This window comes from Pan troglodytes, chromosome 10 (assembly GCF_028858775.2).
Source record: "Pan troglodytes isolate AG18354 chromosome 10, NHGRI_mPanTro3-v2.0_pri, whole genome shotgun sequence".
In the NCBI taxonomy this organism is placed as follows: domain Eukaryota; kingdom Metazoa; phylum Chordata; class Mammalia; order Primates; family Hominidae; genus Pan; species Pan troglodytes.
In genome coordinates this window covers 14,957,322-15,100,601 of record NC_072408.2, presented here as the reverse complement: position 1 = coordinate 15,100,601, position 143,280 = coordinate 14,957,322, and the positions used below count along the sequence as shown (strand labels likewise).

The following is a 143,280-nucleotide window of genomic DNA, read 5'->3' as shown; positions in this document are numbered from 1 at the left end:
TCTTCTCTCTCCCCGATTATCCCTCCCTCAGTTCTCATTCCTATTTTCTTCTCCTGCTTAGCTTGTTCAGTTTTCTTGTATAGCTTAGTAATCAGATACTTATCTAACACTTTTCTTTCAAGAAACTCACAGTCCATAACTAATAGGATATTAATAATCTTTTCCAGTTATGTGAGAATTACTTGCCCTAGTCCCTTTTTATACTTTATAAAAAGGGAAGAAGGGAAACACTATAAATGACTTGTGGGTCAGAACTCTTTTGTCCTATTATTTTTATTTATTTATTTTTTTTATTTTGAGACGGATTCTTGCTCTGTCGCCCAGGCTGGAGTGCAGTGGCGCTATCTTGGCTCACTGCAAGCTCCGCCTGCCGCGTTCACGCCATTCTCCTGCCTCAGCCTCCCGAGTAGCTGGGACTGCAGGCGCCCGCCACCATGCCCGGCTAATTTTTTTTTTTTTTTTTTTTTTTTTTTTTGGTATTTTTAGTAGAGAATGGTTTCACCGTGTTAGCCAGGATGGTCTTGATCTCCTGACCTCGTGATCCGCCCACCTCGGCCTCCCAAAGTGCTGGGATTACAGGCGTGAGCCACCGCGCCCGGCCTTTTTTTCTATTATTAACTGAAGAATCACCAACTTCTTGGAGAGTACCTGATACATAGCATGTATTCGGCAAATACCTCCTTAATTGAATTCGGTATTTATTGCATTTCTAGATGCTATAAGCTTGAGACTAGCAGAAAGTGATGCAGAATTCAGAATGGGTGATATGGCAATGCCTTATTAAATATAGGGCCCGGCGCGGTGGCTCACACTTGTAATCCCAGCACTTTGGGAGGCCAAGGCGGGCAGATCACAAGGTCAGGAGTTTGAGACCAGCCTGGCCAATATGGTGAAACCCCGTCTTTACTAAAAATACAAAAATTAGCGGGGCGTGGTGGCGGACGCCTATAGTCCCAGCTACTCGGGAGGCTGAGGCAGGAGAATTGCTTGAACCCGGGAGGCGGAGGTTGCAGTGAGCCGAGATCGCACCACTGCACTACAGCCTGGGCGACAGAGAGAGATTCCGTATCAAAAAAAAAAAAAGGATATGGATTGTATTCCATAAACAGTTGAACTTCTTATTCCTACTGCCCTGATAGTTGGTCTGGCTCCTAGAAATTCAGATTTTCTTCCCTCCAGGTGAGATTATGCGAAGAAAGGAACACTGGCAAAATTATTTCCCTGATTTTCTTCTCTCAGGCTGTCTTTCCCTCCCCTTTAAGATTGTGGACTCCGTCTCAAAAAAAAAAAAAAAAAAAAAAAAAGATTGTAGACCCAGCCTATAAATTCATAGGATCAAGAATTCTTACTAACAACCTTAAATCTCTGATAGTAGAACCCACTTGACTTTGTTTTGTATGGATAGATTTATTCTAATCTCTCTGTAGATTGTTTTAATCCCAAGCAGATGCGAGAGCAAAAAAATAGTGTATTTGCCCTCCCTCCAGGCTTTTCTGGTAGTATTTTGTCTGTGAAACTAAGAGGCTCTAGCTGCTATTAGAAGAGGGAAGGAGTAAGGATGAGCTTTTGAAAAAAAAAAAAAACCCAGGGTGGAGAGAGTGGAAGGATGTGGTTTTAAGAGAGGGGGGAGGTAGGGCGTTATTGTCTGTGGGGCGGGGGCGGGGGTAGTTCTGATAACACAGAATTCCGAGAGATCACAAGATTGCTTCAGGGGGGTGGGGTGGGGTGGGGTGGGGCTGGGGGCTTGTCTCCCTTTCAGGCTCCACCCTTTGCGGAGATTATAAATAGTCATGATCCCAGCGAGACCCAGAGATGCTGTAATGGTGAGACTTTGGATCCTTCCTGAGGACGTGGAGAAAACTTGCTGCTGAGAAGGACATTTTGAAGGTTTTGTTGGCTGAAAAAGCTGTTTCTGGAATCACCCCTAGATCTTTCTTGAAGACTTGAATTAGATTACAGCGATGGGGACACAGAAGGTAAGAATGATATAATTACTGGTTATTTTTGCTTGTTTGGGATACACTCAGAAAGGCAAATATTAATGGTAATCTCCTTGTTCTATTTTCTCCTAAGTCACCAAGCCATCTTAAGGCCTTTTCATTTCATCTCTAGCCTGCACTGCTGCCACTTCATCAGTTCTCTTTGAATGTCATACAGTTCTGTTCACCTTATCATAGGAAGTCACCCGGAGAAGTTGTGTTTGCTTCTCAGGTTTATTTTAGGTAACCATATGCCACTGAGGACGAGATGGTTGAGTGTTTAGAGGATCGGGCTGCTTGGTTGTATGGATTACAAGTGTGGGTCTCAGAGCCAGTGTGAAGACTTCTCTGGAAGCATTAGACCTTGAAAAGGTCTGTGTTTGGGGGCACAGGCCAGGGTCTGGCCATCTGTTTGTCCTATAACATATGGGGTTCGTGGATGCTAAGGAGAAAGAATTCCAGTTGTCCTTCCTATTAGGGTTAAAATCGTGAGTGCAGGACATACTAAAATATTGAGTGTTGTATATGCATTATTTGCAGGGAGAAAGGCTTTTCTTTTTTTTCTGATTGAGTTTTACTCTTGTTGCCCAGGCTGGAGTGCAATGGAGCGACCGCAGCTCACCACAGCCTCCGCCTCCCGGGTTCAAGCGATTCTCCTGCCTCAGCCTCCTGAGTAGCTGGGATTACAGGCATGAACCACCGGGCCCGGCTAATTTTGTATTTTTAGTAGAGACGGGGTTTCTCTATGTTGGTCAGGCTGGTCTCGACTCCCGACCTCAGGCGATCCGCCGGCCTCGGCCTCCCAAGGTGCTGAGATTACAGGCATGAGCCACTGCGCGCAGCAAGAAAGGCATTTTTTACCAAGATAAATTTAACTAAAAATAAGGGGCCAGGTGTGGTGGGTCACACCTATAACCCCAGCATTTGGGAAACCAAGGCAGGAGGATCACATGAGGCCTGGAGTTTGAGACTAGCCTTGGGCAATATAGTGAGATCCCATCTCTACAAAGCAGAAAGAAAGAAAATGTAGGAAAATAAGAAAGGGATGGAAAATTATGAGACTAAAGAAGAAAAGGCTCTCAAAGATAGTGAATGATGAGAGGAGACAGAAGAGATTTTTACTAAACGGAAAAAGATTTAACAGAGCATTGCACTGGCAGGGCCCTCCGGGGTACTGATGCTTAGCTGGGACTGAGACATCTGGGAGGCTGCAGGCAAGGTCACTTCTCCTGCTGAAGCTCCCAGCCTGCTGCCTAATCTGCCCGACCTGAAAGGAAAGGAGTTTAAGATATGAAAGGTTGAAGGGATTTTGGGTGGTGGGGTGGGGGGAATGGCGTAGAAGTTGGCCTCAGATATAAAAATTGAGCTGCCCCAAGGTAGAAATGGAAAATGTCTCGCCTGGCTGAATTATTCCAGGCAAGGTGAAGATGACCGGTTCTCCCCACTAAGAAATGTCTCTTATATGTTGGGTTCGCCTCTTATATGTTGGGTTCAGAGTAAGTACTTTCTTCCCCTGCGCGGGAGTTAGGGATAGCAGAACTGTATTTAATAAACGAAGACTGAAATGGGGCCAGGATGCAGTGGGTAGATCCAGTAGGTTACATGGTCCTGAGAGATAAGAGACTCAAAGAGCCGCCCAGCAGTGAAGACACAAACTACCACCCCCTCCACCACCACCACTGGGCTTCCGTGGAGTCTGGGGTACAGATCAGACTGCACTGTATTTGTTTCCAAAATGGTCAATTCTTAGTAATCCTACCCGAGACTGTCTTTTTCTCTGCCCTCCCAGTTCGTGAGTGGAATTCTATGCCTACATTTGCCTGATGCAAGTTTTTAAATATTTCCAAACTGACCAACCCAGTTTCTCTTAACTTCTTCCTTCCCCAATTTTCTTTCATTTTTACCAAGTTAACTTCACATTCTTATCTCCAGATAAGTTCTTTAGTATAATCTATTCCTTTGTCTTCCCCATTAATTACCTAAATCTCATTGGATGTTCTTTTCATACCACTCATAACTCAAATTCTCCTAATACAGCTCCATAATTAATAAGAAACAGTCATCAATCACAAGTTTTAAGGACTATTCTCTCCTCTGTCTTCCCTCCCTCCAGGTCACCCCAGCTCTGATCTTTGCCATCACAGTTGCTACAATCGGCTCTTTCCAATTTGGCTACAACACTGGGGTCATCAATGCTCCTGAGAAGGTGAGTGCCAGGCCACAATAAATAGAATTTAGAATAGGGAAGTTATTCCTTTAAGTAGGGTTTCAGGAATTCAGAATTTAAGGCCAGGCATGGTGGCATCTGCCTGGAGTCCCAGCTACTCCTGAGGCTGAGGCTTAAAGATCACTTGAGTCCAGGAGTTAAACACCATCCTGAGCAACACAGTTAGTGAGGGTCCCTCCCCAAACTAGGGGATTTTAAGACAAACTTTGTATCTATCCTGTCCAAGACTGAAGATGGAGACAATATTGGTGGGGAAAATTAGTGGGGTCATCTAATCGAAGCACAAAGCTCACGTACTCCCTGAACGCTGGGCGGTGCTGTTCTTCCTCCCACTCTTTCACCTCATAGTGATGCACATCCTGTATTATCCCTTAGGGGTTAGTTACAAAGAAGCTGGGTTCCCTTAGCAGAGGGCTGGGGTAGACTGTGAACATCGGTGCTGCCACCTACTGGGATTTTCAGGACAAATAGAATTACTATTCCAGGGAGAGTTAACATAAATTCCAATACGTTATCTGCCCCTTCCATTCCTGTCTATTTATTCCCTTGATTCTCTAGGAAGGAAATGATCCCTAATGTTTGTCTTTTGTTCTCATCCAACTGTAACAGTCTGTTCTTCCACCAACCCTTTTATTTTGCAGATCATAAAGGAATTTATCAATAAAACTTTGACGGACAAGGGAAATGCCCCACCCTCTGAGGTGCTGCTCACGAATCTCTGGTCCTTGTCTGTGGCCATATTCTCCATCGGGGGTATGATCGGCTCCTTTTCCGTCGGACTCTTCGTCAACCGCTTTGGCAGGTATTGACTAGAAACTGGGCAAGGAAGTGGGCTCTACCAGCCACATTGAGGACAAGTGTGGAGAGTTAGGGCAGGGAGGTGATGATGCCTTTGAATAAGAACACCTTGAATTCTAATCAAGGGAAACCTAGTCCAACTGGCCCTGAATATGACTGCCCTTGCTTGGAGATCTACTACCCTGGAGAGCTCCCACCCAGCTGTGCAAGAGATGAACTGTGAGTGATTGGCCTTTGCAGTCCAGCTAGGGATAGTTCAGAATTATTCCCTAGTAAACTCAACTATGGGGTTTCTAGAAGCATACTTAATTTACAAGGTCCGAAGTTGTTTACTTGTATTAAAAAAATTGGGGTTTCATATAAATGTTTTTATTATTTTACCCAGGATTGGTAGGAATTATTTTTGTGCTTCTTAGTCTATGGCAAATGTGGATAATGGCAAAAAAAAAAAAGTCTTATTCTATAGAAGCTTAACAATATGTTTTAGAAGGTAGAATATATTTTCATTTATGACTAATGAAGGAACTGTTTTAATTTGCCAATTAGGCAGGGTATGGTGGCTCACCCCTGTAATCCTAGCACTTTGGGAAACCGAGGCAAGTGGATCAGCTGAGGTCAGGAGTTCGAGACCAGCCTGGCCAACATGGCAAAACCCTGTCTCTACCAAAAATACAAAAATTAGCCAGGCGTAGTGACAGGCACCTATAATCCCAGCTACTCCGGAGGCTGAGGCAGGAAAATCACTTGAACCTGCAGTGGGGGTGCAGAGGGTGCAGTAAGCTGAGATCTGGCCACTTCACACCAGCCTGGGCGAAAGAGCAAAACCCCGTATCAAAAAAAAAAAAAAAAGCCGGTGCCGTGGCTTACACGTGTAATCCCAGCACTTTGGGAGGCTGAGGCCAGCAGATCACAAGGTCAGGAGATCGAGACCATCCAGGCTAACACGGTGAAACCCTGTCCCTACTAAAAATACAAAAAATTAGCCGGGCGTGGTGGTGTGCGCCTGCAATCCCAGCTGCTTGGAAGCTGAGGCAGGAGAATCTCTTGAGCCTGGGAGGCGCAGGTTGCAGTGAGCCGAGATCCCGCCACTGCACTCCAGCCTGGGTGACAGACCAAGACTCCGTCTCCAAAAAAAAAAAAAAAAAAGCCAATTAGATATTCTAGAAATGCAATTGGAATTCACATTTAAAAATCGGTAAAGCAACCTGTTTTACTTGATTATGTTGTTCTTTTGTTTTTTTACCCCCCAAGAAAGAGGGTCTTGCTCTGTCACCCGGGCTGGAGTGTAATGGCCCAATCATAGCTCACTACAGCTTCGACCTCCGACCTCAGCTCCCTGAGTGCCTGGGACTACAGGCGGGCACCATCACACCTGGTTCCCAACTAGAAATGTTCTGATAATAGAAAGTGAAAAACAAAAGTTAGATTAAAAAAAAAAGAGATGATATGAGCCTGGAGAAGAACAGAATAATGAGGACAGAGAAGTTAGGAGCCTCTCACTTTGCTAATTCTGCTTTGTCTTTGATTAACCTTACAGGCGCAATTCAATGCTGATTGTCAACCTGTTGGCTGTCACTGGTGGCTGCTTTATGGGACTGTGTAAAGTAGCTAAGTCGGTTGAAATGCTGATCCTGGGTCGCTTGGTTATTGGCCTCTTCTGCGGACTCTGCACAGGTTTTGTGCCCATGTACATTGGAGAGATCTCGCCTACTGCCCTGCGGGGTGCCTTTGGCACTCTCAACCAGCTGGGCATCGTTGTTGGAATTCTGGTGGCCCAGGTACTCTAGAACTTCTCATACTTAATGAGTGTTAGTTTCATGGGTCATTAAAAAAGTTAACATAGGTGAAGCACTGAAGAATATCTGGCACATGTTCAATTACATATGGAAGTTTTAGATAATAGATAGTAGTTGAAGAAGCAGGCTGAGGCCGGGCGCTGTGGCTCACGCCTGTAATCCCAGCACTTTGGGAGGCCGAGGTGGGCGGATCACGAGGTCAGCAGATCAAGACCAGCCTGGCTAACATGGTGAAACCCCATCTCTACTAAAAACACAAAAAATTGGTCGGGCGTGGTAGCGGGCACCTGTAGTCCCAGCTACTCCGGAGGCTGAGGCGGGAGAATGGCGTGAACCCGGTAGGCGGAGTTTGCAGTGAGCCAAGATTGTGCCACTGATCTCCAGCCTGGGTGACAGAGTGAGACTCCGTCTCAAAAAAACAAACAAAAAAAGCATGCTGAGTAGAGAAAGGAAAAGAAACACAATTTGTTTATTTTTTCACATGGTAAAAGAATGTATGATTTTCTGAACTTTTTGTGTTTTAATGAACTTGTGGCCTGTGAAGTATGGGGTTTATAGCATTATCTTTGTGTGGTTTCTAGATCTTTGGTCTGGAATTCATCCTTGGGTCTGAAGAGCTATGGCCGCTGCTACTGGGTTTTACCATCCTTCCTGCTATCCTACAAAGTGCAGCCCTTCCATTTTGCCCTGAAAGTCCCAGATTTTTGCTCATTAACAGAAAAGAAGAGGAGAATGCTAAGCAGAGTGAGTATCCTTCACACCTTACTACATGAATTATATGGTTGTGGTTTGTTTTAGGGATTATTGTACTGGACCTACTTTCTGTTACACTCTTTCCCTGCCTCTCAGAATCCAAGTGAGGAGGGTTCTGATTACTCCTGAGTAAAATTTTCAGCCCCTAAAGAATGAGGTGAAAAGGCGGGTTTAGGAATGGATGCTATCAGGCCGGGTGTGATGGCTCATGCCTGTAATCCAGCATTATAAGAGGCCGAGGCGGGTCACCTGAGGTCAGGAGTTCAAGACCTGCCTGAAACAACATGGAGAAACCCTGTCTCTACTAAAAATACAAAATTAGCCGGGCATGGGGGCGCATGCCTGTAATCCCAGCTACTTGGGAGGCTGAGGCAGGAGAATCATGTGAACCCGGGAGGTGGAGGTTGCAGGGAGCTGAGATCATGCCATTGCACTCCAGCCTGGGCAACAAAAGTGAAACTCTGTCTCAAAAAAAAAAAAAAGGAATGGATGCTATCCATCACCTCATCTCGTGCGGCCCTTTCCTGGCTGCCTTACAGGAAGAATGAATTCGGGGCAGCACATTCTCTTTATCCTTTCCTCTTTCTTCTTTTCACCAGTCCTCCAGCGGTTGTGGGGCACCCAGGATGTATCCCAAGACATCCAGGAGATGAAAGATGAGAGTGCAAGGATGTCACAAGAAAAGCAAGTCACCGTGCTGGAGCTCTTTAGAGTGTCCAGCTACCGACAGCCCATCATCATTTCCATTGTGCTCCAGCTCTCTCAGCAGCTCTCTGGGATCAATGCTGTGAGTGTGATACTTTAGGGTCAAACGTGTCTTAAGTATTTCACTTAAAATGCCGGGCATGGTGGCGGTGTGCCTCTGTAGTCCCAGCTACTCAGGAGGCTGAGGTAAGAGGATCACTTGAGCTCAGGAGTTTCAGGTTGCAGTCAGCTATAATTATGCCACTGCATTCCAGCCTGGGAGACAGAGTGAGACTGTGTCTCTGAAATTTAAAAAAAGGAAAAAAAAAAAAAAAGACCCTGCAAGGACACTGGCAACTTCAGAGTGAACTGACTTTACCAGTCTGTTTTTACAACTAGTATAGCGAGCATGGTAGTTTAAAGAGGGCATGATAGATGATAGTTTAAAGAGGGCGGCAAAACGGAAGCTAGCATTTGGCAGATAGCCCTTGTATTCCATGCAAATATCAGCTTCCTGCATTTGACTGTGGATTGTAGGAAGAGAGTATTCCTGTGCCTTCTAGTCAATATGGATATTAAGAGCACCCTTGTCCCACCTTTTTAAATACTGATTCATCCCCTAAGGGTTTTCAGATAGTCTTTGATCAATGGGATTAAATTATTTTGTAACAAAGCATTTTGCAAAACTTACTATTTTGAGCATTTTGATGCTCAAAATAGTAAGTTGGTTCTTGGAACTTTTCTCCTACCTAGCACACCCAGGATATTTGTATTTGAAGTGGCAGTGCTTCTTATGAGGGGTTAGAGGCTGTTATGTCAGAATCTATGAGGAGCCAAGTGTGGTGGCTGCTCATGCCTGTAGTCCCAGCTACTACTCGGGAGGCTGAGGTGGGAATATCACTTAGGCCCAGGAGTCAAGCCTGGGAAATATAGTATGACCCTGTCTTTAAAAAAAAAACTTGGGAGGAAATACACAGTAGTTAGAAAAAGCCTCCTAGGTGATTTTGATGAATCCCAGTCTCAAATTTCTTCATTTGGAAATGATAATGTAGGCCACACGTATTACTGGAGAAAAATGTGCTCCCGAGACTTTCCAGAGCAGCAGAGCTGGGACTAGGCAGGTGAGGCAGCTACGTGCAAGTGTAGCCCTGAGAATGAGCACCTCTTTAAAGAATGTACCTTGCGTTAGTTCTGTGCCTGTTTAAAAAAAGAAAAAAGAAAGAATGAAGGAATGCACCTGAGGCAACTCCCTAGCTGCCTCACCACAGTCCAGGCCCTGCAAAACAGGATCAGTAAAAGATCACCTGTGAGAAATGACAAGTGATCCGTGAGCAGTCTGAGGGACAGACTCCTGCCATTTCAGAGTATGGTGTGTACATTCTTTTTTTTTTTGAAACAGAGTCTCACTCGATCGCCCAGGCTGGAGTACAGTGGCACGATCTCAGCTCACTGCAACCTCCACCTCCCGGGTTCAAGCGATTCTCCTGCCTCAGCCTCCCGAGTAGCTGGGACTACAGGCGTGTGCCACCATGCCTGGCTAATTTTTGTATTTTTAGTAGAGAACAGGTTTCACCATGTTGGCCAGGATGGTCTCGATCTCTTGACCTCATGATCTGCCTGCCACGGCCTTCCTAAGTGCTGGGATTATAGGCGTGAGCCACTGCGCCTGGCCCATCCTTTTTTTGAGGTGAAGTCTTGTTCTGTCACCCAGGCTGGAGTGCTGTGGTGCAATCTCAGCTCACCACAACCTCCATCTCCTGGGTTCAAATGATTCTCCTGCCTCAGACTCCCGAGATTACAGGTGGGATTACAGCCCAGATTACAGGTGCCCACCACCACACCTTGCTTATTTTTTCGTATTTTTAGTAGAGAATAGAGGGATATCACCGTGTTGGCCAGGCTGGTCTCAAACTCCTGACCTCAGGTGATCCACCCACCTCAGCTCTCTCTCCTAAAGTGCCGGCCTTACAGGTGTGACCCACCTCGCCCGGCATGTACATTAATTATTGTTGGACTAAACTGGCTCCCAATCTAGTCAATGAGTAGATTTTGCGCCAGGTATAATCTCACCCAAAGCTGGCTGCATCAGAATTATGGGGGTTGGGATTCCTGAGTCAGCTGAATTTGAGAATCTCTGTGTAAGAGACCTGAAAGTTGTCTGTAAAAAAAAAATCTGATGCACAGCAGGCTTGGAAATCACTTTTCCAACCTACTTTGCACAAATGATGATTTCTAATTTCCCTTATGGGCAAATGGGTAAGAGGTTGCATTGTATCATGTTTACCTAGCAGAGTAAACTATTTAGGTGAGATGATGTAGGGGTTACCTTGCTTGGTGACACTAGATAGCAAAGTCATTTTACTATGAGAAATTTTATGGAGATGTGTACATGTACATTAGGTTTTTGACGTGTAGACATTATGTTAAGGAAAAGAATTGGCATACCTATTTATTGCTTGTTTAAACTGCTCAAGTAATTACTTTTGCACTAGCCTAATATCTTTCCCCACAAGCTTGACGCCATCATATAATATGTTGAGATTTCTTAACAGTCTTAATTAGCCCTAGAGCAGCAGGTTTTTCAATAATGACTCTACAAATCTCAGTTTCAAAAAACAATTATCTTATTTTAGAAAATATGAATATACATAGTTTACATCTTACGTACTAGGGATTTAAAGAGTTGTTTCATGAGAAGGTAAATCCCAATATAGAGGTCCATATTCATCAAAAAGACTAATACATATTGCTATGGAGGCAAATACTCTGGGTGAAATAAACTGAAGTGAACCTCGGTAACCTAGATAATGTTCCTTTGTTAACTTGAGGTCTGAGTCCAGTATTTTAATATCTCTTAACTATGGTAGTTATAGCAACTTTAGATTTTAGCACAGTGCCTAGCAAACAACATAATAATTTATTTAATATATATTAAATTGCAATAGTAGCTGGTATTATTTCATAAAACACTTCAAAAGGGCCTAGGCCTAGGAAATACAGCCCAACCTCTGCTTATTCAATGAGCAGGATAAGGTTATTCAATTAGTTCACTATCAAATTGAGACATCGATGTCCCTATCAATGTTTTGAGAGTTTGGGGAAGAGCCAATTAAAAAAGCATTTAGCTGGGCCTGATGGCACATGCCTATAATCCCAGCAACTTGGGAGGCTGAGAGGCAGGAGGATCACTTGAGACCAAGAGTTCAGGACCAGCCTGGGCAACAGTGAGTTGCTGTCTCAACTTATAAAAAAGAAACCAGTTAGTAGGAATTACACCTTTATGTAAGTTAGTGAAGTGGACATAAGCAAGAGGAAATGGAACAGTGGGAATAAGCATTTTTAGAAGAAACAATGTAAATGAGTAGCTAGAATTAAGAACATTTAGAAAGAGAAAGGAGGGCCAGGTGCGGTGGCTCATGCCTGTAATCCTAGCACTTTGGGAGGCCAAGGCGAGCAGGTCACTTGAGGTCAGGAGTACGAGACCAGCCTGGCCAACAAGGTGAAAACCCATCTCTACTTATACTACAAAAATTAGCTGCGTGTGGTTGCAGGCACCTGTAGTCCAGCTACTCAGGAAGCTGAGGCAGGAGAATCGCTTGAATCTGGGAGGTGGAGGTAGCAGTGAGCTGAGATTGTGCCACTGCAGTCCTGCCTGGGTGACAGATCCAGACTAGGAGATAAGATACAGAAGATAATTCATTTGCAGAAGGGATATTAGTATTGAACGAAAACCTAGAAAAAGGACTTCTTACCCACTGGGACTTTTATTTTTGAGGGTTCTGTGTAACTGGTGTGCAGAATTGCATCAAAGCTGCATGTTTTCTTTTCTCCTAGGTGTTCTATTACTCAACAGGAATCTTCAAGGATGCAGGTGTTCAAGAGCCCATCTATGCCACCATCGGCGCGGGTGTGGTTAATACTATCTTCACTGTAGTTTCTGTAAGTTGGATGGTTTGGTAATTTTGAGGGGAGAAAAGAATCCTTGCTACAGATGTTCAAAGATGGATTGCATGACCCTACCATCATTTAGTTACCTTTTTGTTGCTTAATTTTCCTTTGGGAAAAAGAGATAAATTTAATGTTGGATGTAGTCTTCACTCTTCAAGCAAATATGGGATGGATGGGAAAGGAGGGAGTATAGAAGGGACTATATAGTATGCTTTGAACTTGGAATTGGAGGAGAGGTGTTTGGAAAAACTCTCAAGCTCTGTTACTCCACTGTTTTTACACTAAAACAACAATAATCAACAGAAGTTATCTGTGATCCCCAGAATATGTGAGAATTTTTCCCCGTGAGGTGTGCAATCAGTTCCGCAGTGGACACTATCTAGGTGTCCTGCGATTTAATTATGACACTGTCTACCTGGAGGTAGCATCAGATCTCACAGGTTGGTGGCCCAATTCCCAAGACTGCCCCCAACTCCTGATGCCAGTCACAAGCTCCAGGTTGTTTTACCTGTGCTTCTGACTCACCAGCTGTAGATCAGGATTGCCACGACACCCTCTTTGGGTTTGATTAATTTGCTACAGTGGCTCACAGAACTCAGGGAAATTGTTTCCTAGTTTGATTTAAAGGATATTTTAAAGCACAGAAATAAAGAACCAGATGAAGAGATTCACGGGGCGAGGTCTAGAGGGATCCTGAGCATGGGAGCTTCTGTCTCTGTGGGCTTGGGGTGCACTCCTAGCACATAGATGAGTTGTTGCTGACCTTCCTGTCAGCTTCCACGGGTTCAGATATCTGGAAGCTCCCCACACCCTGCCTTTTGGGCCTTTTATGCAGACTTAATTGGTTCTCCGTGATTGAAACATGGACAACTCTTCTGACATGTGATTGGACAGAAAGGGAATGATCTGAACCCAGCTGGGCCTGTCTGCTTAGATGATTTGTTGGCCTCTCTGTAGCATTTCTTCCTCTAGGGTGTGGGGCAGGACCCTCTCTGAAATGAGGGTTTTATGACCCACAGTCAGATTAGCCTCCTGCCAAGTGGGAGGGCAGGAGAAAGTCAGAGAAGAATTCTGTTATCTGAGACCTGCTCCTAAGGCCTGAAGCATCCCAACATTATGACAAAAGACTCTACCAAGGGCTATGGGGATTTTGAGCCAGGACCTATGAATGGAACACAATATGTATGTATATAAAATCATAAATCACAGGAGGGGTATCCATAACAAGTGTCCTGCTGTTGGTAAGGCAGATTTCAAGTAGCTCAGACGCTGTTTTCATGGAAAGGAAAACTGAAGTTTCATGTCATATTCTTCTTCCAGCTATTTCTGGTGGAAAGGGCAGGAAGAAGGACTCTGCATATGATAGGCCTTGGAGGGATGGCTTTTTGTTCCACGCTCATGACTGTTTCTTTGTTATTAAAGGTAAGTGCTCTTTGAATGAAAAAAAGGGAGGGGGAAAGAAGAGAGGTTACAGTTGACTTCTGTGACACAAGGGGTGGGTTGTTAAGGTTGCAGTTTGTCAATAAAGTCAGAGGAGAGAAGCAGGATGCCCAGAGTTTAAGAAACATGGGTCGTCAGAGAACTGGAGGTAAACTGTTAGAATCCTTACATTTATAGAACATTATTATAGCTTATAAAATAAATTATCTAATTTAATTCTTAGAATAATATCAAGGTAATCACACTTAATAGATGATGACATGGTCTCAGTACAAAGTGACATATATGAGATCATATAGATGGGATTGAAAAATTCAATCCTCGGCCGGGCGCGGTGGCTCACGCCTGTAATCCCAGCACACTGGGAGGGTGAGGCGGGCGGATCACCTGATGTCGAGAGTTCAAGACCAGCCTGACCAACATGTAGAAACCCCGTCTCTATTAAAAATAGAAAATTAGCCAGGAGTGGTGGTGCATGCCTCTAATGTCAGCTACTTGGGAGGCTGAGGCAGGAGAATCGCTTGAACCCAGGAGGCAGAGGTTGCGGTAAGTTGAGATGGTGCCATTGCACTCCAGCCTGAGCGACAAGAGCGAAACTCTCTCTCAAAAAAAAAAAAAAAAAATCCAATCCTGGCTGGGCGCAGTGGTTCATGCCTGTCATCACAACACTTTGGAAGGCCAAGGTTAGAGGACGGCTTGAGCCCAGAAGTTCAAGACCAGCCTACGTAACATGGCAAGAAACTGTCTCTACAAAAAAAACAAAAAAAAATTTTTTTTTTTGGAGACAGGGTTTCACTCTGTCACCAGGCTGGAGAGCAGTGGCAGGATCTCAGCTCACTGCAACCTCCGCCTCCTGGGCTTAAGTGTTTCTGCTGCCTCAGCCTCCCAGGTAGCTGGGATTATAGGCACGTGCCACCACGCTCAGCTAATTTTTGTACTTCTTAGTAGAGACTGGGTTTCACCATGTTAGCCAGGCTGGTCTCCAACCCTTGACCTCAGATAATCCACCTGCCTTGGCGTGAGCCACAGCGCCTGGCCAAAAAAAAAACTTTTTTTTTAATTAGCCAGGTGTGGTGGCACATGCTTCAAGTCCAAGCGATTTGAGAGGCTGAGGTGGGAGGATTGCTTAAGCCCAGGAGGTCGATGATGCAGTGAGCTATTGTAGTGCCACTGCACTCCAGCATGGGCAACAGAGTAAGACCCTGTCTCAAAAAATAAAAATAAAAATAAATCCAAGCCTTTTGACTCCACAGCCACTCTTTGTATTGTACGTCAGGGACAGAAGGAGCTTGCCGTTAGTTGCTTCTGGGAACCTAGATACTAGGTTACACTGTCTTTAAATTTAATTTTCTCTGTTCCTTCCTCTTACAGGATAACTATAATGGGATGAGCTTTGTCTGTATTGGGGCTATCTTGGTCTTTGTGGCCTTTTTTGAAATTGGACCAGGCCCCATTCCCTGGTTTATTGTGGCCGAACTCTTCAGCCAGGGCCCCCGCCCAGCTGCGATGGCAGTGGCCGGCTGCTCCAACTGGACCTCCAACTTCCTAGTCGGATTGCTCTTCCCCTCTGCTGCTGTAAGTAAACTCACCTTATCTTAAAACCAGCCTATGTAAGCTGACATGAAGATACGCCTTAATAATACAGTAGTCTGGGCCTGGCATGGTGGCTCATGCCTGTAATCCTAGCACTGTGGGAGGCTGAGGCAGGTGGATCACCTGAGGTCAGGAGTTCAAGACCAGCCTGGCCAACATGGTGAAATTCAAAAATTAGCTGGGCATGGTGGTGCATGCCTGTAACTCCAGCTACTTGGGAGACCGAGGAAGGAGAATCACTTAAACCTGGGAGGTGGAGGTTGCAGCGAGCTGAGATCACGCTACTGCACTCTAGCCTGCTTGATGGAAGCAAGACTCCATCCCTAAATAAGTAAAAAAATACAGTAGTCCCTCCTCTTCTTCAGTTTCAGTTACCTGTAGTCTAAAAATATTAAATGGAAAATTGCAGAAATAAATAATTCATAAAGTTTAATTTGCGGCCAGACACAGTGGCTCAAGCCTGTAATTCCAGCACTTTGAGAGGCCTAGGTGGGTGGATAACTTGAGGTCAGGAGTTGGGGACCAACCTGACTATCATGGTGAAACCCTGTTTCTACAATAAATACAAAAATTAGGCCGGGCGTCGTGGCTCATGACTGTAATCCCAGTGAGCGAGATCACACCATTGCGGTAGCACACACCTGTAGTCCTAGCTACTCAGAAGACTGAGGCAAGAGAATCACTTAAACCCAGGAGGTGGAGTTCATGGTGAGCTGCGATCAAGCTTCTGCTCTCCAGCCTGGGTGACAGAGTGAGATTCCGTCTCAAAAAAAAAAAAAATTCATAAATAGAGATGGAGTTGCCCAGGCTAGTCTCAAACTGCTGGGTTCCAGTGATCCTCCCACCTTGACCTCCCAAAGTGCTGGGATTATGGGTGTGAGCCACCGCACTCGGCCCAGAAACACAGATTTTAAAAATACTACTCAAAAGTCCAAAAATACTCAGTAGACATTTGGAAGCATCTAACTGTAATGAAAAGGAATGACAGAAAGAAAACTAGAGAGAACTACAGTAAGTTAGCAATGGAATCATAAGTGAATCTGAAGAAACCTGTTTTCATTAAATATGGAAGGGTTATAGCTTGAAGCCTATTGGAAATATGAATGTGAAGGAAATTGACTTTGTCAATGACCAGATTTTTATATCAACCTTTCTTTTTTCTGTCCTTTCTCTAGCACTATTTAGGAGCCTACGTTTTTATTATCTTCACCGGCTTCCTCATTACCTTCTTGGCTTTTACCTTCTTCAAAGTCCCTGAGACCCGTGGCAGGACTTTTGAGGATATCACACGGGCCTTTGAAGGGCAGGCACACGGTGCAGATAGATCTGGAAAGGACGGCGTCATGGAGATGAACAGCATCGAGCCTGCTAAGGAGACCACCACCAATGTCTAAGTCGTGCCTCCTTCCACCTCCCTCCCGGCATGGGAAAGCCACCTCTCCCTCAACAAGGGAGAGACCTCATCAGGATGAACCCAGGACTGCTTCTGAATGCTGCTACTTGCATCCCACGCACTCCATGAGCACCCCAAGGCTGCGGTTTGTTGGATCTTCAATGGCTTTTTAAATATTTTATTTCCTGGACATGCTCTTCTGCTTAGGAGAGACCGAGTGAACCTACCTTCATTTCAGGAGGGATTGGCCACTTGGCACATGACAACTTTGCCAGCTTTTCCTCCCTTGGGTTCTGATATTGCCGCACTAGGGGATATAGGAGAGGAAAAGTAAGGTGCAGTTCCCCCAACCTCAGACTTACCAGGAAGCAGATACTTGTGAGTGTGGAAGCCGGAGGGGGTTTATGTAAGAGCACCTTCCTCACTTCCATACAGCTCTACGCGGCAAATTAACTTGAGTTTTATTTATTTTATCCTCCGGTTTAATTACATAATTTTTTTTTGTTTTTTACTTTAAGTTTCAGGATACATGTGCCGAATGTGCAGGTTTGTTACATAGGTATATATATGCCATGATGGAAATATTTATTTTTTTAAGCGTAATTTTGCCAAATAATAAAAACAGAAGGAAATTGAGATTAGAGGGAGGTGTTTAAAGAGAGGTTATAGAGTAGAAGATTTGATGCTGGAGAGGTTAAGGTGCAATAAGAATTTAGGGAGAAATGTTGTTCATTATTGGGTAAATGATATGGTGCCTGAGGTCTGTACGTTACCTCTTCAACGATTTCTGTCCTTCAGATGGAAACTAATTTCTCATAAAAGTCATATACCTATATAATAAAGCTACTGATTTCCTTTGGAGCTTTTTTCTTTAAGATAATAGTTTACATGTAGTAGTACTTGAAATCTAGGATTATTAACTAATATGGGCATTGTAGTTAATGGCGGTTGATGGGTTCTAATTTTGGATGGAGTCCAGGGAAGAGAAAGTGATTTCTAGAAAGCCTGTTCCCCTCACTGGATGAAATAACTCCTTCTTGTAGTAGTCTCATTACTTTTGAAGTAATCCCGCCACCTATCTCGTGGGAGAGCCATCCAAATGAGAAACCTAAAATAATTGGTTCTTGGTAGAGATTCATTATTTCTCCACTTTGTTCTTTAGGAGATTTTAGGTGTTGATTTTCTGTTAATTTTAACTCATACCTTTAAAGGAATTCCCCAAAGAATGTTTATAGCAAACTTGGAATTTGTAACCTCAGCTCTGGGAGAGAATTTTTTTCTGAGAGATTGTTATCTAAAGTGTGTTGTTGCTTTAGGCTCACGGCACGCTTGCGTATGTCTGTTACCATGTCACTGTGGTCCTATGCCGAATGCCCTCAGGGGACTTGAATCTTTCCAATAAACCAGGTTTAGACAGTATGAGTCAATGTGCAGTGCAGCCCACACTTGAGAGGATGAATGTATGTGCACTGTCACTTTGCTCTGGGTGGAAGTACGTTATTGTTGACTTATTTTCTCTGTGTTTGTTCCTACAGCCCCTTTTTCATATGTTGCTCAGTCTCCCTTTCCCTTCTTGATGCTTACACATCTCAGACCCTTTAGCCAAACCCTTGCCAGTGACAGTATTTTGGTTCTCAGTTCTCACTGTTCCCTCTGCTCCTGGAGCCTTTAAATAAAAATGCACGTAGCTGAGGCCAGATGCAGTGGCTCACGCCTGTAATCCCAGCACTTTGGGAGGCCTAGGTGGGCGGTCAGGGGTTCGAGACCAGTCTGGCCAACATAGTGAAACCCTGTCTCTACTAAAAATGCAAAAATTAGCCGGACATGGTGGCGGGCGCCTGTAATCCCAGCTACTTGGGAAGCTGAGGCGGGAGAATCATGTGAACCCGGGACGCAGGGGTTGCAGTGAGCGGCGATCGCATCATTGCACTCTAGCCTGGGCCACAGGGCGAGACTCCGTCTCAAAAAAAAAAAAAATGCACATAGCTATGGAGTGGGCTTTAGCTTGAAGAGGTGACCTTGCAACTTCATGTCAACTTCTGGCTCCTCAAACAGTAGGTTGGCAGTAAGGCAGGGTCCCATTTCTCACTGAGAAGATTGTGAATATTTCCATATGGATTTTCTATTGTTACTCTGATTCTTTGTTTTAAAATAAAAATTCTGAATGTACACGACATTATGGGCTTATTTACTTTTTGTCCTTCCTGTAACCACAAAATGAGCTTTAAATCCTGACTTGGCTACTCAGTGCCTGTTGACTTTGAGACTTGTATGAGACCCTCATACTCATATGAGACTCTGTTCTTAGAGTCTCATACATAAGAGAATACAATATGTGTTTATTATGTAGATGAAATGAAAAAGCTTTCGTGGCCGGGCGCGGTGGCTCACACCTGTAATCCCAGCACTTTGGGAGGCCAAGGCGGGTGGATCACCTGAGGTCGGAAGTTCAAGACCAGCGTGACCAACATGGAGAAACTCCGTCTCTACTAAAAATACAAAAATTAGCTGGGCATGATGGCGCATTCCTGTAATCCCAGCTACTCGGGAAGGCTGAGGCAGGCAAATCGCTTAAACCTGGGAGGCGGAGGTTGCGGTGAGCAGAGATCGCGCCATTGTACTCCACCCTGGGCAACAAGAGCGAAACTCCGTCTCAAAAAAAGGAAAAAAACAGCTTTCATTTGTTGCTTTTCATACTTGATAAATTACTTTGCTTTCTTTCCCCACTGAGAACTAGCTACTTTGTTTTTTCTCTTGTGATCTTTTTACTTCCTCCTCCAGTCTTTTTTTTTTTTTTTTTGGAGACAGAGTTTTGCTCTTGTTGCTCAGGCTGGAGTGCAATGGTGTGATCTCAGCTCACTACAACCTCTGCCTCCTGGGTTCAAGCCATTCTCCCGACTCAGCCTCCCAAGTAGCTGGTATTAGAGGCATGCGCCACCACACCCGGCTAATTTTTATATTTTTAGTAGAGATGGGGTTCCACCATGTTGGCCAGGCTGGTTTTGAACTCCTGACCTCAAGTGATCCACCCACCTCCGCCTTCCCAAAGTGTTGGGATTACAGGTGTGAGCCACCGCACCTAGCCCAGAGTGATCTTTTAAAATTGAATGTTACTCTGCTGCTTAAAGCCTTCCAATTACATCTTACCACTTAAAATAATATCCAAACTCCTTCACCATGACTAACAAATCTAGTGACCTTAGGTCCCATTTTAAATTGCCTTGATTCATTTTCACAACTGCCCTATCTGCCTAAAAGCCTTGCCTCTCCAATTTCACATCTTGTTATATGCATTTTTTTTTTTTTTTTTTTTTGAGACAGAGCTTCATTCTTGTTATCCAGGATGGAGTGCAATGGTGTGGTCTCGGCTCACTGCATCCTCAGCCTCCCGGGTTCAAGCGATTCTCTTGACTTAGTCTCCCAAGTAGCTGAGACTACAGGCATAGGCCACCACACCCAGCTAATTTTTGTACTTTTAGTAGAGATCGGGTTTGGCCATGTTGACTAGGCTGGTCTTGAACTGGACTCACGTGATCTGCCAGCCTCAGCCTCCCAACGTTCTGGGATTACAGGGGTGAGCCACCACACCCGGCCCTAAGTGATGTTTATTTAAAGTGTCAGTCTGGGTCCTATCAGAAGACAAAAATGACACTTTTTTTTTTTTGGAAATAATAATATAAAGAATATCAAGCTATAGGCCGTGCGCGGTGGCTCACACGTGTAATCCCAGCACTTTGGGAGGCTGAGGTGGGTGGATCACCTGAGGTCAGGAGTTCGAGACCAGTCTGGCCATCATGCTGAAACCCCGTCTCTCCTAAAAATACAAAGAAAATTAGCCGGGCTTGGTGGCAGGCGCCTGTAATCCCAGCTGAGGCAGGAGAATCGCTTGACCCAGGGAGGCAGAGGTTGCCGTGAGCCAAGATCGTACCATTGCACTCCAGCCTGGGCAATAAGAACAAAACTCCTTTAAAAAAAAAAAAGGTATAAGACAAAATGCAGTTTCCTAGAGCTGAGGGAGATTATCCAAGAAATGACATACTTGGAAGGAAGGCCACTGCTATCTCCTCAAAACTGACGTGCACACCTTATTGGAGAATGTAGAGTTTCAGTCTACTGGAGAGCAGAGAAGTCTGGTAGTTTGCCTGGGTCAGTGCTGGTGTGCAGTCCCTGGGCAAGCAGGGAACGCACAGCTGGTGACCAGACATGCGGATGTGCAGATGGAGTTGAGGCATCAGAGGGATGGGAGGCTTAGAGTGTGGCATCCCTGTGGAAAGTGACCACCAGGCCAGGGTGTGGCTGGGGCAGGTCACCATCAAATTTTCTCTCAACTATACTACTAACCTATGGTGCAGCCACTGGAACCAGTAAGAGAATCCCCCTTCATCCTGCAGTATCCTTCCAGCACCATCTACTGAGAAAGCATTGTTCTTAGTACTCTAAAAAGGAAATGCTTAAAGGAATTCCAACCATTTAAAAGCAGGTATTGGCCAGGCGCAGTGGCTCAAGCCTGTAATCTCAGCACTTTGGGAGGCCAAGGCGGGCGGATCACAAGGTCAGGAGATCGAGACCATCCTGGCTAACATGGTGAAACCCCGTCTCTACTAAAAAAACAAAAAATTAGCAGGGCGTGGTGGCGGGCGCCTGTAGTCCCAGCTGCTCTGGAGGCTGAGGCAGGAGAATGGCGTGAACCCGGGAGGCGGAGCTTGCAGTGAGCCGAGATCACGCCACTGCACTCCAGCCTGGGCGACAGAGCGAGACTCCCTCTCAAAAAAAAAAAAAAAAAAAAAAAAAAAAAAAGCAGGTATTGAGGGATGAATTCGGAGCTGACAGACAATAAATTTATAACTAGCACAATAAGTGTTAGATGGCTGGGTAGATAATAGTGGGTATTGGTTGAGGGGATTTCCCCCTTCCACACCTCCCAAAGCCACCTGGGCTTTTAGAGAAAATTCAAGTCCCCCACCCCGCCACCCTCCTTTTTTTTGGAATCAAGTGTTTGTTGCAGAAACTTGGCCAAGGTTCCAAGTGGCCCCAGATGGTTGAGGTTGGGCTAGGGGTCGCCTGCTCAGGGCTGGGCAAGTGAGACAAGGAAAAGGTGGAGGGAGCGCCTCTGGGCCTGGAGCTTCAGAGCTGCGAGATTATGTTTCAGCCAAACTGCAGGTGAGGCTTATGAGGCCCGCTTCGGCTCCGCGCTGTGGGCCTTCATCACGCCGTCCTCTCTCATCATGAGCTGTAGATACCCAAAGAATGGCACCGATGAATCATCTAGTAACAAATCTGTCTTTTTGATCGGGGGCCTTCGCTGCACTGGCGTGGCTGAAACTGCGGTTCTAACCAACGTCCACCCTCTTCCTCCAGTTCGCCGCCCTGCCCCCAGCGAGCGCTGAGCCCGCCAGCCCGACTTGGCGCTGCGGCCGCGACCACCCACCTCCCAACAGCCGGGCGCCGCATGAGGCTGGAACTGGCGCACGGAGGCGGTGGGGCGGGGGGGGGAAGGGGGGTGCGGAAGCGGGGGGCGAGAAACTGGAGACCCTGCAAAAAGGCTGGGCCTGGGCCGCGCTGGTTACCCGGCGAGTCCTCTTCACTGCGCAGGCGTGGGCAGCTGCAGAACCCTGTCATTCTATCTTAGTTTGCTCATCATCACTAATATTCTTTGCTATGACCCAGGATATACCTGGAACCCAGCGACCTTGACCTGCCTTCCAATGCAGGTAAGTGAATTTAACTGCCCTTTCTGTATTGCTCTAGGCTGTGTTACTTGATAGGGTTGACTCCTGAGTTGGGATACATTTCAGGGATTACATTAATTTTTTTTTTTTTTTTGGAGACGGAGTTTCGCTCTTGTCGCCCAGGCTGGAGTGCAATGGCACAATCTCAGGTCACCGCAATCTCCGCCACCCGGGTTCAAGCGATTCTCCTGCCTCAGCCTCCCGAGTAGCTGGGATGAGAGGCGCGCGACACCACGCCCAGCTACACGCCCGGCTAATTTTTTGTATTTTTAGTAGAAACATGATTTCACCATGTTAGCCAGGCTGGTCTCGAACTCCCGACTTCAGGTGATCCGCCCGCCTAGGCCTCCCAAACTGTTGGGATGACAGGCGTGAGCCACCGCGCCCGGCTAAGTTTCATTTTTTTAAATGAGAAAATTGGCCAGGTGCTGCGGCTCGAGCCTGTCATCCCAGCACTTTGGGAGCTGAGGCGGGAGGATCGCTTGAACCCGGGAGGCGGAGGTTGCAGTGAGCCGAGATCGTGCCATTGCACTCCAGCCTGGACGACAGACTGAGACTCCGTCTCAAAAAAATAAAAGAAAAAAAGTGAAAGAAGCCAATCATAAAAGACCACACACTATATTACTCAATTGAGACGAAATTTCCAGAATAGGCCATTCTACAGAGAGAAAGAAGATAGATTTACTGGTGGCCTTGGAAGGGAAGAGGAAGTGGTGAAGAACACAGGGAGGGCCGAGCGCCGTGGCTCACGCCTGTAACCCCAGCACTTTAGGAGGCCGAGGCAGAAGGATCACTTGAGCCAGGAGTTCAAGACCAGCCTAGGCAATATAGAGAGACCCCGTCTCTACAAAAAATTTAAAATTTAGTCAGCTGTGGTGGCACGTGCCTGTGATCCCAGCTACTGGGGAGGCTGAGGCAGGAGGATCGCTTGAGCCAGGAGGTCGAGGTTGCAGTGAACCGAGGTCATACCACTGCACTCTAGCTTGGGCGACAGAGGGAGACCCTATCTCGAAAAGAAAAGATATGAAACCGAAATATCCTGGCCAGGCACGGTAGCTCACGCGTGTAATCCCAGCACTTTGGGAGGCTGAGGCGGGCGGATCATGAGGTCAGGAGATCGAGACCATCCTGGCTAACATGGTGAAACCCCGTCTCTACTAAAAATACAAAAAATTAGCCGGGCATGGTGGCGGGCGCCTGTAGTCCCAGCTACTCGGGAGGCTGAGGCAGGAGAATGGCGTGAACCCGGGAGGCGGAGCTTGCAGTGAGCCGAGATCGCAACACTGCACTCCAGCCTGGGCGACAGAGCAAGACTCTGTCTCAAAAACATAAATAAAATAAATAAAAAATAAAACCTAAATATCCCGATAAGAAACTGGTAAACATAAATTTTGAAACATCCGTGGAATATAGTACTATGCAGATACTCTACATAATTAGGTAGATATTTGGTGCTGCTATGTTACAACATCCATGATGTATCACTGAGTAAAGAAAAGAAATTAGAGAATAACATATTCAGTATGACCCCATTTGTTTAAAAAAAAAAAAAGAAGGAAGATAAGAAAAGGAATCTTACTTATGTAGGCTTAGATAAGCATAGTTTCCGGAGTGATATTGAATAAATTGTTAATAATGGTTACCTCTGAATAATGGGAAGAGATCTTATTGAGAAGACATTTACTTTTAAATTTTTTCCATCTTGTGCTTTTTAAATATTTTGCTGGGCTGGCACGGTGGCTCACCCCTACAATCCCAGCACTTTGGGAGACCAAGGTTGGCGGATCACCTGAGGTTGGGAGTCGAGACCAGCCTGACCAACATGGAGAAACCCTGTCTCTACTAAAAATACAAAATTAGCCGGGCGTGCTGGCTCATGCCTGTAATCCCAGCTACTCGGGAGGCTGAGGCAGGAGAATCGCTTGAACCCAGGAGGCGGAGGTTATGGTGAGCCAAGATAGTGCCATTACACTCCAGCCTGGGCAACAAGAGCGAAACTCTGTATCAAAAATAAAATAAAAATAAACATTTTGCCGTGAGTATATTCTACTTTTAAAAGCGTAAGTACACACAACAAATAATTTAGAAAATTATCAATCATCTCTCTTTTTAAAACACTGTAGCTTTTGGCCAGGCGCAGTGGCTCATGCCTGTAATCCCAGCACTTTGGGAGGCCGAGGCGGGCGGATCACGAGGTCAGGAGATCGAGACCATCCTGGCTAACATGGTGAAACCCCGTCTCTACTAAAAATACAAAAAATTAGCGGGGCATGGTGGCGGGCGCCTGTAGTCCCAGCTACTCGGGAGGCTGAGGCAGGAGAATGGTGTGAACCTGGAAGGAGGAGCTTGCAGCGAGCCGAGATTGTGCCACTGCACTCCAGCCTGGGCGACAAAGCGAGACTCCGTCTCAAAAAACAACAACAACAACAACAAAAAATTGTAGCTTTTTCCTTCTTCATAGATTTGGGAAGCTTCATTGATCTTGGACTTTTCCCAGGAAGGCTTCGTGGAGTGTGGAGGCCCAAGATAAAGTCTAGGTAATCTAAAAGGAGATCTCTGCATAAAGGATGAACAAGAGATCAAACCATGGTTCAGAAGAAGACAGCAGTCCTCTTTTGCTTTTTCACCTTGGTGCTGGACAGAGGAGGAAAAAAAAAATCTCGCCAAGAATTCTTAACTACACATTGGTCCCCATGCAGTGTCATTGTCTGATTTTATGCTAACTGTGTGGCTAAAAATCTACAAATAGAAAATATAACTTAAAGCGGTTCTAGATTAGTACAGGTCCTAAACAACTGAGAGAAGCAAATGTAAATCTTTTCTGGAGGAATGCCAGTTCAACTCAGAGTTCAAAGTAGTCAATTATAAAATAAGAGGCCAGGCGCAGTGGCTCACGTCTGTAATCCAAGCACTTTGGGAGGCTGAGGCGGGTGGATGGCCTGATGTCAGGAGTTCGAGACCATCCTGGACAACATGGCAAAACCCTGTCTCTACTAAAAATACAAAAGGCTGGGCACAGTGACTCACACCTGTAATCCCAGCACTTTGGGAGGCCAAGGTGGGTGGATCACTTGAGGTCAGGAGTTTGAGACCAGCCTGACCGACATGGTGAAACCCTGTCTCTACTAAAAATACAAAATTAGCCGAGCATGGTGGCATATACCTGTAATCCCAGCTACTCGGGAGGTTGAGGCAGGACAATCACTTGTACCCGGGAGGCAGAGGTTGCAGTGAGCTGAGATCAGGCCATTGCACTCCAGCATGGGCAACAAGAGCAAAACTCCATTTCCAAAAACAAAACAAAACAAAACAAAATCCAAAAATTTGGATGGGCATGGTGTCTCACGTCTGTAATCCCAGCACTTTGGGAGGCTGAGGCGAGTGGATCACTAGAGGTCAGGAGGTCGAGACCAGCCTGGCCAAGACAGTGAAACCCCGTTTCTACTAAAAATACAAAAATTAGCCTAGCATGGTGGTGCACGCCTGTAATCCCAGCAACTCAGGAGGCTGAGGCAGTAGAATTGCTTGAACCCAGTCACTATTAAATGAATAAGCCTTATAGATGATAAATTCCAAATATTTTACATGGGGGAAAAAAACAGACTACATAAAGAAAAACAAACCAACCAATTTTTTTTTTTTTTAAGAAATGGAATCTTGCTATGTTGCCAAAGCTGGACGTGAATTCCTGGGCTCAAGCAATCCTCCCGCCTCAGCCTCTCGAGTAGCTAGAATTACACACACACACAAATCAACTACCTTTTTTTTTTTTTTGAGACAGAATCTCCCTCTTGTTGCCCAGGCTGGAGTGCAATGGCACGATCTCGGTTCACCACAACCTCTGCTTGCCGGGTTCAAGTGATTCTCCTGCCTCATCCTCCCAAGTAGCTAGGATTACAGGCATGCACCACCACGCCTGGTTAATTTTTTGTATTTTTAGTAGAGACGGGGTTTCTCCATGTTGGTTAGGCTGGTCTCGAACTCCCGACCTCAGGTGATCCACCCGTCTCGGCCTCCCAAAGTGCTGGGATTATAGGGGTGAGCCACCGCGCCCGGCCAGACAACCAACTACCTTTAAAAGAACAGAAAAGGGTTTGGGAAGAGAAAACAGAAAAAGCATTACAAAGTAGAAAGCAGATAATAGAATGATAGGAAAAAATCTAATTATATAAGCAATAACAAATATAATGGGATAAGCTTTTCAAATAATAGAAGATTATCACATTAGATTTTTATTTATTTATTAAAAAAATTTTTTTGACACAGGGTCTCAGGCAGACCAATTTTATTAATTCATATAGAGGCAAACAAATTATTACAATATCATATCTAGCAATGTATTAAAAAATATAATACATCTTGGCCAGGCTCGTCGGCTCATGCCTATAATCCCTGCACTTTGGGAGGCTGAGGCAGGTGGATCACTTGAGGTCAGGATTTCGAGACCAGCCTGGCAAACATGGTGAAACCTTGTCTCTACCACAAATACAAAAATTAGCCAGGTGTGGTGGCACGTGCCTGTAGTCCCAGCTGCTACAGAGGCTGAGGCAGGAGAATCGCTTGAACCTGGGAGACGGAGGTTGGAGGTTGCAGTGAGCTAAGATCATGCCACTACACTCCAGTCTGGCTGACAGAGCAAGACTCTGTCTCAAAAAAAAAAAAAAAAAAAAAAAAAAAAAGGGAAAAGAAACTCTGGACCCTTTAACTATTGTGCCTCTCTCTCCATTCCCCCAGCCCTAAACAACCACTAATGTACCTTCTACCTCTATAGGTTTACCTATTCTGGACATTTTATGTAAAAGGAATTACACAATATGTGATCTTTTGTGACTAGCTTTATACATTTAGCATAACATTTTCAAGATTCATCTATGTTACATCATGGGTCAGTACCTCATTCCTATTAATGGCTGAATAATATTACATTGCACGGACATACTACATTTAATTTATCCTTTTTTTTTTTGAGACAGAATCTCACTCTGTTGCCCAGGCTGGAGTACAGTGGTACAGTCTTGGTTCACTGCAGCCTCTGCCTCCTGGGTTCAAGCAATTCTGCCACCTCAGCCTCCCAAGTAGCTAGTACTACATGTGCACACCACCACACCCGGCTAATTTTTGTATTTTTAGTAGAGACAGGGTTTCACCATGTTTGCCCAGCTGTCTGGAACTCCTGATCTCCAGTGATCTGCCCACCTCAGCCTCCCAAAGTGTTGGGATTATAGGCGTGAGCCACCGTGCCCAGTCTGTTTATCCATTTATTGGTGAATGGATGGGTTGTTTCCAATTTGGTGTTATTGTCAAGAATTCTGCAGTGAACACCTATGAACAACTTTTTAATGTGGTCATATGTGTATTAGTCAGGCTTCTCTAGAGGGACAGAACTAATAGGATAGATGTATATATAAAAGGGAGTTTATTAAGGAGTATGACTCACACGATCACAAGGTAAGGTCCCACAGTAGGCCGTCTGCAAGCTGAGGAGCAAAGAAGCCAGTCCAAGTCCCAAAGCTAAAGAACTTAGATTCCGATGTTCAAGGGCGGGAAGCATCTGGCACGGGAGAAAGATGTAGGCCAGGAGGCTAAGCCAGTCTGGTCTTTTCATGTTCTTCTGCCTGCTTTTATTCTGGCCTCACTGGTAGCTGATTAGCTGGTGCCCACACAGATTGAGGGTGGGTCTGCCTTTCCCAGTCCACTGACTCAAATGTAAATTTCCTTTGGCAACACCTCACAGACAAGACACACCCAGGAACAATACTTTGCATACTTCAATCCAATTAAGTTGACACTCAATATTAACCGTCACAATACATTTTCATTTTCTTCGGATAATATACCTAGGAGTAGAATTTCTGGGTTATATATATAGTAACTCTATCTTTAACCATTTGAGAAACTATCAAACTGTTTTCCAAAGTGGCTGCACCAGGCTAGGCTACTCTGCCTCTGGAGTAGCCATTCTTTTGTTCCTTTACTTTCCTAATAAACTTGCTTTCCTTCTTTTTTTTCTTTTTTCTTTTTTTTTGTTTTTTTGTTTTTTTGAGGCGGAGTTTCGCTCTTGATCCCCAGGCTGGTGTGCCATGGTGCGATCTCAGCCCACCGAAACCTTGGCCTCCTGGGTTCAAGCGATTCTTCTGCCTCAGTCTCCCGAGTAGCTGGGATTACAGGCATGCAACACTATGCCCGGCTAATTTTTGTATTATTAGTAGAGATGGGGTTTCTCCATTCTCTATGTTGGTCAGGCTGGTCTCAAATTCCCTTTTTTTTTTTTTTTGAGACAGACTCTCACTCTGTCGCCCAGGCAGGAGTGCACTGGGCTCACTGCAACTTCCACCTCGGGGGTTCAAGTGATTCTCCTGCCTCAGCCTCCCAAGTAGCTGGGACTACAGGCACATGCCACCACACCAGGCTAATCTTTGTATTTGTAGTAGAGACAAGGTTTCACCATGTTGGCGAGGCTGCTCTTGAACTCCTGACCTCAGGTGATCTGCCCACCTTGGTCTCCCAAAGAGCTGGGATTACAGGTGTGAGCCACCACGCCCAGCCTAATAATCTTGCTTTAAAAAAAAAAAAAAAAAAAAGAACAGGCCAGGAGCGGTGGCTCATGCGTGTAATCCCAGCACTTTGGGAGGCTGAGGCGGACAGATCACTGAGGTCAGGAGATCAAGACCATCCTGGCTAACATGGTGAAACCCCGTCTCTACTAAAAATACAAAAAATCAGCTGGGCGTGGTGGTGCTTGCCTGTAATCTCAGCTACTTGGGAGGCTGAGGCAGGAGAATCGCTTGAACCCGGGAGGTGGAGGTTGCAGTGAGCCAAGATGGCGCCACTGCACTCCAGCCTGGGTGACAGAGCGAGACTTCGTCTCCAAAAACAATTAAAAAAGCAAAGCCAGGCGTGGTGGCTCACGCCTGTAATCCCAGCACTTTGGGAACCCAGGCTGAGGCAGGCAGATCACAAGGTCAGGAGTTTGGGACCAGCCTGGCCAACATGGTGAAACCCCGTCTCTACTAAAAAAATACAAAAATTAGCCGAGCATGGTGGCTTGTGCCTGTAATCCCAGCTACTTGGGAGGCTGAGGCAGGAGAATTGCTTGAACCCAGGAGGCAGAGGTTGCAGTGAGCAGAGATCACGCCACTGCATTCCAGCCTGGGCGACAGAGCAAGACTCCCTCTCAAAACAAAACAAAAGCAAAACAAAAACACCCAAAGTGGCTGCATCACCATTTTATATTCCCAACAGTAGTGTCTAAGGGATCCAATTTTTCCACAACTTTAATAACACTTTCCTTCCTTCTTTCCTTCCTTCCTTCCCTCCTTTCTTCCTTTCTTTCCTTCTTTCTTCTTTTCTTTATTTCATTCTTTCTCTTTCTTTCTCTCTCTCTCTCTCTTTCTTTCCTTTTTATTTCTTTGAGACAGAGCCTCCCTCTGCTGCCCAGGCTGGAGTGCAGTGACATGACTTCGACTCACTGCAACCTCCACCTCCCAGGTTCAAACAGTTCTTCTCTGGAGTAGCTGGGACTACAGGCGCCCGCCACCACACCCGGCTAATTTTTGTATTTCTAGTAGAGATAGGGTTTCACCATGTTGGCTAGGCTGCTCTTGAACACCTGACCTCAGGTGATCTGCCCACCTCAGCCTCCCAAAGTGCTGGGATTACAGGCATGAGCCACACCCGGCCCTTACTCTCTCTTTTTCTTTCTTTTCTCTCTCTCTTTCTTTTTTCAGAGACGGGGGTCTCACTGTGTTTCCCAGGCTGGCCTCAAACTCCTGTGTCCAAGTGATTCTCCTGCCTCAGTCTCTCAAGTAGCTGGGATTACAGGTGCAAACCTCCACATCCGGCTCAATATCCGACCTTCTGATTTTAGTCAAAACATGAGTGGGGGCCAGGCGCAGTGGCTCACACCTGTGATTTCCAGCAATTTCGGTGGCCGAGGCAGGTGAATTGCTTGAGGCCAGGAGTTTGAGACCAGTCTGTCCAACATAGTGAAATCCCATCTCTACTAAAAATACAAAAATTAGTTGGGCATGGTGGCTGGCATGTGCCTCTAATCCCAGCTTCTTGGGAGGCTTAGGCATGAGAATTGCTTGAACCCAGGAGGCAGAGGTTGCAGGGAGCCAGCATTGCATTCCTGCCTGGGCAACAGCGCAAGACTCTGTCTCAAAAAACAAAAAAAACAAAAAAAAACAAAAAAAATGTGGGCCAGGCACGGTGGCTCACACCTGTAATCCCAGCAGTTTGGGAGGCCAATGCGGGTGGGTCACCTGAGGTCAGGAGTTCGAGACCAGCCTGACCAACATGGAGAAACCCCATCTCTACTAAAAACACAAAATATTTTAGCCAGGCATGGTGGCACATATCTTTTTTTTTGAGACGGAGTCTTGCTCTGTCACCAGGCTGGAGTGCAGTGGCTCAATCTCGGCTCACTGCAACCTCCGCCTCCCGGGTTCAAGCGATTCTCCTACCTCAGCCCCCTGAGTAGCTGGGACTACAGGCACGCACCACCATGCCCAGCTAATTTTTATATTTTTAGTAGAGACAGAGTTTCACCATGTTGGCGAGGATGGTCTTGATCTCTTGACCTCGTGATCCGCCCGCCTCAGCCTCCCAAAGTGCTGGGATTACAGGCATGAGGAACCGCACCAGGCCAGTTTTTCCCTTTGGAAGCAATTCTGGCTACCAGCTGTAACTCAGGCTGGCTGGAATCCCAGTTTGGCCTAGTGACAAGATCTGTCCCAGTGTGTTCCTTTGGTAGGGCCCCTGAGGCTAGAGGCTAGAGTTCCCCTGGGCCAAGATTCAAGCTTGGCTCACTGTCAGGATTCACCACAACAATTTCTTTTCACTTTAAGTTTTACCTGTTGGAGACTGGCCTGACCAACATGGTGAAACCCCATCTCTACTAAAAATACAAAAAACTGGCTGGGCATGGTGGTGCATGCCTGTAACCCCAGTACTTGGGAGGCTGAGGCAGGAGAATCGCTTGAAGCTGGGAGGCAGAGGTTGCAGTGAGCTGAGATCGTGGCACTGTACTCCAGCCTGGGCAACAGAGCAAGGTTCTGTCTGAAATACATAAATAAATAAATAAATCTTTTATTGTATTTTATTTTTATTATTATTATTTTTTTGAGTCTCACTCTGTCGCCCAGGCTGGAGTACAGTGGCGTGATCTCAGCTCACTGCAAATTCCACCTCCCGGGTTCAAGTGAGTTTCCTGCCTCAGCCTCCCAAGTAGCTGGAATTACAGGTGTGTGACACCACGCCCAGCTAATTTTTGTATTTTTAGTAGAGACAGGGTTTCACCATGTTGGCCAGACTGGTCTCAAACTCCTGACATCAAGTGATCTGCCCGCCTTGGCCTCCTAAAGTGCTGGGATTACAGGTGTGGGTGTGAGCCACCTCGCCCAGCCATTTTTATTTTTATTTTTTTCTGAGACCACCCAGGCTGGGGTGCAGTGTCATGATCTCGGCTCACAGCAACCTCTGCCTCCAGATTCAAGCGATTCTCCTGCCTCAGCCTCCCAAGTAGCTGGGGTTACAAGCGTGCACCACCACGCTGGGCTAATTTTTGTATTTTCAGTAGAGACGAGGTTTCACCATGTTGGTGAGGCTAGTCTTGAACTCCTGACCTCAGGTGATCCACCCGGCTCAGCCTCCCAAAGTGCTGGGATTACAGGTGTGAGCCATCGTACCCGGCCTGACTAGTCTTAAAAAAAAAAAAAAAAACTTACAGAGCTTTAGAGTGTCAACACACAAATGGCAGTTAACCTCAGAGTATAGCTTACAGTTCAAGTGAAGCACAGTTTATAAATATTTTCTCATGTAATTGAGTGCTGTGTAAATCTAAAGTACTCTGAAAGGTATTTACCTCCAAATTGGAACTCACTTTATTTTTCACTATTCTTTTTTTCTTTTTTTCAGAGACAGGGTCTTGCTCTTATTGCCCAGGCTGGAGTGCGGTGGCAGGATCTTGGCTCACTGCAACCTCTGCCTCCCAGGTTCAAATGATTCTCCTGCCTCAGCCTCCAGAGTAGTTGGGATTACAGGCGCGTGCCACCACGCCCAGCTAATGTTTGTATTTATTTATTTATTATTATTATTTTTTTGAAAAAGAGTCTCACTCTATTACACAGATTGGAGTACAGTGGCGCCATCTTGGCTCACCGCAACCTCTGCTTCCCAGGTTCAAGCGAATCTTCTCCTGCCTCAGCCTCCCAAAAAGCTGGGATTACAGTCACATGCCACCAGGCCCAGGTAATGTTTGTATTTTTAGTAGAGATGGGGTTTCTCCATGTTGGCCAGGCCGGTCTCAAACACTTGACCTCAGGTGATCCGCCTGCCTTGGCCTCCCAAAGAGCTGGGATTACAGGTGTAAGCCATTGCGCCCGGCCTATTTTTCACTCTTCTTTTGGAAGATGTAAGTGACATAAGAGGCAGAGTAGGACTGCTGAGGTGGCTCACGCCTGTAATCCCAGCACTTTGGGACGCCGAGGCAGGCAGATCACCTGAGGTCAGGAGTTGGAGAGCAGCCTGGCCAACATGGCGAAACCCCATCTCTACTAAAGATACAACAATTAGCTGGGTGTGGTGGCAGGCACATGTAATTCCAGCTACTCGGAAAGCTGAGGAAGAAGAATCGCTTGAATCCGGGAGGCAGAGGTTGCAGTGAGCCAAGATCATGCCACTGCACTCCAGCCTGGGAGACAGAGCAAGACTCCGTCTCAAAAAAAAAATAAAAAGAGGCAGAGTATTCTGACCTATAGAACTGTAAGAAAAAAAAAGGAAAAAGCATGTTTTTTAAAAAAGGCATAATAAAAATACATCGCTAAGAGTTAAGAATAATGATCATCTCTCTTATCCTGACAAAGACTGATGTGGCCAGGAGTGGTGGCTCACGCCTGTAATCCCAGCACTTTGGGAGGCCGAGGCAGGCGGATCACAAGGTCAGGAGTCTGAGACCAGCCTGACCAACATAGTGAAACCCCACTTCAACTAAAAATACAAAAATTAGCTGGGCGTGGTGGGTGCGCACCTGTAATCCCAGCTACTCAGGAGACTGAGGCAAGACAACTGCTTGAACCTGGGAGGTGGAGGTTGCAGTGAGCTGAGATCCTGCCACTGCACTCTAGGCTGGGAGACAGAGGGAGACTCCAACTCAAAAAAAAAAGAAAAAGACTGATGTGGCAGATACTTAAAACATGGTCTTTCCCGCCCCCCGCACCCGCCCCCCCCCCCCCCCACAGATAGAGGGCAGCAACTCTGAGTAAATAAAAGGAGTCACTTTTATTGACATAATGAGATAAGAATTGACCAGGAACTGTGTGTGATAGTTGTGTGGACTGCACTGAAAGAACCTACAGAGCCTTACATAGCTTGAGGGCTAAGTATGATTGCAGGCCTGGTGGGGCTCACACCTGCAATTCCAGCACTTTTGCAGGCCAAGATGGGAGGATCCCTTGAGTCCAGGAGTTCGAGACCAACCTAGGCAACATAGTGAGAGCCTGTCTCTACAAAAAATAGAAAAAAAAAAAAAATTAGCCTGTGATCCCAGCTACTAGGGAGGCTGAGGTGGGAGGATCTGTTAGACCCAAAAGGTTGAGGTAGCAGTGAGCCATGATCGTGCCACTACACTCCAGCCTAAACAACATAGCAAAATGTTGTCTCAAAACAAAAGTATGACTGTAGGATTACTGAAAGGCTGAGGAAGGACGAGACTTAAGAAATGAGATTTGGGGCCCGGCGTGGTGGCTCACACCTATAAACGCAGCACTTTGGGAAGTTGAGGCAGGCAGATCATGAGGTCAGGAGTTCGAGACCAGCATGGCCAATATGGTGAAACCCTGTCTCTACTAAAAATAGAAAAATTAGCCAGGTGTGGTGGTATGCACCTGTAGTCCCAGCTACTCAGCAGGCTGAGGGAGAATGACAACTTGAACCCGGAAGGCGGAGGTTGCAGTGGACCGAGATCACACCACTGCATTCCAGCCTGGGTGACAGAGCAAGATTCCATCTCAAAAAAAAAAAAAAAAAGTGCTGCTCAATGAGCCAAGGAGAACTACTTCTGTGGCCAGGAATACTTACCCCTTTGTCTCTCTGATAAGAGCACATTCACACCCATGTTCCAGGTACATCTGTTCTGCAGATCCCTGGCCCTAATTGAATCTCAAATTCTCACCCTTGATTCTTGTCCTTAGCTCTTGTGACTACGCCAGTGTATCAGAGGACATATAAACACTGCTACCCTTTCTACTCCACATGCACCTTATCCTAAATGGATTAATGTATCCCATCTTTTTTTACTGTGCTTTGTGCCATGTATTTAAGTGATTTAATATGATTCTAGTATCTTAATTTGATCTGTGAGCTTTTCTGTTTCTTAATAGTTTGCTTGGTAGTGTCATTGGAGGTAGTGCTACCATTGCATTGAAGTAATTTCCCAGGTGCTTAACCCTTTAAAATTCTCAAGAACATTTTATTGGAGGACCACAAAGTTTATACCAACTACCCAGAAGCCAGGAATAGCTTAAGGAGAGACTCACCACCAGCAGCTTCTTTTCAATCAAGTTTCACTTCAACCTCACACCCAGGAACCCATTCAAATTCCTACATTTCGGTATCCTTAGTCGAACTAACTTCCTGTGCCGGAAGCTTTTGTCTGTCTCAGTGACTTCTTTCTTTAACAAATTCCCTTCATCTCCTTCTTGAGTCAAAACCCATGGGGGCCCCAGGAGGCATGCAATATTTACCAAGGGTCCTCCCCCGTTTTCCTGCCTCTGTCTGGCAGTTGTTTGCCTTTACTTTTAGGTTTGTAGTCACAGCCTGTATTTTTTCCGGTAGACACACCAGGTTTTCTGAACGGTAGAATTATTCAGAGTAGAATTAACCTTGTCCTTCACCCCGAGAACTGAGCTTGAAATTCACTAATCAAGGCCTGTATTCCTCCCACTTCTGAGCTTTGAATTTATATTATGAAATTCGGAAAACCCAGGCAAATTCAATCCATGCTTCTCTCCTTCAGGTACAAACTGAAATGGAAGTGGAAGCTGAAAAATCAAGAAAATGAATTTTAAAAACTAAAATATGGTAAAGTTACTAAAATATAATGTTGGAAGTAACACACACCTCCTTTTGGGAAAAGAACAAAGAAAGCAAAATTTTCTAGGGGAAAGGAAGAGATGTAAAAAGGAGAGCCTGACTTGTGAACTTATAATTTCCTTTTTGCTTAATCTCCTATTATTATATTTGTTTATATTGTTGGTGATCCGGTGACCTAGAAAGGATAAGCTGAAAAGCCTTAAATTAGGTTGGCACATCTCCAAGTTCTTATTGGCAACTTTTCAAGCCTCTTCTTAAGGTGGCTTATGTATAGTGAATTTTGCTTTAATGTTTATTTGCTGATCTTTCACCTTCTTAGGCATTAAGCTTTTGGACCATAAAGACAACATAGAGCTTACATTTTTTAACTTTTAATCACTTGGCTAATAGTAGTCAGTGATTAGTTCTCATTCAGCCATGAAGTGAGCAGGAACATAAAGAATGGCATTTTTTAATTTTTAAAAACATATCGGCCGGGCGCGGTGGCTCACGCCTATAATCCCAGCACTTTGGGAGGCCAAGGCGGGTGGATCATGAGGTCAGGAGTTCAAGACCAGCCTGGCCAAGATGGCGAAACCCCATCTCTACTAAAAAATACAAAAAATTAGCCGGACATGGTGGCAGGTGCCTGTAATCCCAGCTACTTGGGAGTCTGAGGCAGGAGAACTGCTTGAACCCAGGAGGCGCAGGTTGCAGTGAGCCCAGATGGCACTACTGCACTCCAGCCTGGGCGACAGAGCGAGACTCTGCCTAAAAAAAAAAAAGCTATCGGCCGGGCGTGGTGGCTCATGCCAGTAATCCCAGCACTTTGGCAGGCCAACACGGGCAGATCACCTGACGTCAGGAGTTCACGACCAGCCTGACCAACATGGAGAAACCCCATCTCTACTAAAAATACAAAATTAGCCAGTCATGATGGTGCATGCCTGTAATCCCAGCTACTTGGGAGGCTGAGGCAGGAGAATCACTTGAAACCGGGAGGCAGAGGTTGCAGTGAGCTGAGATCGTGCCATTACACTCCAGCCTGGGCAACAACAGCAAAATTCTGTTTCAAAAAAAAAAAAAAAAATCTACACCTTAACATTTATTTAAATTAATGTCAAGATGTTAATAGCAGGCCGGGTGCAGTGGCTCATGCCTGTAATCTGAGCACTTTGAGAGGCCGAGGCAGGTGGATCACCTGAGGTCAGGAGTTTGAGACCAGCCTGGTCAACATGGTGCAACCCCATCTCTACTAAAAAATACAAAAATAAGCCGGGCGTGGTGGCCAGTGCCTGTAATCCCAGCTACCTGGGAGGCCGAGCCAGGAGAATCACTTGAACCTGGGAGGCGGAGGTTGCAGTGAGCCAAGATCGTGCCACTGCACTCCAGCCTGGGTGACAGAGCAAGACTCCGTCTCAAAAAAATTTTTTAAAAAATTTTTTTAAAATGTTAATAGTTATATATAGTGCTCAAAAATCAAAACAAAAATAAAAACAACTTAAATCGTGATACATCTGTAATATTTATTATTACATAATAATTAAAATGAATGAGCCAGATCCAATTTTAGTGTATAGAAAGTTATCTATGATAGGCCGAGCACGGTGGCTCACGCCTGTAATCTCAGCCCTTTGGAAGGCTGAGGCGGGCGGATCACTTGAGGTCAGGAGTTCAAGACAAGCCTGTCCAAAATGGTGAAACCCCAACTCTACTAAAAATACAAAAATTAGCCAGGTGTGGTACCTGTAATCCTAGCTACTTGGGAGGCTGAGGCAGGAGAATCGCTTGAACCCAAGAGGCAGAGGTTGCAGTGAGTGGAGATTGTGCCACTGCTCTCCAGCCTGGGCAACATCTCAAAAAAAATAAATAAATAATACAAAAGTTTGTTGGGCATAGTGGTTCGTGCCTGTAGTCTGAGCTATTTGGGAGGCTGAGGCAGGAGAATTCCTTGAATCCAGGAAGTCGAGGCTGCAGTGAGCTGAGACGGCACCACTGAACCCCATTTGGGCAGCAGAGCCAGACCTTGTCTTTTTTTTTCTTTTTTTTGAGACAGAATTTGCTCTTGTTGCCCAAACTGGAGTGCAATGGTGCAATCTTGGCTCACTGCAACCTCCGCCTCCCAGGTTCAAGCAATTCTTCTGCCTCAGCCTCCCGAGTAGCTGGGATTACAGGTGCGCGCCACCACACCAGGCTAATTTCTTGTACTTTTAGTAGACACGGGGTTTCACCATGTTGGCCAGGTTAGTCTCAAACTCCTGACCTCAGGTGATCCACCAGCCTTGGCCTCCCAAAGTGCTGGGATTACAGGCATGAGCCACCCTGCCTGGCCAAGACTTTGTCTTTAAAAAAAAAAAAAAAAAAAACCGGGGCACAATGGCTCATGCCTGTAATCCCAGCACTTTGGGAGACCGAGGGATCACCTGAGGTCAGAAGTTCAAGACCAGCCTGGCCAACATGGTGAAACCTTGTGTCTACTTAAAATACAAAAATTAGCCAGGCGTGGTGGCATGCACCTGTAATCCCAGCCACTCAGGAGGCTGAGGCAGGAGAATTGGCTTGAACTGGGGATGTGAAGGTTATGGTAAGATGAGATCGCATGCTGCACTCCAGCCGCCTGGGCGACAGGGGAAAACTTCGCCTCAAAAAAAAAAAAAAAAGACGGGCACGGTAGCTCACGCCTGTTAATCCCAGCACTTTGGGAGGCCAAGGCAGGCAGATCACCTGAGGTCGGGAGTTTGAGACCAGCCTGACCAACATGGAGAAACCCCGTGTCTACTAAAAATACAATATTATCCGGGTGTGGTGATGCATGCTTATAATCCCAGCTTTCCAGAGGCTGAGTCAGGAGAATCGCTTGAACGTGGGAGGCGGAGGTTGGAGTGAGCCAAGATTGTGACATTGCACTGGGCAACAGGAGTGAAACTCCGTCTCAGAAAAAAACCCAGAAAATATAATAGTGTTATAATTTACAAAACCACCCATTAACATCTACATTATATGTACTAAAATATCTTTGGCTGAAAATCTGTAAGAATATATGCTGAATTATTTAGTATTTATATCTGAATAGGTGTAATTACTAGATCAACTTCGTTATGTATTTTTCTATTGCTTAAATAATTTGCTTTTAAGAGCAAATTTATTTCAGACTTGCAACCAAAAGCCATGATTCTTTAAAAAAAAGAAAATCGGGGCTGGGCGCAGTGGCTCACGCCTGTAATCCCAGCACTTTGCGAGGCCGAGGTGGGCAGATCACCAGGTCAAGAGATGGAGTCCGTCCTGGCCAACATGGTGAAACCCTGCCTCTACTAAAAATACAAAAATTAGCTGGGCGTGGTGGCACGTACCTGTAGTCTCAGCTACTTGGGAGGCTGAGGCAGGAGAATTGCTGGAACCCGGGAGGCAGAGGTTGCAGTGAGCCAAGATTGTGCCACTGTACTCCAGCCTGGTGACAGAGCGAGACTCATCTCAAAAAAAAAAAAGAAAAGAAAAGAAATCAGGCCGGATGCAGTGGCTCACGCCTGTAATCCCAACACTTTGGGAGGCTGAGGCTGGAGGATCACGAGGTCAGGACTTCAAGACCAGCCTAACCAACATGGTGAAACCCTGTCACTATTAAAAATACAAAAATTAGCCAGACGTGGTGGCACACACCTGTAATCCCAGCTACTCCGAAGGCTGAAGCAGGAGAATCACTTGAACCTGGGAGGCAGAGGTTGCAGTGAGCCAAGATCACGCCACTGCACTCCAGCCTGGGTGACAGAGTGAGACTGTGTCTCAGGAAAAAAAAAAAAAAAGAAAAGAAGAAAATTTTCTTTTTTCTTTTTTTTTCCTGAGCTGGAGTCTCACTCTCCACCAGGCTGGAGTGCAGTGGTGCAATTTCAGCTCACTGCCATTTCCACCTCCAGAGTTTATGCGATTCTCCTGCCTTTGCCTCCTAAGTAGCTGAGATTACAGGTGTGAGCTACCATAACCGGCTAATTTTTGTATTTTTAGCAGAGATGGGGTTTCACCATATTTGGCCAGGATGGTCTTGAACTCCTGACCTCAAGTGATCCGCCTGCCTCAGTCTCCCAAAGTGCTGGGATTGCAGGTGTGAGCCACTGCGTACAGCCTTTCTTTGGTTTCTTGGTGACTGTGGGTTTTACTACCTTCTGCCCTAGGTCTTCACCTCAACTTGAATATTGACCTATTGGATGTAGGAAACAAGTCATATTTCCATTAATGGTTAATTTCCAAAAGCAAATTAAACAGTGAAAACCAGACACCAATCTCCTTTTTTTCTCTCATCTCTTACTTCCTTTCTTCAGTCCCCAGCTTGATGCTTTCAACATGAGATGCTTCAAGCCTATGTGCAACTCAAAATCTTCCCTCTCGCAGATCCCAGACCTCAAGTCAGGCATCTTTCCTCAGCCTCTCAGTAACCCTGCAGTCATACTTAACATCCCCCAAACTGGGGAAGGCCCTGTAGATTCCATCAGTGCTGCCCACACAGCCATCACACACGTGTTAACTGCCACCAAGGCCCTGAACAATTCCTATGCTCATTAGGTCAGTAAAACTGGTTCCATTATCTACTCAAGATTATCCTTTCGGCAGGTGGAGGGTGGTATCTACCACATCAGATTTCTCATCAGGATAACAGAAATATAAACTACCCCCATGCTTTGTAGCTGAACTTAATCCAAAGCAAAGAGAAGCCAGATATTTTTTCCAAAATTTCTAGGCTCTGAATTACTATTTAATATTTCCTCAAATTTATTGGAGCTTCATTATCTGCCCTTTGTAAGAACCAATAATTTTATTAAAATGTTAGTGACACACCATCTTAAAAAAAAAAAAAAAAGGCCAAGCGCAGTGGCTCACACCTGTAATCCCAGCACTTTGAGAGGCAGAGGCAGGCAGATCACTTGAGGTCAGGAATCTCACTCTGTTGCCCAGGCTGGAGTGCAGTGGTGTGATCTTAGCTCACTGCAACCTCTTGCAACAAATTTTTGTATTTTTAGTAGAGATGGTGTTTCGCCATGTTGGCCACGCTGGTCTTGAACTCCTGACCTCACATGATCCACCCAGTTCAGCCTCCCAAAGTGCTGGGATTATAGGACTGAGCCACCTCGCCCAGCCACTTACTCAATTCTATCCATTTTTTGAGGCAGGGGACTCACTGTTGCCCAGGCTGGAGTGAGTCCTCCAGGGCTCAAGCGATCTTCCTTCTTCAGCCTCCCAAGTAGCTGGGACTACAGGCATGGGCCACCACATTCAGCTTTTTCTATCTATTTCTAAGATAGCAGTGTTCTCAGCTAATTTACTCCTCCGCCCCAACTAAAAACGTAACAAAGATTTATGTTTAAGCTGTATTTTTACTGATTGAAACACTAGGAGAAATCAGGCCAAAGTCAACTGAAGGAAAAATGGTTGTTTTATTCATTAGTACTTAAACCAGCCGAAGTAGTACTGATGCCATTATAATGCACTAAACACAAGGCCTCTTTCCACAAATATTAGTCATAACCAACAAAATACGGGCTATAGTAAAACGGAGCCAAAAAGGGCTGAGGAAATCAATGAAGTATGTAACAACTTAAAGCTTCACCCTTCACCTCAATAGAGTTTTTATTTTATTTTGACATGGAGTCTGGCTCTGTCATCCAGGCTGGATTGCTGTGGCACCATCTCGGCTCAGCCTCCCAAGTCGCTGGGATTACAGGCGCCTGCCACCATGCCCAGCTAATTTTTGTATTTTAGTAGAGACGGGATTTCACCATGTTGGCCAGACTGGTCTTGAATTCCTAACCTGAGGTGATCTGCCTACCTTGGCCTCCCAAAGTGCTGCGATTACAGGTGTGAGCCACCACACCCAGCCTCAACAGAGTTTTTAAAAAAATAAACAAAGCCTCCCAATCCCAAACAATAGGAATATATCTTCATCACACCAATTTGTACTTTTATTTCCTTTTCTTTTTCTTTCTTTCTTTTTTTTTTGGAGACAGAGTCTCGCTCTGTCGCCCAGGCTGGAGTGCAGTGGCGCGATCTTGGCTCACTGCAACCTCCGCCTCCCGAGTAGCTGGCACTACAGGCGCCCGCCACCATGCCCAGCTAATTTTTTTGTATTTTTTAGTAGAGACAGGGTTTCACCGTGTTAGCCAGGATGGTCTCTATCTCCTGACCTCGTGATCTGCCCGCCTTGGCCTCCCAAAGTGCTGGGATTACAGATGTAAGCCACCGCGCCCAGCTTATTTCTCATTCTTGAGGTTAGATTCTAAACCCTAAAGATACCCAAACTAGCATTACATCTACTTATCTATAGCCAGAGACAGCTTCTATCAAGTTGTCTTTAGCAGCCAAGGTTATTAAAATATCTTTTCTCAGGAAAGATCCAATAGGAAAAAAGAAAGAAACCTCTCTAATTAGGCTCCAACCATACCCCACCCTCCATGAGATTGACTGGATAGGCATCATGGAAACCAGAACACGTAGTTTCCATACAAGAAAAATCCTATGAGGGATGGGAGGAGGGGAAAGGAAGGATTCAGCCAGTGTCCAGACTGAAACTGAGTAATATCAATTTCACTCATCTTCACACGTCTTCAGGTTGCATGTTCGTGGAGTAGTTTAGGAATAAATCCATGGTTTGTGGAGTACTAAAATACCTAGCGGTCTGCTGTATTACATTAAGGCCTTCCCCAGCAGCTTCCAAGGCAGCCTCCAAGTCACTGGCAGGAGAATTTGGCTGGAACTGCATGCAGGACTGCAGAGATTCCTCTCCACAGTTATAGAAGGGACTGTTCCAGGCCTGATTGTTCCAGGATTGGGTGCACCAGGTCTGAGTGTTCCAGGAGTGGTTGCTCCAGGACTGGATGTTCTGGGTCTCGTTGCTCCAGATTGAATTGTTCCAGGTCTGGTTGCTCCACATTGGAAGGTTCCCAGTCGGGTTCACCAGGCATCCCTGGTGGTAGGAAGAGTAGAGGCTGGGGTAGGCAGGTGCTGAGGCCTTCTGAAAGAGAAGGAGAGATTAACAGAAAGGGTACAAGGACAACCAGAACTGTCTGTGACTGGAGTTGTGTGTTTCAGGGATGGACAAGATTGAAAGATCACTGAAAGGAAAGAACAGAATGAAGTTTCCTGTTACCTGCGTCACACCATTGCTATTCTTCAGCCAGTTGTTTTTCTGCCACCTCTTAGATTTCATTCTCTGGTTCTGGAACCAGGTCTTCACCTGCAGGAAAAAATGACAGAAATTATAAAATATTAATAATACGGATGTACTTTGAATGAAAGAGTACTACTAACTTTTATTCCTGGCCAGGCACCATGTCTCACACCTGTAATCCCAACACTTCGGGAAGCCAAGGTGGGCGAATTGCTTAAGCCCAGGAGTTCGCGCCAGCCTCGCCAAAATGGTGAAACCCTGTCTTTACAAAAATTAAAAAAATTAGCCAGGCATACGCAGTGGCTCACGCCTGTAATCTCAGCACTTTGGGAGGCCGAGGCGGGCGGATCATGAGGTCAGGAGAGCAAGACCATCCTGGCTAACATGGTGAAACTCCGTCTCTACTAAAAATACAAAAAAAAAAAAAATAAAATTAGCTGGGCGTGGCGGCGCACGCCTGTAGTCCCAGCTACTTGGGAGGCTGAGGCAGGAGAATGGCTTGAACCCGGGAGGCGGAGCTTGCAGTGAGCCGAGATTGCGCCACTGCACTCCAGCCTGGGCGACAGAGCGAGACTCCGTCTCAAAAAAATAAAATAAAGTAACAAATTAGCCCGGCATAATGGTGTGTGCCTATGGTCCCAGCTACTCAGGCGCGGAGATGTAAGGATCGCTTGCACCTGGGAGGTGGAGGTTGCAGTAAGCCAAGATTGCACAGCTGCATTCCAGCCTGGGCAACAGAGAAAGACTGTTTTAAAAAAAATAAAAATAAAAAAGAGAAATGAACATTTTCGATACAAAATAAGGGCTAAAAACAAAAGAAGCTGGAGGTTGCTGGCAGAAAGAAAAAAAGGAAAAAGAAGAGATAGTTTTTATTTTAATGAGAACCAGTGTAAGTTAGGAATTCTCCTAACCTGGAAAGTGGAGTTATGTAATTCTTTTTTTTTTTTTTTGAGACGGAGTCTTGACCTTTCGCCCAGGCTGGAGTGCAGTGGCAAGATCTCGGCTCACTGCAACCTCCACCTCATGGGTTCAAGCAATTCTCCTGCCTCAGCCTCCTGAGTAGCTGGGATTACAGGCAACCACCATCACGCCCGGCAATTTTTTGTATTTTTAGTAGAGACGGGGGTTTCACCATGTTGGCGAGGCTGGTCTTGAACTCCTGACCTCAGGTAATCTGCCTGCCTTGGCCTCCCAAAGTGCTGGGATTACAGGTGTGAGCTACTGCGCCCGGCCCATAATTCTTTTTGATTAAGGAAACATTGGAAAGATTTTCACAATATTGGTCTATGCAAGAAAAGAAAGTGGTTAAATTATATCACATTCACGTAATAGATATTTAATGAAAGAAAGAGGTGAAGAACCTTCCAATGTGGAGCAACCAGACCTGGAACAATTCAACCTGGAGCAACGAGACCCAGAACATCCAGTCCTGGAGCAACCACTCCTGGAACACTCAGACCTGGTGCACCCAATCCTGGAACAATCAGGTCTGGAACAGTCCCTTCTATAACTGTGGAGAGGAATCTCTGCAGTCCTGCATGCAGTTCCAGCCAAATTCTCCTGCCAGTGACTTGGAGGCTGCCTTGGAAGCTGCTGGGGAAGGCCTTAATGTAATACAGCAGACCACTAGGTATTTTAGTACTCCACAAACCATGGATTTATTCCTAAACTACTCCACGAACATGCAACCTGAAGACGTGTGAAGATGAGTGAAATTGATATTACTCAATTTCAGTCTGGACACTGGCTGAATCCTTCCTTTCCCCTCCTCCCATCCCTCATAGGATTTTTCTTGTATGGAAACTATGTGTTCTGGTTTCCGTGATGCCTATCCAGTCAATCTCATGGAGGGTGGGGTATGGTTGGAGCCTAATTAGAGAGGTTTCTTTCTTTTTTCCTATTGGATCTTTCCTGAGAAAAGACATTTTAATAACCTTGGCTGTTAAGGACAACATTGATAGAAGCTGTCTCTGCCTATAGATAAGTAGATCTAATACTAGTTTGGATATCTTTAGGGTTTAGAATCTAACCTCAAGTATAAGAAATAAAGTACAAATTGGTGTGATGAAGATCTATTCCTACTGTTTGGAATTGGGAGACTTTGTTTATTTTTTTAAAAACTCTATTGAGGCCAGGCACGGTGGCTCACGCCTGTAATCCCAGCACTTTGGTGGGCCAAGGTAGGCAGATTACCTCAGGTTAGGAGTTCAAGACCAGTCTGGCCAACATGGTGAAACCCCATCTCTACTGAAATACAAAAATTAGCTAGGCGCGGTGGCAGGCGCCTGTAATCCCAGCTATTCGGGAGGCTGAGGCAGTGAGCCGAGATTGTGCCACAGTGAATCCAGCCTGGATAACAGAGCCAGACTCCATTTCAAAATAAAATAAAATAAAAACTCTATTGAGGTGAAGGGTGAAGGGTTAAGCCATAACATACCTCATCTTCATACTTAAATTATTTGCAAGAGAGGGTGTGCTGACACATACCACACACATCTATGTGCATCCACAGAGATCTTAGCCATGCAAATTAGTCCAATTTTTGTTCACCTTATTGCAACGACAAAATAAGCCTACCTGTTTGTAGCTGAGGTTCAGGATGTTGGAAAGTTCTTGCATCTGCTGGAGGCTGAGGTATTTCTGTCTCTGAAATCTATCATTGAGTACACACAGCTGGGTGGAAGAGAACACAGTTCTGGTCTTCTGTTTCTTGACCGGGACCTTGTCTTCCTTTTTTGTGGCACTCTTCTCTGCAGTAGTGGGTTGTTTGCCTTTGGGACTGGTGGAAGAATCATGGCTGTCCTCAATAGGCAGATCCATGGAGGAAGGAAGAGGAGAGACTGTTGGAAACAAATAAAAGGATGCTTTTCTTTAAAACTTTTTCCAAATATTAAAATATCCTGTTAAAAAAATTGTTTTCAAAGTACTTTGATAATCCCCACAACCCCAGATCTAAGTAATAAGCACCTTCTTATTTATTTATTTATTTAGAGACAGAGTCTTGCTCTGACGCCCAGGCAGGAGTGTAGTGGGGTGATCTCCGCTCATTGCAACCTCCGCTTCCCAGGTTCAAGAGATTCTCGGCGGGGGCGGTGCGTCACGCCTGTAATCCCAACACTTTGGGAGGCCCAGGCGGGTGGATCACCTGAGGTCAGGAGTTCAAGACCAGCCTGACCAACATGGAGAAACCCCGTCTCTACTAAAAATACAAAATTAGCTGGGCGTGGTGACACATGCCTGTAATCCCAGCTACTTGGGAGGCTGAGGCAGGAGAATCACTTGAACCTGGAAGGTGGAGGTTGCGGTGAGCCAAGTTCACGCCATTGCACTCTAGCCTGGGCAACAACAGCAAAACTCTGTCTCAAAAAAAAAAAGAAAAAAAAGAGATTCTTGTGCCTCAGCTTCCTGAGTAGGTGTGATTACAGGCACCCGCTACCATGCCTAGCTAATTCTTTGTATTTTTAGTAGAGACAGTGTTTCATCATGTTGAGCAGGATGGTCCTGAACTCCTGACCTCAAGTGATCTAGCCGCCTTGGCATCCAAAAATGCTGGGATTACAGGTGTGAGACACTTCGCCCGGCCATAGGCACCTTCTTTTTTTTTTTTTTCTGAGACAAAGTCCCACTCTGTTGCCCAAGCTGGAGTGCAGTGGCGCAATCTGGGCTGGTGGCAACCTCCACCTCCTGGGTTCAAGTGATTCTCCTGCCTCAGCCTCCCAAGTAGCTGGGACTACAGGCTCGCGCCACCATGTCCAGCTAATTTGCTTGTATTTTTAGTAGAGAGAGGGTTTCACTATGTTGGCCTGGCTGGTCTTGAACTCCTGACCTCAGGTGATCTGCCTGCTTAGGCTTCTCGAAGTGCTGGGATTACAGGTGTGAGCCACTGCGCCTGGCCCATGATAAGCATCTTCTTTTTTTTTCTTTTTGAGACAGAAGTCTCGCTCTGTCGCCCAGACTGGAGTGAAGTGGTGCAATCTCAGCTCACTGCAACCTCCGCCTCCCGGGTTCAAGCAATTCTCCTGTCTCAGCCTCCCGAGTAGCTAGGAGTATAGGTGCATGCCGCCACGCCCAGCTAATTTCTTGTATTTTAGTAGAGATGGGGGTTTCACCGTGTTGCCCAGGCTGGTCTCGAACTCCTGAACTCTGGCAATCCGCTCGCCTCGGCCTCCCAAAGTGCTGGGATTACAGGCGTGAGCCACCACGCCCAGCCCGAGACTGTGTCTTAAAAAATAAAAAATAAAGCCAGCAACTCACTGCCCAGCTCTCAATGCTAGAACCAGCAGGATATGTGAATTTTGATAGGCTTCTGTTTCAGTCCAAGATTTCCCTTTACTAGCTCTCTGACCTCATCTCCAAAATTATTCCTTCATTTATTAAAATGAGGTAACCAATTAAAATGGTCTAGCATAGGGCCTGGCATATACTGATTTTGTAACTAAAGTTGGTTCATTTTTAAATTTTTGAAAACTACTGAAAAATTGATTTTCCAAAGAGTGATAGTGGCTTTATGAGTATCCTGAGTATCCCCCACCCCTTGCAGCTACCAGTCAGAAGCGTAAGTACTAGCACAGGTTTTGAAGCCAAACTGGACTTCTAGCTACGTTCTGTTTGACTGTCAGTAGATTAAACTTTCTGGAATTATCTTTACCATAAAGTTTCATCAACACTTCCCAGGACTGATGAGAAGTAAACATAGGAGGTGCTCCCAAACTCAGAGCTGCCCAGTAACATCCACAAACCCAGAGAATGGAGAAGAGACAGCCGTTACTGACATAGCAAGAAGGTAATTACATAAATTATATATTAATTACAGAAATCTCACCATGATTTGCCATGCCATTTTTGGCAAAACAAAAACATCATGCTTATCCCTGAGCTATGATGTTAGGTCTTCCGGTTAATTAGCAATAAATCTGCTATAGCTGTGTGTCCAGTGCTATGTGAAGATGTACGCATCACCTTCATTTAACTATAATAATACATTTTTTTTTTTGAGACGGAATCTCGCTCTGTCACCCAGGCTGGAGTGCAGTGGCGCGATCTCGGCTCACTGCAAGCTCCGCCTCCCAGGTTCACACGCCATTCTCCTGCCTCAGCCTCCCAAGTAGCTGGGACTACAGGTGCCCTCCACCACGCCCAGCTAATTTTTTGTATTTTTAGTAGAGATGGGGTTTCACCGTGTTAGCCAGGATGGTCTCGATCTCCTGACCTCGTGATCCGCCCACCTCGGCCTCCCAAAGTGCTGGGATTACAGGCATAAGCCACCACGCCCGGCCAATGATACATTTTTGTTTCCACCATGCCTAAGCCCATAGGTTCTCAAATTTACTGCATACTGTTCAACTGCCGAATTCTGTGTCCTTCAACTCAGTGCACACTTCTGAGACCTGGGATATAGTTCAAAGGGCAGGTGCCACCACGTTACAATTAAAACGGGGGTTTTTTCAGAGGATTAGGTGATATTAACACTTGCTTATAGTAATGGGGTATTATTGCTCAAGAGTGAAATGATCCCTTAACCCTCTCTCCTTCCCTTTTCTCTTAAGGAACTTGGCCTTTCTTTCAAGGATAAATTTCTTTCTTACCAGTCTCTGTGTGAGGCATCTCAGCAGAAGACATTTGCAAGGATGGATGGTTTTCTTCAGGCCCACAAATCACAGGTATAGGTGACCAGTCTTTACAGTCAGATGCTTTGGAGCAAGGCAGGCTTTATGGACAAGCTGGATCCGCACTCATGTCATTATTGGAGAAGAGTGGGAAAAATTTAAGAGCTGGACTGGAAAAAAGGCTAAGATGGCTTTAAGACTTTTTTCTGGAAGATCTTAGAGAAATATGACCTCCAGAAGCAAAAGTATCAAGAAGTTGTGATGAAGTGAGTCGCCTCCACAATAACAGGAGGAAACCAGCTCAGTCCAGAAAAACGCTAAAGTCCTGGAGTCTTTAGATTTATAATGAAGGCTCTATCACCCTTAGACCCACCCCTCCTGGGGGGACACCCCCCCACCCTTGTGAATTCTCAGTTAATCCCATCTGCCAGTCTCACCAAGGCCATTGTAATGCAAAAGCAGCTGCAGAGTAACCCAGATTAGGTGGGGAACTAGAAAACCGGGCAACAGAACCTGAAGACAAACCCAGCAACAAATACTTCTAGGTTCACCAAGTTTCCAACTTTTAAATCAGGAATGATGATATTGTCATGTCTTTCAACATTACCCCATGCCCATCTTGTGTGTTTGGGTTTGTTTGTTTCTTTGAGGTGAGAGGGAGGTATGTTTTCCAAAGGAATAAAGTTTTTAGAGTTGGGTTCCAGCACTAACATTTATGGACATAAATAGTCTAAAGTAGCTGGGTGCTGTCGTTCACGCCTGTAATCCCAGCACTTTGGGAGGCCAAGGCGGGCGGATCACGAGATCAGGAGATGGAGACCATCCTGGCTAACACGATGAAACCCCGTCTCTACTAAAAATACAAAAAATTAGCTGGGTGTGGTAGCACGGACCTGTAGTCCCAGCTACTCGGGAGGCTGAGGCAGGAAAATTGCTTGAACCCGGGAGGCAGAGGTTGCAGTGAGCTGAGATCGTGCCACTGCACTCTAGCCTGGGGGACAGAGTGAGACTCCATCTCAAAAAAAAAAAAAAAAAAAGTCTAAAGTTTTCCATTTTCCTTTCTATTCCCAAACCTAACATTCAAGAAACCTGGCCAGGTGCAAAGGTTCACGCCTATAATCCCAGCACTTTGGGAGGCCGAGGTGGGCGAATAACTCTGAGGTCAGGAGTTCGAGATCAGCCTGGCCAACATGGTGAAACCCCGTCTCTACTAAAATATACAAAAAAATTAACCGGGCTGTAGTGGCACACGCCTGTAATCCCAGCTACTCGGCGGGGCTGAGGCAGGAAAGTCGCTTGAACCCAGGAGGCAGAGGTTGCAGTGAGCCGAGATTGTGCCACTGCACTCCAGTCTGGGTGACAGTGAGACCCTGTCTCGAAAAAAAAAAAAAAAAGAAATAAAAGTAAGATTTCTTTCTCTTTTCCAATTTCCCAAACAGAAAGTAAACTCTTAGCAAATCGCAATTACGTAATTTTTGAAGACACAACTCTGACTCATTCTCCTCTGCACTCTGCTCCTGAGTCTGCACTGGGAGCAGCTGGCTTTGCTCCCACACAACCTGACTTTTGTTCACAATGCAAAGACTCCAACTGTTGAGAGTAGAAGTACTGCTGGGTGTGAAACAAGGAGATGAAATGCGGCATATCTTTTTTTCTTCTCAGACCTCCATTCTGGAGAAGAGTCAGAATGGGGGCGTCGGGGAGGAGGTAAGTGGAACTAGATAGATCATGCTTCAAGGCAGGTAGTCCATGTCTAGGATGATTTCTTTAAAAAAGGGAAAAACCTGCCCTCCTGTCTCTCTTAATCAGCACAGTGTGTTAAGTGGGGGCTGTCAAGGCCACCAAGACTCACCGAGGCTGAGCTTGCCCGCAGCTCTCGAAAGGGCAGGTACCAGAAGCTTTGTTCTTTGCTGAAGGGGGACTTTGCATAAAAGCCTGAGCTGAATTCCCCCATCCCCCGCTCCCTGTCCCATTGCGTCTAGGGTAAGAGCCTCCGGAGTGAAAGACCAAAGGGAAGGGGGTTGGTGGCTGGAAGGCCAACTTACTATGTTCTTTGCCAAGGAAAGCAATTTGAATAAAGGTGAGGTTTAGGAACCTGTCTGACTTCAGATTTGTTGGACTAGGCTGGCATAAGGGTGTGTTAAAATGAGCTAACAATTTAGTAGAGTAGATCAAAATAAACCAAAAAAACAATTATAATGTTGTGTGATAAGTACTGAAAAAAGTGCACTGGATGCTAAGAGAGTACAAATAATGGAGGATGGGGTAGGGGAGGGATGGGCAGGGAAGACTGGACGATCTTCAGTGATCTGAGAAGGAAAAATGTGGAGAGAAGAGAATTGCAGAAAATTAACAGTTTGGGTAAAGGCATGAGAGAAAATGATGGGTTCCAATACTGTTGTTTAACGGGACTCAAAGGCAGGGGTGCAACAGGAGCGAGTTGTGGGAGAGAACACGGCAACTAACACTTAGTGAGCAGATTACTATCAGAGCCGTGTGAACCAGAACGACTCCATCTTCAATAGGAGCTGGGTAAAATGAGGCTGAAACCTACTGGGCTGCATTCCCAGATGGTTAAGGTGTTCTAAGTCACAGGATGAGATAGGAGGTCAGCACAAAATACAGGTCATAAAGACCTTGCTGATAAAACAGGTTGCAGTAAAGGAGCCAGCCAAAACCTACCAAAACCAAAATGGCGGCGAGAGTGACCTCTGGTAGTCCTCACTGCTACACTCCCATCAGCGCCATGACAGTTTAGGAATGCCAAGGCAACCTGGGGAAGTTACCCTATATGCTCCCAAAAGGGGAGGAATGAATAATCCACCCGTTGTTTAGCATATCATCAAGTAATAACCATAAAAATGGGCAACCAGGTGACCAGGCTCATGCCTGTAATCCCAGCACTTTGGGAGGCCAAGGCGGGTGGATCACCTGAGGTCAGGAGTTCGAGACCAGCCTGACCAATATAATGGAACCCTGTCTCTACTAAAAATACAAAAATTAGCCGGGTGTGGTGGCGTACACCTGTAATCCCACCTACTCGGGAGGCTGAAGCAGGAGAATTGCTTGAACCTGGGAGGCAGAGGTTGCAGTGAGCCGAGATTGCACCCCTGCACTCCAGCCTGGGCAACAAGAGCAAAACTCCATCTCAAAAAAAAAAAGGGGAACCAGGTCAGGCACGGTGGCTCACGCCTGTAATCCCAGCACTTTGGGAGGCCGAGGTGGTGTATCACCTGAGGTCAGGAGTTCGAGAACAGCCTGACCAACATGGAGAAACCCGTCTCTACTAAAAATACAAAATTAGCCGGGCATGGTGGTGCATGCCTGTAATCTCTCAGCTACTCGGGAGGCTGAGGCAGGAGAATTGCTTGAATCCGGGAGGCAGAGGTTGGAGTGAGCTGAGATCACACCATTGCACCCCAGCCTAGACAACAAGAGCGAAACTCAGTCTTAAAAAAAAAAAAAAAGGGCAACCAGCAGCCCTCTGGGCTACTCTGTCTATGGAGTAGCCTTTCTTTTATTCCTTTACTTTCTTAATAAAGTTGCTTTCACTTTGCCTTGTGGACTTGCCCTGAATTATTTCTTGTGCTCAAGAACCCTCCTGGGGTCTGGATCGGGACCCTTTTCCTGTAACATTAATATGCATGAGGCACTGTCTTGTCCATATTGTAGCCATCTTAATTATATCTAGCCCAAGGCCTGATACCTGTGTATATATATATTTGATCATCTTGGTTTATATGGAGATGGAGTGTCAAATCGGTCATTGGAAATTAGAGTCCGGAGACCTGAGAAGTAAGTAGGTGACCATAGGTAGAAAAGGACTGTAAGCTTTAAATTAAATCTCTTCTAATTAGTCTATATTCTCCTGATATTCCTTTTTTCTTTTTTTTTTTTTTTTTGAGACGGAGTCTTGCTCTGTTGCCCAGGCTAGAGTGCAGTGGCACGATCTCAGCTCACTGCAACCTCCACCTCCCAGGTTCAAGTGATTCTCCTGCCTCAGCCTCTGGAGCAGCTGAGACTACAGGCATGCACCACCACGCCTGGCTAATTTTTGTATTTTTAGTAGAGACGGGGTTTCACCATGTTGGCCAGGATGGTCTCGATCTCTTGACCTTGTGATCTGCCAACCTTGGCCTCCCAAAGTGCTAGGATTACAGGTGTGAGCCACTGCAACCGGCCAGTCCAAAATCTTAAAGACATCTTTGTCAACTATGCCTTCAAAATATATCTAGAATTCAATGGCATCTTTCTTGTAATTGTATTGCTTTTGTATGCTTCTGTTTTCCACCGTTGAGTGAGTTTTTGATCAGCACATGAACAAGGGCTTGGTGAACCAGCAGAGTGTCAAAAAATGATTATGCTTTTTAAAAACGTGCATTTCTTTATTTCTTTCATTACTGCTTGTGTCACAGGACTGCTGGGGTGGAGATTACCTGTTTCTCTTGCCAAAAGGGTAGGTTCACATTTGGCATGTGTGCCAACCGAAGCTGCAGTTGACCTTTCCTAAGTGCTATAATGAAGAATCACATGGAGGATAGGGAGGGGGACCATTAAGGAGGTAATGTTAAAGCTAGGTAGATTTCTGGAGGAAGAACCAGAGAGACAACATTGGTGGCAAAAGCCCTGATTCTGGAGATTTCCTGCCTTCTTCCTGGATCAATGAGGGGCCAACTTCATGGTGCTGTGGGAGAACCCAAGGAGGCAAAGACAGAGTGTAAAGTACAGGGCCAGAGGAAGGATTCTGTGATTCAGCAGTTTGACTCGTGACTCTGAATGAGAGAAAGCCGAAGGAAGATTTTGAGCTAAGGAGTATCTTGATACGACCGTCTTTAAAAAACAACAAAAAAATCATTCTGACGAATACATTGGGACTAGATTATAGGAAGGCATGGGTGCCAACAGAGATGACAGTTGGGAGACTTCTTGAATAAATCAAGTGATAGGATTTGGATAAGGCAATAGGTAGACTTGGAGATGATTAGAAAAGGTCAAGTGCAGCTTGGATTGACATACATGCCAAATGTGAACCTACCCTTTGGCCAAGCAACACAGGTAACATACATTCTATCTATCTATCTATCTATCTATCTATCTATCTATCTATCTATCTATCTGATTTATCTACCTACTATCACTAGAATATAAGCTCTGTGAGGGCAATTACTTTCATTTTTCACCTGTTTAATTTATTGTCTTGTCTGCAACCCTAGAAGAGTATGAATGGTTCATTCACCAGCATCCTCAGCACCACCTGGGAGCTTGTTAGAGATGCTAACTGATGGGCTTCACCACTGAATAGGAATATTTGGTGGTAGGGATCAGGAATCTGTTTTAAAATTCTCCCTGTGATTTTTTTTTTCATGACAACCTACCATTGAAACCAGGTGATTTTTCTGAATGCTATTGTTTAAGAACTACTCTTCTAGAGAGAACCAGGCAAAAAGTAGGAAATCATTATTTGGCCGGGCGTGGTGGCTCACGCCTGTAATCCCAGCACTTTGGGAGGCTGAGGTTGGCGGATCACCAGAGGTCAGGAGTTGGAGACCAGCCTGGCCAACATGGTGAAACCCCATCTCTACTAAAAATACAAAAATTAGCCGGGCGTGGTGGTGGGTGCCTGTAATCCCAGCTACTCAGGAGGCTGAGGCAGGAGAATTGCTTGAACCTGGGAGGCGGAGGTTGCAGTGAGCCGAGATCGCGCCATTGCACTCCAGCCTGGGCTACAGAGCAAGACTCAGTCTCAAAAAAAAAAAAAAAAAGAAAGAAAATCATTATTTGTTGATGAAGGAATGGGCATAAATGAGAACTAGGGTTTTGTAAACAAATAGAGGGTAGGAGTCATTTCCTTACATTTAAATATTGAACTGCACATCAATGTGATATACAGAATAACTCTTGAAAATAACAGTGGTCATTGCCTTAGGTCCCCTACACTGACAATTCAATGAGCCTTGAACAATGAGTCTTTAATTCACAACTAACAGTCTTCCTTCCTTCCTCTGGGAGGTAGAGTTACTCTCCAATTACCAAGGATGGAAAGATGAACACCACAACTACTGAAACTACTTAGTTTAGTTAGAGATTACAAATGGAATTATCAGCATATTCTTCACTATTTTACCTATAAAAACACAAAAAGTACCTTTTTATTATGAAAAATTTTAGCTAGCTGCGGTACTTCACGCACTCCAGCAATTTGGGAGACTAAAGCAAGAGGACTGCTTTGAGCCCAGGTATTTGAGACCAGCCTGGGCAACAAAGAAAAACTCTGTCTCAAAATAATTAATTAATTAATTAATTAAATTTTAAAAATTTAATTAGCTGGGCGAGGTGGCACATGCCTGTGGTCCCAGCTACTTGGGAGGCTGAGGTGGGAGGATCCTTTGAGCCCAGAAGGTCAAGGCTTCAGTGAGCCATGATTGCATCACTGCACTCCAGCCTCAGGGACAGCCTGACCTTGTCTCAAAAAAAAAAAAAAAAAAAAAGCTGTCCGGGCGTGGTGGTACATGCCTGTAATCCCAGCTACTCAGGAGGCTGAGGCAGAGAACTGCTTGAACCTGGGAGGTGGGGGTTGCAGTGAGCTGAGATCGCACCACTGCACTCCAGCCTGAGCGACAGAGTGAGACTCCATCTCAAAAAAAAAAAGAAGGAAAGAAAAGAAAAATTTCAAACTTACATAGTGAACAATACAATAAATCTTCACATATGTATCTATGAACCAGTTTAATTAACTTGCTCATGGCTGTTTCATCAATGACCTTACCATGAGAAGAAATTTTGAAGTGGAATAAAAGATTCAACTAACAGAAAAATATGCGAGACACCATTGACTCCTTTTTCCACGATGAACATCACTTATTGGGCTGGGCATCACCCGAGACCTACTGAATAAGAATCTCGTAGGTGGGCCCAGAAATCTGTCCTTTATGAATCTCTGATTTTTGTTTGTTTGTTTGTCTGTTTACTTTTCTTTTTTCCCTCCCCATGATATAGAGCTTGAAAGAATCTCTGATTTTTGTATATACTAAATTAGAGAAGCACTGCTCAAACTACGGTGCTTGGCAGCATGAAAAAAAAAAACTTACCAATTTAACAAATTAATGAATCATTTCCAATAGCTAAAACATTAACATTCAGAAAATTGGAGAGTTACAAGAACTTTTTTTTTTTAGACGAAGTTTCGCTCTTGTTGCCCAGGCTGGAGTGCCATGGCATTATCTCGGCTCACTGCAACCTCCCTCTCCTGGATTCAAGCGATTCTCCCGCCTCAGCATCCCGAGTAGCTGGGACTACTGGCGCCTGCCACCACCCCTGGCTAATTTGTGTATTTTTAGTAGAGATGGGGTTTTGCCATGTTGGCCAGGCTGGTTTCAAATGCCTGACCTCGTGATCTGCCCGCCTCGGCCTCCCGAAATGCTGTACAGGCGTGAGCCACCACACCTGGCTCTTTTTAGTTATTATTTTTTCTTTCCTATGGTGCTGGAAAAAAAAATTTCTGACTCATGGTTCAGCTTTGGATTTGTCAGATTGTACTCTAACTAAAGGCTTTTAATATTCAAGGACTGAATTACTATGTATACCAAATTCTAAGGTCTACTGGAGAGTTCAAAAGACTAAACCATCAAACTGCATTGTCAAAAATAGTCCTGACCGTTTTTTGGTTCCTGAAAAATATGAGGAAAAAAAAAATAGTCCTGACCTTGAACAATATTGTTGCCAGGGTATTTATGACTTCCTCTTTCCCACCCTACCCTCAGGGGATCTTTGACCCAATGTAAAAAGGGATTTATTTTTAACTCCTAGTAAGTCTAGCCCGCAGGGAGAGGAGAAACATCTAAGAATGCCTTCCAAAGTTTAACAAACAAAAATAGAACCTTGCTCTGGAACAGCATATTAACAGCCCAGAAGAGAACCGCCTTCTCAATTTCTCAGTAGGTGTTAGAGAAGGAGGAAGAACATGTGGGCAGAGTTGAGGAAGGTGAAGTGATGATGATGTTGAGAGAGAAGTCCAGCACCTATGACAATGCTATTATCTCGACCTTAGCTGTTGCTCCAGTTAGCTGATGTGGGATAAAATAAAGCTGTTGACCGTAATAATACAGCAACCAAATAGTGAATTATCTACGTAGTGAGTTATCCCAATTGATTGTTCAGGGTCAGTTACAGATCAAACTCCTTGTTCCACTCTTCCTCATCCCCCCACTACGGCACTTCACTAGTATTAAAAGCTTTTTACAAAAATAAATAAATATTATACTTAAAATATTGCAGGACATCAGAGTATTTCAGTTATTGCAAAGGGGTTGGAGGAAGAAGGAGCAAGAGGTCCCAGCCTCCAGGAGTAAATAAGTTTAATTATGTGAAAGAAAGAGTTCAAACTTATAGCACATAGTGTGATGTTGAAAAGGAAATTCAGGCTGGGCACGGTGGCTCATGCCTGTAATCCCAGCACTTTGGGAGGCTGAGGCGGGCAGATCATGAGGTCAGGAGATCAAGACCATCCTGGCTAACATGGTGAAACCCCGTTTCTACTAAAAATACAAAAAATTAGCCAGTTGTGGTGGCAGGCGCCTGTAGTCCCAGCTACTTGGGAGGCTGAGGCAGGAGAATGGCGTGAACCCGGGAGGCAGAGCTTGCAGTGAGCCGAGATTGTGCCACTGCACTCCAGCCTGGGCGACAGACCAAGGCTCCGCCTCAAACAAAAAAAAGAAAGAAACAAAAGTTAATTCAGATTTAAGAAAGCATTTGTGGGCCAGGCGTGGTGGCTCATGCCTGTAATCCCAGCAGTTTGGGAGGCCAAGGCAGGTAGAGCATGAGGTCAAGAGATCGAGACCATCTTGGCCAACATGGTGAAACCTTGTCTCTACTAGAAACACAAAAAATTAGCCCGGCGTGGTGGTGGGCGCCTGTAATCCCAACTACTCAGGAGACTGAGGCAGGAGAATGGTGTGAACCTGGGAAGCAGAGGCTGTGAGCCGAGACTGCACTCCAGCATGGTGACAGAGAGAGACCCCGTCTCAAAAAAAAAAAAAAGAAAAAGAAAAAGAAAAAGAGGCCGGGCGTGGTGGCTCACGCCTGTAATCTCAGCACTTTGGGAGGCCGAGGCAGGCGGATCATGAGGTCAGGAGATCAAGACCATCCTGGCTAACATGGTGAAACCCTGTCTCTACTAAAAATACAAAAAATCAGCCATGCATGGCGGCGGGCGCCTGTAATCCCAGCTACTCAGGAGACTGAGGCAAGAGAATGGCGTGAACCCAGGAGGCTGAGTTGCAGTGAGCCAAGATCACGCGACTGCACTCCAGCCTGGGAGACAAAGCAAGACTCCATCTCAAAAAAAAAAAAAAAAAAAAGAAAGAAAAAGCATTTGTGGTTTTGGGTTGTTTTTTGAGACTGAGACTTGGTTTTGTCACCCAGACTGGAGTGCAATGGCATGATCTTGGCTCACTGCAACCTCTGACTCCTGGGTTCCAGCGATTCTCCCCACTCAGCCTACGGAGTAGCTGAGATTACAGGTGCCCACCACCATGTCCAGCTAATTTTTGTATTTTTAGTAGAGACAGGGTTTCACCATGTTGGCCAGGATGGTCTTGAACTCCTGACCTTGTGATCCGCCCACCTTGGCCTCCCGAAGTCCTGGGATTACAGGCACGAGCCACCACACCTAGCCAGGAGAGCATTTAAGAGTCTTAGTCCTTTTTTTTTTTTAAACTTGAATTGAGAAACAACTTCCAAGTGGTGAACAAGTCTCAAGCAAATTTTTTTGAGACAGCCTTACTCATCACCCAGGCTGGACTACAGTGGCCGGATCTCAGCTCACTGCAGCCTCTGCCTCCTGGGTTCAAGTGATTCTCCAGCCTCAGCTTCCTACGTAGCTGGGATTACAGGCGTGCGCCACTATGCTGGACTAATTTTCGTATTTTTAGTAGAGATGAGGTTTAGCCATGTTGACCATGCTGGTCTTGAACCCTGAGCTCAAGTGATCCACGTGCCTGCCTCAGCCTCCCAGAGTGCTGAGATCACAAGTGTGAGCCACTGCCGACGATAGCCTCAAGTAAATGTTTTATTTTTCTTTGAAAGGTAAGTTTCGCTCCGTTGCCCAGGCTGGAGTGGAGGGGCGCTGTGTCAGGAATTGGGGGATTCTTGGTCTCACTGACTTCGAGAATGAAGCCATGGACCCTCGCGGTGAGTGTTACAGCTCTTAAATGTGGCACATCTGGAGTTTGTTCCTTCTGATGTTCAGATGTGTTTGGACTTTCTTCCTTCTGGTGGGTTGGTGGTCTCCCTGACTCAGGAATGAACCTGGAGACCTTCGCGATGAGTGTTACAGCTCTCTTAAGGCAACCCGTCTGGAGTCGTTCGTTTCTCCCTGTGGGCTTCTGGTCTCACCGGCTTCAAAAATAAAGCTACAGACTTTCACGGTGAGCGTTACAGCTCATAAAAACATTGCAGACCCAAAAACTGAGCAGCAACAAGACTTATTGCAAGGAAACAAAGAACAAAGCCTGCAACAGTAGAAAGGGAGGCCAACAGGTTACCACTGCTGGCCCGGGCAGCCTGCTTTTATTCTCTTATCTGGCCCCACCCACATCCTGCTGATTGGTAGAGCCCAGTGGTCTGTTTTGACAGGGCGCTGATTGGTGCGTTTACAATCCCTGAGCTAGACACAAAAGTTATCCATGTCCCCGCCACAGTAGCTAGATACAGAGTGTCAATTGGTGCATTCACAAACCCTGAGCTAGACACAGGGTGCTGATTGGTGTGTTTACAAACCTTGAGCTAGATACAGAGTGCCGATTGGTGTATTTACAATCCTTTAGCTAGACATAAAGGTTCTCCAAGTTCCAACTAGACTCAGGAGCCCAGCTGGCTTCACACAGTGGATCTCGCACTGGGGCTGGAGGTAGAGCTGTCTGCCAGTCCCGCACCCTGCGCCCACACTCCTCAGCCCTTGGGTGGTCGATGGGACTGGGCGCCGTGGAGCAGGAGGCCGCGCTTGTCGGGGAGGCTCAGGAGCCCACGGAGGCGGAGCCGGGAGGCTCAGGCATGGCGGGCTGCAGGTCCTGAGCCCTGCCCCATGGGAAGGCAGCTAAGGCCTGGGGAGAAATCGAGCGCAGCACCGGTGGGCCGGCACTGCTGGGGAACCCAGCACACCCTCCGCAGCCGCTGGCCCAGGTGCTAAATCCCTCATTGCCCGGAGCCACCAGGGCCGGCCGGCCGGCCGGCCGCGCCGAGTGCGGGGCCCGCCGAGCCCAAACCCACCCGGAACTCGTGCTGGCCCGCAAGCACCGCGCGCAGCCGGGTTCCCGCCCGCGCCTCTCCCTCCACACCTCCCGCAAGCTGAGGGAGCTGGCTCTGGCCTAGGCCAGCCCAGGAAGGGGCTCCCACAGTGCAGCAGGGGGCTGAAGGGCTCCTCACGTGCCGCCAAAGTGGGAGCCCAGGCAGAGGAAGTGCCGAGAGCGAGCGAGGGCTGTGAGGACTGCCAGCACGCTGTCACCTCTCAGTGCGATCTCGGCTTACTGCAACCTCCGCCTCCCGGGTTCACGCCATTCTCCTGTGTCAGCCTCCTGAGTAGCTGGGACAACAGGCGCCTGCCACCACGCCAGTTAATTTTTTGTATTTTTAGTAGAGACGAGTTTCACCTTGTTGGTCAGGCTGGTCTCGAACTCCTGACCTCAGATGATCCACCCGCCTCAGCCTGGCAAAGTGCTGGGATTACAGGCGTGAGCCACCGCGCCTGGCCAATTTTTGTATTTTTAGTAGAGACAGGGTTTCAGTGTGTTGGCCAGGCTGGTCTTGAACTCCTGACCTTGTGATCCACCCACCTCAGCCTCCCAAAGTGCAGGGATTACAAGCATGAGCCACTGCGCCCGGCCAATTTCTCTCTTTTTTTTTTTTTTTTTTTTTGAGACCCAGCTAATGTTTGTATTTTTAGTAGAGACAGGGTTTCTCCATGTTGGCCAGGATGGTCTCGATCTCCTGACCTCGTGATCCATCTGCCTCAGTCTCCTAAAGTGCTGAGATTACAGGCATGGGCCACCACACCCAGCCTCAGTAGTAATCTTGATGGAATTCTGTTATCAATATTGATTAATCAGTATTTTTTTTTTTTTTTGAGACAAGAGTCTTGCTTTGTTGCCTAAGCTGGAGTGCAGTGGTGTGATCTTGGCTCACTACAACCTCCGCCTCCTGGGTTCAAGCGATTCTCCTGCCTCAGCTTTGATTTTTTGTGTGTGTTTTTTTTGTTGTTGTTGTTGTTTCTTTTTAAAATATGTATTTATTTATTTATTTATTTATTTTTGAGACGGAGTTTTGCTCTTGTTGCCCAGGCTAGGGTGCAATGGCGCGATCTCGGCTCACTGCAACCTCCGCCTCCAGGTTCAAGCTGTTCTCCTGCCTTAGCCTCCCAAGTAGCTGGGATTACAGGCACGCTCCACCACACCTGGCTAATTTTGTATTTTTAGTAGAGATGGGGTTTCTCCATGTTGGTCAGGCTGGCTTGAGCTCCCAACCTCAGGTGATCCACCCGCCTCAGCCTCCCAAAGTGCTGGGATTATAGGTGTGAGCCATGATGCCCGGCCTGTTGTTTCTTATTTTTTTGGAGATGTCACTCTGAGGCCTAGGCTGGAGTGCAGTGGTACCATTTCGGGTCACTGCAACCTCCACCTTCCAGGTTCAAATGATTCTCCTGTCTCTGGCTCCCTAGTAGCTGGGATTACAGGCAGGAACCACAATGTCTGGCTAATTTTTTGTATTTTTAGTAGAGATGGGGTTTCACCATGTTGGCCAGGCTGGTCTTGAACTCTTGGGCTCAAGTGTTCCTCCTGCTTTGCCCTCCCAAAGTGTTGGGATTACAGGCATGAGCCACTGTGCCTGGCCTAAAAAACTTGTTATATTTTTTTTTATTTATTTTTTGAGACAGAGTTTCACTCTTGTTGCCCAGGCTGGAGTGCAGTGGCGTGATCTTGGCTCACTGCAACCTCCACCTCCAGGGTTCAGGCGATTCTCCTGCCTTAGCCTCCCAAGTAGCTAGGATTACAGGCACCTGTCAGCATGCCTGGCTAAATTTTTTGTATTTTTAGTAGAGATGTAGTTTCCCTATGTTTGGCAGGCTGGCCTTGAACTCCTGACCTCAGTTGATCTGCTCCCCTTGGCCTCCCAAAGTGCTGAGATTACAGGCATAAGCCACAGCACCCGGCCTCTTTTTTTGTTTTTGAGATATGGCCTTGCTCTGTCATCCAGGCTGGGGTGCAACTTTTTTTTTTTTTTTTTTTTTGCAGAGTTGAGGTCTTGCTAGGTTTTCCAGGCTGGTCTGGAACTCCTGGCCTCAAGCTGAGGCAGACGTTAAAATAATAATAATAATGAGTACTGCATTTATTCACTCCAAGAAAAGTAAAAGCTAAGGCCCGGAATGTGGTAAGGCAAGGGTTAAAAAGAAAAGTTTTCCTATGTAAGCAGCTCACTTCAAGGACAGTTATAAGATAATGCTGTCTGAAAAGCCAAGGCCAAAGGAATGGGCTTCAGACACCCCTACCTTCTAGAGTAAGTTTGAGGAAAAAAAAGAAAGACAAATTCTTTTTTTTTTTTTTTTTTTTTTGAGACGGACTCTTGCTGTGTCGCCCAGGCTGGAGTGCAGTGGCAGGATCTCAGCTTACTGCAACCTCCGACTCCCTGGTTCAAGTGATTCTTCTGCCTCAGCCTCCTGAGTAGCTGGGATTACAGGCAGGTGCCAGCATGCCCAGCTAATTTTTGTATTTTTATTAGCAACAGGGTTTCACCATGTTGGCCAGAATGGTCTCAATCTCCTGACCTCGTGATCCGCCCACCTTGGCCTCCGAAAGTGCTGGGATTATCGCCCTGAGCCACCCCGCCTGGCCCAATTTCCATATTAATACATTCATTTTACTTGAGAAAGATATTTCACTATGTTTTTATTTTTTTCTGGTAAAATGTTAGCAAGAGTACAAATATACACCCACAGTATATACTTTAACCATCTAAAAATCTTTAAAACTGTCTGGGCAGGGTGGCTCATGCCTGTAATCCCAGCGGTTTCGGAGGCCTAGGTGGGTAGATCTCTTGACGTTAGGAGTTCAAGACCAGCCTGGCCAACATGGTGAAACCCTGTCTCTACTAAAAATACAAAAATTCGCTAGGCATGGTGATGGGTGCCTGTAGTCCCAGCTACTCAGGAGACTGAGGCAGGAGAATCACTTGAACCCAGGGCTGGCACAGTGACTGACACCTGTGATCTCAGCACTTTGGGAGGCTGAGGCAGGCAGATTACCTGAGGTCAGGAGTTTGACACCAGCCTGGCCAACATGATGAAACCCTGTCTGTACTAAAAATACAAAACTTAGCCAGGCGTGGTGGCTGCCACCTGTAGTCCCAGCAACCTGGGAGGCTGAGGCAAGAGGATTCCTTGAACCCAGGAGGCAGAGGTTGCCGTGAGCCAAGATCACGCCATTGCACTCCAGCCTGGGCGACAAGAGTGAAACTCTGTCTCAAAAAAATAAAAAATAAAAAACAATAAGGCCGGGCGTGGTGGCTCACGCCTGTAATCCCAGGACTTTTGGAGGCTGAGGCAGGCATATCACGAGCTCAGGAGTTCGAGACCAGCCTAACCAACATAGTGAAGCCCCTTCTCTACTAAAAATACAAAAATTAGCTGGGCATGATGGCATGTGCCTGTAATCCCAGCTACTTGGTAGGCTGGTGCAAGAGAATTGCTTGAACCCGGGAGGTGGAGGTTGTAGTGAGCTGCACTCCAGCTTGGCCAACTAAGTGAGACTTCATCTCTAAATAAATAAATAAATAGAATTTAAAACAAAAATGTAAAACAATTTTTTTGCTGGGTGTGGTGACTCACGACTGTAATCCCACCACTTTGGGAGGCCGAGGCGGGCGGATCACCCGAGGTCAAGAATTTCAGACCAGACTGGCCAACGTGGTGAACTCCACTTCTACTAAAAATGCAAACATTAGCTGGACGTGATGCCCTGTGCCTGTATTCCCAGCAACTCCAGAGGCTGAGACAAGATAATCTCTTGAACTTGGGAGGTGGAGGTTGCAGTAAGCCAAGATCGCACCATTGCATTCTAGCCCGGGCAACAAGGGCAAAACTCCATCTCAAAAAAAAAAGAAAAAATTTTGTACTCTCTCTCCTAAGCCCAGGAGGTTGAGGCTGCAGTGATCTGTGATCATGCTGCTGCACTCCAGCCTAGGTAACAGAGCAAGACCTTGTGTTAACAAAATTTTAAAATATTATTCAGCTTTGGCCAGACATAGTGGCTCACGCCTGTAGCCCTAGCACTTTGGGAGGCCGAGGCGGGTGGATCACCTGAGGTCAGGAGTTCAAGACCAGCCTGGCCAACATTGTGAAACCCTGTCTCTACTGAAAATACAAAAATTAGCCGAGTGGCATGCGCCTGTAATCCCAGCTCTTGGGAGGCTGAGGCTGGAGAATCATTTGAATCCGGGAGGCGGAGGTTGCAGTGAGCGGAGATTGTGCCACTGCACTGCAGCCTGGGTGACAGAGCGAGACTCCATATCAAAAAAAGAAAAAAAGAAAAAAAATTATTCAGCTTTAAAAAACAAGATCTTGCTATTCACAGCAACATGGAGGATATCATGCTAATTGAAATTAGCCAGACAGAAAAAAAAATTATATGAACTCTCTTATATATGGGATATGGGAACAGTCAAATACGTATATTAGCCTCCTGAGTAGCTGCGACTACAGGCGTATGCCACCATACTCGCCTAATTTTTTTTTTCTTTGCACCCAGAACTTTCCTGGCATCAGTGAGTTTTAAAATTTTTGACAGAGTTTAGGTCCCATTAAGTTGGCTAAGCTACTATTCATCTCTCCACAGACGTTTAGATTGTTTCCATATCTTGGCTATTGTGAATAATGCTGCAATGAATATGGGATGCAGTTATTTTTACAAGGTGCTGGTTTCATTTCCTTTGGATATATACCCAGAAGTGGAATTGCTGGATCATAGGGTAGTTCTGTTTTAATTTTTTGAGGAATCTCCATACTACTTTCCATAATGGCTGCACCAATTTACATTTCCACCAATGTAAACACTTTCTCTTTTCTCCACTTCAGCACCAACACTTGATTTGGGTGGCTGGGAAGTCCAAGATCAAGGCCCCAGCAAATTCACTGTCTGGGGAGGGCATGCTTCCAGGTTCACAGGTGACTGTACTCTTGCTGCGTCCTCACAAGGAGAAATCCAGGAGAGAGCTCCCTGTTGTCTCTCTTTTTTTTTTTTTTTTTTTGAGATGGAGTTTTGCTCTGTCACCCAGGCTGGAGTGCAATGGTGCGATCTCGACTCACTGCAACCTCCGCCTCCCAGGTTCAAGCCATTCTCCTGCCTCCACCTCCCAGGTAGCTGGGACTACAGGCATGTGCCAGCATGCCTGGCTAATTTTTTTTGTATTTTTAGTAGAGATGGGTTTCACAATGCTGGCCAGGCAGGTCTCAAACTCCTGACCTCAAGTGATCTGCCCACCTCGGCCTCCCGAAGTGCTAGGATTACAGACATAAGCCACCGCACCCAGCTTGGTGTCTCTTTTTTTTTTTCTGGGATGAAGTCTTGTTCTGTAGCCCAGGCTGGAGTGTAGTGGCACGATCTCAGCTCACTGCAACCTCCACCTCCTGGGTTCAAGAGAATCTCCTGCCTCAGCCTCCAGAGTACCTGGGATTACAGGCATGCGCCACTGCACCCGGCTAATTTTTTGTATTTTTAGTAGAGACGGGGTCTTTCACCATGTTGGCCAGGCTGGTCTTGAACGCCTGACCTCAGGTAATCCACCTGCTTCGGCCTTTCAAAGTGTTAGGATTACAGGCTTGAGCCACTGAGCCTGGCCCTGGTGTCTCTTTTATAAGTACACTAATCTCGTTGATGAGACACCACTCTTATTACCTAATCACATTCCAAAGGTTCTATACCCTAATACCATCACATTGGGGTTTAGGATTTCAACATGTTAATATTGAGGGGGTAGAAACATTCAATTCATAGCAATAATTGTTTTTAATTTTTTTTTTTGAAAGGGAGTCTCACTCTGTCACACAGGCTGGAGTGCAGTGGTGCAATCTTGGCTGACTGCAACCTCTGCCTCCCGGATTCATGCAATTTTCAGGCCTCATTCTCCCAAGTAGCTGGAATTGCAGGCGTGCATCACCATGCCCGGCTAATTTTTGTATTTTTAGTAGAGATGGGGTTTTGCCATGTTGGGCAGGCTGGCCTTGAACTCCTAGCCTCAGGTAATCTGCCTGCCTTGGTCTCCCAAAGAAACTATATATATATATATATATATATATATATATATATATATATATATACATATATAAATATATAAATATAAATATATATTTATATATATTATATATAATTAAATATTATATTTAATTTTAAATATAATATTTAAATATTTAAATATTTAAATATAGATATAATATTAAATATAATATTTAATATATATAATTTATATATAAATATATATTTATATATGTATTTATATATAATTTATATATAAATATATATTTATATATAGTTATATAAATATTTATATATGTATATATTTTATATAGTTATATATATTTATATATATATTTATATATTTTTTTGAGATGGAATCTTGCTCTCTGGCCCAGGCTGGAGTGCAGTGGCGTGATCGCGGCTCACTGCAACCTCCACCTCCCGGGTTCAAGCAATTTTCCTGCCTCAGTCTCCGGAGTAGCTGGGATTACAGGCGCATGCCACCACGCCCGGCTAGTTTTTGTCTTTTCAGTAGAGACGGGGTTTCACCATGTTGGCCAGGCTGGTCTTGAACCCCTGATCTCATGATCCACCTGCCTCGGCCTCCCAAAGTGCTGGGATTACAGGCATGAGCCACTGCATCCTGCCTAAATATACTTTTAAAATACTCAATGCAAAGGCCAGGCTGAGATGAACATTTTAGTACCTACTTTTTGGTGAATATATGTATACATTTCTGTTGAGTGTATACCTAGGAGTGGAATTCTTGGATCGTGGGGTAGCCATATGTTCTAATAAATATTGCCAAACAATTTATCAATTTGTACCCCATTAACAAATGTGTGAGAGTTCTGAATGTTCCACATTCCCCAGGTTTGGCATTCACTTCCTTTTTTCTCCACACCCCAACTCCCATCTTTATTTTAGTCATTCTAGTGGGCACGAATTGGTATCTCATGTAGTTTTAATGTGAAGTTCCCTGATCAACAATTCAGTTGCATGCCTTTTGACATGTTTATTGTTGACTGAGATATCCTCATTTGAGAAGTGCAGTATAGACCCTTTTAATGGCCCTTGTTTGCTACTGACTTGTCAACCCTGTACTGAAGGCCATGCTGTCGTGGTAAGGCTCCAGGTAATTCCAAGGTAAGCCTTATGCTTGGGCTAGGGGAGAACAATCTCTCCAAAACACCTTCGTGCTGTCTGCAGGGGCCTTACCCTGGATGGCACCAATGGGGCAGCAGGGGATGATCTTTATTACTCCAAAGCCGAAAACCTAGAGAGTCTTTTCCAGGAGGTGGAGAGAACGACCGCGGGGCTTTTCATCCAAAAAGAGCTCCTGAGTCCGAAATAACTGGTTTGTTTGTTTGTTTGTTTGTTTGTTTTTTGAGACGGAATCTTGAGCTGTTACCCAGGCTGGAGTGCAATGGCGGAGTTCAGCTCACTGTAACCTCCGCCTCCTGGGTTCAAGCGATTCTCCTGTCTCAGCCTCCCAAGCAGTTGGGACTATAGGAGCGCACCGCCAAGCCCCCTAATTTTGTTATTTTTAGTAAAGACTGGGTTTCGCCATGTTGGCCAGGCTGGTCTCGAACCCCTGACCTCAAGTTATCCGCCCTCCTCGGCCTCCAAAAGTGCTAGGAGTACAGGTGTGAGCCACCGTGCGCGGCCCGAAATAACTCTTTACAGGATCTCGCCCTGGGCCTTCCCAGCCCAGCCGGCCCGCCCGCGGGGATAGCCCAGGCACTATCTCCCTGCTGCAGGCGGTGAGGGGCTCGGGTATCTTTGAAAATAGATACGTTCACACCCTCCTAATGGCGGCGCCAAGGGTGGTGGGTCCCAAAACTGTTTCCCCGTAAAGAGTTCCCCCGCCCGGTCGCAGGAAGACGCCTGAGGGGGCGCTCGGAGGGATCCCCAGCAGCCGCCGGGGCTGGACCGTGCGGTGCGCAGGTGAGAAGCCGGGAGGGGCCGGAGAACCCCGACCGCGAGCGGGATTCCTGCTCTGACCGCAGGTGGGTGCTTGTCTTGCTTACAGAGGGCGCCCGATGAACCGAGTCACGTTTTGTAACCACATTAACGGACCATTCAAAGTCGAATCCTAGGCTTTTCGAGGCAGTTAGTGGGTCCCAACGGCTGCAGGCGGGGCCGGCGGGAGCGCAGCGGCGCAGTCGCTGTCACTGCCGGGCACGGCGGCGGCCTGGGGCCAGCGCGGGGGCGCAGCGGCCCGGGAGGTGCGTGGTTGAGCGAAGCCGCGGGGCCCAACCGCAGTCGCGGGGTCTGGGAGGTGGGTGCGCCGCGCCGTCCCTGCGGCCGGGGGGTGCGGGAATGAGGACCTGAGCTGGGGTAGAGGTGGCCGAGCTAGAGTAGAGGTGGGCGGCTACTCGGAGGTGGGCCGGGCTAAGAAAGAAGAGAGCTGCGGCTCTGGGAAACTAGCCTTGGAGCCTTGGAGAAGAGATTTGTGATTTACTGAGCACCTACTATGTCCTGGGCTCCGCTCTAGGTGCTGGGATCCCACAGCAAACGAAGCCACCCCAGCCCTTGCCTTGCTGGACTGTATATTCTAGGGAAGAGACAGACAAGAAAATGTATAGATACGTAACAAAATGCCGTAAATCTTCATGAATAAAAATGTAGTAGGGCTAGGGGAGTGGACTGTAAAGTTGGGAGTGGGGAAGGGGTCGGTCTGAGAGGCCTTTGTGAGGAAGTGTCTTTTGGCAGGAGACCTGAATGAAATGAGGGAGCCTTGGGAGCATGATCCAGGCGGAGGGAACTGGATTCGGGAGGAGGAACTGCCTTGGCCTTGAAAGATACCTACCAGGAGTTCAAGTGCTGTGCGGGTGCATCAGCTTTGTAGATTTGTGCAAGATGAAAATTGGAATTGTCTTAGGAAATTATGGATCATTCATTTATTCAGTGCTGGATTCATTCAGTGATTTATGTCTGAAGTGTGACAGAAGAGGAGTAAGGCCAAGTGTCCTTGGTAAAATACTGTTATTAGTTTTGTCCCAGTTTAATACACAGACTAAATTTAGAATTTCCATTGATTTTTAAGAAGAATTAATCTGAGTTAATTTTACAGATAAATAAATAGTACCTTACTTTTTTTTTCTTTTTCTTTTTTTTTTGTTTTTTTTTTCCGTGCTCAGCCCTCTGTTGGAGATTCTGCCTCCCCTGGGACAGATGGCTTCTTGAGCACACTCCCACGATGGGTGGCTGCTCTGGGTGGGTGCGCTGGTGGCTCAACAGGGTGTAGGGGAGGAGTCTAGTGTCCTGTCCTCTGAGAGGGGACTTTGGTGAACTTGTGTTTGGGTGGGGATGCATGTGAAGTGGTATTGGATCTCAGGACTAAGGGTCCCTTCCTCCTGGGGGCACACAGTTTCCCTTCCTCCTTGGGGAGCAGCCCAGGAATGGCTGTCTTGGGGGCTTTCTCTCAGTACCTCCAGGTCCTGGAGGCCCATCTCTTCATAAGGCGGTCTTTCCTTGGAGGGGTCAGAGACTCCAGCCCAGGGCCCTAGGGTCACAGTGAGAACACCTGCCTCAGTCCTGCACTGCACTTCTCTTGGCGTGATTTCTCCACTGGGAGCTGGGACCCGAAGCCCTCAAAGGGAGGATCCCCTGAGAGAAGGTCGTGGGCAGAGAGCTGGTACAGACCAGTGTGTGCCGGGGGTGGGGGGATGACTGGCGGGGGGGCCAGGGTGTCGCGAGGGCTGGGGTGGCCTAGTCATCTTTGCCCTTGGCACCATGTATGAGGATGCAGGTGAACTCCACCTAGTTGAACTTGTCTTTTTTTATCAATGGGTGCCTCCCAGTACATCTCATCCACTTCTTCATCTGTGAAGCTGTCACCCATGGTGGTGAGCAGCTCCTGGAGGTGGTCCTCATGAATGAAACCTGAGGATTCCTCGTTGAAGCAGGTGAAGCCGTTTTGGATCACATCCTGGGGGTCTGTTCCATTCAGCTTCTCCCCAAACATGGTGAGGGAAGTGGTGAAGTTGATGGGCCCTGGGGCCTCGCTCATCATGCCCTGCAGGTATTCATCCATGGGGTTCTTCCGTGGTGAAGCCAGCATGTCGTGCTGTCCCCCTTGTCAATGAAGCCATCATGGTTCTGGTCAATCATGTTGAAAGCCTCCTTAAACTCCTGGATGTGGAACTGGTCGAACATCACAAAGACATTGGATGTGGCCCCCTGTGCTGTGGTCGCTTCTTGGTGGTCTTGGCTTTGGTCCACTTGCTGAACATTTTGGCTTCAGGTGGGTGGGGGCTTCACTGGGTTCTTGGAGCTGGGCTGACCATACTACTTTACTTTTTTTGAAAAGTATATTTATTTGAGTTAAAAGAGTTCTGAGGTTTTTTTTGGTTTGACTTTATTTGTTTTTTCCAAGTGTGAATGACCTAGAAGATAAGAACTAGCTGATACAGGAACAAAAACAGTGAGGCGCAGGGTGGGGAAGGTAGCAGAGAGAAATGAAAACGAAATAAGGAGGATGTGGAATAGTGGAAGGGACAGTCTGTCCTAATTCTCCTCCTCCTAATAGACTCAGGAAATAATACAGGTGTTCAACATAACGTATCTCAGCAGACCTTCAGAACTATCAGTCCAAGTCAGGAGAGCTGGTAGAGGAGGAAACAGACTCACATTTGGTAACTGGTTAAAGCAGAATCACGACTTCCAACTTCACTGTGGCTCACTGAAGCAGTTTAGGCTAAGGTGATGCTATGAGGAGAGGTGGCTTGTTCTAAGTGTTTTAAATTTTATATGGCAAGGTAAACCACATTAAATCACAGAATTTTATGACAGCAAGATTACCTAATCCAATCCTTGCTCATTTTGCAGATGGAGAAACTGCTAGTTGGTGACAGAGAAACAACTCAAAATATAGGAGAGACATTTTTACCTTACCTTCAGCTGTCTCTCCCCAGAACCCTTATTTGAAAAAATGCTTCTCAATGGCTACTGAATGAGTAGAATAAACTTTGTTGAGGATCCCAGAATTGAGTTAATCTAAAACATCAATAGAATTATATAAATTTTCACTTTTCTTCCAGAAGTATTTATTGGAGTGTCCATTGGCGAGGGGGCTAAATCACAGCCTCTTCCCTCAAGGAGCTTAAGTAGATGGAGTAAATGAATAACTAGACAATTACAATTTACAGGAAGCAGTACCTTGAAGAGAAATTGGAGAGGGAGTCAATTCCTAGGATAGCAGAGAGATGGACAACAGACAGAATGTGAGTATTAAAACTGATGTCAGATATCAAATTGGTTTGTCAGAGTTATGTTGATAATCACAGTACCTATCATCTTCCTAAACTTTTCATGTCTTGATAATGTGTAATATACATAAGTGGTGGTGGGAGAGACTGTTACAGCCAACAGACTTGGTACATTCCCAAAATCTTTTTATTCATAAGCAATTACTCTTTGCCATTTGCAGCCTTTTGTGCTTTAATATTATCAAGAACAAGACGAATGATAAAATATTTATGATCAGCATTGTAATTGCAAACAGGCCTCTGTAATAATCCTATGCAACTGGTTTTGTGGGAATTTCCTTGGAAAGAACCATGGCTATATATGCGTGAAGAGTAACATAGAGTAATATATGAATGTACACAGTAATAATAACTTTTTCTAGAGCAGACTATAGAGTGTAACTGAGTCATTGTACTTGCATACTGTGATAAAGATCAAGAAAATGTACAGCAACATATGAGCCTTTGGATTGGGCTGGAGGGTAGGATAGGCAGCATCTGGTGGTTAAGTTACGTAATGCCTAATTTGCCACATGTGCTCACCTCTGGAAAGACTCACTAAGCTTATTTTCTGGGAACTTACCCGCATCTTGAATGCTTTGCATCTCCGACTCCCAGATTTTTTCTGAACATTTTAATGTGACACTTAGAGAAGCAGAGCATACTTAGTCAACACTGTTTTTTTTTTTTTTTGAGATGGAGTTTCACTCTTGTTGCCCAGGCTAGAGCGCAATGGTGTGATCTCGGCTCACCGCAACCTCCGCCTCCTGGGTTCAAACGATTCTTCTGCCTCAGCCTCCCGAGTAGCTGGGATTACAGGCATGAGCCACCATGCCCGGCTAATTTTGTATTTTTAGTAGAGATGGGGTTTCTCCATGTTGGCCAGACTGGTCTTGAACTCCTGATCTCTAGTGATCCACCTGCCTCGGCCTCCCAAAATGCTGGGATTACAGCCGTGAGCGAGCCACTGTGCCTGACCAGACATATTCTTTTATTCAAGTATTTTTTCTCTAACAAAACAATTTACAGGCTAATATGTAGCTTTTTTCTGGGAAGATGTAGTAGTTCTTTATGACTCATTTATTCACTGAAATATTTCTCGAGTAGCTATTATACTACAGGCACTCTTGGTGCCTACGACTACCCTGATAGAGAAGGAAGTGATAAATTCTAAGAAGAAAAATAAAGCAAGATAAGGGGATAGAAAATGGTGGAATGGACGGGGAGGATTTTGATTATTCTAAATACAGGCATACCTCAGAGACAGTGCAGGTTTGGTTCCAGACTACTGAGAGAAAGCTAATATCCAATAAAGTGAGTCAGAAATACTTTGGCTTCCCAGTGCATATAAAAGTTATGTTACATTATACTGTTGTGTATTTCCTGTACAATAGCATTGTGTCTAAACAAAATGTATATACCTTAATTTAAAAATACCTTCTTGCTAAAAAATGCTAACAATCATCTGAGCCTTCAGCATGTCATAATCTTTTTGCCTCTGGAGGGTCTTGCCTCAGCATTGATGGCTGCCAACTGATCAGGGTTGTGGTTACTAAAGGCTGGGGTGGCTGTAGCAATTTATTTAAGTAAGACAACAGTGAAGTTTGCTGCATCTATTATAGACTCTTATTTTCACGAAGGAGTTCTCTGTAGCATGTGATGCTGTTTGATAGCATTTTAGCCAAGTAGAACTTCTTTCATAATTCGAGTCAGTTCTCTCACACTTTGTTACTGCTTTATTAACTAAATTTACGTAATATTTGAAATCCTTTGCTGTCATTTCAACAATATTCACAACACGTTTACTAGGAGTAGATTCCATGTCTAGAAACACTTCCTTTTTTTTTTTTTTTTTTTGTTTTGAGACAGAGTCTCACTCTGTCACCCAGGCTGGAGTGCAGTGGAACGATCTCGGCTCACTGCAACCTCCACCTCCCAGGTTCAAGTGATTCTTCTGCCTCAGCCTCCCGAGTAGCTGGGACTACAGGTGCACGCCACCACACCCAGCTAATTTTTGTATTTTTAGTAGAGATGGGGTTTCACCATATTGGCCAGGCTGGTCTCAAACTACTGACCTTGTGATCTGCCTGCCTCAGCCTCCCAAAGTGCTGGGATTACAGGTGTGAGCCACTGAGCCCAGCCAAGAAGCACTTTCTTTGCTTATGCATAAGCAGCACCTCCTCATCCATTCAAGTTTTCTTATGAGATTGCAACAATTCAGTCTCATCTTCGGGTTCCACTTCTAATTCTAGTTCTCTTGCTATTTCTACCACATCTACAGTTACTTCCTCCACTTAAGTCTTGAACCCATCAAAGTCATCCATGATGGTTGGAATCAACTTCTTCCAAAGTTCTGTTAATGTTGACATTTTGACCTCCTCCCATGAATCACCAATTTTTTTTTTTTTTTTTTTTTTTTTTTTTTTTTTTTTGAGACCGAGTCTCCCTCTGTCGCCCAGGCTGGAGTGCAGTGGCACAATCTCAGCTCACTGCATCCTCCGTCTGCTGGGTTCATTCTCCTGCCTCAGCCTCCCAGGTAGCTGGGACTACAGGCATGCACCAGCACACCCAGCTAATTTTTTTGTATTTTTAATAGAGATGGGGTTTCACAGTGGTGGCCATGTGTCTGGAATTGGTGGGTTCTTGGTCTCACTGACTTCAAGAATGAAGCTGCGGACCCTCGCAGTGAGTGTTACAGCCCTTAAGGTGGTGAGTCTGGAGTCTGTCCTTTCTGATGTTCAGGTGTGTTCAGAGTTTCTTCCTTCTGGTGGGTTCATGGTCTTGCTGGCTCAGGAGTGAAGCTGCAGACCTTCGTGGTGTCACAGCTTTTAAAACAGCACGTCTGGAATCGTTTGTTTCTCCCGGTGACCTCGTGGTCTCGCTAGGCTCAAAAGTGAAGCTGCAGATCTTTGCGGTGAGTGTTATAGCTCATAAAAACAGCTTGGACCTAGAGACTGAGCAGCAACAAGATTTATTGCAAAGAGTGAAAGAACAAAGCTTCCACAGTGTGGAAGGAGACCCAACCCGGTTGCCAATGCTGGCTCGGGCAGCCTGCTTTTATTCTCTTATCTGGCCCCACCCACATCCTGCTGATTGGTAGTGCCTAGTGGCCTGTTTTGTCAGGGCGCTGATTGGTGCGTTTACAATCCCTGAGCTAGATACAAATGTTCTCCACATCCCCATCAGATTAGTTAGTTACAGAGTTTCCACACACAGATTCTCCAAGGCCCCACCAGAGCTGCTAGATACAGAGTGTCCACTGGTGCACTCACAAACCTTGAGCTAAACACAGGGTGCTGATTGGTGTATTTACAATCCCTGAGCTAGACATAAAGGTTCTCCAAGTCCCCACCAGACTCAGGAGCCCAGCTGGCTTCACCCAGTGGATCCCGCACCGGCGCTGCAGGTGGAGCTGCCTGCCAGTCCCGCGCCATGCGCTCGCACTCCTCAGCTCTTGGGCGGTCGATGGGACTGGGCGCCGTGGAGCAGGGGGCGGCATTCGTCGGGGAGGCTCGTCCGCACAGGAGCCCACGGAGGGGGTGGGAAGGCTCAGGCACGACGGGCTGCAGGTCCCGAGCCCTGCCCGGTGGGAAGGCAGCTAAGGCCCGGTGAGAAATCGAGCGCAGCGCCGGTGGGCTGGCACTGCTGGGGGACCCAGTACACTCTCCGCAGCTGCTGGCCCGGGTGCTAAGCCCCTCACTGCCCGGGGCCGGCAGGGCCCGCCGGCCGCTCCGAGTGCGGGGCCCGCCAAGCCCACGCACACCCAGAACTCCAGCTGGCCCGCAAGCGCTGCGTGCAGCCCCGGTTCCTGCTGGTGCCTCTCCCTCCACACCTCCCTGCAAGCTGAGGGAGCAGGTTCTGGCTTTGGCCAGCCCAGAAAGGGACTCCCATAGTGCAGCGGTGGGCTGAAGGGCTCTTCAAGTGCCGCCAAATTGGGAACCCAGGCAGAGGGGGCGCTGAGAGCAAGCGAGAGCTCGCTCTGAGGACTGCCAGCACGCTGTCACCTCTCAGCCAGGCAGGTTTCAAATTCCTGACCTCAAGTTATCCACCTGTCTCGGCCTTCCAAAGTGCTGGTATTACAGACATGTGCCACTGCACGCGGTTTGGTGTCTTTTTTTTTTTTTTTTTTTTTTTTTTTGAGAGACGAAGTCTGACTCTGTAACCCAGGCTGGAGTGCAGTGGCGTGATCTCGGCTCACTGCAAGCTCCGCCTCCCGGGTTCAAGCCATTCTCCTACCTCAGCCTCCAGAGTAGCTGGGACTACAGGCGCCCGCCACCATGCGCGGCTAATTTTTTGTGTTTTTAGTAGAGACGGGGTTTCACCGTGTTAGCCAGGATGGTCTCAATCTCCTGACCTTGTGATCTGCCTGCCTCAGCCTCCCAAAGTGCTGGGATTACAGGCGTGAGCCGAGATTGAGCAATTGCACTCCAGCATGGGCGACAAAAGTGAAACTCTGTCTCAAAAAAAAAAAAAAAACCACGAAAGTCCTAGATGGCATCTTCCCCAATATAAGGCTTTTTCATCTACACTGAAAATCTGTTGTATAGTGTTGCCACTTTTATCAATTATCTTAGCTAGATCTGGATAACTAGTTGTAGCTTCTGTATCAGCACTTGCTGCTTCACCTACCTTGTACTTTTAAGTTATAGGGACAGCTTCTTTCCTTAAATCTCATGAACCAACTTCTGCTACCTTCTAACGTTTCTTCTACAGCTTCCTCACCTTTCTCAGCCTTCATAAAATGAAAGAAAGTTGGCTGGGCCCAGTAGCTTATGCCTGTAATCCCAGCACTTTGGGAGGCTGAGGTGGGTGGATCACCTGAGGCCAGGATTTCTAGATCAGCCTGGCCAACATAGTGAAACCCTGTCTCTACTAAAAAATATAAAAATTAGCTGGGCGTGGTGGCGGGCGCCTATAGTTCCAGCTACTTGGGAGGCTGAGGCAGGAGAATAGCTTGAACCCAGGAGGTGGAGGTTGCAGTGAGCTGAGATCATGCCACTGCACTCACTCCAGCCTAGGCGACAGAGCAAGACTCCATCTCAAAGAAAAAAGAAAAAATTAAAGAAAGTTAGGGCCTTGCTCTGGATTAGGCTTTGGCTTAAGAAAATGTTTAGTGGTCTATCTAGACCACTAAAACTTTCTCCATATCAGCAATGCATCTGTTTCACTTTCTTTTCTTTTCTTTTCTTTTCTTTTTTTTTGAGACAGAGTCTTGGTCTGTCACCCAGGCTGGAGTGCAGTGGTGCAATCTCAGCTCACTGCAGCCTCTGCCCACTGGGTTCCGGCGATTCTCCTGCCACAGCCTCCTGGGTAGCTGGGATTAGCTGGGTACAAGCACACGCCACCATGCCTGGCTAATTTTTGTATTTTTGGTAGAGACAGGGTTTTGCCATGTTGGCCAGGATGGTCTCGAACTCCTGACCTCAGATGATCCACCCGCCTCGGCCTCCCAAAGTGTTGGGATTACAGGCGTGAGCTACCATGCCCGGCCCCTGTTTCACTTTCTTATCATTTGTGTGTTCACTGGAGTAGCACTTTTAATTTTCCTCAAGAACTTTTCCTTGGTATTTATAGCTTGGCTAACTGTTTGGTGCAACAGGCCTTGCTTTTGGCTTCTCTTGGCTTTTGACATGCCTTTATCACTAATCTTAATCATTTCTAGCTTTTGATTTAAAGTGAGATATGTTTGACTCTTTCACTTGAATTCTTAGATGCCATTTAGGGTTTTTAATTGGCCTAATTTTCAATATTATTGTCTCAGGAAATAGGGAGGCCTGAGAAGAGAGAGAAGGAGAGAGAAATGGGGAATGGCCAGTTAGTGGAGCAGTCAGAATGCATACAGTATTTATTGATTAGATTTATTGTCTTTTTTTATTTTTATTTTCATTTTTTTTTTTTGAGACAGAGTCTCACTCTGCCGCCCAGGCTGGAGTGCAGTGGCACGATCTCGGCTCACTGTAACCTCCGCCTCCCAGGTTCAAGAGATTCTCCTGCTTCAGCCTCCCGAGTAGCTGGGACTACAGGCATGTGCCACCACGCCTGGCTAATATTTTGTATTTTTAGTAGAGATGGGGTCCACCATGTTAGCCAGGATGGTCTCAATCTCCTGACCTCGTGATCCGCCCACCTTGGCCTCCCAAAGTGCTGGGATTACAGGTGGGAGCCACCGTGCCCAGCCTGCCTGGCTAATTTTTGTATATTCATTGTCTTATATAGGTATGGTTCATGCCAAAACAATGACAATAGTAATATCAAAGATCACTGATCACAGATCACTATAACAGATATAATAACAACGAAATGTTTGAAATATTACAAGAATTACCAGAATGTGGCACAGAGACTCAAAGTGAGCTCATGCTGTTGGAAAAATGAGGCCAATAGACTTGCTTAACATAGGATTGCCACAAACCTTCAATTTGTAAAAAAGCGCAATAGGAGCAAAATGCAATGAAGCAAAATGCAATAAAGCGAGATATACCTGTAGTGTGGTCAGGGAAGGCCTCTTTACGGTAAATTTGAGCAGAAACCAGAATGACATAAAGAGCCGGCCATGAGGAGATCTGGAGAAAGAGTGTTTCAGATAGAGGGAAAGGCATATGAAAATACCCTAAGAGGATGGAGGCTTATCTGATTAGAGCCTGGGTCGGCTGACTCTTTTTGTGCAGATAGAGGCTTTGTGGGCCATAGCGGCTCAGTCACCACTACAGCTACTCATTTCCAACGTCATAGCATTTAAGCAGCCATGTTCATTACATAAACAAGTGAGCATGCCTGTGTTATAGTAAAAGAGACTTAACAGTAAAAGCTCAGCCGGGCACGGTGGCTCACGCCTGTAATCCCAACACTTTGGGAGGCCGAGGCCAGCGGATGATGAGGTCAGGAGATCGAGACCATCCTGGCTAACATGATGAAACCCCGTCTCTACTAAAAATACAAAAAATTAGCCAGGCATGGTGGTGGGCACCTGCAGTCCCAGCTAGTTGGAAGGCTGAGGCAGGAGAATGGCTTCAATCCGGGAGGCGGAGGTTGCAGTGAGCTGAGACTGCACCACTGCACTCAGCCTGGGCGACAGAGTGAGACTCCATGTCAAAAAACAACAACAACAACAACAAAAGACGGTAAAAGCTCAAACCACAAGAGGAAAAATTGATAAATTTGGGCTTATCAAAATGAAAAGCTTTTGCTCTGCAAAAGGCCCCACGTATATGGTGAAAAGATAGGCTACATTCAGAGAAGATATTTGCAAACCACATATCCCAAAGGATTTGTTTGTAGAGAATGTAAAGCACTCTCAAAATTCAGCAGTAAGCTGTAATCAAAACAATGTGGTGGCCGGGCACGGGGGCTGACACCTGTAATCCCAGCACTTTGTGAGGCCGAGGTGTGCAGATCACGAGGTTAGGAGATCAAGACCATCCTGGCTACCACAGTGAAACCCTGGCTCTACTAAAAAACACAAAAAATTAGCCAGGCATGGTGGCACATGCCTGTAGTGCCAGCTACTCGGGAGGCTGATGCAGGAGAATCGCTTGAACCCGGGTGGTGGAGGTTGCAGTGAGCCAAGATCATGCCACTGCACCCCAGCCTGGGCAACAGAGTGAGACTCCGTCTCAAAAAAAAAAAGAAAGAAAAAAAAGGAAGATGGTTGATATAGGGAGATAAGTTTTTCATCTGAAATAAAAAAAAAGGAAGTTAGGCTTTTGGCTTCCAAAGCCAAAAGATGTGGCTCACAGGTTTCTCCATAAACAGTATGTTTGTCATTTAGTTTATATGTCAATGAATTGAATGAGCTATGTCTGTATTCCAAGGTTTATTTTTTATTTTTTTTTAAGATGGAGTCACTCTGTCGCCCAGGCGGGAGTGCAGTGGCACAGTCTCAGCTCACTGCAACCTCTGTGTCCTGGGTTCATTCTCCTGCCTCAGCCTCCCAGGTAGCTGGGACTACAGGCATGCACCAGCACACCCAGCTAATTTTTTTGTATTTTTAATAGAGATGGAGTTTCACAATGGTGGCAATGTGTCTGGAATTGGTGGGTTCTTGGTCTCACTGACTTCAAGAATGAAGCCGCAGACCCTCGCGGTGACTGTTACAGCCCTTAAAGTGGTGCGTCTGGAGTCCCTCCCTTCTGATGTTCAGATGCGTTCGGAGTTTTTTCCTTCTGCTGGGTTCGTGGTCTTGCTGGCTCAGGAGTGAAGCTGCAGACTTCCGCCGTGAGTGTCGCAGCTCTTAAGGCAGCGCGTCAGGAGTCGTTCGTTCCTCCCGGTGGCCTCGTAGTCTCGCTGGGCTCAAAAATGAAGCTGCAGACCTTTGCGGTGAGTGTTACAGCTCATAAAAGCAACATGGACATAAAAAGTGAGCGGTAGCAAGATTTATTGCAAAGAGTGAAACAACAAAGCTTGAACAGTTTGGAAGGACACCCAAACTGGTTGCCAATGCGGGCTTGGGCAGCCTGCTTTTATTCTCTGATCTGGCCCCACCGACATCCTGCTGATTGGTAGAGCCGAGTGGCCTGTTTTGTCAGGGCGCTGATTGGTGCGTTTACAATCCCTGAGCCAGATACAAATGTTCCCCACGTGCCCATCAGATTAGTTAGATACAGAGTTTCCACACACAGGTTCTCCAAGGCCCCACCAGAGCAGCTAGATACAGAGTGTCAATTGGTGCACTCACAAACCTTGAGCTAAACACAGGGTGCTGCCTGGTGTATTTACAAACCTTGAGCTAGATACAGAGTGCCGATTGGTGTATTTACACCTGAGCTAGACATAAAGGTTCTCCAAGTGCCCACCAGACTCAGGAGCCCAACTGGCTTCACCTAGTGGATCACGCACCGGCGCTGCAGGTGGAGCTGCCTGCCAGTCCCGCGCCATGCGCTCGCACTCCTCAGCTCTTGGGCGGTCGATGGGACTGGGCGCCGTGGAGCAGGGGGCGGCATTCGTCGGGGAGACTTGTCCGCACAGGAGCCCACGGAGGGGGTGGGAAGGCTCAGGCATGGCGGGCTGCAGGTCCCGAGCCCTGCCCGGTGGGAAGGCAGCTAAGGCCCGGTGAGAAATCGAGCGCAGCGCCGGTGGGCTGGCACTGCTGGGGGACCCAGTACACTCTCCGCAGCTGCTGGCCCGGGTGCTAAGCCCCTCACTGCCCGGGGCCGGCAGGGCCCGCCGGCCGCTCCGAGTGCGGGGCCCGCCAAGCCCACGCACACCCAGAACTCCAGCTGGCCCGCAAGCGCTGCGTGCAGCCCCGGTTCCTGCTGGTGCCTCTCCCTCCACACCTCCCTGCAAGCTGAGGGAGCAGGTTCTGGCTTTGGCCAGCCCAGAAAGGGACTCCCATAGTGCTGCGGTGGGCTGAAGGGCTCTTCAAGTGCCGCCAAATTGGGAACCCAAGCAAAGGGGGCGCTGAGAGCAAGCGAGGGCTCTGAGGACTGCCAGCACGCTGTCACCTCTCAGCCAGGCAGGTTTCAAATTCCTGACCTCAAGTTATCCACCTGTCTCGGCCTTCCAAAGTGCTGGTATTACAGACATGTGCCACCGCACGCAGTTTGGTGTCTTCTTCTTTTTTTTTTTTTTTTGAGAGACAAGTCTGGCTCTGTAGCCCAGGCTGGAGTGCAGTGGCGTGATCTCGGCTCACTGCAACCTCCGCCTCCTGGGTTCAAGCAATTCTGCTGCCTCAGCCACCTAAGTAGCTGGGATTACAGGCATGCGCGACCATGCCCAGCTAATTTTTGTATTTTTAGTAGAGACGGGGTTTCACCATGTTGGTCAAGCTGGTCTCAAACTCCTCACCTCGTGATCCACCTGACTTGGCCTCCCAAAGTGCTGGGATTGCAGACCTGAGTCACCATACTGGCCTTTGTTTTTGTTTTTGTTTTTTTGAAATGGAGTCTCGCTCTGTCGCCCAGGCTGGAGTGCAGTGGCGTAATCTCAGCTCATTGCAACCTCTGCCTCCCGGGTTCCAGCATTTCTCCTGCGTCAGCCTCCCGAGTAGGTGGGATTGCAGGCGTGCGCCACCATACCTGGCTAATTTTTGTCTTTTTAGTATAGATGGGGATTCACCATGTTGGCCAGGCTGGTCTGGAATTCCTGACCTCAGGAGATCTGCTGCCTCAGCCTCCCAAAGTGCTGGGATTACAAGGGTGAGCCTCCGCGCATGGCCTGTTTTTTCAGTTAAAGTTTACAAAGCTTTTATGTATGGTTTGTATAGTTTTCGGGACAAGTGAAGGGCTGAAACTTAGTTGTGCGGTTTTGTGGGGTAAGTAGAGGCTGAAATACAGCCTGCAATCCACTGGCCAGGCTCTCCTCCTCATCCAGAGGAAGGGGCACATTTTTTCTTTACACAAGAGTACCGTTCCTAGAAAACCTGCTTTTTCCCAAAAGGGCACCTTTGCCTAATTTGCACAAAAGCAATGGAAAAGCTAGCAGTGGTACTGAAAGCATGTATACCAGATAATAGACAGCAGAAATTAATCCCTGGAAGCTACTTAAACATAAAAAAATTTTCTTAGATGTCAACTTAAAAATGTATAGGGGAAATACATAGTTTTTGAAAATTATTATGGGGAATAAACAAGCCTCCCCCCCACCAAAAAAAAGACTATTGCTCCAAACTCTCTTCCAATGTTGCTCTGGTGCCTTTTCTTCACCTTGCACTACAAATCTTCACATCTCCCCTCTCTCTTTGGTTCTTCCTTTTGGCTACTTCTTTCTTTAAACAACTGATAATTAATTTATGAAAACAGTTGATGCCGGGCGAGGTGGCTCACGCCTGTAATCCCAGCACTTTGAGAGACCGAGGTGGGTGGATCACTTGTGGTCTGGAGTTCGAGACCACCCCGACCAACATGGAGAAACCCCGTCTCTACTAAAAATAAAAAATTAGCTGGGCATGATGGTGCATGCCTCTAATCCTAGCTACTCGGGAGGCTGAGGCAGGAGAATCGCTTGAACCCAGGAGGCAGAGGTTGCAGTGAGCTGAGATTGCGCCATTGCACTTCAGCCTGGGCCACAAGAGTGAAACTCTGTCTCAGGAAAAAAAAAAAAAAAAAAAAAAAAAAAAGTTGACAAGTAAGTGCAGTGGTGAGCAGCCTCAATTCCTGACTCAATACTGATGGAAACAATCTGTTTAACAACCTCAGAAGGACTGTGTGAGGCAGTGAGTCATCTGTGGATTCTCATCTGGAAATGATCCCAAATCCCAGAACCCTCACCATAAGGCGTTTTTCTTGCAGTGGTTTATGGAGTCTTGGCATTCCAACTGGTCCTTCATGCTGGGATTCTTTTCCTTTGTGCCTCTGATCCAATCAGCGCACACCTTCTCCAAGGATTTCCCGCTGTGGCTGGTTGGGGTAATCCTCATTCAGTGAATTGTCACCTCTGGTTCCAAGAGTGTATTTCCGGAGTTTTGTAAAGCCTAGGGCAGCGTGGCTATCCTGACCAACTAGTTCCTAAAGGAATGGCCAGGAGGACATGGCTGTCCCTCCAAGAGCCCCCTACTACTTTTTAGACCTCATTATACTCTCGCCCTGAGGCAATTTCCTTTCCTTTTATCTTCTGCCTGATATTTTCCCTAAATGTTCCCAAATTTATCCTCTTCTCTGAGGGCTTTGCTTCTTCAGGCCTAACTAAATACACAATCCACAAGCCACTGATCTCACCTCAGCTGTACCTGTGCTAATTCTCACTTCCAGTTTTTCTCCAGGGCCAGTACTGGGAGGGATGGCGCAAAGATATACACTGCCACCTGGTGGCCAACTGCTAACCAGCTCTGGTAACACCAAGGATGCTATTAGCACCACAGCAACGGGCTCTGGAGGCGGATTTGCAAAAGCACCAGGCGTGGGTGGAGCAGTGTCAGCTCTTTGGTTGGTAATAGCATCTCTCTGCCTGGAATTATCTTTCCAAGTCTATTTCTCTCAAAATTCTTTTCATCTTTCAAGGTCCATATAAATGCCACGTTTCCCATGATCCCCTTCTTGATCTTTCAAGTTAGAGGATCTCACTTCTCTGAAAGTACTACAGGGTAGGTTCAGCATTTCGTTTGTAACTCTTATGATGCTGCTCTTTGCCTACTTCAAACTGTTGCTAATCCCTTAAAAACTCAGCTTCTTTTCAGTGCATGCCATCAGGATATTGTAATAATCTGCTGAGCTCCTGGGTCACTTCCCCCACATTCCCTGAAAATTTAGAAGCCTGATTCATTCTCTTGGTTTTCACCATTCCTACTGTCATCAGTCCTGGCTATTCCATGATGTATGGAGACAACTGGCCCTCAGTTTCTTGTCCACTCATTTCCAATCATCTTGTTTTCCAGTCCACCTCAGTCATTTATTCCCATGGTTAATACCCTAGCCCTGGTCATGTATAATAAATGGGCTCCTTGCAAAACCTGTATATTTTGCACCTCACATTGACTATCACTTCCTTTCCAAAATTTATTTCCTTTTTTTTTTATTTTTTGAGACAGCGGAGTCTTGCTCTGTCACCCAGGTTGGAGTGCAGTGGCACCATCTTGGCTCATCGCAACCACTGCCTCCTGGGTTCAAGTGATTCTCCTGCCTCAGCCTCCTGAGTAGCTGGGATTACAGGCATGCGCCACTACGCCTAGCTAACTTTTTGTATTTTTAGTACAGACAGGGTTTCACCGTGTTCGTCAGGCTGATCTCCAACTCCTGACCTCAGGTGATCCGCCCTCCTCAGCCTTTCAAAGTGCTGGGATTACAGGCACCAGCCATCACGCCCAGCCTGTTCACCTGATTTTTGACAAGGGTGCCAAGATTATTCAATGGGGGAAAGAATAGTCTTTTCAACAAATGGTGAAGGGACAAGAGGATAACTGTATGCCAAAAAATGCAACTGGACCTTTACCTCATACTATATACAAAAATTAACTCAGAATGGATGAAAGTGCTACAACCATAAAACTCTTAGAAGAAAACATAAATGTTAATGTTTGTGATCTTGGATTGGGTAATGATTTCTTAGCTATGACAACAGAAGCATGAGCAAATGAAAAACTGGATATATTGGATATATTCAAAATTTAAAATTTGGGGCTGGGCAGGGTGGTTCACGCCTGTAATCCCAGCACTTTGGGAGGCTGAGGCAGGCAGATCACCTGAGGTTGGGAGTTTGAGATCAGCCTGACCAACATGGAGAAACTCCATCTCTACTAAAAATACAAAATTAGCAGGGTGTGGTGGCACATGCCTGGAATCCCAGCTACTCGGGAGGCTGAGGCAGGAGAATCGCTTGAACCCGGGAGGCGGAAGTTGTGGTGAGCTGAGGTCATGCCATTGCACTCCAGCCTTGGCAATAGGAGCGAAACTCCATCTCAAAAAGAAAAAGAAAAGAAAATTAAAATGTTTGTGTTTCAAAGGATACCCAAGAAAGTGAAAAGACAACCCACAGAATGGGAGACAATTATAGCAAATCATATGTATGATAAGGGGCTTGTATCTAGAATATGTAAAGTCCTTTTACAACTCAGTAATAAAATACAACCCATTTATATGAACAAGGAGAGAATGATAGGTCTTGTCAGATGTTGAGTGATTGAGTAAGAAGGCTCGAGAATTGACCATTGGATTTCATAAGATAGTGTTTGTTGATGACTGACAGGAATGGTTCAAATAGAGAAATGGGGCAAATGCCTTACTGGTATAGGTTCAATAGGGAATTATTTAAGGAAATGGAGAAATTTTGTTTTTGTTTTTTTTCAGATAAGAGTTTTGCTGTGTCACCCAGGCTGGAGTGCAGTGGCACGATCTCGGCTCATTCCAGCCTCCACTTCCTGGGCTCAAACAGTTCTTATTGCCTCAGCCTCCCAAGTGGTGGGATTAAAGGTGCAAGCCACCACACCAGGCTAATTTTAATTTTTTTGTTGTTTTTAGTAAAGACGGGGTTTCACCATGTTGGCCAGGTTGGTCTCAACCTCCTGGCCTCAAGTGATCCTCCTGCCTTGGCCTCCCAAAGTGTTCATGCCACCATGCCTGACCTGGAATTTTGCTTTAAAAAGGACCATATGGGCCAGGCCCAGCAGCACCTGCCTGTAATCCCAGCTACTTGGGAAGCTGAGGCAGGAGAATTGCTTGAGCCCAAGAGTTCAAGACCAGCCTGGGCAACATAGGGAGACTCTCTGTCAAAAATAAATAAAAGGGAGCGCAGATATAGGGTACTGTTCTATCCTCTCAAGCTGAAGGTAAGATCAAGAGAACTATTTAATTTTTAGAAAGGAATATATGTGTTTGTTTTGTTTTGTTTTGAGATGGAGTTTCACTCTTGTTGCCCAGGCTGGAGTGCAATGGCGCAATCTTGGCTCGCTGCAACCTTTACCTCCCAGGTTCAAGTGATTCTCCTACCTCAGCCTCCCAGGTAGCTGGGATTACAGGTGTGCACCACTGTGCTCGGGTAATTTTGTATTTTTAATAGAGACGGGGTTTCACCATTTTGGTCAGGCCGGTCTCAAACTTCTGACCTTAAGTCATCCACCCACCTTGGCCTCCCAAAGTGCTAGGATTACAGGCGTGAGCCACCGTGCCTGGCCTATATGTGTTTTATGAATGGTTTTTGTTTATGTTTTTTGTTTGTTTGTTTGTTTGTTTTTGAGACGGATTCTTGCTCTGTCACTCAGGCTGGAGTATAGTAGCAAGATTTCGGCTCACTGCAACCTCCACCTCCTGGGTTCGAGCCATTCTCCTGCCTCAGCCTCCCGAGTAGCTGGAACTACAGGCACGTGCCACCACACCCAGCTAATTTTTGTATTTTTAGTAGAGATGGGGTTTCACCATGTTGGCCAAGATGGTCTCAATCTCTTGACCTCGTGATCTGCCCGCCTTGGCCTCCCAAAGTGCTGGGATTACAGGCATGAGCCACCGTGCCTGGCCCAACCATCTTCTTAATTCTAAGACAAATATACTCTGGAACTTTACTTAGGGTTTGTTTACCAATTGATCCTTCTAAAACTTTGCATTCCAACCTGAGCGACAGGGCGAGACTCTGTCTCAAAAAAAAAAAAAATTAGCATTCATTAATACCCACTTCAAAGGCTTGTTAATACAGATTTCCTGATCCCACTCTGCTGAAATTGTGACTCAGCAGGCCTGGGGTGGAGCTGAGAATTTGTATGTCTAACAGCCTCCCTGAAGATACTGATGTCATTCATCCATGGATAATCACACTTGGCTAAAGTAGGGTGGTGCTCCGTTTAATCATTTCCATCGATGCCGTCAATAGTGCTCTTCCTCAGCAGCTATGCACTCTTAAATTGTGCATCTTGCACCACAGTAAAAGTTTAACATGGGTTAGAGGTAGCTTTTCTTTTGCAAAGTAGAAGAAAGTAGTGAAAAGTAGAAAAGAAAAATGAGCAAACCACACACATTAGTTTTTGAGACAGGATCTTGCTATGTTGTTCTGGGTGGAGTGCAATAACTGGCTATTCACAGGCGCCATCCCACTGCGGATCAGCACGGGACTTATATGGGCCATGCTCTGTGGAGAAGCTAGTTCACTTCTCCTTAGGTAACTTTGTGGTCCCCCGCTCGTGGGAGATTATCATACTGATGCCAAACTTGGTGTCAACACCTGACGTGCAAAGCACACTTCAGCCCAGAGCTGCTGGCCTCAAGTGATCCTCCCGCCTAAGCCTCCCAACTACCTGGGATTATAAGCACGCACCACTACGACTGGGCAGGCATGTTTTTAAGAAAACCAGTTTTAGGAAACAAAACCCATGAAAGCTGAAGTTTTGGAAAATGACTTTGTTAAATACGTGTAATCAAATTAGTCAGAATTTTACATGTCTGGTTTTGCATTAAAAATATAAAAATGTTTACAATATGATATGGCTAATTATAATTATAAAATGATTTTTTAAAAGTCTGCTTCATGTTGTGAGGCTGGTGCATTGAGAGGGAGCTTTTGAAAGCCAGGCACGGTGGCTCACACCTGTAATCCCAGCACTTTGAGAGGCTCAGGCGGGTTACCTGAGGTCAGGATTTCGAGACCAGCCTGGCCAACATGGCGAAATCCCATCTCTACTAAAAATACAAAAATTAGCCAGGCTGGTGGAGTAAGCCTGTAATCCCAGCTACTCAGGAGGCTGAGACAGGAGAATCGTTTCAACCTGGGAGGCGGAGGTTGCAGTGAGCTGAAACCGTGCAATTGCACTCCAGCCTGGGCATCAGAGTGAGACCCTGTCTCAACAAAAACAAAGAAAAAGAAAAAAAAGGAGCATTTGTGGAAGAAGCAGTGGTACATGTGTAAACGTTTAGGGTAAGGGGGGCATCACACTGGTTGAGGAGAACAGGCAGCTGCAGGCGTAGTAATGGCCTGTTTAGATTTCTTCTTAAGCTCCCAACTTTGCTGATACAGCCATTTGGGGAGCAAGGGGGTGGTCATCAAAAAACAAATAGAGAGTTGGGCGCAGTGGCTCATGCTTGTAATCCCAGCACTTTTGGAGGCTGAGGCAGGAAGATGGCTTGAGCTCAGGAGTTTGAGACCAGTCTATGGGCAACATAGGGAGACCCCATCTCCAAGAAATAAAAATGAAAACAAATAGAGGAAGCATGCTTTTGTTTTACCTGCCCTCCCTGAAAAGAAATTGAAATTGACATAACTGTCTTAAGAGGATGTAAAGATGGAATGCCTAATGTCCAGAGTGGGAATCAAGGGGTTACTCTGGGAAGTGATGAAGACTGGACAGATGATGCTCATTGATTTCCCAAGCTATATATAAAGTGCGATACCTGGCTGGATGCGGTGGCTCATGCCTGTAATCCCAGCCCTTTGGGAGGCCGAGGTGGGTGGATCACGAGGTCAGGAGTTCAAGACCAGCCTCGCCAACATGGTGAAACCCTGTTTCTACTAAAAATACAAAAATTAGCTGGTCGTGGTGGCAGACACCCGTTATCCCAGCTACTCGGGAGGCTGAGGCAGAGAATTGCTTGAACACGGGAGGCGGAGGTTGCATTGAGCTGAGATCGCGCCACTACACTCCAGACTGGGTGACAGAGCGAGACTCCATCTCAAAAAATAAAAAATAAAATAATAAAGTGAGATGCCTGTAATCCCAGAATTTCGGGAGGTTGAGGTGGGCAGATCAGCTGAGGCCAGGAGTTTGAGACCAGCCTGACCAACATGGAGAAACCCCATCTTTACTAAAAATACAAAATTAGCCGGGTGTGGTGGTACATGCCTGTAATCCCAGCTACTCAGGTGGCTGAGGCAGGAGAATTGTTTGAACCCGGGAGGCGGAGGTTGCCATGAGCCGAGATCGCACTCCATTGTGAGCCATTGCACTCGTGGGCCATTGCACTCCAGCCTGGGCAACCAGAGTGAAACTCCATCTCAAAAAGCAAACAAACAAACAAAAAACAAAAGAAAAGAGAGGAATCAGTGAGACTCATTAGGAGACTACTTCAGTAGATCAAGGGACAGTTTATAATGGCTTTGACAAGTATGGTGTAGCAGACATGTGCGAGTGGAAGGAATCTAAGAGTATTTTGGAGATAAAGGTAACAGTTTTTGTTGGTGGATTAGATATGGAAGGTGTGGGAAAGAGAAAAATCCTGAATAACTCCTAGCTTTTGCAATTTGGTGAACAGTGATAAAATATTTACTGAGATGTAAAAGACTAGAGAAGGAAAAGATTTGGGAGTTTGAAAGATAAACAGGACTTCTCCTTTGGCTATGCTTAATTTGAGAGGCTTTTTGACCACCCAGATACAAATAAGACAGGCTATAGATATATGACTCTAATCACTTCTCAGTCTTTTGGCCAAGATCAAGTGATATTGACTCTGGAAGTCAGGGGGAAAGCCATCAGTGAAAAACTTAACTAACTTACGAGACAACCCATTATATTTTGGATAGCTCTAGTTATCAGAAAGTTCTTGCAGTTACACTAAGGTGACTATAAATGTTATATAAATTTGATGCTCATTTCCATTCGGGGTTCCTGAAAAGTACACACTTTTCTAAGCACATTCAATATTGGAAGAAAGTTATCACATTCTCCATCTTTTATTTTCTGAGCTAAACAATCAATTCTAGTTTCTCCAGCTGTTCTTCATGACCTGTTTCTAGACATGTCATCATCCTGGTTGGTCATATGCCATATAAGGTAGGATGCCAAGGACTAACGTGACCAGAATAATCATATACAAAATGTAGGACTGTCATCCCTCGGATTTGCCATTCTTTCAGAAATATGTTTGCCTTTTATAATTCATCTGTTTTCTTTCTTTTTCTTTTCTTGAGACAGCATCTTGCTCTGTCACCCAGGCTGCAGTGTAGTGGTGAGATCTTGGCTCACTGCAACCTCTGTCTCCTGGGTTCAAGAGATTCTCCTGCCTCAGCCTCCCAAGTAGCTGGGACTACAGGTGCGCCACCAGGCCTGGCTAATTTTTTTTTTTGAAATGGAGTCTCTCTCTGTTGCTCTGGCTGGAGTGCAATGGCATGATCTGCAACCTCCACCTCCCGGGTTCAAGCGATTCTCCTGCCTCGGCCTCCTGAGTAGCTGGGATTACAGGCGCGCACCACCATGCCTAGCTAATTTTTGTAATTTTAGTAGAGACGAGGTTTCACCATGTTGGTCAGGCTGCTCTCAAACTCTTGACCTCATGATCCACCCACCTCAGCCTCCCAAAGTTCTGGGATTACAGGCATGAGCCACCATGCCCAGCCCTGTTTTCTTTCTTATTGTCATTAGTGTGTCAGTGTTCCTACCTGTGGCATACAATGTCTCTTCTTATTTTCATCTAATCCGTTGTTGGATTCGGAAATCAAATAACCAATTGAAGCTATCAGATATTAACATTTTGCTTTGTATGTTTGGGATATTTTGTAATAATTTAAAAGGAGAGAGAGAGTATGTGCTTCCTGAGAGAGACCAAAGCCTTTCTATGAGTTGTGCTTTGAATTTTAGTGAGAAAACCTTTCTTTTTTCTCTGTTTCCTCCTGCCTATATACAAAATAAATGAGTTTCCCAAACAGTTGAGTGTCAGATGGGTGAGGTATTTCAGCCTTTTGCACAGGATCTCACTGGAGATTTTCTGAGATGTCTGGCTGAAATCAAGGTGCGTGGTGTCTAAGGCAGTGGTTCTCAAACAGTGGTGACTTGCTCCCAGTGGACATTTGGCAATATCTGGAGATATTTTTGTTGTCATGATTACAAGAAAGGGATTACATATTTCTAGTGGGGAGAGGCCAGGGATTCTGCTAACCATTCTGTAATGCATGGGACAAGCTTCTGTAACAAAGAATTGTCTGGCCCCAAATGTCAGTAATACCTATATTTGGGACTATGGTATTTCTCTGATTTTATTAACTTTATGGGAAAAAGTTAGAAAAGTTTTAAACTTACTGAAATAATTCTACTTCCAGCTAATCACTGCTCTCTTCTTTTATTACATAGAAATCATCTGTGAATAATCTTTCTAGATGGGGAAAAAATGAAGCACTGCTTTTTTCCACTTTTGTAAAATGGAAAAGTTTACATTTTTCTGTCACCATTCTCAATCTACATAATTTTTTTAATATTAACAGTGCCCGATGATTAAATTTGGACACTATGTTCATATACTGTTATTTAAAGAAAAATTATACTTTCACCATATCTCATTTTCCTTTCTGGCCTTCTGTTTCTCTTCCCCACGTTTATTCATTTGTTACAGTTGTAAGGTTTTTCTTGAGGAGGTAAGTAATCCTGTTTTTCTTCTGTCATCTCTAAAAACTAAGTAAATACAATACAACTTAAACTAGAAGCTCTGTTCTTATCTTTTAGGACCCCTAGTGAGACGTGTAGCTATTTTGGAATGAGGCTATACTAATCATGTTGACTAGCTACTTATTAGTGAGAGAGAAGGGGGCAGAAGTCACTGTCCTGTCACCAGGTAGATAAGAATGTGGGAGACAAAGAATGATGCTGTCTCTGCACGTCCTCCACGTGGGGACATTGGAATCTTTTCCTGGGGCTGTGGCATTTCTTTTGTATTGACTGCAGCTGTCAGGATCAAAGAAGAGCTAATGAGACAAAAGTAAATAGCTTCATTCTCAGGCTACCTGAGAGGAGCAATGTCTAATGGAGATTAAAAGATGAAAGGGGAGAAAAATTCTTTCTCAGCCATACCCAGATACAACTAAGTCACTGTTTTCACATGCTTCTGATTCTTCAAATTCTATGTTAACCACTTAGAATCTAGTGGCAAAAATAATCTTTTCCTAATGCTTTTTTACTTATTACATTTTCATTATTTTAAAGATAGAGGACAGTAACGTTTCCTGATCTCAATGCTTTTATATTTAGAGCTAGAGATTTATTCAGTCAGCTAGTCATTTATTCAATTATATATTCACTATGTCTATATGTTCCAGACCCAAACATGAACCAGGGAAAGGCTCCAAAAACTTGGCAGTTTCAAGTATATATTTGAAAGAGGATTGATAAGTGAATACCTGATTTGTAGTTGAAATATTTATATAATTTTTCACCTTTCTTCCGGGGTGATGACTACTTCAGATGCATGGATCAGGAAGTATTTGTTTGGGCAGTGTATTTGTAGAACCCTTGAGACTGCACAGAATAAAATAGCTAGTATCCTTCTTCAGCCATAAGACCACCTTCTAGAATTAGAGAACTGAGACACAGGTTTAATGACTTAAGTTTTCAGCACAGTCTGTAGCGTAGTCTGTACCACAGTCTGTGCTGATACTTACGTTTTCTAACTTCCAACCTTGTCTTTGTTCTAAAAACACAGGTGAGGGAAGATTGCTTGCAGAAAATGCTTTCTGCTGTTGTACCAAGGGTGTTTCTCTCCAGAAAGCCTCTGAAGCAACCAAATTGGGGTTCAGGGTTGAGGTCGAGGAAAACAATGGAAAAGCAAAAGTGAAAAAAGCACAGACCAAGAAAAAACATTTTAACTGAGGCAAAGCATCTAGGATAAAAGAGACAAATTTGATGTATCTGGAATACAAGCAGTATGTAGGTGCTGTGATGGAGAAAAAAAGCCCTAAGATTTTCCTTCATAGCTGGTCTAAATGCAGTGGTCCTTACAACTAACTGATCACAACCAGTAACAATTTTCTTTGTTCCTTCTCCACTCTCACAGCTTCACTTGACTAGCCTTAAAAATAAATAAATAATAAATAAATGGCCTGGCCTGGTGGCTCACGCCTGTAATCCCAGCACTTTGGGAGGCCGAGGTGGGTGGATCACGAGGTCAAAAGATCGAGACCAGCCTGGCCAACATGGTGAAACCCCGTCTCTACTAAAAATACAAACATTAGCCGGGTGTGGTGGTGCATGCCTGTAATCCCAGCTACTTGGGAGGCTGAGGCAGGAGAATGGCTTGAACCCAGGAGACGGATGTTGCAGTGAGCCGAGATCACACCACTGCACTCCAAGCCTGGCGACAGAGCGAGACTCCGTCTCAAAAAAATAATAATAATAAATAAATTAGTTCATTCCTCACCTGAGGGCTTACACTTGAAGTAGAACTACTGGTATTCAAAGACTGCTGCAGCATCCCCGAACTTGCTTTTCCAGCATTATCTCTTCCTAGACTCCTGTAAGTGCCTTATTCCTCAGCTAAACTGGACTAAGCACCATTCCCCAGCCTTCCCACAAACTGCCTACCACCAGACATGTGCCCAGGCCATTCCACCTTACTGAAATGCTCTTTTCTAATCTTTATCTCTTATCTCTTAGTCTACCCATCTTCCAAGATCCCTTCCAAATACCAACTTCAAGAAGCCTTTCTGGGTGTTTCCACGTGAATAAAATCTCATGATTCTTGGCTCTTTTTTTTTTTTTTTAGCACTTTCTTGTCTTGTCCCCTCCAGCACCACATTGTAACTTTTGAGGTCAGGGACTTTGGGTTCCCTGCATCTTACAGCAGAGTGTTGTGCATTTTGTAGACTGTTTCCTTTTTTTTTTTTTTTTTTTGAGATGGAGTCTCGCTCTGTCACCCAGGCTGGAGTGCAGTGGCCTGATCTCGGCTCACTGCAACCTCTACCTCCCAGGTTCAAGCGATTCTCCTGCCTCAAGGCCTCCCGAGTAGCTGGGACTACAGGTGCCCGCCGCCACGCCCGGCTAATTTTTTTTTGTATTTTTAGTAGAGACGGGGTTTTACCAGGTTGGCCAGGCTGGTCTCCATTTCCCTACCTCATGATCCGCCTGCCTCAGCCTCCCAAATTGCTGGGATTACAGGTGTGAGCCACTGCACCCAGCCCAGACTTTTTCAATATATATCCACATACATTTTAATTTTTTTCATCACCTTTAAAAAAAAGCTCATTCAATTCTTTCTGGGTTTAGAAAGCTGTTATTTCTTGATTTACTTATGTGTGTGACAGTCTTGCTGTCTTGCCCAGGCAGAGTGTAGTAGCATGATCATGGCTCACTGCAACCTCAACCTCCAGAGCTTGAATGATCCTCCCACTTCAGCCTCCCAAGTAGCTAGGACCACAGGTGGGCGCCACGACACCTGGCTAATTATTTGTATTGTTTGTAGAGATGAAGTTTTGCCATGTTGCCCAGGGTGGTCTTGAACTCCTGGACTCAAGCAATCCTCCCACCTCGATCTTCCAAAGTGCTGGGATTACAGGCATGAGCCACCATGCCCAACGTATGGATGTTTTTATCAAGATGTTATCTTGCCCGAAGATTGAGAGGTCCAAATAAGAACTCAGTGAAAGCGGGCGCAGTGTCTCAGACCAGTAATCCCAGCACTTTGGGAGACGGAGGTGGGCTGACTACCCTGAGGTCAGGAGTGCCAGACCAGCCTGGCAAACATGGCAAAACCCTGTCTCTACTAAAAATACAAAAATTAGCCGGGCGAGGTGGCAGTTTCCTGTAATCCCAGCTACTTGGAGGCTGAGGCAGGAGAATCACTTGAACCCGGGAAGCGGAGTCCAGTGAGCCCAGATCGCACCACTGCACTCCAGCCTGGAAAACAGAGCAAGACTCTGTCTCAAAAAAAGAAAAAAAAAGAGGCCGGGCGCAGTGGCTCATGCTTGTAATCCCAGCACTTTGGGAGGTCGAAGCGGGTGGATCACCTGAGGTCAGGAGTTCGAGACCATCCTGGCCAACATGGTGAAACCCCATCTCTACTAAAAATACAAAAATTAGCCGGGCATGGTGGCAGGCACCTGTAATCCCAGCTACTTGGGAGGCTGAGGCATGAGAATTGCTTGAACCCAGGAGGTGGAGGTTGCAGTGAGCTGAGACTGCGCCATTGCACTCCAGCCTGGGCAACAAGAGCAGAAACTCTGTCTCAAAAAAAAAAACATGGAATTGGAAAAAGCAAAATTTGTGGCTAGGATGGGCGGGGACAAGGATGACTAGGTAATAGAGACTGGAAAAGAGAATGGAACAGATGTAAGGAGCGTTAAGTTGGTGGCTACCTGGGGCAAATGGAAAAAGAAAATAAAAGAACAAGAAAGGGAATTGTAAAAAAAAACAATAAAAAAAAGACAATCTGAGATACAAATATTGAAGAGATGGCAGGAGAACAGTCAAGACATAAGAGTTGTGTCTAAGGGACATATTCCTGGCTTTTGGTTGTCCTAGGGAGGTTCCTTTCTGTGCACGTCAGAAGATGACAGGCAAGAAAACAAAGTGGAAAACAATAAGGAAGTGAAGGTAACCCCTTTATAACCTCCCACTGGTTCATTCCTTGGAAATAGAAATGACTCAGGGAGGCAGATGAGGATAAATAAAACGCTGCCTTGAAACAGTCTCTATGCTTAGCTAGATTCTGTCTGCAGCTGCTTTCTGCAGAATCCTGCAAATTGGGTTTGTCATCTGACCGTGTCTCTCTCCTCCTGTGTCTCTACATCTATTTCAGGTCCCTGGGTTTGCTCGTGTCTGTTGCCTTGGTTCCTCTGCTGTGTTCCTCTAACTGTGGGCAATGCCTCCATCCATTTCTAGAAGTAAATGTGTTGATGGCATTTTATCACCTGTGTAGTTCCTCTTTTGACTGTCTCAATTCTCACCTATGTCTGCGCCTATTGTTTTTACCTTCGTCTTTTATTTTTCTTTCTGCACCCTTTTGTTTCTGCTTCTGTCACTGCTTCTCTCTACCAGCTGGCTTTCTATGATGATGCCATCCCCATAGCAACCTCTCTCTGGAGAAGAATGAGGGGAAGGAAAAGAGAGAGCTAGAATAGATGGGCTAAGAGAAGCCAGATTGGAGCTGGAAGGTGACCTTTTGGATTGAGTCCTAGAACAGAGTACAGAGAAACTATGAAGACTGATACCAGCCAAGTTACACAAAACCCTAAGAAAACACAAATTGGGAGCCCAAATCCAGTCCCTGCTGGCAAAACTCATTCAGCAAATCCTTTCTGTTGTAAATTAACCTGTCATCCGTTTTCCCTTCCTTGTGATTCAGATGAACTATTCTTTCTTTCTTTGTTTCTAGGTCTCATGATTCTTAAACATGTATAGTTCTTTTTTTCTTCTTAAAGCTAGTCAAGTGAAGCAGTGTGAGTGGAAAAGGAACAAAGAAATTCATAATTGGTACAGTGGTACAAACACCACTGTACTCAGATCAGCCACATGTATATTTTCTTTCCTTTTCTTTTCTTTTTTGAGACAGAGTTTCTCTCTTGTTGCCCAGGCTGGAGTGCAATGGCACGATCTTGGGTCACTGCAACCTCTGCCTCCCAGGTTCAAGCGATTCTCCTGCCTCAGCCTCCTGAGTAGCTGGGATTACAGGCATGCACCACCACACTTGGTTAATTTTGTATTTTTAGTAGAGACGGGGTTTCTCTATGTTGGTCAGGCTGGCCTTGAACTCCCAACCTCAGGTGATCCACCCACCTCAGCCTCCCAAAGTGCTGGGATTACAGGTGTGGCCACTGCGCCCGGCCGCCACAGGTATATTTTCTTTTAAAATTTATGAATATTCAGGGCCAGGCGTGGTGGCTCACGCCTGTAATCCCAGCACTTCGGGAGGCCAGGGCAGGTGGATCATGAGGTCAGGAGTTCGAGACCAGCCTGGCCAACACAGTGAAACCCTGTCTCTACTAAAAATACAAAAAAAATTAGGCGGGTGTAGTGGCGGGCGCTTGTAATCCCAGCTACTCCAGAGGCTGAGGCAGGAGAATCGCTTGAACCCAGGAGGCAGAGGTTGGAGTGAGCCAAGATCACGCCATTACACTCCAGCCTGGGTGACAGAGCGAGACTCCATCTCAAAAAAAAAAAAAAAAAATTATGAATATTCACATTGTAACCACAAGGTCTTTCTTTTGATATACTATAGTTTTTTCACTAAGATTAGTTCTGGACACCATACTTTAAGTGATAATGAAATACACTTGGAATGCCCTTAGAAAAAGACCAATAAAGAAAAAAACCAACATGAAATGATATTATCCACTCTTATTTAGGACCAGAATGTTAGATAAGAGATTTAATAAGGATAAAGTTTTTTTTTTTTTTTAACCAATAATGAGATTTGTTTCATGTAGGGAAGGGTTATTGAGTGAGTTAAAGCAATGGAATAATTCTGCTCAGAGATCTTTAAATTATATAAATATCCAAATATCTGTAAATAAAATTGGTTAGATCAGTTTTCCCTCAAACTTTAGCTTCCTTTTTCCACCATTTCCTTTGACCTCCACCTGGAGAGCTGGTTAGACACAAATTCCTGAGCTCTACTCTCAGTAATTCTGATTCTGTAGGTCTGGGGGGATGGGAGGGGCTTGAGTTTGCATTTCTAGTTCTTTTTCTTTCTTTCTTTCTTTTTTTGTTTAGACAAGGTCTCCCTTTGTCACCCTGGCTGGAGTGCAGTGGCACCATCTCAGCTCTCTGCAGCCTCGACCTCCCAGGCTCAAGCTATTCTTCTGCCTTAGCTTCCTGGGTAGCTGGGTTTACAGGCATGCACCACCACGCCCAGCTAATTTTTTGTATTTTTGATAGAGATGGGGTTTTGCCAGGTTGCCCCCACTGGTCTCGAACTCCTCAGATCAGGAAATCCACCCGCCTTGGCATCCCAAAGTGCTGGGATTACAGGCGTGAGCCACCACGCCTGGCCTTGAGTTTGCATTTCTTTTTTTTTTTTTTTTTTGAGATGGAGTCTCGCTGTGTCGCCCAGGCTGGAGTGCAGTGGCGCGATCTCAGCTCACTGCAAGCTCTGCCTCCCGGGTTCATGCCATTCTCCTGCCTCAGCCTCCCAAGTAGCTGGGACTACAGGCGCCTGCCACCACGCCCAGCTAATTTTTTGTATTTGTAGTAGAGACGGGGTTTCACCGTGTTAGGCAGGATGGTCTCAATCTCCTGACCTCATGATCCACCCGCCTCGGCCTCCCAAAGTACTGGGATTACAGGCGTAAGCCACCACGCCTGGCCTTGAGTTTGCATTTCTAACAGGATCCTGGGAGATTCTGATGCTGCTGGTCCCCGGACCACCATTTGAGTAGCACTAGTCTAGATGATTTCCGAAGTCAAGCAATACAGTTGACATACATAGTACATAAATGTGTGGATATTTTATTGTTCCTTGATTAAAAATAACTTTCCTTTGGGAATGGAGGAGCATGAATAGACTAAATCAAGTTGGTTTTGTTTTTCTCTGCCATTTGCAAGCTGTGATATCCATTGACCCCTTTCTTTGTTTTGTAAAATGACCAACCATAGAGGTTTGCCCAGGTACTTTCAGTGCTAAAACTGAGATAGTCCTGGGCAAACGGGATGATTGGGTGACCTCTCCATTCACGAGGCTAGTGAAATAGAAAGAATGTATAAGGAAAAATGAACTTGGCTAGGGATCAGAAAATGCAGTTTCTAGTCGTAATTCACAACTTATTAATATTCTGACCTTAAATTGATCATTTAAATTCTCTTTCAGTTTTTGCACCTATAAAATGGGGATAATGTTAACTACTTTACTTACTTCCCACAAAAGTTTTGAGGATCAATTGAAATAATGGATAAAAAGATTATTAAAATACCATATACATATTAAGACAAAGATGTAGCTCACTTGTTTTTGCTTAGAATTTACGATTTACAGCCCGGTGCGGTGGCTCACACCTGTAATCCCAGCACTTTGGGAGGCCAAGGCGGGTGGATCAGCTGAGGTCAGGGGTTCAAGACCAGCCTGGCCAATATGGTGAAACCCCTCTCTACTAAAAATGTAAAAATTAGCTGGATGTGGTGGCATTTGCCTGTAATCCCAGCTACTCGGGAGGCTGAGGCACGAAAACTGCTTGAACCTGGGAGATGGAGGCTGCAATGAGCCGAGATTGTGCCACTGAACTCCAGCCTGGGTGACAGAGTGAGACCCTGTCTAAAAAAAAAAAAAAAAAAGGAGTTTACTATTTACTGGCAAAAAATAGCAACCCAGCAATCTCATTCCTAAGCATACAACAAGTATACAACCGAGAGAAAAGAATTCATACATTCAGCAAATATCAGGAATGTTTATAATAGCTCGAACTGGAAACAATGATGCGTACATCAGTGGGAGAATAGATAAGTAAATGTTGTCATGGCCAAAAGTGGAATACTACTCAGCAGTAAGAAGGAATGAACTACCAACACCACCACAATAGTACTCGTAGACACGATGCTCAGTGAAAAAACATCTGAGCACAAAAGAGTACATACTGTATGGTTCCTTTTAAAGGTCAAGAACAACAAAATTCATTGATGATGGCGGAAGTAAAAATAGCAGTTTCTTCTGGAGAAGGAGGCTATAGACTGGAACCAGCACTAGGAAACTTTTTGAGGAGCAAGAAATATTAAAGAATCTAGATCTTGATCCGGTTAATGGTTATGCCTGTGCATACAGATATAAATATTCACCCAACTGTAAACTCCAGATTAGTGCATTTTTATCTGCTTTATTGCATGTGCACTTCAGTAAAGAAGAAAAAACAAAGGAAGAGACACAAATAAAGGAGGGAAGGACTCACCCTCAATTCTATCACCACTAGAAAACAATGTGTTTTTTTTCTTGAAATGTTTGCATTCTAACCGCCCCAGCACTAAGAAGAGGTTCAGTTTTGTAATTGGAACGTCTGATGAGCATCTGATGAGTGGATCCAGAGGTTATCCCCTCATGTCGAGTTGATGATGATATTTCAGCTTCTAGACTTGAGCAAGATGACAGCAAAGGGAAGCGGAAACCCTGGGTCACCGGTTCAGGAAGAGGGCCAGGTTTACGTCAATGTTGCAACAAATCTGGTGGCTTTTTTTTTTTTTTTTCGTGTTGCTGTTTCTTTTCCTCCTCTTCATCTTTGGGTCCGTTTGCTACTTTTCTTGGATTGATTTTCCACTCTACCCCACTACACAACGTCCTCTTTGGGGAGGAGGGGGGTCTTTACATTTTCTTCTACTCTCCGACTTTCCCATATTTTCTCATGTGTCTCAGTGAATTCAATGGTATGTGCTAACATTTTCTTTTATGAGTCTATTCCAGGGGCTCACATCCTGTCCCCTGCCCGAGGAGCCTTCCAGTAGCCTTTACAGCCGCATTCTCAGGCTTTTATCCACTCTTTTTGAACCAGCGCCTGTGACATTCCCACTCATTACAGCGTGCCCCTCCCATGCCTCCAGGAAATTCTCTGTTTTCTCACCGGCTTTCTACTCAGCAGCTACTCTCAGTCTAATGTGCTTCATTCACCCTCAGCCTTCCTCAGGAAGACATAAAAAAGGGTAAAAAAGAACATTTATTTCTCAGGAAGGATTGGTCAGCTGACTAAGTTGTCTGAGGGTCTAAAAAGATGAGGGGGTAACTCAAAGCATAAATGCTTGAGGAGATGGATCCCCCATTCTCCATGAGGTGATTATTTTACATTGCATGCCTATATTAAAACATTTATGTGGCCAAGCGCCGTGGCTCACACCTGTAACCCCAGCACTTTGGGAGGCTGAGGCGGGCGGATCACCTGAGGTCGGGAGTTCGAGACCAGCCTGATCAACATGTAGAAACCCTATCTCTACTAAAAATATAAAATTAGCTGGGTGTGGTGGCACATGGCTGTAATCCCAGCTACTCGGGAGGCTGAGGCAGGAGCATCGCTTGAACGCGGGAGGCAGAGGTTGTGATGAGCTGAGATCGCACCATTGCACCCCAGCCTGGGCAACAAGAGCGAAACTCCATCACAAAAAAAAACAAAAAAAAAAGAGAGAAAAAGAAAGAGTAGATGTCAGTCAGCTAAGCACTTCAGCCATCATGTAGCTGTTTTCCTGTGAGTGGGGGGAGGGGGCTGGTAGCCTGGTGATAGTGTCCCACTAATAGCTACACAGAGAAAGAAGGACATTTATAGCTTTAGAGCACTGCTAGAGAAAAGTTAAAGAACTCAAAGAACTGTCTTCACTTCATGCAAGCAATTATCTGTGTTGCTTATATATTGGCACTTGTATAGAAGAAGACTTTTCTCGCTTCTCGGCCTTTTGGCTAAGATCAAGTGAAGATGACTTTTAAAACCCTTGTCTGTCATCCTGCAATCACCCTCCTTGATACTTACACAAATGAGTTGAAATCATGCATTTACATGAAAACCTGCAAACGAATGTTTAGAGCAGTTTTATTCGTAGTTGCTAAAACTTACCAAGATGTCCTTCAGTAGGTGAAGGGATAAACTGTGGTGCATCCACATAATGGAATATTATCCAGTGATAAAAAGAAATGAGCCACAAAAAGACATGCAGGAACCTTCAATGAATATCACTAAGTGAAATAAGCCAATCTGGAAAGGCTACATAATGTATGACTCCAACTGTATGACATTCTGGAAAAGGTAAAACTATGCAAAAAGATCAGTGATTGCCAGGGGTTGGAGGAGTAGGGAAGGGAGGTGGAACATGGGATTTTTTTTTTTTTCTTTTGAGACAGAGTTTCGCTCTTGTTGCCCAGGCTGGAGTGCAATGGTGCAATCTCGGCTCACTGCAACCTCTGCCTCCCGGGTTCAGTCAATTCTCCTGCCTCAGCCTCCTGAGTAATTGGGATTACAGGCATGCACCACTACGCCCGGCTAATTTTATATTTTTAGTAAAGATGGGGTTTCACCATGTTGGTTGGGCTGGTGTCAAACTCCTGACCTCGTGATCTGTCCACCTTGGACTCCCAAAGTTCTGGGATTACAGGCGTGAGCCACTGCACCCAGCCTGGAACATGGGATTTTTAGGGCAGTAAAGCTGTTCCGTATGATATCATACATTTATCAAACCTATAGAATATACAACACAAAGAATGAACTTGAATATAAACTATGGAATTTATGTAATAATAATACATCAATATTAGCCCATCAATTATTAACATGACAGATGTGGCTCGGCGAGGTGGCTCACGCCTGTAATCCTAGCACTTTGGAAGGGCAAGTCAGGCAGATCATCTGAGGTCAGGAGTTCAACACCAGCCTGGCCAACATGGCAAAACCCCGTCTGTACTAAAAATACAAAAATTAGTTGGGCATGGTGATGGGTGCCTGTAATCCCAGCTGCTCGGGAGGCTGAGGCAGGAGAATTGCTTAAACCTGGGAGGTGGAGGTTGCAGTGAGCCGAGATCACGGCACTGAACTCCAGCCTGGGTGACAGAGTGCAAGAAAAAAATAATAACAATAAATAATAATGATAATAATATAAGAGATGTATCACACTAATGCAAATGTTAGTATTAGGGGTGTTAAGGGAGTACATGGGAACTCTGTGTACTTTCTGCTCAATTTTTCTGTAAACCTAAAACTGCCCACCCCCAATAAATCCTATTAATTAAAAAACACAGCGAAACACTTGTTTATATGTCCCTCTCCATCCGCTTCACCACCATGAGAACTTAAAGGGAGGAACATGTTTTTTATCTTTATGTTCCCGGCATCTGGGATGAAAGAGAAAGGGAACACTATTTTTAGTGCATACCCTAACAACATCTCCGACTTAGCGCATCTAAAATAAAAGTCTTGATTTGATCCTCAGGTCTCTGTCTGCTTTCCTGACTGAGGTAAATGGCAACTCCAGTTCTCCAGTTGCTCCAGCCAAAACCTTTAGGATCATTCTTGACTCCTTTTTTTTCTTTTGTGCCCAACATCTAGACCACCAGTAGGTTGCACCTTGAAAATATATTTCAAATCCAACAGCAACCCACTCTATGCTCCTATCCCTACCCTCTGTCTAAGTCTGTTCATGCTGCTATAACAAAACAACACAGGCCAGGTGCAGTGCCTTACGCCTGTAATCCCAGCACCTTGGGAGGCCCAGGTGGGCGGATCACCTGAGGTTAGGAGTTTGAGACCAGTCTGACCAACATGGTGAAACCCTGTCTCTACTAAAAATACAAAAATTAACTGGGTGTGGGTGTGGTGGCAGGTGCCTGTAGTCCCAGCTACTCTGGAGGCTGAGGCAGGAGAATCGCTTGAACCCAGGGGGCGGAGGTTGCAGTGAGCCGAAATCACGCCATTGCACTCCAGACTCGGCGACAAGAGCGAAATTCTGTCTCAAAAAAACAAAAACAAAAACAAAAACTGAGTAATCTATAAACAGTAGAAATGTATTTCTCACAGTTCTGAATGCTGGGAAGTTTAAGGTACCCGCAGGTTTGATGTTTGGTGAGGGCAGCTCTCTGCTTCTAAGATGGCGACTGTTGCTCCGTCCTCATTAGGGGGACGAGTGCTGTGTCCTCACATGGTGGAAGGCAGAAGGGCAAAAAAAAAAAAAAAGGAGCAAACTCTCTGAAGTCCCCCCACCGCACTTTTTTTTTTTTTTTTTTTTCGAGACAAGGTCTGGCTCTGTCTCCCAGGCTGGAGTTCAGTGGTGCAATCACAGCTCACTGCTGGCTTGACCTCCTGGGATCAAGTGATCCTCCCACCTCAGCCACCCGAGTAGCTGGGACTACAAGTGCAAACCACCATGCCCCACTAATTTTTTGTATTTTTTTTTTTTTTTTTGTAGAGACAGGGTCTCCTTGTGTCGCCCAGGCTGGTCCAAAAGGGGGAAATAAGAACTCCTGGACTCAAGCGATCCTCCCGCCTTGACCTCCAAAAGTGCTGAGATTACAGGCATGAGCCATCGAGCCTGGCCTCCGCAGCCCCTTCTGTATGGGTATTAATCCCTCCATGGAGGCAGAGCCCTCATGACTCAGTCACTTCCCAAAAGGTCCTGCCTCTTAATATCACCACAATTAGGATTAAGCTTCTGCATGAATTTTGGAGGGAACACAGATTTAAACCACAGCACCCTCCTTCAGCATCTTCTCCATTCAACAGCACATACTTTTTTAAAAACACAAATCAACTCATGTCATGCTTCTGCTCAAAAAACTAAAATGGCTTCATAGCTTCCTGGCTGTCTGTCACATTCGGAATATAAACCAGAACGTTCATGACTGCTTACAGCGTCCTGCATGAGCAGACTCCTAGCTGTCTTCAACATCATTTCTCCTGCCACTCTGCCCCCGCTTCACTCCACTCCTGCCAAATCCGCCTTTTGACACCCTGCCAAGCACGAGTCCTCCTTTTGGTGTCTGCGTTTGAAATGCCTTCTGTTTGAAATGCTGTTTTCAGATACTCCCAAGGTTGACTTTCTCGTTTGATTCAGGTTTCTTTTCAAGTATCATCTCTACTGAGAGAGGAACCCTAACCACTCTATCTTAATCTTCCCCAGCCCCAAACCTTTATCGCCTTACCTTGATATTTTCTTCTTCAAAATGCTCCCTTATTACTTGACATTATATATTTATTGTCTGCTAAGGCTGCCATAACAAAATACCACAAACAGGTGGCTTAAACAACAGGAATTTGTTTTCTCAAAGCTCTAGATGCTGGACATCCAAGATCAAGGTGCCAGTAGGGTTAGTTTCTCCTGAGACCTCTCCCTTCAGTAGCAGATGGCTGTCTTCTCAGTGTCCTCACATGGCCTTTTCTCTATTCACAGGCCTAATGCCTCTTCCTCTTCTCATAAGGACACCTGTCCTATTGGACTAGAGCCCCACCCTAGTGACCTCATGGAACCTTAATTACCTCCTTAAAGTTCCCATTTCCAAATACAGTTCCATTTTAAGTTACTAGGGGTTAGGGCTTCAACATATGAATTTTAGGACACAATTTAGTCCATAACACTTTGCCCTCTGGCCCCCCAAAATGTATGTCCTCACATCCAAAATACATTTATCTCTATCCCTGTAGGCCCTAAAGTCTTAACCCATTCCAGCATGAGTTCCAAATCCAAAATTTCATCTGAATATCATCTAAATTTGGTATGGGTGAGACAAGAGGTATGATTAATCCTGAGGCAAATTTTTTTCCAAACTGAGTCTGGGAAACCAGACAAGTTATGTGCTTCCATAATATAATTGTGGGACAGGCATAGGCTAGACATTCCCATTGCAAAAGGGGGAAATGGGGGAAATAAGAAAGAAGAAAGGGGTACCTGGTCTTCCAAGTTCAAAATTCTAGTAAGGCAAATTCCATTTTTTAAAAAAAATTGTGGGCCGGGCACGTTGGCTCACACCTGTAATCCCAGCACTTTGGGAGGCCGAGGCAGGTGGATCGCAAGGTCAGGAGTTCAAGACCAGCCTGGCCAATATGGTGAAACCCTGTCTCTCCTAAAAATGCAGAAATTAACCAGGCATGGTGGCAGGCGCCTGTAGTCCCAGCTACTCTGGAGGCTGAGGCAGGAGAATCACTTGAACCTGGGAGGTGGAGGTTGCAGTAAGCCAAGATCTCGCCACTGCACTCCTGCATGGGCGACAGAGCGAGACTCTGTCTCGAAAAAAAAAAAATTGTGGTAAAAACACATATAACAACAACAACAAAAAAGGTAGGCTGGGCATGGTGGCTCACACCTATAATCCCAGCACTTTGGGAGGCCGAGGTGGGTGGATCATCTGAGGTCAGGAATTTGAAACCAGACTGACCAATATGGTAAAACCCCGCCTCTACTAAAAACACAAAAATTAACCAGGCGTGGTGGTGTGCACCTGTAGTCCCAGCTATTTGGGAGGCTGAGACAGGAGAATTGCTTGAACACAGGAGGCGGAGGTTGCAGTGAGCCAAGACTGCACTACTGCACTCTAGCCTGGACAACAGAGTGAGACTCCATCTCAAAAAAAATAAAAATAAAAAATTAGCCAGTCGTGGTGGTGTATGCCAGTAATCCCAGCCAGAGTGAGACTTCATCTCAAAAAAAAAGAAGAAAAATGGTTACCATGTGAACCATCTTTTTTTTTTTTTTTTTTTTGAGACGAAGTTTCACTCTTGTTGCCCAAGTTGGAGTGCAATGGTGCAAGCTCGGCTCACCGCAACCTCCGCCCCCCAGGTTCAAGCGATTCTCTTGCCTCAGCCTCCAAAATAGCTGGGATTACAGGCTTGCGCCAGTATGGCTGGCTAGTTTTGTATTTTTAGTAGAGATGCTGTTTCTCCATGTTGGTCAGGCTGGTCTTGAACTCCCAACTTCAGGTGATCCTCCTGCCTCGGCCTCCCAAAGATTACAAGTGTGAGCCACTGCGCCTGGCCCATGTTAACCATCTTTTAATACTTTATCTTACATTTATTTTATTACAGTTTTTAAAATATCTTTTCAGCTTTACTGAAGTATAATTGACAAATAAAATTGTATATATTTAAAGTATGTGCACATGATGTTTTGATATACATGTATATTGTGAAATTATTATCACAAGTTAGTTAACACGTTAACTTTTTTTTTTTTTTTGAGATGGAGTCTCACTCTGTCACCCAGGGTGGAGTGCAGTGGCGTGATTTTGGCTCACTGTAACCTCTGCCTCCCAGGTTCAAGCGATTCTCTTGCCTCAGCCTCCCGAATAGCTGGGATTACAGGCACGTGCCACCATGCTCGGATAATTTTTGTATTTTTATTAGAGATGGGGTTTCACTATATTGGCCCGGCTGGTCTTGAACTCCTGATCTTGTGATCCACCTGCCTCGGCCTCCTAAAATGCTGGGATTATAGGCATGAGCCACCGTGCCTGGCCAATATGTTTCTTTTTATTTTTTTAATGTGGCTACTGAAATTTTCTTTTTTTTTGTAAAATTGAACACTTGGTCACCCAGGCTGGTGTGCAGTGGCATGATCTAGTCTCACTGTAATGTCCGCCTCCCGGGTTCAAGTGATTCTCGTGCCTCAGGCTCCCAAATAGCTGGGATTACAGGCGTGTGCCACCACGCCTGGCTAATTTTTTTGTGTCTTTAGTAGAGATGGGGATTGGTGATATTGGCCAGGCTGGTATTGAGTTCCTGAACTGAAGTGATCCATCTGCCCTCCTCAGCCTCCCAAAGTGCTGGGCTTACAGGTGTGAGCCACCATACCCAGCAGAAAAATTTTAAATTACATCTGTGGTTGGGCTGGGCGCAGTGGCTCATGCCTGTAATCCCAGCAGTTTGGGAGGCCGAGACAGGCAGATCACAAGGTCAGGCGTTCGAGACCAGCCTGGCTAACATGATGAAACCCTGTCTCTACTAAAAATACAAAAAATTAGCTGGGCGTGGTGGCACACGCTTGTAGTCCCAGCTACTCAGGAGGCTGAGGCAGAAGAATTGCTTGAACTGGGGAGGCAGAGGTTGCAGTGAGCCGAGATCATGCCACTGCACACCAGCCTGGGTGATCAAGTGAGACTGCGTCTCAAAAAAAAAAAAAAATTACATCTGTGGCTCATGTTATATTTGTATTGGACAGTACTGGCCTGGCTTTATTCAATAATCATTGAAGATATTTGAGTAGGACACTGACACGATTCAAATTTTGATTTAGGATAATTCACCTAGCCCTGATGTGGAACGGATTCATTTTTGAAGAAGGGAGAGGAAAGAGGAAGGAAGACCTTCGTGAAAGTGGGACGGGCCGGAGAGCTGGGATTAGGCCCTTCAGGATCAACGGGAGTGATGAATGGATGATTTAAACCCAGTTTAGACAGGAAAATCAACATTTCTCAAATGTTTTCTTTCTTAATCCTGAGGACTTATTTTCTACAGTGTTATCAAATTCAAAGTGAACTCTGCCTACACTAACCTAATAAAGGAAGATTAAAAAGTTGCTTTAACAAAAGTCGTTCTTTATGAGGACTATTACAGATGCAAGCAAAGTTTTAGAGCAGTTACTAGCTTTTTGTGTGTGTCTTGAAATGCCATTTACATTGTTTTATGAAAGAGACAGTTTTCCCTGTCTTTACCTCAATGCGTTTAAAGCCTTGTGTTCCCTGACTTTAGATTTTATGTTTGTTTTCCACCTGGTTATCATACTAGCAAGCATCCATCCCACAAAGCTGCATGAAACTAGGATTGAGATTTACATTCTGCAGATTTAGATTCTAGGATTGAGATTTACATTCTGCAGATTTAGATTCTAGAATTGAAATTTACATTCTGCAGATAACTGCATTTGGAACTAAGCGACCTCAGACATTATTCTATTCATTCCTTTTTTTCTAGGCAGACCTACATTAAAGTATTAGGTGTAAATTTTGTTTGTTTGTTTGTTTGAGACAGTCTCGCTGGCACCCAGGCTGGAGTGCAGTGACGCAATCTCGGCTGACTGCAACCTCTGCCTCCCAGTTTCAAGCAATTCTCCTGTCTCAGCCTCCTGAGTAGCTGGGACTACAGGCACGCGCCATCACGGCCGGCTAATTTTTGTATTTTTAGTAGAGACGGGCTTTCACCATACTGGTCAGGCTGTAGGTGTAAATTTTATAACATTCTCACTAACTTACTCTGTTTTGAAATTTACCCATCGCACCTCACATTTCCTCTTTTTTTTTTTTTTTTAATAGAGATACAGAAAGATTTCAAAAGGAATCAAATGACACAGCATAGGTGTTTGAGGGCATCTAGCCTCACTGGCCTATCCTGACATACTTAATCCCTCATGCCTCATCACCAGAGCTGTGACTCTGACTGAGCCAGGCTCCTCCCAAAGTACACTGAAGACCCAGCTCAACCAACCAGTCTCTCGAAGCACATCAGCAAACAGTTATATGGAGCAACTCTTCTCTAGTGGCCAGAGTGAAGGATTATCTACCTTGGACATCTCTGTTGCTTTCCGGGCCAGCCCAGTCCAGAACTGGTTTTTGAGCATCAGGTTCCTCCTAGGTCCCACTTGCCCAAGGAACACTTGTCTCAATATGCTCAACACACTATTTTTTTTTCTTTTTTGAGGCAGGGTCTCACTCTGTTGCCCAGGCTGCAGTGCAATGACACGATCATAGCTCACTGCAGCTTCTATCTCCTGGGCTCAAGTGATCCTCCCACCCCAGCCTCCCAAGTAGCTGGGTCTATAGGCGCCTACCATTACCATACCCAGCTAATTTTTTTTTTTTTTTGATAGAGAAGGGGTCTCAAAAAAAAAAAGAGAGAGAGAGAAGGGGTCTCACTGTGTTGTCCAGGCTGGTCTCTCAAACTGCTAGGCTCAAGTGATCCTTCCGCCTCAACCTCCCAAAGGGCTGGGATTATAGATGTGAGCCACTGTGCCCAGGTCAACACATTTTTTAGATTCTCGAGACTCAGTTTAATTCCAATTGTAACCTTTAAAAATAATCCCAGCATTTGGGAGGCTGAGGCATGAGGATCACTTGAGGCCGGGAGTTTGAGACCAGCCTTGGGCAATACAGTGAGATCCCATCTCTACAAAAAAGAAAGAAAATGAAGGAAAATAAGAGAAGGGATGGAAAGTTATGAGACTAATGAAAAAAAAAAAAGGCTCTCAAAGATAGTGAATGATGAGAGGAGAAAGAAGGGACTTTTACTAAAAGGAAAAAGATTTAACAGAGAGCATTGTACTGGCAGGGCCCTCCAGGGTATCGATGCTTAGTTGTGACTGAGACATCTGGGAGGCCGCAGGCAAGGTCAGTTCTACTGAAGCTCCCAGCCTGTGATCTACCCTGTCTGACCTGAAAGGAAAGGAATTTAAGATAGAAAAGGTTGAAGGGATTGGTGGGGGTGCGGGAAAGGACATAGAAGATGGCTTCAGGTATAGAAATTGAGCTGCCCCAAGGTGGAAATCTAAAATAATATCCACTTGCCCAGCTGAATTATTCCAGGCAAGGTGAAGATGACTGGTTCTCCCCACTAAGAAATGTCTCTCTCTCTCTTTTTTTTTTTTTTTTTTTTTTGAGACAGAGTCTTGCTCTGTTGCCCAGGTTGGAGTGCAGTGGCACGGTCTCGGCTCGCTGCAACCTCCGCCTCTCAGGGTCAAGCGATCCTGCTGCTTCAGCCCCTCCTAGTAGCTGGGATTACAGGCACACCCCACCATGCCCGGCTAATTTTTGTATTTTTAGTAGAGATGGGGTTTCACCATGTTGGCCAGGCTGGTCTCGAACTCCTGATCTCAGGTGATCCACCTGCCTTGGCCCACCTGCCTCGGCCTCCCAAACTGCTGGGATGACAGGCATGAGCCACTGTGCCCGGCCAGAAATGTCTTATTTGTTAGGTTTGTAGTGAGCCGAGTGTTCTTTCTTCCCCCACCCGGGGGTTAGGTTAGGGATAGCAGAACAGTATTTAATAAACCAGAAGACTGAAATGGGGCCAGGATGCAGTGAGTAGATCCAGTAGGTTACATGGTCCTGAGAGATAAGAGACTCAAGGAGCCACCCAGCAGTGAAGACACAAACTACTACCACCTCCCCCTACCACCACCACTGGGCTTCCGTGGAGTCTGGGGTACAGATCAGACTGCACTGTATTTGTTTCCAAAATGATCAATTCTTAGTAATCTTACCCAAGGCTGTGTTATCCTCTGCCCTCCCAGTTCGTGAGTGGAATTCTATGCCTACCTTCACCTGATGCAGGTTTTTAAATATTTCCAAACTGACCAACCCAGTTTCTCTTAACTTCTTCCTTCTCCAATTTTCTTTTCCACTTTTACCAAGTTAACTTCACATTCTTATCTCCAGATAAGTTCTTTAGTATAATCTATTACTTTGTCTTCCCGATTAATTACCTAAATTTCATTTGATGTTTGTCCTTTTCATACCACTCATAGGTCAGATTCTCCTAATACAGCTCCATAATTAATAAGAAACAGTCATCAATTACAAGTTTTAAGGACTATTCTCTCCTCCCTGTCCTCTGTCTCTCCAGGTCACCCCAGCTCTGATCTTTGCCATCGCAGTTGCTACAATCGGCTCTTTCCAATTTGGCTACAACACTGGGGTCATCAATGCTCCTGAGACGGTGAGTGCCAGGCCACAAGAATTAGAATCTGGAATAGGGAAATTATTCCTTTAAGTAGGGTTTCAAGAATTCAGAATTTAAGGCCAGGCATGGTGGCACCTGCCTGGAGTCCCAGCTACTCCGGAGGCTGAGGCTTAAAGATCACTTGAGCCCAGGAGTTAAACACCATCCTGAGCAACACAGTTAGTGAGGGTCCCTCCCCCAACTAGGGGAATTAAACTTTGTATCTATCCTGTCCAAGACTGAAGATGGAGACAATATTGGTGGGGAAAATTAGTGGGGTCATTTAATCAAAGGAAAAAGCTCATTTACTCCTTATACCCTGGTCAGTGCTATTCTTCCTTCCACTCTTTCACCCTGTAGTAATACACTTCCTGTATTATCCCTTAGGGGTTAGTTACCAAGCTGGCCAGGTTCGCTTAGCAGAGGGCTGGGGTGAACATCAGTGCTGCCACCTACTGGGATATTCAGGACAAATGAAAAATTACTATTCCAGGGAGAGTTAACATTAATTCCAATATGTTATCTGCCTCTTCAATTCCCGTCTATTTATTCCCTTGATTCTCTAGGGAGGAAATGATCCCTAATATTTGTTTTGTTTGTTTGTTTGTTTTGAGATGTAGTCTCGCTCTGTCACCCAGGCCGGGGTGCAATGGCGCTATCTCGGCTCATCGCAAACTCCGCCCCACGGGTTCAAGTGATTCTCCTACCTCAGCCTCCCGAGTAGCTGGGATTACAGGCATGCGCCACCACAACTGGCTAATTTTGTATTTTTAGTAGAGACGGGGTTTCACCATGTTGGTCAGGTTGGTCTGCAACTCCTGACCTCAGGTGATCCACCCGCCTCGGCCTTCCAAAGTGCTGGGATTACAGGCGTGAGCCACCGCACCCAGCATATTTGTATCTTTTGTTCTCATCCAACTGTAATAGTCTGTCCTCCCACCTTTTATTTTGCAGATCATAAAGGAATTTATCAATAAAACTTTGACGGACAAGGCAAATGCCCCTCCCTCTGAGGTGCTGCTCACGAATCTCTGGTCCTTGTCTGTGGCCATATTCTCCATCGGGGGTATGATCGGCTCCTTTTCCGTCGGACTCTTTGTTAACCGCTTTGGCAGGTATTGACTAGAAACTGGGCAAGGAAGTGGGCTCTACCAGATGCATTGGGGACAAGTGTGGAGAGTTAGGGCAGGGAGGTGATGATGCCTTTGAATAAGAACACCTTGAATTCTAATCAAGGGAAACTAGCCCAACTGGCCCCGAATATGACTGCCCTTGCTTGGAGCTCTACTACCCTGGAGAGCTCCCACCCAGCTGTGCAAGAGATGAACTGTGTGAGTGATTGGCCTTTGCAGTCCAGTTAGGGATAGTTCAGAATTATTCCCTAGTAAGCTCAACTATGGGGTTTCCAGGAACATACTTAATTTACAAGGTCCAAAGTTGATTACTTTTCTCAAAAAAAAAAACAAACCTGGGGTCTCATATAAATGTTTTTGTTACCTCTACACAGGATTGGTAGGAATTATCTTTAGTCTATGGCAAATGTGGATAATGGCCAAAAAAAGAAAACTGAATCGTCTTTTTTTTTTTTTTTTTTTTGAGATGGAGTCTTGCTCTTGTCACCCAGGCTGGAGTGCAATGGTGCAATCTCAGCTCACTGCAACCTCTGCCTCCCGGGTTCAAGTAATTATCCTGCCTCAGCCTCCCAAGTAGCTGGGATTACAGGTGCCCGCCACCACGCTCGGCTAATTTTTGTATTTTTAGTAGAGATGGGGTTTCACCATATTGGCCATGCTAGTCTCGAACTCCTGACCTCACGTGATCCGCCCACCTCAGCCTCCCAAAGTGCTAAACTTACAGGCATGAGCCACTGCGCCTGGCTGAAAACTGAATCTTCTTATTTTATACTAGCTTAGTAATCTATTTTAGAAGGTAGAATATATTTTCAGTTATGACTGACAAAGGAACTGTTTTAATTTGCCAATTAGATATTCTAGAAATGCAAGAGTGTAATTCACATTTAAAAATTGATAAGGCAACCTATTTTACTTGCTAATGTTCTTCCCCCTCTGCCCTCCCTCTGCCCAAGAAGCAGGGTCTTGCTCTGTCACCCACGCTGGAGTGCAGTGGCCCAATCATAGCTCACTATAGCCTCGACCTCCCAGTCTCAAGCAATCCTCACACCTCAGCTCCCTGAGTAGCTGGGACTACCAGTGGGCACCATCATGCCTGGCTCCCAACTAGAAATGTTCTGATAATAGAAAGTAAAAAAGGGCTGGGCGTGGTGGCTCACACCTGCAATCCCAACACTTTGGGAGGCCGAGGTGGGTGGATCATGAGGTCAGAAGTTAAAGACCAGCCTGGTCAAGATGGTGAAACCCCATCTCTACTAAAATACAAAAAAATTAGCCAGGCATGGTGGCAGGCGCCTGTTATCCCAGCTACTTGGGAGTATGAGGCAGAGAATTGCTTGAACCTGGGAGTCAGAGGTTGCAGTGAGCGGAGATCGCGCCACTGCACTCCAGCCTGGGCAACAGAGCGAGACTCTGTCTCAAAAAAAAAAAAGAAAGAAAAGAAAAGAAAGTGAAAAAGAAAAGTTAGACCAAAAAAGGAGTTGATATAAGCCTGGAGAAGAGCAGAATAATGAGTACAGAAGAGGAGAAGTTAGGAGCCTCTCACTTTGCTAATTCCATGTTGTCTTTGATTAACCTTACAGGCGCAATTCAATGCTGATTGTCAACCTGTTGGCTGCCACTGGTGGCTGCCTTATGGGACTGTGTAAAATAGCTGAGTCAGTTGAAATGCTGATCCTGGGCCGCTTGGTTATTGGCCTCTTCTGCGGACTCTGCACAGGTTTTGTGCCCATGTACATTGGAGAGATCTCGCCTACTGCCCTGAGGGGTGCCTTTGGCACTCTCAACCAGCTGGGCATAGTTATTGGAATTCTGGTGGCCCAGGTACTCTAGAACTTCTCATACTTAATGAGTGTTAGTTTCATGGGTCATTAAAAAAGTTAACATAGGTAAAGCACTGAAGAATATCTGGCACATGTTCAATTACATATGGAAGCTTTAGATAATAGATAGTAGCTGAAGAAGCAGGTTGAGTAGAGAAAGGAAAAGAAGCACAATTTCTTTTTTCCTTTTTTCTTTTTCTTTTTTTTTTGAGAGGGAGTCTCACTCTGTCGCCCAGGCTGGAGTGCAGTGGAATGATCTCGGCCCAACCTCTGCCTCCTGGGTTAAAGTGATTCTCATGCCTCAGCCTCCCAAGTAGCTGGGATTACAGGTGTGCACCACCACGTCCAGCTAATTTTTGTATTTTTAGTAGAGACAGGATTTCACCATGTTGACCAGGCTGTTCTCAAACTCCTGACCTCGGGTGATCCACCCGCCTCAGCCTCCCAAAATACTGGGTTATAGGCATGAGCCACTGTGCCCAGCAATTTTTAAATTTTTTTCAATGGTAAAATAATGTATGATTTTCTGAACTTTTGTTTTGTTTCTGAGACGGAGTCTCACTCTGTCACCCAGTCTGGAGGGCAGTGGCGCGATCTCGGCTCACTGCAACCTCCGCCTCCTGGGTTCAAGTAATTCTCTGCCTCAGCCTCCTGAGTAGCTGGGATTGCAGGTGCCCACCATCACGCCTGGCTAATTTTTGTATTTTTAGTAGAGACGGGGTTTCACCATCTTGGCCAGGCTGGTCTTCAACTCCTGATCCACCTGCCTCAGCCTTCCAAAGTGCTGGAATTACAGGCGTAAGCTACTGCGCCCAGCCAACTTTTTGTGTTTCAATGAACTTGTGGCCTGTGAAGTATGGGGTTTATAGCATTATCTTTGTGTGGTTTCTAGATCTTTGGTCTGGAACTCATCCTTGGGTCTGAAGAGCTATGGCCGGTGCTATTAGGCTTTACCATCCTTCCTGCTATCCTGCAAAGTGCAGCCCTTCCATGTTGCCCTGAAAGTCCCAGATTTTTGCTCATTAACAGAAAAAAAGAGGAGAATGCTACGCGGAGTGAGTATCTTTCACTCTTTAGTATACAAAGTATATGGTTGTGGTTTGTTTTAAGGGTGAGGGTACTGGATCTATTTTCTGTCATACCCTTTCCCTACCCGTCAGAATCCAAGTGAAGATGGTTCTGATTACTCTACTTTGTTTTTTCTTTTTTTGAGACAGAATCTCATGCTGTCGCCCATGCTGGAGTGCAGTGGTGCGATCTCGGTTCACTGCAACCTCCGCCTCCTGGGTTCTAAGCGATTCTCCTGCATCGGCCTCCGGAGTAGGTGGGATTATAGGCATGTGCCACCACCACCATGCCTGGCTACTTTTGTACTTTTTTTTTTTTTTGAGACAGAGTCTTGCTCTGTTGCCCAGGCTGTAGTGCAGTGGCGCAATCTCGGTTCACTGCAACCTCTGCCTCCCAGGTTCAAGTGATTCTCCTGCCTTAGCCTCCTGAGTAGCTGGGACTACAGGTGCGCGCGACACCACGCCAGCTAATTTTTTTTTTGTTTTTATTAGAGATGGAGTTTCACCATGTTGACCAGGCTGGTCTCAAACTCCTGACCTTGTGATTCGCCTGCCTTGGCCTCCCAAAGTGATGGGATTACAGGTGTGAGCCACCGCGCCCAGCCCATCTAATTTGTATTTTTTTTTTAAGTGAAAGCAAGTTTGTTAAGAAAGTAAAGGAATAAAAGAATGGCTACTCGATAGACAAAGCAGCGACTAATTTGTATTTTTATTAGAGATGGGGTTTCACCATGTTGGCCAGGCTGGTCTCAAACTCACCTCAGGTGATCCACAAGCCTCGGCCTCACAAAGTGCTGGGATTACAGGCACGAGCCACCGTGCTGGGCTCTGATTACTCTTGAGTAAAATTTTCAGCCCCTAAAGAATGAGGTGAGAGGGCAGGTTCAGGAATGGATGCTACCCATCACCTCATCTCGTGCGGCCCTTTCCTGGCTGCCTTACAGGAAGAATGAATTTGGGGCAGCACATTCTCTTTATCCTTTCCTCTTTCTTCTTTTCACCAGTCCTCCAGCGGTTGTGGGGCACCCAGGATGTATCCCAAGACATCCAGGAGATGAAAGATGAGAGTGCAAGGATGTCACAAGAAAAGCAAGTCACCGTGCTGGAGCTCTTTAGAGTGTCCAGCTACCGACAGCCCATCATCATTTCCATTGTGCTCCAGCTCTCTCAGCAGCTCTCTGGGATCAATGCTGTGAGTGTGATACTTTAGGGTCAAACGTGTCTTACAATATTTCACTTAAAATGCCGGGCATGGTGGCGGTGTGCCTCTGTAGTCCCAGCTACTCAGGAGGCTGAGGCAGGAGAATCGCTTGGACCCGGGAGGCGAAGGTTGCAGTGAGCTGAGATTGCGCCACTGCACTCTAGCCTGGGTGACAGAGTGAGAAACTTCGTCTAAAAAAAAAAAAAAAGACAAAAATTAGCCGGACGTGGTGGTGCGTTACTCAGGAGGCTGAGGCCGGAGAATTGCTTGGATCCGGGAGGCAGAGGTTGCAGTGAGTGGAGATTGCGCCATTGCACTCCAGCCGGAGCAACCAGGGCAGAACTCCTTATAGAAAGAAAGAAAAAGAAAGAAAGAGAGAGAGAAAGAGGAAAAGAAGAGAAAGAGAGAGAGAGAAAGGAGAGAAAGAAAGAGAGAGAAGAAAGGAAAGAAAGGAAAGGAAAGAAAAGAAAAGAAAAAGGAAAAAGAAAGAAAGAAAGGAAGGAAGGAAGGAAGGAAGGAAAGAAAGAAAAAAGAGCGAGCCTGGAAGGACACTGGCAATTCAGACTGAGCTGACTTTACCAGTCTCTATGTTTTTACAACTAGAATAGGGAGCATGATTGTTTAAAGAGGGCGGCAAAACAGAAGCTAGCATTTGGCAGGTAGCCCTTGTATTCCATGCAAATATCAGCTTCCTGCTATTGAGTGTGGATTGTGGGAAGAGAGTACTCCTGTGCCATCTAGTCAATTGTGGATAAAATACGGATATGAAGAGCACCCTTGTACTTCATCCCCTGAGGGTTTCCCATTAGTCTTTGATCAATGGGATTAAATCTTTTTGTAACAAAGCATTTTGCAAAACTTAGTATTTTGAGCATTTTAATACTAAGTTGGTTCTTGGCCTTTTCTCCTACCTAACACACCAGATATTTGTATTTGAAGTGGCAGTGCTTCTTGTGAGGGGTTAGAAGCTGTTTTATCAGAATGTACAAGGAGCCAGGTGTGGTGGCTGCTCATGCCTGTAGTCCCAGTTACTACTCAGAGGTTGAGGTGGGAATATCACTTAAGCCAAGGAGTCAAGCCTGGGCAATATAGCATGACCCTGTCTTAAAAAAAAAAAAAAAACTTGGGAGGAAATACACAGTAGTTAGAAAAAGCCTCCTAGGTGATTTTGATGAATCCCAGTCTCAAATTTCTTCATTTGGAAATGATAATGTAGGCCACACGTATTACTGGAGAAAAATGTGCTCCCGAGACTTTCCAGAGCAGCAGAACTGGGACTAGGCAGGTGAGGCAGCTACGTGCAAGTGTAGCCCTGAGAATGAGCACCTCTTTAAAGAATGTACCTTGCGTTAGTTCTGTGCCTGTTTAAAAAAAAAAAGAAAGAATAAAAGAATGCACCTGAGGCAACTCCCTAGCTGCCTCACCACAGTCTGGGCTCTGCAAAACAGGGTCAGAAAAAAATCACCTGTGGGAAATTACAGATGATCCATGAGCATTCTGAGGAACAGACTCCTCCCACTTCAGAGTGTGGTATGTGCATACTTTCTTTCTTTCTTTTCTTTTCTTTTTTTTCTTTTTTTTTTTTTTTTTTTTGTGAGACAGAGGAGTCTCACTTTGTCACCCAGGCTGGAATGCAGTGGTGCAATCTTGGCTCACTGCAACTCTGCCTCTGGGTTCAAGCGATTCTTCTTCCTCAGCCTCCCAAGTAGCTGGGACTACAGGCACGTGCCACCATGCCCAGCTAATTTTTTGCATTTTTAGTAGAGATTGGGTTTCTCTGTGTTAGCCAAGATAGTCTCAATCTCCTGACTTTGTGATCTGCCCGCCTCGGCCTCCCAAAGTGCTGGGATTACAGGCATGAGCCACCGTGCCTGGCTCGCTCTTTTTTTTTTTTGAGAGGTAGTCTTGCTCTGTCGCCCAGGCTAGAGTGCAGTAGCGCAATATCAGCTCATAGCAACCTCTACCTCCTGGGTTCAAGTGATTCTCCTGCGTCAGCCTCCCAAGTAGCTGGAATTACAGGCGGCCGACACCACACGCAGCTAATTTTGTATTTTTAGTAGAGACGGGCTTTCACCATGTTGACCAGTCTGGTCTTGAACTCCTGGCTTCAAGTGATCTACCCGCCTCGGCCTCCCAAAGTGCTAGGATTACAGGCATGAGCCACCATGCCCAGCCTGTACATTAATTATTGTTGGACTAAAGTGGCTCCCAATTTAGTCAATGAGCGGATTTTGCTCCACATATAATCATCACCCAAAGTTAGCTGCACCGGAATTATGGGGGATGGGATTCCTGAGTCGGCTGAATCCAGAGTCTCCGTGTAAGAGGGCTGGAAATTGCCTGTAAAAAAATAAATCTGGGCCGGGGGCGGTGGCTCATGCCTCTAATCCCAGCACTTTGGGAGGCTGAGGCTGGCAGATCACCTGAGATCAGGAGTTCGAGACCAGCCTGACCAACATGGCAAAAGCCTGTATCTACTAAAAATATAAAAATTAGCCGGGCGTGGTGGTACGCACCATCTAAAAATCAATCAATCAATCAATCAGTCTGATGCATAGCAGGCTTGGAAATCACTTTTCCAACCTACTTTTGTGCAAACGATGTATTCTTTTTTTTTTTTTTTGAGACAGAGTCTCTGTCACCCCAGCTGGAGTGTAGTGGCACGATCTCGGCTCACTGCAACCTCCGCCTCCTGGGTTCAAGTGATTCTCCTGCCTCAGCCTTCTGAGTAGCTGGGATTACAGGCGTGCACCACTTCGCCTGGCTAATTTTGTGTTTTTAGTAGAGACAGGGTTTTTCCAGGTTAGTCAGGCTGGTCTCGAACTCCTGACCTCAAGTGATCTGCCCGCCTATGCCTCCCAGAGTGCTGGGATTACAGGTGTGAGCCACCTCACCTGGCCCAAGAAGTTTTATTGAGATGTGTACATGTACATTAGGTTTTTGATGTGTAGACATTGTGATAAGGTAGATAATTGTGATAACTATTTATTGCTTGTTTAAACTGCTCAAGTAATTACTTTTGTACCAACCTAATAACTTTCCCCACAAGCTTGACGTCATCATATAATATGTTGAGGTTTTGTTTTGTTTTGTTTTGAGACAGAGTCTTACTCCATTGCTCAGGCTGGAGTGCGGTGGCTAAATCTCGGTCACTGCAACCTCTGCCTCCCAGGTTCAAGCAGTTCTCCTGTCTCAGCCTCCCGAGTAGCTGGGACTACAGGCACCTGCCACCACACCCGGTTGATTTTTGTATTTTTAATAGAGACAGGGTTTCACCTTGTTGGTCAGGCTGGCCTTGAACTCCTGACCTCAGATGATCCACTCGCCTCAGCCTCCCAATGTGCTGGGATTACAGTCGTGAGCAACTGCGCCTGGCCAATTATAATCTTATTTTAGAAAATATAAATATACATAGTTTACATCTTACATCTTAGGGATTTAAATAGTTATTTCTTGAGAAGGTAAATCCCAGTGTAGAGGTCCATATTATCAAAAAGACTAATAAATATTGCTATGGAGGCAACTACTCTGGGTGAAATAAACTAAAGTGAACCTGGGTAAGCTAGATAATGTTCCCTTGTTAACTTGAGGTCTGAGTCCAATATTTCAATATTTCTTTTCTTTTTTTTTGAGACGGAGTTTCACTCTTATTGCCCAGGCTGGGGTGCACTGGTGCGATCTCGGCTTACCGCAACCTCCACCTCCTGGGTTCAATTGATTCTCCGGCCTCAGCTTCCCGAGTAGCTGGGATTACAGGCATGCGCCACCATGCCCTACTAATTTTGTATTTGTAATAGAGACGGGGTTTCTCCATGTTGTCAGGGTGGTCTTGAACTCCCAACCTAAGGTGATCTGCCCACCTTGGCCTCCCAAAGTGCTGGGATTAGAGGCGTAAGTCACTGCGCATGGCCAGTTTCTCATAGCTATGATAGTTGTAGCAACCTTACTTTTTTTTTCTTTTTTCTTTTTGATATGGAGTCTCGCTCTGTTGCCCAGGCTAGAGTGCAGTGGCACAATCTCAGTTCACTGCAACCTCCACCTCCCAGGCTCAAGCGATTCTCCTGCCTCAGCCTCCCAAGCAGCTGGGATTATAGGTACCCACCACCACACCCAGCTAATTTTTTTATTTTTATTACAGACAGGGTTTCACCATGTTGGCTAGGCTGGTCTTGAACTCCTGACCTCAGGTTATCCACCAACCTCGGGCTCCCAAATTGCTGGGATTACAGGAATGAACCACTGTGCTCGGCCAGCAACCTTACATTTTAGCGCAGTGCCTAGTAAATAACAAACATAGTAATTTATTTAATATATATTAAATTGCAATAGTAGCTCGTATTATTTCATAAAACACTTCAAAAGGGCCTAGGCCTAGGAAATACAGCCCAATCTCTGCTTATTCAAGGAGCAGGATAAGGTTATTCAATTAGTTCACTATCAAATTGAGACATCAATGTGCCTATCAGTGTTTTGAGGGTTTGGAGAAGAGTCAATTAAAAAAGCATTTAGCTGGGCCTGATGGCACATGCCTATAATCCCAGCAACTTGGGAGGCTGAGAGGCAGGAGGATCACTTGGAGACCAAGAGTTTAAGACCAGCCTGGGCAACATAGCGAGTTGCTGTCTCAACTTATAAAAAAGAAACCAGTTAGTAGGAATTACACTTTCTTTTTTTTTTTTTTTTGAGATGGAGTCTCGCTCTGTCGTCCAGGCTGGAGTGCAGTGGCACCATCTCGGCTCACTGCAAGCTCTGCCTCCCAGGTTCACGCCATTCTCCTGCCTCAGCCTCCCCAGTAGCTGGGACTACAGGTGCCCGCCACCACCCCTGGCTAATTTTGTTTTTGTATTTTTAGTAGAGACAGGGTTTCACCACGTTAGCCAGGATGGTCTCGATCTCCTGACCTCGTGATCTGCCCGCCTCAGCCTCCCAAAGTGCTGGGATTACAGGCGTGAGCCACTGCGCCCAGCCTACACCTTCATATAAGTTGGTGAAGTAGACATAAGCAAGAGGAAATGGAACAGTGGGAATAAGCATAGTTAGAAGCAACAATGGACATTAGTAGCTAAAATTGAGAACATTTAAAAAGAGAAAGGAGGGCGAGGTGCAGTGGCTCACGCCTGTAATCCTAGCGCTTTGGGAGGCTGAGGTGGGTGGATCACAAGGTCAGGAGTTCAAGACCAACCTGGCCAACATGGCGAAACCATGTCTCTACTAAAAAAATACAAAAATTGGCCGGGCTTGGTGGCTCACGCCTGTAATCCCAGCACTTTGGGAGGCCAAGGCGGGTGGATCATGAGGTCAGGAGATCAAGAACATCCTGGCTAACATGGTGAAACCCTACCTCTACTAAAAATACAAAAAATTAGCCAGGCCTGGTGGCACATGCCTGTAATCCCAGCTACTTGGGAGGCTGAGGCAGGAGAATCCCTTGAACCCGGGAGGTAGAGGTTGCAGTGAGCCGAGATCATGCCACTGCATTCCAGCCTGGGCAACAGAGAGAGACTCCATCTCAAAAAAAAAAAAAAAAAAAAAAAAAAAAAGAAATACAAAAATTAGCTGGGCGCGGTGGCAGGAGCCTGTAATCGTGCCACTGCACTCCAGCCTGAGTGACAGATTGAGACTCCGTCAAAAAAGAAAAAGAGAAAGGAGATAAGATTCAGAAGATAATTCATTTGCAGAAGGGATATTAGGATTGAACAAAAATTGTAGTAAAAGGACTTCTTACCTCCTGGGACTTTTAAGTATTTTTTAAATTTTATTTTATGGTGACAGAGTCTCGTTCTGTCTGGCCTCCCAAGTAGCTGGGACTACAGGTGTGTGCCACCGTGCCTGGCTAATTTTTGTATTTTTAGTAGAAACAGGTTTTCACCATATTGGCCAGGCTGGTCTCAAACTCCTGACCTCAGGCGATCTGCTTGCCTTGGCCTCCCAAAGTGCTGGGATTACAGGCCTGCACAACCACGCTCAGCCTTAAGTATTTTTTGAGGGTTCTGTGTAAGTGGTGTGCAGAATTTTATCAAAGCTGCATGTTTTCTTTTCTCCTAGGTGTTCTATTACTCAACAGGAATCTTCAAGGATGCAGGTGTTCAACAGCCCATCTATGCCACCATCAGCGCGGGTGTGGTTAATACTATCTTCACTTTAGTTTCTGTAAGTTGGATGGTTTGATAATTTTGGGGAGAGAAATGAATCCTTGCTACAGATGTTCAAAGATGGATTGCATGGCTCCACTGTTATTTAGTTACACATTTTTTGTAATTTATTTTTATTTTTTTTAATTTTTTGAGACAGAGTCTTGCTCTGTTGCCCAGGCTGGAGTGCAGTGGTGCAATCTCGGCTCACTGCAACCTCAGCCTCCTGGGTTCAAGTGATTCTCCTGCCTTAGCCTTCCGAAGTAGCTCGGATACAGGCGTGTGCCACCACGCCCAACTCATTTTTGTATTTTTAGTAGAGACGGGGTTTCTCCATGTTGGCCAGGCTGGTCTTGAACTCCTGACCTCTGGTGATCCACCTGCCTCGGCCTCCCAAAGTACTGGGATTACAGGTGTGAGCCAGCGTGCCCGGACTGTTGTTTAATTTTCCTTTGGGAAAAAGAGATACATTCAATGCTGAATGTAGTCTTCATTCTTCAAGCAAATATGGGATGGATGGGAAAGGAGGGAGTATAGAAGGGACTATACAGTATGCTTTGAACTTGGAATTGGAGGAGAGGTGTTTGGAAAAACTCTCAAACTGTTATTCCTCTGTTTTTACACTAAAACAACAATAATAACAGAAGATTTCTGTGACCCCCAAAATATATAAGGATTTGTCCCCATCAAGTAAGCAATCAGTTCCGTAGTGGACACTATCTAGGTGTCCTGTGATTTAATTCTGACACTACCTGGAGGTAGCATCAGATCTCACAGGTTGGTGGCCCAGTTCCCAAGACTGCCCCCCACTCGTGATGCCAGTCACAAGCTCCAGGTTGTTTTACCTGTGCTTCTGACTCACCAGCTGTAGATCAGGATTCCCACGACATCCTCTTTGGGTTTGATTAATTTGCTACAGTGGCTCACAGAACTCAGGAAAATTGTTTCCTAGTTTGATTTAAAGGATATTTTAAAGCACAGAAATACACAACCAGATGAAGAGATTCACGGGGCAAGGTCTGGAGGGATCCTGAGCATGGGAGCTTCTGTCTCTGTGGGCTTGGGGTGCACTCCTAGCACATAGATGAGTTGTTGCTGACCTTCCTGTCAGCTTCCACGGGTTCAGATATCTGGAAGCTCCCCACACCCTGCCTTTTGGGCCTTTTATGCAGACTTAATTGGTTCTCCATGATTGAAGCATGGACAACTGTTCTGACATGTGATTGGACAAAAAGGGAATGATCTGGACCCAGCTGGGCCTGTCTGCTTAGATTATTTGTTGGCCTCTCTGTAGTGTTTCTTCCTCTAGGGTGTGGGGCAGGACCCTCTCTGAAATGAGGGTTTTATGACCCACAGTCAGATTAGCCTCCTGCCAAGTGGGAGGGCAGGAGAAAGTCAGAGAAGAATTCTGTTATCTGAGGCCTGCTCCTAAGGCCTGAAGCATCCCAACATTATGACAAAAGACTCTACCAAGGGCTATGGGGATTTTGAGCCAGGACCTATGAATGGAACACAATATGTATGTATATAAAATCATAAATCACAGGAGGGGTATCCATAACAAGTGTCCTGCTGTTGGTAAGGCAGATTTCAAGTAGCTCAGATGCTGTTTTCATGGAAAGGAAAACTGAAGTTTCATGTCATATTCGTCTTCCAGCTATTTCTGGTGGAAAGGGCAGGAAGAAGGACTCTGCATATGATAGGCCTTGGAGGGATGGCTTTTTGTTCCACGCTCATGACTGTTTCTTTGTTATTAAAGGTAAGTGCTCTTTGAGTGAAGAAAAGCAAGGGAGGGGGAAAGAAGAGAGGTTACAGTTGACTTCTGTGACCCAAGGGGTGGGTTGTTAAGGTTGCAGTTTGTCAATAAAGTCAGAGGAGAGAAGCAAGATGCCCAGAGTTTTTAAGAAACATGGGTCATCAGAGAACTGGAGGTAAACTGTCAGAATCTTTACATTTAGAGAACATTATTATGGTTTATCAAATAAATTATCTAATTTAATTCTTTTTTTTGTTTGTTTGTTTGTTTGAGACGGAGTTTTGCTCTTGTTGCCCAGGCTGGAGTGCAGTGGTGCAATCTCGGCTCACCACAACCTCTACCTCCTGGGTTCAAGTGATTCTCCTGCATCAGCCTCCCGAGTAGCTGTGATTACAGGCATGCACCGCCACGCCCAGCTAATTTTTTATTTTTAGTAGAGACAGGGTTTCTCCATGTTGGTCAGACTGGTCTCGAACTCCCGACCTCAGGTGATCCACCTGCCTCGGCCTCCCAAAGTGCTGGGATTACAGGCATGGGCCACTGTGCCCTGCCTAATTTAATTCTTAAAATAATATCAAGGTAATCACACTTTATGGACGATGACGGGGTCTCAGTACAAAGTGACATATATGAGATCACATAGATGGGATTCAAAAATCCAAGCCTGGCTGGGTGCAGTGCTTCATTCCTGCCATCTTAACACTTTGGGAGGCCAAGGTGAGAGGATTGCTTGAGCCCAGAAGTTCAAGACCAGCCTAGGCAACATGGCAAGAAACTGTCTCTAAAAAAAAAGAAAAAGTATTTTTTTGTTTTTGTTTTTTGTTTTTTGAGACAGGGTCTTGCTCTGTCACCCAGTCTGGAGTGCAGTTTCGCCATCTCGGCTCACTGCAATCTCTGCCTCCCAGGCTTCATTGATTCTCCTGCCTCAGCCTCCCTAGTAGCTGGGATTACAGGCATGCGCCACCACACCCAGCTAATTTTTGTGTTTTTTAGTAGAGACAGGGTTTCACCATGTTGGCCAGGCTGGTCTCCAACTCCTGACCTCAAATAATCCACTCACTTCACCCTCCCAAAGTGCTGGGACTATAGGCGTGAGCCACAGTGCCCAGCCAAAAAAACAACGAAAAACTTTTGTTTAATTAGCCAGGTGTGGTGGCACATGCCTCAAGTCCCAGCTATTTGAGAGGCTGAGGTGGGAGGATTGCTTAAGCCCAGGAGGTGGATGATGCAGTGAGCTGTTATAGCACCACTGCACTCTAGCCTGGGCAATAGAGTAAGACCCCGTCTCAAAAAATAAATATAAAAATAAAAATAAATCCAAGCCTTTTGATTCCACAGCCACTCTTTGTATTGTACATCAGGACAGGAGGAGCTTGCCATTAGTTGCCTCTGGGAACCTAGATCCTGGGTTATACTGTCTTTAAATTTAATTTTCTCTGTTCCTTCCTCTTACAGAATCACTATAATGGGATGAGCTTTGTCTGTATTGGGGCTATCTTGGTCTTTGTAGCCTTCTTTGAAATTGGACCAGGCCCCATTCCCTGGTTTATTGTGGCCGAACTCTTCAGCCAGGGCCCCCGCCCAGCTGCGATGGCAGTGGCCGGCTGCTCCAACTGGACCTCCAACTTCCTAGTCGGATTGCTCTTCCCCTCCGCTGCTGTAAGTAAACTCACCTTATCTATGTATCTATCTATGTATCTATCTATCTATGTATCTATCTATCTATCTATCTATATATATATATATTTTTTGAGACTGAGTCTCGCCCTGGTGTGCAGTTGCCCGATCTCAGCTCACTGACAAGCGATTCTCCTGCCTCAGCCTCCTGAGTAGCTGGGACTACAGGCACCCGCCATCACTCCCAGCAATTTTTTTTTTTTTGTATTTTTAGTAGAGACGGGGTTTTGCCATGTTGGCCAGGCTGGTCTCAAACTCCTGGCCTCAAGGGATCCACCTGCTTCAGCCTCTAAAAGTGCTGGGATTACAGGCATGAGCCACCACATCCAGCTCAGCAACACAGATTTTAAAAATAATACTCAAGGCCGGGTGCAGTGGCTCACGCCTGTAATCCCAGCACTTTGGGAGGCCAAGGCGGGCGGATCACAAGGTCAGGAGTTTGAGACCAGCCTGGCCAATATGGTGAAACCCCATCTCTGCTAAAAATACAAAAATTAGCCAGGCGTGCTGGTGGGCGCCTGTAGTCCCAGCTACTCAGGAGGCTGAGGCAGGAGAATCGCTTGAACCCAAGAGGAGGAGGTTGCAGTGAGCCGAGATCCTGCCATTGCACTCCAGCCTGGGTGACAGAGTGAGACTCCATCTCCAAATAATAATAATAATGATACTCAAAAGTCCAAAAATACTCAGTAGACATTTGGAAGCATCTAACTTTAATGAAAAAGAATGACAGAAAGAAAAATACAGAGAAATATAGTAAGTTAGCAATAGAATCATAAGTAAATCTCTGAAGAAACCTTTATGTTTTCATTAAATATGGAAGGGTTATAGCTTGAAGCCTATTGGAAATATGAATGTGAAGGAAATTGAATTTGTCAATGACCAGATTTTTATATCAACCTTTCTTTTTTCTGTCCTTTCACTAGTACTATTTAGGAGCCTACGTTTTTATTATCTTCACCGGCTTCCTCATTACCTTCTTGGCCTTTACCTTCTTCAAAGTCCCTGAGACCCGTGGCAGGACTTTTGAGGATATCACACGGGCCTTTGAAGGGCAGGCACACGGTGCAGATAGATCTGGAAAGGACGGCGTCATGGAGATGAACAGCATCGAGCCTGCTAAGGAGACCACCACCAATGTCTAAGTCATGCCTCCTTCCACCTCCCTCCCGGCATGGGAAAGCCACCTCTCCCTCAACAAGGGAGAGACCTCATCAGGATGAACCCAGGACTGCTTCTGAATGCTGCTACTTGATTCCTTTCTCATCCCACGCACTCCATGAGCACCCCAAGGCTGCGGTTTGTTGGATCTTCAATGGCTTTTTAAATATTTTATTTCCTGGACATGCTCTTCTGCTTAGGAGAGACCGAGTGAACCTACCTTCATTTCAGGAGGGATTGGCCGCTTGGCATATGACAACTTTGCCAGCTTTTCCTCCCTTGGGTTCTGATATTGCCGCACTAGGGGATATAGGAGAGGAAAAGAAAGGTGCAGTTGCCCCAACCTCAGACTTACCAGGAAGCAGATACATGTGAGTGTGGAAGGCAGAGGGGGTTTATGTAAGAGCACCTTCCTCACTTCCATACAGCTCTACACGGCAAATTAACTTGAGTTTTATTTATTTTATCCTCTGGTTAAATTACAAAAATATTTATTTTTTAAGTGTAATTTTGCCAAATAATAAAAACAGAAGGAAATTGAGATTAGAGGGAGGTGTTTAAAGAGAGGTTATAGAGTAAAAGATTTGATGCTGGAGAGGTTAAGGTGCAATAAGAATTCAGGGAGAGATGTTGTTCATTATTGGAGGGTAAATGATGTGGTGCCTGAGGTCTGTACGTTACCTCTTAACAATTTCTGTCCTTCAGATGGAAACTCTTTGATTTCTCAGAAAAGTTGTATGCCTATTTAATAAAGCTACTCATTTCCTTTGGAACTTTATCTTTAAGATAATAGTTTACATGTAGTAGTACTTGAAATCTAGGATTATTAACTAATATGGGCATTGTAGTTAATGGCGGTTGATGGGTTCTAATTTTGGATGGAGTCGAGGGAAGGGAAAGTGATTTCTAGAAAGCCTGTTCCCCTCACTGGATGAAATAACTCCTTCTTGTAGTAGTCTCATTACTTTTGAAGTAATCCCGCCACCTATCTCGTGGGAGAGCCATCCAAATGAGAAACCTAAAATAATTGGTTCTTGGTAGAGATTCATTATTTCTCCACTTTGTTCTTTAGGAGATTTTAGGTGTTGATTTTCTGTTTTATTTTAACTCATACCTTTAAAGGAATTCCCCAAAGAATGTTTATAGCAAACTTGGAATTTGTAACCTCAGCTCTGGGAGAGAATTTTTTTCTGAGCGATTATTATCTAAAGTGTGTTGTTGCTTTAGGCTCACGGCACGCTTGCGTATGTCTGTTACCATGTCACTGTGGTCCTATGCCGAATGCCCTCAGGGGACTTGAATCTTTCCAATAAACCAGGTTTAGACAGTATGAGTCAATGTGCAGTGCAGCCCACACTTGAGAGGATGAATGTGTGTGCACTGTCACTTTGCTCTGGGTGGAAGTACGTTATTGTTGACTTATTTTCTCTGTGTTTGTTCCTACAGCCCCTTTTTCATATGTTGCTCAATCTCTCTCCCCTTCTTGATGCTTACACATCTCAGACCCTTCAGCCAAACCCTTGCCAGTGACAGTATTTTGGTTCTCAGTTCTCACTGTTCCCTCTGGTCGTGGAGACTTTGAATAAAAATGCACATAGCTATGGAGTGGGGTTGAGCTGGAAAGGTGACCTTCCAACTTCACGTCAACTTCTGGCTCCTCAGTTTGGCAGTAAGGCAGGGAAGTCGTTTTCCTATTTCTCACTGAGAAGATTGTGAATATTTCCATATGGATTTTCCATTATTGTTAGTTTGATTCTTTGTTTTAAAATAAAAATTCTGAATGTACACGACATCACAAGCACATTATTTATTTATTTTTTGCCGTTCCTGTAACAACAAAATCAGCTTTAAATCCTGAGTTGGCTACTCAGTACCTGTTGTGACCTTGAGACTTGTATGAGACTCTGTTCTTAGAGTCTCATACATAAGAGAATAGCAATATTTGGCCGGGCCCGGTGGCTCACGTCTGTAATCCCAGCACTTTGGGAGGCAAAGGAGGGCGGATCACCTGAGATCAGGAGTTTGGGACCACCTGGCCAATATGGTGAAACCCCGTCTCTACTAAAAATACAAAAATTTGCCGGGCGTGGTGGCAGGTGCCTGTAATCGCAACTACTCGGGAGGCTGAGGCAAGAGAATCGCTTGAACCCAGGAGGCAGAGGTTGCAGTGAGCCAAGATTGTGCCATTGCACTCCAGCCTGGGGGACGAGAGTGAGACTTTGTCTCAAAAAAAAAAAAAAAAAAAGGGAGAATAGCAATATGTGTTTATTATGCAGATTAAGTGAAAAAGCCTTCGTGCCTTGCTTTTCATACTTGATGAATTATGTTGCTTTCTTTCCCCAGTGAGAACTATTTTTTTTTTCTGTTTTTCTTGTGTTCCTTTCCACTTCCTTCCTCCTCCAGTCTTTGCTCTCTACAATTCATCCCACACTGCTGTCAGGGCATCCATGTGACATACAGCAGTCCCTTGCCATCCCCAGGGGACTGGTTCCCAGACCCCTTCTTAGATAACAAAATTCAGGGATACTCAAGTCCCTTATATAAAATGCATATAGTCTCGGTGCAGTGGCTTATGCCTGTAATCCCAGAACTTTGCGAGGCCAAGACGGGCAGATCACGAGGTCAAGAGATCCAGACCATCTTGGCCAACATGGTGAAACCCTGTCTCTACTAAAAATACAAAACTTAGCTGGGCGTGGTGGCATGCACCTGTAGTCCCAGCTACTCAGGAGGCTGAGGCAGGAGAATCCTTTGAACCTGGGAGGCGGAGTTTGCAGTGAGCTGAGATCACGCCACCGCATTCCAGCCTGGTGACAGAGCAAGACTTGGTCTCAAAAAAAAATGCATATAATTATTATTGTGATGATTTAAATGCAAATAATCTATGCACATCATCTCATGCACTTTAAATCATCTCTAGATTACTTTTAATACCTAATACAATGTAAATAATTGTTAAACGGTATTGTTTTTTATTGTTGTATTGTCTTTTTTTCCAAATATTTTCCATCTGTAGTTCTTTGCATCTGCAGATACAGAAGTCGGACTTGTATATCACTATCCTACTTAAAATCCTTCGGCCGGGCGCGGTGGCTCACACCTGTAATCCCAGCAATTTGGGAGGCCAAGGCGGGCGGATCACGAGGTCAGGAGATCGAGACCATCCTGGCTAACATGGTGAAACCCCGTCTCTACTAAAAATACAAAAAAAAAAAAAATTAGTGGGGCATGCGGCGGGCGCCTGTAGTCGCAGCTACTAAGGAGGCTGAGGCAGGAGAATGGAGTGAACCCGGGAGGCGGAGCTTGCAGTGAGCCGAGATCGCGCCACTGCACTCCAGCCTGAGTGACAGAGTCCCTATCTCAAAAAACAAAAAAAGTATATTATACTAAAATTTGTCTTCCCAAGGATTATAATTGTTTTTTATCGGAGGAGGGGAACAGGATATCACTGTATTGCCCGGGCTATTCTCCTGGGCTCAAGCAACTGTCCGGCTTCAGCCTCCTGACTAGCTTGGACTTCAGATTCGAGCAACCAAGCCTTTCACATTACAATTGTTTTTTTAATTAATTAACTATCTATTTATTTGAGATGGAGTCTTTCTCAGTTGCCCAGGCTGGAGTGCAATGGTGTGATCTCGGCTCACTGCAACCTCAGTCTTCAGGGATCAAGTAATTCTCCCGCCTCAGCCTCCCCAGTAGCTGGGAGTACAGGCACCCGCTGTCGTGTCTGGCTATTTTTGTAGTATTGTAGAGACGGGGTTTCACCATGTTGGCCAGGCTGGTCTTGAACACCTGAGCTCAGGTGATCCGCCCACCTCGGCCTCCCAAAGTGCTGGGATTACAGGCGTGAGCCACCGCGCCCGGCCAATTGTTTTTTTATTATTGAAAGGTAGGAACACTGAGAAAAGCAGGGAAAGAGTAGGACCTTCCTGGTAGGAGCAGAAACCCATAAACTTAGACAAGGTAAAGCCTCATAAATCCTACAGTCAGGCCAGTGGCAGTGGCTCACGCCTGTAATCCCAGCATTTTGAGAGGCCAAGGTGGACGGATCACTTGTGCCCAGGAGTTCTAGAGCAGCCTGGCTCACATGGAAAAACCTCATCTCTACTAAAAACACAAAAATTAGCAGAGTGCAATGTGGCATGTGCCTGTAATCCCAGCTACTTGGGAGGCTGAGACAGGAGAACTGCTTGAACCTGGGAGGCGGAGGTTGCAGTGAGCCGAGATCGCACCATTGCACTCCAGTCTGGGCAACAGTGGGAGACTCCATCTCAAAAAAAAAATTAGCTGGGCATGGTGGTGCACACCTATAATCCCAGCTACTCGGGAGGCTGAGGTGGGAGGACTGCTTGAACCCAGGAGTTGGAGACTGCAGTGAACTATGATAGCACCACTGTACTCCAGCCTGGGAGAAGTCAAAAAAGAGTACACTAAGTTTGGACCGGCCCATGTAGCTCATGCCTATAATCCCAGCTCTTTGGAAAGCCAGGGCAGAACAATAGCTTGAGGCCAGGAGTTCAAGGACAGCCTGGACAACGTAACAAGACCCCAGTCTCTACAAAAATAAATTTTAAAAAAATTTTATTTCATAAAAACAATTAGCCAGGTGTGGTGGTGCATGCCTGTAATTCTAGCCACTGGAGAGGCTGAGGCAGGAGGATCACTTGAGCCCAGGAGTTCGAGGCTGAGGTGAGCTATGATCGATCCACTGCACTCCAGCCTGGGTGACACAGCCAGACACTGTCTCAAAAAAAATAAAAAATAAAAAATAAATGCTCATGTAAATGTAAACTGAAAAAAAGTAAAAAATAAAAATAAGTAATGTTAAAAATAAAATGATTGAGCAGGCGCGGTGGCTCACGCCTGTAATCCCAGCACTTTGGGAGGCCGAGGCGGGCAGATCACAAGGTCAGGAGATCAAGACCATCCTGGCTAACACGGTGAGACCTCGTCTCTACTAAAAATACAAAAAAAATTAGCCGGGCGTAGTGGCAGGTGCCTGTAAGTCCCAGCTACTTGGGAGGCTGAGGCAGGAGAATGGCAGGAACCCAGGAGACGGAGCTTGCAGTGAGCCAAGATTGCGCCACTGCACTCCAGCCTGGGCGACAGAGCGAGACTCTGTCTCAAAAAAAAAAAAAAAAAAAGATTTAAAAAATGAATGTATTCCTCATTCCTCCACAGCTCAGGTGACAGAAAACTGAAATCTATTTTTTTGTTGTTGTTGTTGATGGTGCTGGGGAATGAACCCAGGGCCGTGTGCAGAAAGCTGAAATTTTATGGCTGGAAGTGCCCAAAACCAACAGAGCAGTTTGAAAAATAGGAGTGAATTGGCTGGGCACGGTGGCTCACACCTGTAATCCCAGCACTTTGGGAGGCCGAGGCAGGTGGATGGTGAGGTCAAGAGATCAAGACCATCCTGGCTAACACGGTGAAACCCCATCTCTACTAAAAAATACAAAAAAAATTTAGCCGGGCATGGTGGCGGACGCCTGTAGTCCCAGCTACTTGGGAGGCTGAGGCAGGAGAATGGCGTGAACCCAGGAGGCGGAGCTTGCAGTGAGCCGAGATCACGCCACTGCACTCCAGCCTAGGCGACAGAGCGAGACTCCGTCTCAAAAAAAAAAAAAAAGGAGTGAATCCTACCAAAAACAACTAAAAAGGGGGGGAAAAAACCATAGAGAAAGTCATTCCTAAAAGTCTGATCATATTTTCTGCCCAAATTCCTGACTGACCAGCGAATTTTGCAAGCACAGGTGTCTCCAGGCCAAAAAGCAGCAGATGAAGACCCTAGCTCAGGATAGAGAGATCAGCTGTTGCTCGTTGCTGGGAAGATAACGTTTTTGCCTACTAGAACAAAAATACAAAATGCCCAGAAGAACACAAGAGAATCCAGAATTTCTATAACGTAATATTTGCAACATCAAACTTTCAATCCAAAATGACTAGCTCACGTCACCCCCCACAAGTGTTGGGCTGTGAACTACTCCTAAAGACTGGCGGTAGATCCCAGGAGCCTACCTCCCTGGTGCCATGTTGCTGGATGTCCCGCACCTGTCCCATACTATAGCTGTGCTAGATGTTCTGATTCTAATAAACTCTGAATTTTCCTCAGCTAATACATGATCTTGACCACGAATCTCCACAAGGATCTCTTGTAAACTGTGAGGGAAGCTGAAGCCAATCCTATGACTCCGACACTCTGTTCAGCTTGCCTTCTGTCAGTCTTTGTTCAACCGTGGCCCTGTTCATACACACCTGCGGGCTTGCTACCCAATTTTCTAAAGCTAAATAGGTGACAAAAGAGAAAGAGAGGCCGGGCGCAGTGGCTCACGCCTGTAATCCCAGCACTCTGGGAGGCCGAGGTGGGCAGATCACGAGGTCAGGAGATTGAGACCATCCTGGCCAACATGGTGAAACCCCGTCTCTACTAAAAAATACAAAAATTAAAAATTAGCTGGGCATGGTGGCGGCACCTATAATCCCAACTACTTCCCAGCTACTCAGGAGGCTGAGGCAGGAGAATCGCTTGAACCCGGGAGGTGGAGGTTGCAGTGAGCCAAGATCACACCATTGCACTCCAGCCTTGGCGACTGAGCAGGACTCAAAAAAAAAAAAAAAGATGAAAGAGACTGATACACTTTTAGTTAAACTCCACAGCAACAGATTTCTTTTTTCCAATGTCCTCAGCAAATTTGTATCATCATTACAATATGTAAACACACTCTTCCAAGAACATTTCCATGTCTGCCTGCTGGCTTAGTTTATAACCACTATGAATCACTTCTAAAAGCAGTGTCACTTATTCTGCTAAGGTTTTCAATCCATTTTTTCCCCTAGGGCCTCCAGTTTATTCCATTTAGAGGACCTTCTACTTCATCAAGTACATCTGAGTATATCTGATCCATCATTCTCAATTGATTTCTATCCTGAACCACATGTAATTGAAGAATATGTCTGGGCATCCATTCCCTTGTCCCTGAACATGTGATGGTTAAGGAAAGTTCCCTATCATTGTAAAACAGTTGGGAGATTGGTGAGCCCAGTGCCACGGTAGACCACTAGAGGGGGGTGTGACTCTCTCAGTGAGCTTGACATTGACTTAATGGCTTTGCCCAAAGAGCGACAGTCTAATCTGTGTTTCAAAAGCAAGAGTTCCAGTATTCTAGCATGTCCTAAAGGTATCAGTACAAGTACTTGAGTTATTTTCATATTTCAAAAATGTTCACGGAAATGTTACTTTTACTACCAATTATTTAGTTCCATAGAGGCTACTCTTATGCTTTCCAAATAGATTTATCTATTATTTTTGTCAGATATGTTCTAAAAATAGAGGAAAAGCAAAAAATGCCTCCTAATTTTATTTCCTAGAGATAACTATTACTTTTATTTCTATATCTGTATCTATCTTTCCACACTTAATTTATCTCCATATATGACATGAATGGGATCACCTTAACCTATAAACGAATCTGCTCTTTTACCTTAATAATGGAATTTTCCCATACATTTAAATCTGCTTCATCCTTTTTGTTTTTGTTTTGTTTTGTTTTGAGACAGGGTCTCACTCTGTTGCCCAGACTGGAGTGCAGTGGCTCAATCTCAGCTCACTGCAACCTCCGTCTCCCGGGTTCAAGCAATTTTCCTGCCTCAGCCTGCCAAGTAGCTGAGATACAGGCACTCGCCAGCATGCCGAGCTTATTTTTGTATTTTTAGTAGAGACGGGGTTTTGCCATGTTGGTCAGGCTGGTCTCAAACTCCTGACTTTGTGATCCACCAGCCTCAGACTCCCAAAGTGCTGGGATGACAGGCATGAACCACTGCACTTGGCCATCTTTTTTGTTTTTTATGGCTACATAAGTACTCCAATATATCATAACACATTTAAGGAAAGTCCTATTGATATACATTTAGATTTAAAAAAATATTTTTGGCCGGGCGCAGTGGCTCACACCTATAATTCCAGCACTTTGGGAGGCCGAGGCGGGCAAATCACCAGGTCAAGAGATCGAGACCATCCTGGCCAACACAGTGAAACCCCGTCTCTACTAAAAATACAAAAATTAGCTGGCGTTGGTGGTGCGCAACTGTAGTCCCAGCTACTCACGAAGCTGAGGCAGAATTGCTTGAGCCCGGGAGGTGGAGGTTGCAGTGAGCCGAGATCGCGCCACTGCACTCCAGCCTGGTGACAGATTGAGACTTCGCCTCAAAAATAATAAATAAATAAAAATAAAAATAAAAAATTGTTTAGCTATTACCAACAGTGCTGTAATGAGTATCTTTATGTGGTTGTTTGATTAATGCCTTGGCATACATTCCTAGGGGGTGTATCAAAGGATGATCACATTTTACATTGCCATGCAGGTAACTGACATTAATTGTATATGTTCTATGAGCTAGACAAAATACATATTAGATGACAGAAATCACTTCAAGTATTATTTCTATTTACACAAAAGGGAAAACCTAAAAGCCTGCAAAATAATTTGCCCAAGGTCTTAATGGTGGAGCTGAGATTTTAATGTGTGTATTTTCTTTTCTTTTTTCTTTTTTTTGAAACAGAGTTTCACACCTATCTCCCTGGCTGGAATGCGGTGGCATGATCTCGGCTGATTGCAGCCTCTGCCTCCTGGGTTCAATCAAGTGATTCTCCTGACTCAGCTTCCCGAATAGCTGAGACCACAGGCATGCACCACCACGCCCGGCTAATGTTTGTATTTTTTTGTACAGATTGGATTTTGCCATGTTGGCCAGGCTGGTCTTGAACTTCTGGCCTCAAGTGATCCACCCGCCTAGGCCTCCCAAAATGCTGGGACTACAGGTGTGAGCAACCTCTCACGGCCTACTGTTTTTTGATTGTTTGTTTTTTGAGACAGGGTCTTTCTCTGTCGCTCAGGCTGGAGTGCAGTGGCACAATCACAGCTCGCTGCAGCCTCAACCATCAGGCTCAATTGATTCTCCCTCCTCAGCTTCCCAAGCAGCTGGGACTACAGGCAAGCGCCACTGTGTCCAGCTAATTTGTTTTATTTTTTGTAGAGATGGGAATTTGCTATGTTGCCCAGCCTTGTCTAAAACTCCCGGGCTCAAGTGATCTTCCCACTTCAGCCTCTCAAATTGCTGGGACTACAGGTGTGAGCCATGGCACCCAGCTTTCATGTAACCTAGAGTGAAGCAGGACTCTATCAACTTTCCCCCAAACTGAGAATTGTTACTTCTATTTCCTAAATAATTTATTATTTATCTATTCATCTGAAATGTAAATTCTGGGTGTACGTTTTTATCCTCCCAGAAAATGTTTGTATCTATGTGGCTTAAATTTTTTAATTCAAATAGAATAAATCATTCATATGGTTTTGTGCCTTGTTTTTCTTTCTTTCTTTTTTTTTTTTTTTTTTTTGAGACAGAACCTTGCTCTTGTCACCTAGGCTGGAGTGAGTGTAGTGGCATGGTTTCTGCTCACTACAACCTCCACCTCCTGGATTGAAGCGATTCTCCTGCCTCAGCCTCCCAAGTAGCTGGGATTACAGGTGCCCACCACCACACCCGGCTACTTTTTGTATTTTTAATAGAGACAGGGTTTCGCCATGTTGGTCAGGCTGGTCTGAACTCCTGACCTCGTGATCTGCCCAGCTCAGCCTCCCAAAGTGCTGGGATTACAGGCGTGAGCCACTGCTCCCGGCCTGTTTTTCTAACTAATAATATAGTGATCTAAACTAGAATTCTTAATCACATATGCAGTTTCTATATATATTTCGTAGTCTTCCTGGACTCTCTACCTTGTAAAATTGATTTAGTTGTAGCTGTACTAGAGCAGATATACACTGGTTGCTGTAGCAGAAACTGTTCGTTTTCCATTCACATACAATTATCTTAACTTCTTCTGAAGGCCATGTCTTTTAGTTAGGAGGTAAATCTTTTTATTTTATTTTATTACTATTTTTTTAGAGACAGGGTCTCCCTCTGTCACCCAGGCTGGAGTGCAGTGGTGCAGTCATAGCTCATTGTAGCCTCAAACTCCTGAGCTCAGGCAATCCTCTAGCTTCAGCCTCCTGACTGGCTAGGACCAAAGGCACGCACCATCACACCTGGCTAAGTTTTTAAATTTTTCTGTAGACATGGAGTTTTACTATGTTGACCAGGCTGGTGTCAAACTCCTGGCCTCAAGTGTTCCTTCAGCCTCGGCCCCCAAAATACTAGGATAACAGATGTATGCCACTATACCCAGCGGTGGGAGGCAAATTGTAATGATCTCATTCGCTTTGCCAAATTGTTAGTTTAATCATGGGCTTATGTCAATTTTGGATAATATGTGAGGAGAAGTCGCAGAAAGACTTCTGAGATTTTTCTGGCTTTTCAATTGTCTGCACATAAAGTCAATATCTGCAACTGCCCTTAATTATAGCAATACCAGCGATCAGTTTTTATCTCTAAATATTATTCCTTGCTAAAAGTAACTAATGCTTCTTGGAGAAATGGCCAATTCTAGAAGAATGTGTAAAATGGGCTGACAACCAATTGCACAAAAACAACAACAAAAACAAAATTAGCCGGGCGTGGTGGCGGGCACCTGTAATCCCAGCTACTTGGGAGGCTAAGGCAGGAGAATCACTTGAACCCAGGAGACAGAGGTTGCAGTGAGCCGAGATTACACTACTGCACTCCAGCCTTCCAGACAGGAGCGAGATTCCATCTAAAAAGAAAAAAAAGCCGGGCCGGTGGCTCACGCTTGTAATCCCAGCACTTTGGGGGGCCGAGGCGGGCAGATCACGAGGTCAGGAGATTGAGACCATCCTGGCTAACACGGTGAAACCCCGTCTCTGCTAAAAATACAAAAAATTAGCCAGGTGTGGTGGTGCATGCCTGTAATTCCAGCTACTCAGGAGGCTTAGGCAGGAGAATCACTTGAACCTGGAAGGCAGAGGTTGCAGTGAGCAGAGATCACGCCACTGCACTCCAGCCTGGGCAACAGAGCCAGACAAACAAACAAACAAACAAAAACAAACAAAAAAAAATCCATGATCTCTAACATAGCTGTTGAAGAAGTAAAAAAAAAACTCCAAAAATCATTTTGATTAGGGTGGTATACTTGAGCCAGGAACAGTGGCTTATGTCTGTAATCTCAAAACTTTGGGAGGCCAAGGCAGGTGGATTGCTTGAAGCCAGCTGGGATTACAGGCACCCGCCACCATGCCCAGCTAATTTTTTTGTGTTTTTAGTAGAGAAGGGGTTTCACCACATAGGCCAGGTTGGTCCTGGACTCCCTGACCTCAAGTGATCCACCCACCTTGACCTCCCAAAGTTCTAGGATTACAGACATGAGCCACCGCATCCGGCTATGAAATCATTCTTTGATCATCTCCTTACTTCTGTCATATGTAACACACTGTTTCCCAGTGAATCCTAATCTAGGCTCTTATAAATAGGCATAATCATTAAAATAGACTAATCTCTGGTCTTGCTCCCTTCCAATACCTTCCCGTAGTACAGGGAGAACAATCTAAAATGCAAATCTAAGTATGTTACTCCTTAAAGCTTTTAAAGGCTCATAGTTTGCCTATCCTATTTTAGTGTTTCTCTAGTATACCGTCTTATACTACCATCCTTTCTCCCTTTTTTTTTTTTTGAGACCCCATCTCTACTAAAAATACAAAAATTAGCTGGGTGTGGTGGCACATACCTGTAATCCCAGCTACTCGGGAGGCTGAGGTAGGAGAATTGCTTGAACCCAGGAGGCAGAGGTTGCAGTGAGCCACTACACTCCAGCCTGAGAGACAGAAAAAGAGTCCATCTCAAAAAAAAAAAAAAAAAAAAAAAGCTGGGCATGGTGGCTCATTCCTGCAATCCCAGCACTTTGGGAGGCTGAGGCAGGCAGATGATGAAATCAGGAGTTGGAGACCAGCCTGACCAACACGCTGAAACCCTGCCTCTACTGAAAATACAAAAATTAGCCAGGCATGGTGGCGTGTGCCTGTAGTCCCAGCTACTTGGGAGTCTGAGGCAGAATTGCTTGAACCTGGGGGGCAGAGGTTGCAGTGAGCCAAGATTGCGCCACTGCACTCCAGCCTGGGTGACACAGCGAGACTCTGTCTCAAAAAATAAAATAATAAAATAAAATAAAAATAAAGATTAGCTTCAAGGCTAACAGAGTATCTTCCTATTGTAGCCTGAGCTCTCAGAAGCTAGAAGAGGGCTTGAGTGCAGACTGCAGCATATTAGAGAGCACACTGATTAAAAAAACAAAAACAAAAGAACAAAAAACAAACAAGAGTCTTCATCTGTCACACAGGCTCACTGCAGTCTCAAAATCATGGGATCAAGGGATCACCCTGCCTCAGCCTCCAAAGTAGCTAGAACTACAGGTGTGCATGACCATAACTGGCTACTTTTTTTTTTTGTATTTTTTCTAGAGTTGGGGTCTCACTATGCTGCCCAGGCTGGTCTCAAACTCCTGGGCTCAAGCAATCCACCTGTCTCAGCTTCCCAAAGTGTTGGGATTACAGGTGCGAGCTGCCACACCCCGCCTATAGCATGCACTCTTGATTTTCTGAGAAACAATCAACAAAGTTTAACCCTGCTACTGCCTAAGCTCTCAAAGTGTCTGTCAAACTCTTGAGTTTATATGTATTTTTGAAGTTCAGTAGTTGAGGTCAAAACACCCACCTTTGGGGTTGGGTCTGATCGAATTTGATGTTAACATTCTTGAGGGAAGCTTGAGTTCACTCCCAAGTTCTCACATATGGTGTCTGATAAGACATCAGACTCAAAGGAAGAGGGGAGTTTATTCCACATCAAACTATGTAACTTTCTGGGGTTATTGCAAAGCTATATAACATAATGCAACAGAGAGCAATATCTGGGGCTTTGGAGTCAAGCAATTAAGGGCTTGAATCCAGATTTTACCACATACAACCAGTACCACCTTTGGCATGTTGCTTAAGCTCTTAGCTTTTTTCTTCTATAAAAATTATTACCCAGGCCAGATGCAGTGGCTCATGTTTGTAATCTTAGCACTTTGAGAGGCCCAGGTGAGAGGGTCACTTGAGCCCAGGAATTCAAGACTAGCCTGGGCAACATAGCAAGAGCCCTGTCTCTACAAAAAAGATTTTAAAAATTGGCTGAGTGTGGCAGTGTGCACCTATAGCCCCAGCTACTGAGGAGGTTGAGGCGGAAGGATCATTTGAGCCTAGGAGATTGAGGCTGCAGTGAGCCATGAATGCACCACTGCACTCCAGTCTGGGTAACAGGGTTTTTAATTTTTTTAATTTAAATTTAAAATTTAATTTTTAATTTAAATTTAAAATTTAATTTTTAATTTTTAAATTTAATTTTTAATTTAATTTAAATTTTAGTTTAAAAGTTAAAATTCAAATTTTAAATTTAAATCAAAATTTAAACATATAATGTGGCTGGGTGCGGTGGCTCATGCCTGTAACTCCAACACTTTCAGAGGCTGAGGCCGGTGGATCACCTGTGGTCAGGAGGAGTTCCAGACCAGCCTGGCCAACATGGTGAAACACCGTCTCTACTAAAAATATAAAAATTAGCCAGGCATGCTGGTGGGTGCCTGTAGTTCCAGCTATTCAGGAGGCTGAGGGAGGAGAATCGCTTGAACCCGGAAGGTGGAGGTTGCAGTGAGCCAAGATCGCGCCATTGCACTCCAACCTGGGAAGCAAGACCAAAAGTCGGTCACTAAATAAAAACTTCCAGCCTCGTCTGAAGGTAGTCAGTTACGTCAATTGTTTGTTCACGGTGAATTACAGATCGAACTCCTTGTTCTACTCTTCCCCACTTCTCACTACTGCACTTGTCTTAAAGAAAAACAGAGCTTTAGCTTCTTAACCCACAAATGGTAGTTAACCTCAGAGTATAGCTTAAGGTTCAAGTGTAATACAGTTTATAAATATTTCCCTATGTTGTTGAGTGCTGTGTAAATCTTTTTTTTTTTTTGAGATGGAGTCTCGCTCTGTTGCCCAGGTGGGAGTGCAGTGGCGCTATCTCGGCTCACTGCAACCTCCACCTACCGGGTTCAAGTGATTCTCCTGCCTCAGACTTCTGAGTAGTTAAGATTACAGGCATGTGCCACCATGCCCAGCTAATTTTTGTATTTTTAGTGGAGACAAGGTTTTATCATGTTGGTCAGGCTGATCTCAAACCCCTGAGCTTGTGATCCACCAGCCTCAGCCTCCCAAAGTGCTGGGATTACAGGCGTGAGCCACCGTGCCCAGCCCAGTGCTATGTAAATCTAAAGTACTCTTAAAGGTATGTACCTCCAAACGGAACTCATTTTAATTTTCAGTTTTTTGGTTTTTTTTTTAATGGAGACAGGGTCTTGCTCTGTCTCACAGGCTGGAGTGCAATGGTGCGATCTCGGCTCACTGTAACCTCCGCCTCCCAGGTTCAAGCAATTCTCCTGCCTCAGCCTCCTGAGTAGCCGGGATTATAGGCCCCTGCCATCATGCCCAGGTACTTTTTATTTAGGAGACGGGGTTTCGCCACGTTGGCCAGGCTAGTCTTGAACTCCTGTCCTCAGGTGATCCACACACCTCGGCCTCCCAAAGTGTTAAGATTATAAGCTTGAGACACCATGCCTGGCCTGCAAATAGATTTCATAGCTGCTCAATGAGCCAAGAACTACTTTCGTGGCCAGGAATAACTGCCCCTTTGTCTCTCTGATAAGAGCACATTCACACCTATGTGTCCAGGTACATCTGTTCTGAAGATGCCTGGCCCTAATTGAATCTCAAATTCTCACCCTTGGTTCTTGTCCTTAGCTCCTGTGACTACAGCAGTGTATCAGAGGACATATAAACACTGCTACCCTTTCTGCTCCACATGCACCTTATCCTAAATGGATTAATGTATCCCATCTTTTTGCCTGTTTTGTTCCATGTATTTAATTGATTTAATACGATTCTAGCATCTTAATTTGATCTGTGAGCTTTTGTTTCTTAATAGTTTGCTTGGTAGTATCATCAGAGGTAGTGCTACCACTGCATTGAAGTAATTTCCCAGATGCTTAACCTCCTAAAATTCTCAAGGACACTTTATTCAAGGACCACAGAGTTTACACCAACTACCCAGAAGCCAGGAATAGCTTAAGGAGAGACTCACCACCAGCAGCTTCTTTTCAATCAAGTTTCACTTCAACCTCACACCCAGGAACCCATTCAAATTCCTACATTTCGGTATCCTTAGTCGAACTAACTTCCTGTGCCGGAAGCTTTTGTCTGTCTCAGTGACTTCTTTCTTTAACAAATTCCCTTCATCTCCCCCTTCAGTCAAAGCCCATGGGGGCCCCAGGAGGCATGCAATATTTACCAAGGGCTCTCCCCCACTTTCCTGCCTCTGTCTGGCAGTTGTTTGCCTTTACTTTTAGGTTTGTAGTCACAGCCTGTTTTTTCTTCCTTGGACACACCAGCTTTTCTGAATGGTAGGATTATTTACAGTAGAATTAACCTTGTCCTTCACCCCGAGAACTGAGCTTGAAATTCACTAATCAAGGCCTGTATTTCTCCCACTTCTGAGTTTTAAATTTATATTATGAAATTCAGAAAACCCAGGCAAATTCAATCCATGCTTCTCTCCTTCAGGTACAAACTGAAATGAAAATGAAAGCTGAGAAATCAAAATAATTAATTTTAAAAACTAAAATATGGTAAAGCTACTAAAATATAGTATTGGAAGTAACACACACCTCCTTTTGGGAAAAGAAAGGAAAATTTTCTAGAGAAAGGAAGAAATGTTAAACAGAGCCTTGTACTATCCTTTTTGCCTAATCTCGTATTATATTTGTTTATTTTTGAGACAGTGACGCTCTGTCGCCCAGGCTGGAGTGGGGTGGTATTATCTGGGGTCACTGCAACCTCCCGGGTTCAAGCGATTATCCTGCCTCCGCCTTCCAAGTAGCTGAGATTACAGGCGCAAGCCAAAACCTCTGGCAAATTTCTGTATTTTTAGTAGAGACAGGGTTTCGCCATATTGGCCATGCTAAACTTGAACTCCTGACCTCAGGTGATCCACCTGCCTTGGTCTCCCGAAGTGCTGGGATTACAGGTGTGAGCCACGGCACCTGGCCCACTAATCTTACTGCTTTTGACTGTAGTTATTATTGTTACTTTAAAGAGTATTCCAAATACATCTCTAAATTCTTACATGCCAAGAGGTTGAAGATTAATACTGGGTGATTAAAAAAAAAAGTTCGGAAAACATAATACAGGGCTAGGCTGGTGGCTCATGCCTGTAATCTCAGCACTTCGGGAGGCCAAGGCTGGTAGACTGCTTGAGCTCAGGAGTTTGAGACTAGCCAGGCCAACATGGGGAAGCCCCGTCTCTCCTAAAAACGCAAAAGTTAGCTGGCATGGTGGTGTGCACCTACAGTCTGGGCTATTTGAGAGACTCAGGCAGGAGAATTGCTTGAATCCGGAAAGTCGAGGCTACAGTGAGGTGAAATGGTGCCATTAAGCCCCAGTCTGAGCAGCAGAATAAGCCCGTCTTAAAAAAATAAAAAAGAAGGCTGTGGCTCATGCCTGTAATCCTAGCACTTTGGGAGACCGAGGAGGGTGGATCACCTGAGGTCAGGAGTTCGAGACCAGCCTGGTCAATATGGTGAAACCCCATCTCTACTAAATACAAAGAATTAGCTGGGCATAGTGGCAAATCCCTGTAATACCAGCCACTCGAAAGGCTGAGGCAAGAGAATCGCTTGAACCTGGGAGGTGCAGGTTGCAGTGAGTAGAGATTGCATCATTGTGCTCCAGCCTGGGTAACAAAAGCAAAGTTCCATCTCAAAAAAAAAAAAAAATTGCCCAGACACAGTGGCTCACACCTATAATCCCACCACTTTGGGAGGCCGAGGCAGGCGGATCACCTGAGGTCAGGAGTTCGAGACCAGGCTGGCCAACATGGTGAAACCCCATCTCTACTAAAAATACCAAAAATTAGCCGGGTGTAATGTTGGGTGCCTGTAATCCCAGCTACTTAGGAGGCTGAGGCAGGAGAATTGCTCGAACCCAGGAAACAGAGGTTGCAGTGAGCCGAGATCGCACCACAAAAAAACAAAAATTACCTGGGCTTGGTGGCAGGTGCCTGTAGTCCCAGCTACTCGGCAGAGGCTGAGGCAGGAGAATTGATTGAACCCAGGAGGCGGAGGTTGCAGTGAGCCAAGATTGTGCCACTGCACTCCGGCCTGGGCAATAGAGCGAGACTGTCTAAAAAAACAAACGATAGGCCAGGCGCAGTGGCTCACGCCTGTAATCCCAACATTTTGGGAGGCCAAAGCTGGTGGATCACAAGGTCAGGAGTTCAAGACCAGCCTGGCCAACATAGTGAAACCCTGTCTCTACTAAAAATACAATTAGCTGGGCATGGTGGCTCGCCCCTGTAGTCCCAGCTACTTGGGAGGCTGAGGCAGGAGAATCACTTGAACCCGGGAGGCGGAGGTTGCGGTGAGCAGAGATCGCTCCACTACACTCCAGCCTGGGCAACAGAGTGAGACTCCAGTCTTAAAAAAAAACAAA

General features: G+C 45.5%; 2 protein-coding genes and 2 pseudogenes across 7 annotated transcripts; 2 read left to right on the top strand and 2 right to left on the bottom strand.

Annotated features, from left to right (window-relative positions):
• Positions 1–1,568: 1,568 nt before the first annotated feature.
• On the top strand, positions 1,569–18,785 carry SLC2A3 (solute carrier family 2 member 3). Its single transcript, XM_508989.9, has 10 exons — positions 1,569–1,976; positions 4,093–4,185; positions 4,848–5,008; positions 6,542–6,782; positions 7,382–7,544; positions 8,153–8,340; positions 12,072–12,176; positions 13,506–13,607; positions 14,997–15,200; positions 16,394–18,785. The coding sequence occupies exons 1-10, from the start codon at positions 1,962–1,964 to the stop codon at positions 16,610–16,612; spliced, it is 1,491 nt and encodes a 496-aa protein (XP_508989.2). The 5' UTR covers positions 1,569–1,961; the 3' UTR covers positions 16,613–18,785.
• NANOGP1 (Nanog homeobox pseudogene 1) lies at positions 41,874–48,504 on the bottom strand (annotated as a pseudogene).
• Positions 66,761–127,557, top strand: SLC2A14 (solute carrier family 2 member 14). 6 transcript variants are annotated; one of them, XM_063785443.1, is made up of 12 exons: positions 67,730–67,812; positions 68,165–68,423; positions 70,600–70,674; positions 109,729–109,821; positions 110,779–110,939; positions 112,538–112,778; positions 113,670–113,832; positions 114,849–115,036; positions 121,091–121,195; positions 122,834–122,935; positions 124,388–124,591; positions 125,533–127,557. In XM_063785443.1, the coding sequence occupies exons 3-12, from the start codon at positions 70,657–70,659 to the stop codon at positions 125,749–125,751; spliced, it is 1,494 nt and encodes a 497-aa protein (XP_063641513.1). In that variant the 5' UTR covers positions 67,730–67,812; positions 68,165–68,423; positions 70,600–70,656; the 3' UTR covers positions 125,752–127,557. The 6 variants fall into 6 exon arrangements, with proteins under 6 accessions (XP_016778389.1, XP_016778392.1, XP_016778387.1 ...); XM_016922900.4 differs by lacking the exons at positions 67,730–67,812; positions 68,165–68,423 and adding an exon at positions 66,761–67,455; XM_016922903.4 differs by lacking the exons at positions 67,730–67,812; positions 68,165–68,423 and adding an exon at positions 66,865–67,393.
• On the bottom strand, positions 69,161–69,684 carry LOC104001447 (myosin regulatory light chain 2, smooth muscle major isoform-like; annotated as a pseudogene).
• Positions 127,558–143,280: the final 15,723 nt, after the last annotated feature.

Excerpts from the sequence above, each read along its gene's own strand:
- SLC2A3 (XM_508989.9), top strand. Across the intron at positions 6,783-7,381 it reads TTGGAATTCTGGTGGCCCAG|ATCTTTGGTCTGGAATTCAT; the intron begins GTACTCTAGAAC and ends TGTGGTTTCTAG. Across the intron at positions 13,608-14,996 it reads CTGTTTCTTTGTTATTAAAG|GATAACTATAATGGGATGAG; the intron begins GTAAGTGCTCTT and ends TTCCTCTTACAG.
- SLC2A14 (XM_016922900.4), top strand. Across the intron at positions 113,833-114,848 it reads AGAGGAGAATGCTACGCGGA|TCCTCCAGCGGTTGTGGGGC; the intron begins GTGAGTATCTTT and ends TCTTTTCACCAG. Across the intron at positions 124,592-125,532 it reads TGCTCTTCCCCTCCGCTGCT|TACTATTTAGGAGCCTACGT; the intron begins GTAAGTAAACTC and ends TCCTTTCACTAG.